General features: G+C 46.0%; 9 protein-coding genes, 7 non-coding genes and 1 pseudogene across 23 annotated transcripts; 9 read left to right on the top strand and 8 right to left on the bottom strand.

Annotated features, from left to right (window-relative positions):
* Positions 1-17,077: 17,077 nt before the first annotated feature.
* Rnase9 (ribonuclease A family member 9 (inactive)) lies at positions 17,078-17,959 on the bottom strand. Its single transcript, XM_048435566.2, has one exon. The coding sequence runs from the start codon at positions 17,957-17,959 to the stop codon at positions 17,405-17,407; it is 555 nt and encodes a 184-aa protein (XP_048291523.1). The 3' UTR covers positions 17,078-17,404.
* A 15,005-nt stretch (positions 17,960-32,964) lies between these two features.
* Rnase11 (ribonuclease A family member 11 (inactive)) lies at positions 32,965-34,638 on the bottom strand. The gene is given in 3 exon segments (XM_048435568.3): positions 32,965-34,263; positions 34,265-34,535; positions 34,538-34,638. Coding segments are annotated over 3 exon segments (558 nt in total). The 5' UTR covers positions 34,623-34,638; the 3' UTR covers positions 32,965-34,061.
* A 2,915-nt stretch (positions 34,639-37,553) lies between these two features.
* Positions 37,554-38,502, top strand: LOC125401330 (proteasome activator complex subunit 3 pseudogene; annotated as a pseudogene).
* Positions 38,503-43,660: 5,158 nt separating this feature from the next.
* Positions 43,661-44,649, bottom strand: Rnase12 (ribonuclease A family member 12 (inactive)). Its single transcript, XM_048435570.3, has 2 exons — positions 44,510-44,649; positions 43,661-44,276 (listed from the first exon to the last, which is right to left on the bottom strand). The coding sequence occupies exons 1-2, from the start codon at positions 44,541-44,543 to the stop codon at positions 43,798-43,800; spliced, it is 513 nt and encodes a 170-aa protein (XP_048291527.2). The 5' UTR covers positions 44,544-44,649; the 3' UTR covers positions 43,661-43,797.
* A 7,529-nt stretch (positions 44,650-52,178) lies between these two features.
* Positions 52,179-52,260, top strand: Trnal-aag (transfer RNA leucine (anticodon AAG)). The gene has a single exon. It is a non-coding gene; the product is annotated as a tRNA-Leu (tRNA).
* A 1,211-nt stretch (positions 52,261-53,471) lies between these two features.
* Trnap-agg (transfer RNA proline (anticodon AGG)) lies at positions 53,472-53,543 on the bottom strand. Its single transcript has one exon. It is a non-coding gene; the product is annotated as a tRNA-Pro (tRNA).
* A 241-nt stretch (positions 53,544-53,784) lies between these two features.
* Positions 53,785-53,857, bottom strand: Trnat-ugu (transfer RNA threonine (anticodon UGU)). Its single transcript has one exon. It is a non-coding gene; the product is annotated as a tRNA-Thr (tRNA).
* A 5,242-nt stretch (positions 53,858-59,099) lies between these two features.
* On the bottom strand, positions 59,100-95,059 carry Or6s1 (olfactory receptor family 6 subfamily S member 1). 6 transcript variants are annotated; one of them, XM_085698447.2, is made up of 5 exons: positions 92,078-93,404; positions 87,975-88,044; positions 69,412-72,718; positions 68,418-68,576; positions 63,054-67,302 (listed from the first exon to the last, which is right to left on the bottom strand). In XM_085698447.2, exon 5 carries the CDS (start codon positions 67,285-67,287, stop codon positions 66,292-66,294), a length of 996 nt encoding a protein of 331 aa, XP_085554573.1. In that variant the 5' UTR covers positions 67,288-67,302; positions 68,418-68,576; positions 69,412-72,718; positions 87,975-88,044; positions 92,078-93,404; the 3' UTR covers positions 63,054-66,291. The 6 variants fall into 6 exon arrangements, 2 of the variants coding, with proteins under 2 accessions (XP_085554573.1, XP_048291563.1); XR_015739366.1 differs by lacking the exons at positions 63,054-67,302; positions 68,418-68,576; positions 69,412-72,718 and adding exons at positions 59,100-59,426; positions 94,126-95,059 and having other exon boundaries at positions 92,078-94,011; XR_007232327.3 differs by lacking the exons at positions 68,418-68,576; positions 69,412-72,718 and adding an exon at positions 94,126-95,059 and having other exon boundaries at positions 63,054-66,320; positions 92,078-94,011.
* Positions 86,802-86,883, bottom strand: Trnal-uag (transfer RNA leucine (anticodon UAG)). The gene has a single exon. It is a non-coding gene; the product is annotated as a tRNA-Leu (tRNA).
* Trnat-ugu (transfer RNA threonine (anticodon UGU)) lies at positions 91,157-91,229 on the top strand. Its single transcript has one exon. It is a non-coding gene; the product is annotated as a tRNA-Thr (tRNA).
* Positions 92,077-92,163, top strand: Trnay-gua (transfer RNA tyrosine (anticodon GUA)). Its single transcript is given in 2 exon segments — positions 92,077-92,113; positions 92,128-92,163. It is a non-coding gene; the product is annotated as a tRNA-Tyr (tRNA).
* Positions 93,042-93,113, top strand: Trnap-ugg (transfer RNA proline (anticodon UGG)). Its single transcript has one exon. It is a non-coding gene; the product is annotated as a tRNA-Pro (tRNA).
* On the top strand, positions 93,564-106,901 carry Rnase4 (ribonuclease A family member 4). Of its 3 annotated transcripts, none has more exons than XM_048435613.3 (2): positions 93,564-93,703; positions 105,598-106,901. In XM_048435613.3, exon 2 carries the CDS (start codon positions 105,615-105,617, stop codon positions 106,056-106,058), a length of 444 nt encoding a protein of 147 aa, XP_048291570.1. In that variant the 5' UTR covers positions 93,564-93,703; positions 105,598-105,614; the 3' UTR covers positions 106,059-106,901. The 3 variants fall into 3 exon arrangements, with proteins under 3 accessions (XP_048291570.1, XP_048291571.1, XP_048291569.1); XM_048435614.3 differs by having other exon boundaries at positions 93,603-93,743; XM_048435612.3 differs by lacking the exon at positions 93,564-93,703 and adding an exon at positions 98,280-98,412.
* Ang (angiogenin) lies at positions 98,291-103,460 on the top strand. The gene is made up of 2 exons (XM_048435615.3): positions 98,291-98,412; positions 102,838-103,460. The coding sequence occupies exon 2, from the start codon at positions 102,856-102,858 to the stop codon at positions 103,288-103,290; it is 435 nt and encodes a 144-aa protein (XP_048291572.1). The 5' UTR covers positions 98,291-98,412; positions 102,838-102,855; the 3' UTR covers positions 103,291-103,460.
* Positions 106,902-111,253: 4,352 nt separating the features above from the next.
* Eddm3b (epididymal protein 3B) lies at positions 111,254-112,354 on the top strand. Its single transcript, XM_048435571.3, has one exon. It carries the CDS (start codon positions 111,268-111,270, stop codon positions 111,700-111,702), a length of 435 nt encoding a protein of 144 aa, XP_048291528.3. The 5' UTR covers positions 111,254-111,267; the 3' UTR covers positions 111,703-112,354.
* Positions 112,355-123,437: 11,083 nt separating this feature from the next.
* Positions 123,438-124,824, top strand: Rnase6 (ribonuclease A family member 6). Its single transcript, XM_048435618.3, has 2 exons — positions 123,438-123,596; positions 123,951-124,824. Exon 2 carries the CDS (start codon positions 123,957-123,959, stop codon positions 124,419-124,421), a length of 465 nt encoding a protein of 154 aa, XP_048291575.3. The 5' UTR covers positions 123,438-123,596; positions 123,951-123,956; the 3' UTR covers positions 124,422-124,824.
* Positions 124,825-130,964: 6,140 nt separating this feature from the next.
* On the bottom strand, positions 130,965-132,622 carry Rnase1 (ribonuclease A family member 1, pancreatic). Its single transcript, XM_087911889.1, has 2 exons — positions 132,475-132,622; positions 130,965-131,690 (listed from the first exon to the last, which is right to left on the bottom strand). Exon 2 carries the CDS (start codon positions 131,670-131,672, stop codon positions 131,226-131,228), a length of 447 nt encoding a protein of 148 aa, XP_087768015.1. The 5' UTR covers positions 131,673-131,690; positions 132,475-132,622; the 3' UTR covers positions 130,965-131,225.
* Between the last annotated feature and the right edge of the window lie 8,051 nt (positions 132,623-140,673).

The raw sequence follows: 140,673 nt of genomic DNA, 5'->3' as shown, positions 1-140,673 counted from the left end.
AATCTTCAGATCTTAGGTCTGCTAGGTACAACTCCCTTAGAGAGAGAACTGTCTCTACCCAGTCAGAGCCACTCTAATACATGGAAGGAAGAGGGGCTGTGAGGTAGAAGAGATTATCTCTTCCCTCTCAACGGGAACAGTCAGAGTCCATGCCTTCTTCCCTCTCAATGGGAATGGCCAGAGTCCTTGCTGAGGCATAGGCAGTGGGGCTAAGAGAACAGACAGAGGTCTGGTTTCTCTGGGTGAGGGTAAAGGTCTTAAGTCGGGGTGTGGGTCTTGCACCAGAGAAAGCCACCAGTTGCTATGTGGAAGTTGACTGGGATGGCTGGAGTCTCCAGCCATCATTTTTCAGGTGGCTTGAACAGCCTGGGGGTTCAGAGAAACTTCACTTGTCCACCCAACTCCAAAAGAGGAAGACAGAAGGTCCTGAGTTTTCTGGGTGAGAAAACAAAAAACACATCTGTCCTCATCCACAAAAGCCTCTGTTTTCGCCAGGGTTTTATTGCTGTGGAAAGACAGCCCGACTAGGACAACTCTTACACAGGACAACACTTAACTGGGCTGGCTGGCTTATAGTGCAGGGGTTTAGTCTGTTATCACCAGGGTGGGAGGGACCCCAGGAGGTGACACTCTCCAGCAAACCCAGGAGTGTATCTTTAGTGCCTATTTAAGCCCCCTTATGATTTTCTGCTTTATAGAATGGTCCTTATCATTCCTGAAAGGGTTTCTGTACCCTGAATTTTAAGTCTCTCTGCCAATGCAACAAATCAGATTAGGCTAATTAACAAAACCAGGTTTAATCTGAACAAAGCAACTCCTGGGTGATCTGGGATGGTGGGGGGGAGAAATCTCATGGCAAGGCTAAGGTCTAGGTCTTAAATACCCTGGAGGTGTGTCATCTCAGCGGGAGGGACTGCCCCTGGGATTTCTAAGGGTGGGGCTTGGGGGGGGGTGCTACAGCTGGGCTTCCACCCCCCACAATACCTTTCTATAATTTCACAAGTCTGGCAGATGCAGATATTCTAAAGAGACACTTGTGTCCCCCATAACCTATGGGTATTCCTCCAGGAAACTCATGCTAGGAGAAGGGAAAGAGAAGTCACAACCTGTCAGACCACCTTACAGGGCTGAGACTGAAGCCCAGGTACTGGTGACTCAGTGGTAGGTGGGACCACACTTTCACTAGGACTGCTTATCTTTTGTTTGCTTGTTTTGCTTTTCAAGAAAAGGTTTCTTTGTGCAGACCTGGCTGGCCTTGTAGCCTCCAGGGCAGTTTACGTAGGGCTCTCCTTGACTAATGGCCACACCCTAGCTCTCGGGATTTTTCAGCTCCAAGCCCAGCAGAAACCACTCCCCTGCCATCAGGAGCTCAGAGCAGCTGCAAGCATGGGAAAACAAACTGTTTACTCCGTCAGGCAAGGGGTCACAGAAAATTGGGGTCTGGGGGTCTGCAGACCCCAGCATGGCCTCAAGCTCAGAGATCCACCAGCCTCTACCTCCTGAGTGTTGGTATTCAAGGCCAGTACCAGGGATTGTTTATCTTCACCCCCTACTTAAACTTCAAGCTTCATTTCAGGACCTAAGACAGATGCGAGTTTTCATTGGATTTCTTTGTCCCTCATAAGGTCCCGCCTTGACAGGGTTCACAAGCTCCAGGGTAGGGGCTTGAGGATTAGAAACCTGGGTAGGAGGAGCAGATATACAAAAGAAATACAGACATAGGGTAATTTGGATTGGGAGGGCAATTCAGTGGATGCTGAATATGCCTGCATTTATTTTCCATATGCTAATATACCCCAGTCCAAGTGTGTGGGGGGAGGCAAAGGACTGTGTTAACACTACACAAAGAATAAACAGAGCCGTTACTTGCTTCAATACTCGAAACATCAAGCCATTATATCCTGTTAAGCATTCTATTGTTCAGAAAGGCTGTGTACCAACTACACCAGTAGGCAGCCACTCCTTGGGTCAAAGCTCCAGGTGTGTCCTTAAGGAGCAAAAATGGGCTTGAATTCTTTGACCTTTGGTCAGAAGGGAACAGATCCACTGAGCTTGACCCTAGCTCTCTCTGTGTCTCTCTCTCTGCCTCTGTCTCTCTCTCTCTGTCTGTCTGTCTGTCTGTCTGTCTCTCTCTCTCTGTGTGCATGTATGTATGTATATGTATGTATATATGTGCGTGTGTGAGTTCTCTCTTTCTCTCTGTTTGTCTCTTTCTTTGAGGCAGGATCTCATTATATAGCCCTAACATGCCTAGAGCTCCCCTTGTAGCCCAGGGTGGCATATAACTTGTAGAGTGAGTCTCCTTCCTCTGCCTCCGGAGTTCTGGGATTACAAACCTGTGTGCCACCATGCCTGGCTCACTTATATTTTGTAAGTGCTATCTTTAAAAGATTAGCAGGCAATTCAGTAGGTGAACAGTATAGACTTCTCAAATATATACAGCTAATTATCTCTTATTTCTCTCTCTTCCTCTTTTCCCAGAATCTTGCTAGGATTACAAGGATGAGACAGCACATTCAGCCTAAGATTTTCTTTAAAGTACAAATAATGAAATGTCGCTGAAACCACCCATGGGCATGCATGCATATACATTTAACACTGTAACAAACTAGGTGCTGAACAGATAGCAGCCCCCACTGCTTCCTCTCAGTACCTGCGGTGTTTATGATCTACAGCACCAGATGGCGCCAGTGCATCAGCCCTGAACCGGAACTGTACAATAGCTTGACCTTCACAGCATCTACGCATTATGCTTTCTTAATAAATTTGAGCATTCTGCTACTGGTCTTACTGGAATTGTTCTGGAAAGACCATTAATTAATTTATACTTTTCTGGATGATGGAACCTGGTTAATTTCTATATATTAATTCATTTTATTCTTTAAAGTTAAAATCATTATTTAAATGACGGATATAAAATAGTCGGTGTGGGAGGGAGGGCCCCGTCCATGGTGGGCAGTGCTGTTTCTGGCGAATGTTTCCGGGTTATACAAGAAACCAAGCTAAAGAGCCATGGGAAGCAAGTGAGGAAACGGTGTCTCCTCCGTGGTCTTTGCGTTTTTTCCTGCCTCGAGTTTTCACGTGGCTTCCCTCGATGATGGACTGTAACACGGAAACGGAATAAGCCATTTCCGCCTGTGCTGGTTTTGGTACCGTGTTCTATCACAGCAGCAGGAAGCGAACTAGGGCACAAATCAAACAGAGCAGAGAATAAACGCGGTCACACGATCATGCCCCATCTCCCAAGGATATTTCATAAATGTGAATATCTGGTCATATTTCACGCACATTTTATTTATTTATTTAATGGATATTGCTTCAAGTATATTTTTATAAGAGCAGCATTGAACGCTGTCTATCTGCAAACAGTGTGCAAGGCTCTTCAATGGGGCCTTCATGGAGGCTTAGGCTCCTCTGGGAGCGTGAGCTGGATGCAGCTCCAGCCTCTGCCCGGGTTTGAACCTTGGACTTTGGTTGTCAGAGCCTACGACCCTTGGCCATATAGCTTCAGATCTGCTTCCTAGCGAAAGCAAGACTGCTGAGTTTGGAGTTGGATCCCTTTGGCATCTTCGGCTTAACCGCCTTAAGCTCCACAAGGGGTTTTAGCGGCTTCTGCACGTTCACTCATTGCCTAAGCATTGCTCGCCTGCATCTTCTTCAGGTTTCTCTTGTTGTGCTTCTTGACAAAGCGCCTGCTCCTTAGGAGCTTTGGGACCACCCTCTTAGGAGGTGCGTATCTTTGTGACCAGGATTTCTTTATGCCATTTTCAGGACTTGGCTGTGTGTGGTGTGGTTCCGTATGGTAACCCATGACTCCCAAAGAGAAAACAAAACAGAACAACCGAAAGCATTTCTATTTAAATACCTGTATTTGCCTATTTTCTTATCATGAGTGTGGAGAAGTGTGTGCATGCATGTGCACGCGTGTGTCACAGTGCTGCTCAGGCATGCTTGTGGAAGTCAGACACCAACTTGCATCCTTCTACCATGGAGATCTTGAGGATTTAACTCCAGTCTAAGGCATGATGGCAAGTACTTTTACCTCTTGACCATCTTGCCAAGCTTGGTTCAGATCTTTCTGTTCTTCAGGGTTTTTTTGTTGTTGTTGTTGTTGTTGTTGTTGTTTTTAATTGTTGTTGTTTCAATACAGGGTTTCTCTGTAGCTTTGGAGCCTGTCCCGGAACCAGCTCTTGTAGACCAGGCTGGCCTTGAACTCACAGAGATCCACCTGCCTCTACCTCCCAAGTGCTGGGATTAAAGGGGCATGCCACCACCACTCAGTTTCTGGTCTTCAGTTTTAATAGGGAATTAAAGTAATGTGGATACAGTTTAATGATTTTCTCATCTAATTTCTTATTTCCCAGGAACAACTACTACAGAAATGTTGGTGACTTTTCCCTCTTGGACATTTGTGGTTTTTATTAGCAACTACCATAAACTCTTATAATCTCTCTCTCGCTCGCTCGCTCGCTCGCTTGCTCTCGCTCTGTGTGTGTGTGTGTGTTTGTGTGTAATAAGCTATATTAGGTAGCTATACAGATATTAGCAGCCTTGAAGGCTATTGAGGATGCACCCTTTCGTTATGGTTGGCTTTGGTCCCTGGTAATACTAGAAGGAAGCCGGCATCAGAATGGAGACTCAGCTCAGCAGGGAAGCGCACCTGCTGCTCTCCCAGAGGACTGACATACAGTTCTTGAATAAAATTCACAGCACCCAGATCAGGTAATTGACAATGACCGTAATTTCAGCTCCAGAGGATCTGATACCCTCTTCTGGCCTCTACAGGCACCTGCATTTACATGTCCACAGACCCACAGATACGTATAATTTAAAATTTAAAACTGTTTTTCAATATTTACAAAAAGGGGGAACATTATAACTGGCCCTTTAAGATTTAAATCACCACATAAGAAGGTTGAGGTTTCAGGGCTTTATTGAGGTCCATGAAGAGAAGACCACTTCCTCCTCGTCAAGGGGATAGATTCAGAGTAGATGCCTGGGTAGAGATATGTCCCACAGATAGATTCGAACATAGAAACATGTTGTGTTCTCCTTGAAGAATTAGTCCATCTGGGCCTATCAGTCACCTGGCCAAGAGTTCTCCACCCTTGGGAGAACTACTTTACTTGAAGACATGCCACAGAAATGGGAGGAATAAGTAGCCCCTAATGAGGTGCTGTGCTTATTCCTTCCAGGAGGCACCAGCTAAAGACAGTTCCTTGTAGATCTTCACTGCCAACCCAGCCTGCTTTTTTTAAGTTCTAATTTAAAACAACAGAGCTTTAATTTGGCTCCTTTCTGTTCCTTTTTAGGAGACTTGCTAACCCTAAGCACACTTTCCTAGACACTCCGGGGTTCCCCACTGGCTCTCTTAGATTCCAACAAACCCCGAATATTTCGTCATCAAGGACTAGCACTATTTGAAAAGCATTAGAAGGCGTGACCTCGCTGGAGGAAGTGTGTCACTGGGGGTGTGCTTTGAGGTTTTGTTGGTCCAGATGTAGGACTCTTTTCCAGTACTTTTCCAGTACTATGTCTGCCTTCATGCCATGGTCATGCTCCTCACCATGATAAAAAGGGACTAAACTTTTGAAATTGAAAGCAAGCCCCAATTAAGGCTTTCTTTTATGAGTTGCCTTGGTCATGGTGTCTCTTCACAGCTATAGAACACTGACTAAGACAAACTTTTTCTCCTAAGTTATATTTGTTACAAAACTATAGTTAAATTGTTTGTGACCCTTGGCTTTTTTTTCTTTTGTGTGAGTTATTTTTTTAATGGTTTTTCAGAATAGGGTTTCCTTTGTGTAGACTTGTCTGTCCTGGAAGTATCTCTAGAATAGGCTGGCCTCAAGCTCACAGAGATCCACCTGCCTCTGGGGTTCAAGGTGTGCACCACCACTTCCCAGCAACAGGGCAGGAATAAGCATGTCTAATGGCTGAGCATTTATTTAGTTGTTTACAAATTATGCTTACTTATCTATTTAATGAACAAACAACACACACTGTCTTAGTTAGGTTTCTGCTGCTGTGATAAAACTCCATGACCAAAAGCAACTTGAGGGGGAGATTATTTCATTTTGCAGCTGGTATTCCATTATCCAGGGTAGTCAGGACAGGAAATTAAGGTAGGAACCTGGAGACAGAATCTTATGCAGAGGCCAGGGAGGAGTGCTGCTTCCTGGGTTGTTCCCCTGGCTTGCTCACCTGCTTTGTTGTAGCACCCAAGACCACCTGCCCAGGGTGGCTGCACCTACAGCGGGTTGGGTCCTCTGACATCAGCCACTTGATTAAGAAAACGCTCCACAAGCTTGCCAATCTAGCAAGACATCTTCTCAAATGAGGTTTCCTTTTCCAAAATAGCTTGTATGAAGTTGACATACAACTATTGCTTTTGAGTTTAGCTTGTTCTTAATTAATAAATAATGAAGTTTTTATGTATGATCGCTCTGATTCTTTAATGCAGGCTTTATAGTTATTTATGTTCCTTTATCTTAAGATCACCTTTATTGCATCTCAAATATTTTGATATGCTGTTTCTATTTTATTAAATTCTGGGAACTTTTGATCCCCTTATTGATTTCTTTTGATTTATGAATGCCCCATTCATCAGTCACTAATGTGTTGTTTAACCTCCATTTTTAAAAATTTACCATTATTTCTCTTACTATTGATTTCTAGCCTTATTCTATGTGGCCAAATAGGATTTAAGAAGTTATCTGCATTTGTATGGACTCCCTAGTCTTACTCTGTGTGGCAGTATATGATCTGTTTTAGAGAAGTTCCCTAAGTTACTGGGAAGAATGTATGTTGTCGTTTTTAGATATTCCATAGATGTCTTGTTGATTCTATTTCATCTATGATGTTGTTTATCTCTGATATTTTTGTTTAGGTTTTTCCATGGTGATCTGTCTATTAGTGGAGAATTTAAGTCACTTATTACTGTGTTGGGGCTAATCTGTTAGTTTATAGCTAGTAATACTTGTTTGCACTTCTGTCCTCTGTTCTAGTTCATACATGTTTATATTCTGTCCTCTTGGTGAGTTGCTTACAAAATCACTAGGAAATAACATTTTTCTCTTCTGATTAGTTCTGGCTTGAATATTTTTTCTTCCACTATTAGAATAGTGACCCTGCTTGCCTCCTAGATGCATTTGCTTAGATTGACCTTTTCTATCGTTTTGCCCTAAGGGTGGGTCAGCCTTTGGTGATGAGGTGTCTTTTGATTTGGGGGTTGTGGCTATTAATGTTCACAGTTATTGACAGGTGTATACCAACTCTTCTTATTTTGTTGGTTTTGTAGTGTTTCTTGTTTCCCTATTCTTCATTTAGTCAACTGCTTTTCTAGAGTGATTTAGTATTTCCTCTTAGAAATACTTATTATTCTTCACAGATAAAAGATAAATGCTCTAGTTCTGAATTAATGTTCATAAATACATTTAGTCTGTTTTTTTTAAAAAAAGGTACTACTTTTCTTTCTTTCTTTCTTTCTTTCTTTCTTTCTTTCTTTCTTTCTTTCTTCCTTTCTTTTTAATCAATATTGGCTGTTTAAAAATCATTCCTTTTCTGACCTGAAGAAATGGCTCAGGGGTTAAGAGCACTGGTTGTTTTTCCAGAGGTCCTAAGTTCAATTCCCAGCAACCTCATCGTGGTGCACGATTACCTATAAGAGGATCTGATGTCTTCTTCTGATGTGCAGGACACATTAGAGAACACTCATACAATTGCCTGAATATATGTTAAGTGTACCATGTACGTGCAGTGCCTATAGGAGCTGGTGGCGTGTGTTAGACTCCTTGGAGCTGGACTTACAGACTTGTGAAGAGTGTATTAGTGGCAAACCTGAATCCTATGTGAGAGCAGCAAGAACTCAGAACTGCTGAGTGCTTCCTCCACCCCCACCCCCCAATTTCGACATTTTGCTCAGTTTGATAATCTAGTTGGCACTTGTGGACTTTCAGAATTTGAAATACATCCTTCCAATCACTGTGTCCTTTAAAGTTTCCGATAAGAAATCGGCTGTGTATTCGGATGGGCCTGCCTGTCTCTGACTTGCTGTCTGTCTCTTCAGTTCTCAGCATGCGATTTTGTTGTTGCTCTGTGCATTCAGTGTTTTAACTCTAATACTGAAAAGAGTAGGGAGGGAAGGAAGCGGCACATGGGAGCACAGAGTGGAGATGGACGATCAGATGTCCCATGTGGTGCTAGTGTGTGGACAGCACTGCCCTAGCAGAGCCTGAGACGTTCAGCACTCTCTGGGTTCCTTCACCGCTCCAGTTCCTAGTGCCGGACCCATTCCTGTGCAGCCCGGTCCAATGTCTTTCGCACGGTGGAGTGCGCGAGAGTTGATGCATGCATCGGTTCTCCCAGGTCTCTCGTCACTGATTCAGAGTTCATTTCCAACAGTCTTGCAGCGTTCTGCTTGTCAGTTCTCATCGCGTCGCACCACTTGGTTTGCATTTCTGAAGAGTGAGGCTCTCAGAGGGTGTCCGGCTGCGAAGCCACCACAGTATCAGGAGTCTTTTGGATGGGTCTTGCTCCTGCTCTGCCAGTGGTACCCGACAGGGTGCTTTTCCCAGCTTCTACTTCTGTTAGTACTGTTGCTTCCCAGCCTCACAAGTGCTGTCCAGAGTGTTTGTTGAGTTATTCTCTGGAGACTCTATCAGGAGTACCTGTGTTGTTTGTCATCTTTGAACTCTCTTGACTAAAGTTTTTGATATAAAGCTATTGCTGTGTAGCCCAAGCTTCTGGTGCTGGGTCTCCTGTATGCCGTTAAAAAAATGTGCTCTACCATGACCCTTGACCTTAGCTTTCACCAAGAATTTTAACTCTACTGCCTTCATCTCTAGATTACTGAAATTATTATTATTATTTAGTAGTAGTAGTAGTAGTAGTAGTAGTAGTAGTACGTCCCTTTTGTATTTGGGGATTTTGATGCCTGGCATGTGCCTTCTATGATCTTTGCACTACTGTTTGAAGGAACTTAAGTCCCTGTTCCCTTGTAGCTGATGATGAGATTAAGGTCACTGTGTGCATGGGCAGCACCTATCAGAGTGTTCTTACCTCCGACATCAACGCCATCCTTTGATCATTCTGGTGTTGTGCCCTCAGGGATATCACTGGCTCTACCAGTAAGGCACAGGGCCATTAACCTACACTTCTGGGCTCTCTGTCAGAGACAGAGGCCCAGGGCAAACTCTAGACCTAGGTATCATCAAGATCTTTCTATACACTAAACATAAAACAATATTGAATACATGTGAATGCCAATAATCAACTGTAAAAAGTACGCAGAACAGAGGCTCACAGGTTTTTTTCCCTCACATTTAAAATAATTTCCTCCCCCAAAGTTTAGAAGTTTTTGATTCTGAAGGGGGAGAAATAGAGCAAATCTGTTCGGCTCATTTTTCTTAGCCTTCACTCCCTTGGGGGCAGGCGGGGTCTCCATGTAGCACGGGCACCAGCCCGGAATGCAGAGATCTCAGGCTTCTGAGAGGAGCATTGCCCTCTCATGCAGGATACTTTCATTCAATCTTTCTTATTCATTACTTTTTTATAATTTTAAAATTTGTTTCATGTGTATGATCTGTTTTTCCTGCATGAATGTCTGTGCACCACATGCATGCCTAGCATCCAGGGACTCCCTTGGAACAGGAGCTACAGACAGCTGTGGACCACCGTGTGGATGCTGGGATTGAGTTCAGGTCCCTCTGACGGAGCAGTCAGTGCTCTTAATCACTGAGCTATTTCCCCTGAGCTCTTTAAAATTATATTTTTAAATTGACTTTAAATGTAGTAATTTTCCACAGAATTTTCCCTACACCCTTGGCTTTGTTTAGCTTCTCCTCCTGCCCTCACCCTTCCCATCCCCACCGCCCCAGAGTCAGGAAAGCTTTCTCACCCCTGGTGTTCCTGCTCCACTTTTATACCACGTGAGTCCTGCCTTCCCGTTGTCCGAGGACTCTGTTTTCTCTTCTCTGTCTAACGGTCCTTCTAGGTTCCTGGCCTTATGGACCCTCCAGTTTAAGCATCCGAGTTCAAAGTTGGGATGCACATGTGAGAACATGCACACTTGTCTGTCTTAGCACAGATTCTTCTACTGTGGTTCTGCAGTGTTAGCTGGGTCAGAGCGTGTGGTACCTCCAGCTTTGCTTTCTACTCATGATGCTTTGGTTAGTTGGGGTCCTTTATACGTCCATGTGAGTTTTAGGATTCCTTTTCATAGTTCTATAAAGAATAACAGAATTTTGGATGGGATTATACTCAACCTATACATTGTTTTTAGCGCTATATGTGCTTTCATAATATTAATCCCACCAGTCCATGAGTCCATCCACCAGTGTCTTCTTTCAACTTCTTTCTCCATTGTTATTTTTAAAATGTATTGCAAAGGACTTCCTCTTCTTTGGTTAGGTTTATCCTGTGTATTTTTTGGAGCTGTTTTAAGTGGGATTCCCCCCCCTCTGATTTCTTTCTCAGCATGTTCATTACGGGTATTTAGGACAACTGTTGCCTTTTGGGGTTGCTTTTGTGCCCTATTACTTTGCTAAAAGTGCTTATCATTTCTAAGAGTTTCCTGATGAAACTGTCAGAGTTCCTTATCTCTGCTAGTAAGAGACTTTGACTTCTTCCTTATATATTTGAGACACATTTTTTTGGCTTAGTTTTTTTGGATCTTTGAATTCACCTCAGTTGTTGCAGAAGATACCTAGAGTCAACTGTTTAAGGTCTTTACTTACTTGTTGAGTTTTTATGATATAAATCATCTCAAAAGTCCTAGGAACAGACTTCCAACAAGTGAGGTGCTGTTAGATTTAGTGTCCATTTCTTCGAAAAATACAGTATTGTACTTTGACTATTTGCCAGTCTATTTATTGGAAGGGTATGCCGAAGGCTAAAGGGTGGAATGTGGATGTGCTGGAGCCTCATCGGTCCCTGCCTTCGGCTCTCAGACTTCTGAGTCAATAGGTCCCAAGAAGCTGGAAACTCCACGGAAGTCTCGTGCTAGAAAAAAGGAAAGTCTGGGGCCCTGGTGCCACCTCAAGGGAGAGCTTGTCTCTGAGAAAGAGATTTCACACTGTTCTGAGGACTTTTGCCACAGTGCAAGAGAAACCGGCGCCAACACTGCGAAGATGGGCGGGACCACATCACGACCCGGGTTGCTTACTTAGGCATAGCTTTCCTTTCCTGTTTAACCCTAAACCTCACATCGCAATCCTGAAGATGGCCCTGGAAGGCTACCCCATCTCCATCTCAGTGTGGTAGCAAAGAATTCCTCTCTGTCCTCTGGTTTCACTATACCGTCCGTTCGGCTGGCTGAGCCTGGCTTTCGGCAGCTGCTGGAGCCCAGGCTCCGTTCCAGACAACTCTCTCAACACCTTAGTCCCCTTAGCTCCTCTTCCACATAGCTGTTCGCTTTAGCCCTTGTCTTCATGTGCTATGGCTAATGGAGAGAGAGCCCCTGAAGAAGGCTACCGTGTTCATAGTCTAAGATCTGGACCTAGTTCACACTACAGTCTTCCTTAATCCATTGGAAACAGACATTCTACAAGAGAGGTATACAGAGATGTTCAATGCCCATTTATCTTTTAGATAAATGATATTTTATTTATTTTATTATTTATTTATTTTATTTTTATTTATTTATTTTAGATAAATAAATACTAGATTAGATGATCCTTTAATATCCTAGTTTGGAATAGATCTCAGCAAACGACCTTTTGAAAATGAAGAAGTGGACATGTTGCCCTGGTCCTCGGAGCGCAGAGATACTGGTGTGAGAGCCCCGGATGTATATAATTTACAGGCGCTTCAGCACTCACAGGTCAGCGATGCCCCTTGACATTTTCCTGCACTGACCTCATCACTGCCCTTCCACGTTGCTCTCACGTGCTGTGTTCTCTTTCTTCCATTTTCCCTGTGAAGTTCTCCTTTTTCCATGTTATTAGCAGCTATCCACTGTCGAGGTCCCCCTTCTGTTTCAATATTTGTTGTGCAGGTTACTGAACCAATACCAAAAATGGCTTCAGCTTGATCAAAATCAAAACATATCCTCTTCTTCCTTTTGTTTACCTCTCTCCTGGACAATGTCAGTGCTGGAAAGTGTGTGTGTGGGGGGGGGGGTTGTCTCATCAGAATTTAAAGATTTTTAAAGATTTTTTATTTATGTTGGTATGTTTATTTAAATATTGAGAGACTCACCAAGTGTCAAGAACTGAGGATAAAATGTGAAATAGGAGAAAAATAGCTAAAATTTCTTGGTTTCAATAAATGTCCAAATACCAGAACATATAGTGAGCGGCAGCTTAGTTTTACCTACTTAAACCCAGTGCATTTTGGAAAGACAGGATAAGACAAGAGGCACTCTCCAGGCGCTCTAAGTGACAGAGAAGGCTGCTTTGATCTCCTAAGGGAAGTTTAATGGTGTTTACCAACTCCTGTAATCTTCCAACTGTAAAAACCACAGGCTGATAAATATTCTCAAGGCAGCACAGATCAAAGAATGACTGTCCCCAATGTAAGGAGTGAGCCATAACACAGTTCTTCACTGACTATTTTTAAATGCCAAGTTCTTTGTGTCTCAAACATATGAGAAATGTTCATATCTCTCTTTTTATTTTATTTTGAGACGGGATCTAACTGTGTAGCTAAGATGGACCTGGAACTTGCCTGGCTGGCCTCAAACTTACAATAATCCTCCAGCCTTAGCCGCCCATGTACACCAAAGATTGTAGATAAAATCCACCAGAAAGATCTGTTTCTAATTTTATTGCTTAATTAAATTAATTGCTTTATTTGAGACATGGTCTCATGTGCCCTGTGCTGACCTCAAACTCATTATGTAGCTAAGAATAACCTTCAGTTTCTGGCCGTCTTGCTCTGCCTCCTGAGTGCTAGGATTACAGTAATGGACCAACACTCCCATTTTTATGCAGTGCCAGGAATCAAACGCAGAGTTTTGCACATCTTAGTTTAGTACTCTACCGACTGACATACATCCTTCGTCCTTCATAGATGTATCCCAAGGTCAGAAAGACGCATTTAGATAAAACGTACTGTCCCATTGTTGACCTTGATTTGTTGTTTGACTCTGAATCGTTTACATGTGGTTTTGTTATTGTATTTGTTTGTTTGTTTGTTTGAGACAGGGTCCCATTATATTCCCCATTGGCCTGGAACTCGCTGTGGAGACCAGACTCATAGGATTCATCTGCCTCTGCCTCCTAACTATTGGGATTAATGGCAAGCACCACCATACCCGGCCTTAATTATTTTAAGTATTTTGTGGTTCATGAGATCAAATCCAGGGCATCACGCTTGCCCAGAAAGTGCTTTGCCACTGTGCCTAATCTCTGTCCTAAATTCTTATTATAACACAGATTTAAAATGAACAAAATGAAAGAGTACATGAAAATTTGAATTATTTATATAATAATAGAAACTATAGTATGGGATATTATGGTTGTGGTGGACATAATACTGTAGTAAAGTTCACTATCTGCCCTGACTACGTAAGAAATTATAATTAAAACAGCGTCAAAATGACTCATGGACAAGTCAGTCCTCTCTGTGTAGTAACAGCAAAATTATCAGTTCTATGACTTGCCACATCCTCCAATGGACTGGGACCTGATATAAAACTCCAAGTGAAATGGTTGTTGTTATAAGGGATGTCTGTTGCCTGATGCCTGTACTTTGAGGATAAGAAGAACTGGCTTCCCCTAGTACATACACAGGATGCTTGACATATGGAAAACTATGTGAGAATGAAGACCATGCTTAGTAACCAGAGCGTCAGCATCAAAGCATGACATCACTCAGAAGGGCCACACACTTGTTGTGATGGGTGGAGAGGACCTTCCAGAAGGATGTTAGTCATACAGATGTAGAACTCAGCCTTCTTGGAGAGAGGAAGCAGAGGCTCTGGGTTGTCAGATGGTAGAAATAGAAAGGTTGCCGTTCACAGTATCTGTAGTCACACAGAATATCAAGGACATTCCACTGAGTTTCCCTTACAAGGTAGCTGTTTAGTGTTCTGCTGCTGTGAAGAGACGCCATGACCACCACGGCAACTCTTATAGAAGAAAGCACACATGGGTTTTGCCAGGCGGTAACATGAATACCTGCCAGTCTGATTCCAAATGGAAACCTTGTCCCTTCTAGAACCTCAGCCTTCACCGTCCACATTTGTCTCAGCCGTCGGAGGGACTAGAAGTCCCACAGACTTACCTGGAGGCAGACACACAGGGAAAGAAGCTATGATGAGGTAATCAGGAAGGTGAACTTTTAAGATGACTGACTTCCTCCTTACTCGCCTGGCCTGAGACAAAGCCTGACAGCTTAAGACAAAGGTTTCAGACCTTTTCCCCTACTAGTCAAGCTCCCTGCTGGTGGACCGGCTTGCCAAGGTCAAGGCCAGATCAGACAGCTATCCTGTCTGTTTTCAAACTTACTACCCATAACTTAGGGGAGGAAGACCCTGCACAGACTTACAAAAGGCCCAGACGGGCTTCAGCTGATCCAGTACCTGCTCTGTGAAGGATCTTTCTCTATGTACCTGTTGTATGTACCTCACCTCACCCAAGCCTTTCTTTGCCAACTGGTTCTGCTCCTGTATCTGAGATTGTACCTGCCGCTACCTGACACACTGCAGATCTTTTTCTGCCTTTTAATTCTTTAACGGGCAGAGTAAATGAACTTCATTACGACTCTAGACAGTAATAATTCCAGTAACGTAAACTTCTACCACGTGGTCCATCAAGCTCTGCTTACAATGCTTGTGCTCTTCTCTAGTTCACGGTTCTCCTGAAACAGTTTCCTAGTGACAATGACCAACCCTTGGTAGCAACTTCTGTACTAGTTACTTTTCTATTACTGTGACCAAATACCTGACCAAATGCTACTTGCTTTGACTCAAGGCTTGAAGGGTTACAGTTCCTCACGGCAGGTGGGTCAGTTGCAGTGTGACAGGAAATAAAGAGATGAATCAGGAGTGATAATGAGGTGCAGTCATCTTCAATGTCTGCCCCTCGGTGCCTTCCGTTAATGCCCTTCAGTTAGCGCCCTCCCCAAGAGTCCACAAATTCTCAGAACAATGCTACCAGCTAGAGACCAAATGTTCAAATACAAGAGCACATGAAGACATTTTATATCCAAACTGAAACAGTTAGAATCAAAGATAATTCAGCATAAGAGGATCAATAAATATGATTGATAATAAATTAATGAGAAATAGTTTAAATTATATGATTGTCCTAGTAGGTATAGAAAAAGCATGTAATAAAACTCAACATTCTTTATGATGAAAACTCTCGACTAAGTAATTGTACTTAGTAATGCAATTCACTATAGAGGCTTAGATGACAGATAATGAAGAGAACTCATAAGTGGAAAGACAGGCAAATGCTCTCACACGCCTGTAAAGGGAAAACTGTCAGTCGGTGAAAGAGACAGTCTGCAGAAGCAAGGAAGTCTTTGCTGACTTTCCATGTGACAGAACATACATTGTGTGCCGTAATGAGCTTTGCTGCAGGGTGGAACGATCTGCCTCCTTTTAGAACATTCTCTGTCTTAATGTCTTACTTTAGCGAAAATTATTAATCAAAAATACCAACTTGTAAGGCAAGATAGGCCAATATACCCACCAGTGAAATAGTGCCATGATTGCAGGGGACCAACCACTTTCTTTTTGTATTTGGGTCTCACATGAGATGTGTAACCTTGCTGCCTTCTACCCAGAGAACAGCGCCTGCCCTTACACCTGTTTATCCCTGGAGACTAGTGCCTGCCCTATACTGTAGATGGAGAGCCTTCTTTCTACAGACTGTAACCCGTAACTGTCCGAGTGTAGAGAATAAGTGCTTAACTGTACATAGGATGTCCTTACGGTCACCTCCCAGGCCCAGGGAAAATGCAATATGGGGTTGAAAGATTGTAGGAGTCAGAGAATGGAGAAGAAGTATCTTCTGGAAACTTTATTTTCTGTACATGACATGGCCGTTGCATTCATGAACACACAGCTGCTATGGTTTCCTGCATAAGACCTGTACTAGATTGGGCCCTTTCTTATTTCATCATGGATGGGGTCCTACCGCTCTCTGAGGATGCTTTTACAGTTAATGGTGGCTGGGGGAGGAGTGCTCATTTTCTGTAGTGCTATACCTAGCTATTGGCAAGTAGCCCATGCTCACATAAGCCTCTCTGTTTAAACTCAGTGAGGCATATACACAGGATGTGAATATAGGAAAAAGGATGTCGGCAGGAATGGAAGTCTGGTGGTTTAAGTTTGAATAGGTAGTCTCCAGTTGGTGGAACTGTTTGGGAAGGATTAGGAGGTGTGACCTTGTTGGAGGAAGTGTGTCATTGGGAATGGGCTTGACTGACTCAAAACCTCATGCTATTCCCAGCTAATTAACTCTCTCTCTCTCTCTCTCTCTCTCTCTCTCTCTCTCTCTCTCCCTCTCTCTCTTTGCCTCATCTGTAGATGAGATGTAGGCTATCAGCTATACTTGCCTGTCTGCCGCCATGCTCCCAGTGGTGATGATCATGGACTAATCCTCTGAAACTATAAGCCTCAACAAACTCTCTCTGAGCTGCCTTGGCCATGGTGTCTCTTCACAGCAATAGGAAACTAACTAAGATGAAGGGGGATAGAAGAGAGATATGGGGGTAAGTATGATCCAAATACATTGTGTGCATATAAAAAGGTGTCAAAAGCTGGTGTAATTCAATATTTGGAGAGGTATTACTAATGGAAGTCGGAGCATGATGCTTACGAAATCTTACTCGTTGTAATGCAGGCTTGTCATCGTTTGTTTTGTGTCTCAATAGCAAAATAGCAAGGCGGGGGGCAGTGAGGTGACTCAGCAACTTAAGGTGGTTGTTATCACAACTGATGGACCCATGTGCGGGATGCAGAGAACCAACTCCCACAACTTAAGGTGGTTGTTATCAAGACTGATGGACCCACGTGCGGGATGCAGAGAACCAACTCCCACAAGTTCTCCTCTGACATCCACATGTATGCTCTGTGCACACACTATCTCTAAATAAATAAATGTAAACTTCAAAAGGACAAAAATAAGGTTTAAGAAAACAATTTAATAATTTATAAGGACCAGAAATATGTTTTCACAATTCTGAGAGTTGGAAAGTCCTATGTGTTGTCTCCAACATCTAGAGAGGACTTCATCTTCAAGGGGTAAGTATGTGAGCAGAGCTCATGCTGCCTTTCACTGCTCTGGGGACAGGAAAGGAGGGAGGTGGATGATGGAATGACTCAAATTGCCATTCTCACCTTTGATTAACAGCATCAGCATCTAAAGGGTGAGCTACTCCCAAATGTGGCTGCTTAGAGAAACCTAGAATGTCGGGGGAAGACACCTTTCTGGTAGAGGATGCTTTCCTTCTACCTAGGTACCAAAATATCAACTACATTGTTAGGAATAAATTCCTCGCTGTCACTGTCCCATTGACAAGTGACAACTGCATAACCTGTCACGAAGATGCTTTTGTACGAGCATTCTGGTAACTTCTTACCCTCCACTAAAACACATCGTATTCCTTTCATTAACGTCATGCTTCTTCTGCAAAACATAGCCTTGTTCTTACACTTCACTCGCTGGCCATAGCAGGCCTTTCGTAGATCGGAATAGCTCTCGGCTACAAAATAGTGCTCTGGATAACAGAGTTGCCTATAGTGAATGTTTCTAAACATGAGTTCAGAATTGCAGTAATCATCATCATAGAGCGGTCGATCAGGATCAGCGAGGATCTTTTCCTTGATTCTTTCTTTGGTGGGAGGTTTGGTAGGCCCTGTACTATAAAGCTCCCTTAAGTAGTCCCTTACTTTTGGATCTATTTCATATTCATACGAATCCCAATAGTCCCCTTGCAGTTTCAACGGCAGCAGCAGCAGCAGCAGTGACAAAGACCATGGGCACTTGATGACCAGAGACTTCATTCTTTTCCTGTAGAGTCCAAACAGTGAAAAGAGGCATTGTATTATGATGAAATGCTCGTACTTACACACAGGGACCACTAGTACCAACGTTCTCTGTTCTCTGCACCCACTGGAAAATTGTTAGATTTGAGATTTCAGAATTTATTTGAATATCTCCCTAATATTGACTCTAAAATAACTATGTTAGTACTGAGGATAGTAGATAAGGGGTGTGAAAGGAAAAGAAACAGAGAGGGAAGAAGTGAGGGGAGATGGAAGGAAGTGGAGGTAAGGTAAAGGAAAGCAATGAGAGGTTAGGAGAAGGGCTGGAGAGGAGACCATACCCACAGTGACGGGAGAGACAGGCACAGCAGCACCTGCTCTTCTTGTCTAGAACAAACCCATTTTACTTACTCCCAGAAATCAATAATGTGCACAGAAATGAACCAACTTCCCCTTGTTGATCTTGCCCTGCTAATGAATATTCTCCACTTTAGGGCTTTAATCCTGATCTTGCTCACATCTGGCCACAGAGGCACTGCAGACGCACACAAGACAGGACCTCCACATCAGCGTCGCTAACCACTCTGTCCCTTTCCAGCCCTTTTCCAGGTCTCACCACTCTCCCACCAAAGTGCATATGCACTCTTCCACACCAGCCTGCTGCCAACTGTTTCCATGTGAAGCTCTTTACAAGTCTAAGAGCAAACGTCTTTGTGTATCAATCCAATGCTAAGTCAATGGCATAGAATACAAGATAATTTTAAAAGAAAATATTGTGTCCATATTAGTGATGCATATTATAAAGTTGTCTGGTTGACTGTGTTCAATTTTGAAGGTCTTTCTGTAAGAAGCTGAGGACTAACAATATCTATTCAGAGATCTTCCCATTTGCTAAAACAAGCAATGACACATAGTCTATGCTTCAGTCTAGAGAATCGTCTTTTGTAGAGAACTTCTGGGCCTATTTGTCTTGTGTATCTGTATCCCAGATCTCACTGTTTCTTATTAATTCTCCAAGATCTTTGTCTCAGTGGAAAGCAATGACTGTATCTGTCCTCGGAGGAGGCTTCAGAGCCCGTGGCTCTGTGCCTGTGGCCTCCTTTCCTCTGTATACCCTGTGGTCTCAATTCTTCGGAGAATGGGTGTTTGTCATTCTGAGTTAGGAAGAGAGAATGAATCTGCACATCTCAGAAGCACATTGTTGAAACTACTTTAAGTCTTAAAGGTAACACAGATAGGAGCGTAAGAAGCTCAATGCCATAGGCCACGCCAAAGATTTCTTATGTTACCAACACTGGAACAACCAAAGGATTGTTTATTTTGCATTGTCTTTAGCATCTTCTCATGTCCCCGAATGGCAGCTGTCATAACGCAGAAATTTTGGCCAATGTCGAAGGGAAATGGGACGACACTTATGGCTAATTGCAGGTTTAGATACTGACCTTATGAATTAAGAAAGAACAATATATAAATATATAGGCCCCTCTCTTTTTATATATGTGTGTGTGCGCGTGTGTGCGTGCGTGTGTGTGTGAATATAGATGAGATGTAGATAGAAGGTCAGAAGCTGGGACCTTTTCTCCCACACAGTGGGAAACGGAGAGAATAGGAAAGTTGAGCACAGAAGTACAGAGGAAAAGAGAAAAGTCTTTCCAAACTGGTGACACTGAGTGGCCATTCGTGCCATGGGAACACGTTTATAACCCATCCATCCATGACTCTTCACACTGGCATCAGGACCACATTGTGACGGCTGAAGAGCTCAGCTCACAACTCTGTGGTGAGAACATGGAGCCTCTGAAGCCTCTGGAGCCAGAGTGAGCAAAGTCAACAACACACATGGCCAGCGGAGCCTGACGTTCTAGAACCTATCCTTTTATCTACTGAGAACTCACTAAGAACTGGTTTACAAGATATATATATATATAGTGTGTGTGTGAATATATATTACAATATGATATATATGGTGAGAATGTGATATATTAAACAATCATAAGTTTTTGATCAGGAAGAAATTGTTACAATATTTTTAAGAAAAAAAGAAACAGCAGAAGACAAAAGTGTTAAAGGTCATAAGGCTTTTGTAGAAAAGTTTTTAATCCCAGACTTCTAAATGGATGGTTTAACAAAGGGGATTACAGTAACACGTATGGGAAACAGCCATTGGCATAAGCAGAAAACTTTTGAAATTTGAAATTCTTCTAGTGTTGAATTTTGAAATTTGAAATTAAACCGAGTCTAATACTTTCAAAATGGTAACAATTACCCACACCAGTAACAATAATTGCGAGTGAGTATTATTAGACAATATTTTATATTCATGGAGTTACATTTTCTTTGGCTAGATGGCTTTCCAGTCTTAATACATGCCCTAAGTCATGGCAATTAGAGACATATAGTAAAGAATTTTGGGCTCACACAGCATAGTGCTGGAGCATCTAGAGAACAGGGAGAGAAATCAGCACATCTTAAACACCACAGGGGCTGCACTGACTCACAGAAGGCGGAGGTCCAGCAGGCAGCAGGAGGGTGCTGAAACTCCTTAGACCCTTGCCACCCTGACCACTCCACGTCCTCGTAGACCAGACTTGCTCCTGTGTGGGTGCTCTGCGGAATGGCAGAGCCAGGCACTGCCACTTTTGTGCCCTGTTATAGGGTCGCCCTGTTCCCATGGTGCGGCCCTCCCCCACCTCCTTTCATCAAGGAAAATGACTCTTCCGGTTGGCCTTGCTCTGTCACTCCAGGACATCAGAGATGTGGGGACTGCTGACTGCTCATCCAGAAACACATGCTTTTCTTGGAGAAATAAAAGCAAAACCATGGGATTAAAAGCCCAGTCATACTCCAATTGTCAACCAAAGAGTTGCTCTCACAGAACAGCAAAGCATTGGGGACCATGGGCAACAGAAGTGCATTTGTGTGATGGAGAAATCAGAACGCTGAACTCTGTCTGCCTCATAATCTTTAATTATTATCATATTTTAATTGTGTCTGCTGCGAGGTGTGGGTGCACGTGAGCCATGGTGCGCATGCACAGGTCAGAGGACACGTTGTGGGCGGTCATCCGCTCTCTGATTAGCTAGGTTTCAGGAGTGCTCGGGCTCGGTAGCAAGTGCACTCACCCACTGAGCAGCCTTACCAGCCCTCCCTCACCAGCCCTCCCTCACCATTCCTCACCAGCCCTCCCTCACCACTCCTTTCTCACCATTCCTCCCTCACCATTCCTTACCATCCCTCCCTCACCAGCCCTCACCAGCCCTCCCTCACCAGCCCTCCCTCACCATTCCTCCCTCACCATTCCTTACCATCCCTCCCTCACCAGCCCTCACCAGCCCTCCCTCACCAGCCCTCCCTCACCATTCCTCCCTCACCAGCCCTCTCTTACCACCCTAACTAATAAAAGCGTAGGTTACATAGGAGGAAAGAAAAAAAGCAATCTTAGTAAAGTGAGATTAATGAGTAATTTATTTCTTACTAATTTATTTTCCTTTTTGTTTTTGTTTCTTTTGTTGTTGTTTTGCTTTTTGCTTTTGAACAGAATTTCTCTGTGTAAGCCAGGCTGTCCAGGAACTTCTCTGTAGACCAGGTTGGTGTAATCAGAGATTTGCCTGTCTCTGCCTCCCGAGTGCTAGGACTAGAGGCGTGCACCACCACTGCCTGACTTCTTGATGAATCTTAGTTTTACGACTATAAATTTTGCAACTTAAAAAGACTTTAATAGTACAAAACACTTTCAAAGTCCCAAGTATTCCTGATGAGATTTGATGAGGAAAACCCAGGTTTTTTCACAAATATTTTGAGGCAGTGTTTCAGTGTTTCTTGTCTTGGACATTTGTCTCATAGCCTAAGAGAGGGCAGCACTGAGTCAGGAACTCTGGACAGACGCTGGTGTGGACCAGGAGGTCAAACGCATCACGCATAGCGGGGTTTACATGAGTCAGCGTTTCCTCCTCCGAGGCGAACGCCTGGGTGCTGTAACCGACAGCAGCACACAGAGTAGCCCGTAAGACACAGAAAAACAAGCAAAGCAAGACTCTCCTTGATTGACATCAACTTTCCAGACACAAATGCAGAGTTATTTTCATATCTTATTTTGGAAAAATAAAATCACTCCAACAGATGACAGAAATCTCTTCACAAGTGATGAAAGTTTTCTGCAAATTAATTTTTACTAATGCTTTTGTTAGCTTTTTAAAGTAGAAGGTTATGTGAAATTTTAAAAGATCATTGTAAATATAAATCTGCTACATTTTTTTTGTGAGTCAGTGTGATCCTAGACAATATAGACTTACGTATTCAGCTCCTAGTTGTGTTTTACTTACTATTTTAATTCTCCTCTGAACCCAGAGATGGAATGAAGATGAGATACGTAATGTATAAGGTTAAAGTTTCTGAAGATTTTTGTTTTATAGAGGAGTAATGAATATGGTTAAATAATGGATTTATCAAGAAAAATATTATAGACCTCCATACCTTACACAACACATATACATCTCATGCAGACACAGACATGCTCACATGCATGAATCAATTCACACTGCACACACACAAATACATGCATGCACATACCACACAAACACACATCCATGCATGCACAACTATATGCACACACATGCATGCACACACCATACACACATACACATGAGTGCACACACACATCACACACACTCGAACTCACGTTGAAGGTGATGGAATCTGAGTAAGGCTGTACTCTGTATAAGCAGTATTTGATTCTGTACTGAAGTGATGTAAAATGTTCCTGTTGAGGGAAGGAGGATGAAAACAGGACTGTGGTATAAGTTATCGCTTCCTATGATTTTATCATTATTGTAAAGGTGAAAGGTTTTAAAAACAGGTCTATGCTGATAGATGGGTCAGGTAGGTATACTGATTGAACACACTAATTTGGTAAAATTCAGAACAAAATTCAAACAATGTTTATAATGATAATAATAATAATAATAATAAAAGCAGGAAGTAATAAAAACCCACTACTCTGGGCAGGGGAAAGACTCAGCGAGCAAAACCTGAGTTCAAATCCCTAGAACCCACATAAAAATCTGGGCTTGGGATGTTTGCCTGTAACCCCAGTGGTGGGGCTTGGACACAGGCAGAGCCAGGGACTCACTGGTGAGCCCATTCATCCTAAGCAGAGGGGTCCAGGTTTAGTGACAGAGCAAGTCTCAAAAAGTAGCGGAGAGACACGCAAGACAAAGACATGAAAGGGAATGAGGTCTTGTTGATAAGAATTCCAGCAGAAGAAGGAGGGGATGGAGAGCGGAATACACTCTGGGGACAACTAAAATTCCTCATATAAAGGTATGAAGCCGTCACACGTAACAAAATATTAAAATAAGGTGGTGAGTGAGAGACTCACACCAGCCCTCAGCCCTTCACCCGCATGCCCACACACGGCAGAGTGAGTAGCACAAGAGAAAGCACTGGGTTGGGTGTGCAACGGCAGGTGTCAATTTTTATGAGAAATTAATTTTTCATAATTCATGTAAAAAATGAAAAATTTACAGTATGTGTGCATTGACTTACTTCAGGTGAAAAACACTCTCTATATACCTAAGAAAAGGAGTCAGGTTGGGTCTCTGATATGTGTCATTGCGAAGTCCACCTGCATGGCATGTGTACATGGCATGTAGTTCCAAAGTAAATTTGGGAATAACAAACTGAGAGGAGACGTCTCACCCTAAGTGTGACAGTATCATGGGCTGGGATCTAGGACTGAAGAAAGTGAGCTGGACATCAGTATTTATTGCTGTCTTACCTCTGTACTCTTTCTTCAATAATATACTATACCTTAAAAAATTATATACTATACTCTAAAACTGTATACTATACCCTAAAACTATATACTATACCCTAAAACTATATACTATACCCTAAGACTATATACTATACCCTAAGACTATATACTATACCCTAAAACTATATACTATACCCTAAAACTATATACTACACCCTAAAAAACTATATACTATACCCTAAAACTATATACTATACCCTAAAAAACTATATACTATACCCTAAAACTATATACTATACCCTAAAACTATATACTATACCCTAAAACTATATACTACACCCTAAAAAACTATATACTATACCCTAAAACTATATACTATACCCTAAAACTATATACTATACCCTAAGACTATATACTACACCCTAAAAACTATATATTATATCCTAAAGCTATGTACTATACCCTAAAACTATATACTATACCCTAAAACTATATACTATATTCTAAAACTATATACTATACTCTAAAAAACTATATACTATATTCTAAAACTATATGCCAAAATAAATCCTTTCCGAGACAGACAGATAGAAAAGACAAGCAGAAAGACAGGCACGGGGGGTGGAGGGAGGGAGGACAGAGAGAGAGATTGAACTATAACCTTCCCATGGCGTAACTAATTGTTTTCCTGGAAGGGAGGAAGGAGAGAGATTTCCCTAGGTCCTGGCTCTTCAATCAACTTTTCTCATTGATCCTAGAAACAAACTGAGAAAAAAACTGGAATGAAAGTGGGGTGTGGTCAGGGTCTGAAAATGTTCTTGCTGTTGACAGCGTTTGTATACAAGAAGAGCAGTACCTAAAGCCAGGGGTGGAGGCTGGAGGGACTGAGCGGTCAGGAGCACTTAGTGCTTTGGTAGGTGCTAGTTTGTGATTAAAAGTGACAAACTATCAGTCCACGAATGAGTGCTAAGTGCAGTAGCGAAATGAAAGAAGCCAGTCTAAGAAGGGTACTGACCAGATGATCCCATTTCCCATATGGCTCAGTCAAACACACGTCGACAAGGGAGACTAGATGAAATGCACATTTTCTTAGTATGTGGTGCTGTGGTGTGGACACAGAGCATCCATGTATCAAAACAAACCTGAGCATCGTAAAGTTTACAAATTAGCCCTTAGAGATAAGGCAAGATGCAAAGCAGCCCCTAAATTTACTTGTGGATGTCTGAGTAACCTCATGGAAAAGAGTGCAGAGAAAGTCACGATAAGAAGGGACTGGATTTGAGTGAAAGAATTCCTGAAAGCTAAGGCAGAAACCATGAAATCTTTTAAGTGAGCATTGATTATAACCCAAATTATGAACATCCATAAATTCACACTGGTATAAACAAATAATAAATAAATGGTCAATTATTACTACTTCAAGTAGAAAGGCCATAGCTCTATCTTTGCTGGGGTAACTCACTTCTAAGAAGTACATACTGGAAAAGTCACACAAGTTAAAAGTCAGCTTTATAATGGAGAGAGTAGATGCTGCATAAATAAGATGATTAGTCAGAAAATTGCATATAAACTTCCTTTAAATGTTTCTATATTTGCCAGGCAGTGGTGGTGAATGCTTTTAATCCCAGCACTCAGAAGGCAAAGGAAGGCAGATCTCTGTGAGTTCAAGGCCAGCCTGGTCCACAGGGCAAGTTCCAGGATAGCCTCCAAAGCTACACATAGAAACCTTGTCTTGAAAAACCAAAAAAAAAAAAAAAGAGAGAGAAAAATATTTTCATATTAATCCTGTCCAATTAATCCCTACTGTTACTATTCTATCACCGATCTTCATTGTTTTACACAGATTACACATGCCACTCAGACCTACGATCTATCTGTATCTTTTTATTTGAACCTAATGTGTCTATACTATAAGGACTAATGATCAAACATTATTTATTTTCATTTATTTACTTAAAATTCATTAAATTATTTCTTTTAACCTTGTATTAGTTTCTACGGCTACTATAATACATTTTCACAATTGTGGAGTCTTAAAACAACACACATTGATTTTCCTACAGTTCTGGAGGACAAGACTCTGAAGTCAATGCCCTGGGGCCAGGGAGATGTCTGACTGCACGAAACTGACCCCCTGAATACATCATTGGTAGCAGAAGGCATGGTATTGGGAGACGAAACCATAAGGCATGTCATGGGGTGCACACTGTGACCAGTTGACAGAGAAGGAGAAACTTGGGGACTGGGTCACACAAGAGGCGACAGAGGTGGACAGATGTAACACTATTGCAACCCTTTTGGGGACATCTCTGAAACACACCAGAAAAAGGAAATCTTCACAGTGGGCGGAACTTCGGGCAGTACATATGATCTCCCATTTTTTTTTTTTGAAGGAGAAATGGCTAGATATGCAATTGTTTCCTGGCTCATGGAGGGACTTGAAGAGAGAATGTTAGAAAACTGATGAGAAAGACATTAGGAAAGAAATAGGTGGCTAGATCTCTCCAAATGGACAAAAGATGTGAAGCCATGTGTGTCCCATGTAAATGCTCATCAAATGATGACTTCAGCTGAGGAGAAGCTAAATTATCAAGTAGGTAGGGTGACCCATTTTGTGGGTATTCAGCCCCTTTCCCCGGTCATCCCCATCCTTGCCAATGGGAGCATCAACAATGTAACATGGCAGCAGAAATGGAGGTTATGCATGGCTTCAACAACACAGGCTTCTACTCATTAAGGCTGACTGGACACAACTGCTACTGAGTTCCAGATCTGCCAGCAGAAGAAGCCAACACTGAACACTCAATGTGGCACCATTCCCTGACTGGCCAGCCAGCCGCCTAGTGTCAAGTTGATTACATCGGACCATTTCCTCCCTGGAAAGGACAATGCTTTGTCCTTGCTGGAGTAGGTAACTATGCTTACCCTCGCTCTTCCTAGCAAGCACATTCCTTCACTGGCATTAGAGCCTACTTCTTTGGGTTTCGGGTATATTGAAGACCAGCTGAGACACTCTGCCTCATGGACTGAAAACTCTTGGATTTTTGGACGCTCCACTGGGAGACAGCCTTTGTTCAACTAGTAGGACTACGGTCTACAAGCTGCTGTAATAAATCCCCTATCTGTTCATTTTGTCAGCTCTAGACCTCAAGAGAACCCTATCTAAACACTAAGAACGGCCGAGGGACACTCAGACTACACGAGCTGCCTGTAAAAGATGCTCTCCCGTCCTGTTAAGCCACCTCCAGCCTGTGCAGAGGGTCCCAGGATCCCAGCTTTCCAGAGTCATCACCAATGTTGAAGGGTGAAAGAAAAATAGCGAACTTTAGGATTAATTAAACACAATTAACATTAATTAAAGCACTATTAATCAGTTTAATAAGAAAACAGACTAAGTCAGTTCTTCTTCTAACATAGTCAAAATTTGTGAGCCTGGAGCGTCCTCCTTCCTGGAGACGTAAACAGTTCCCTTTCCTGCCTCCAAGAAGCAACCAGCATGACATCAGCTCAGACAGGAAGCTTTCTCAGTTACAGATAGATCTGTTCTAGCAGAAACCAGCAACTTCAGCTTCTGTAAAATTGCTTAGCTGCAGAGAAGATCTCTTTTGAGGTGGGGATGAAAAGACCACCCCAATAACCACATAGTGAAGATGACGCCAATATTGCCTGACCTGGATAAGCTGCGGAATGCTTCTGTGACCATAAAGTCACCACCAGCCTTCAGTGATCAGAAGCTAGAGGTTTCAGTAGCCCTCATTAGCGACTCCTCCTTTTATCTCTGAGTACTGTTGAATTCTCACTGGGGACCCCTTAATAATGATGCAGTGGCCTCTGGCCATACAACTGCCTTTGAGTCATTTCTGGCCCTGTAAGTAGCCCCCAACTTGTGTTCTTGTAAACAACCCTAATAATCAATCCTTGGTTCATGAAGCTGGACTTTGGCAATGTCCTTACTTTGATGTATCATAGGTTCTCTGTCTGAGGTGAGGAGACATTTTCTCCTGACTCCTCAGGTTTGCTGTCACCCAACAGGAGGCTTGTGTAGAATTGTCTAGACTAGGTTCATTGAAGTGGGGTGACACACTCTAAACGTGCATGGTACCGTTCCACATGATGAGGATCCTGACTGAACGAGAAGAAGGAAAGAAGCTTAGCGAAAGGATTAATCTTTCTGTTTCCTGGCGGCAGCTGCTTCACAGCTGTGACTTCCCTAACAGGATGGAGAAGGCCTCAGAACTGTGAGCAAAGCAGACCTTTCTGAGATGGTTACTGTGAACTGTGGGTCTGGCAGAATTTAGAACCACCTAGGAGGTGGACTCTGGGCACCTGAAATCTGTTTTGCTCAAGCTTCCCTTGGTATGATTGTTGATTTCTTGTTGCCTGCAAGACATAGGACTCTCGGCTGCTCCAGCACCACATCTGCCTGCACACTGCCATGTAATGGACCAAGCCTCTGAATCTGTGAGCAAGCCACCTTGTTTAAATGTTTTCCTGATAAGAGTTGTTGTGGTCATGGTGTCTCTTCATAGCAATAAAAGCCCTAACTAAGACCGTGGTCAAGAATGAAAATAGGAAAAGGAACCGGGAGGAGAGAAAGTGTCATTGCGTGGAGTTATGCTGTGCTGGCCGCTCCTCCAGCAGGCCCCTGCATCCTATACCCGGGAGGATGTCAGAGACCTCTGTGCACTTTCTCCTCCACAATGGTCTGGCCAGGGGAAGGAGAGGACATGCAGAGTCCCGAGCACTCACCTGCCCTATGACCCATGCAGGACAAGTCCATGGCCTACTGAAGCCCTCAGATAACATCCAGACCTTAAAGGCCACCACAGCCAGAGATGGATGAGTTGAACTCCTTACCTAAAGGACAGATGAGAGGAAGAAGGAGAGTCAGCAGCCAGATGTGCAGAGGGCCTGTCCAGCAGCCCCTCAGCTCCAGATGTGCAGAGGCCCAGAGTCTGGTTCCCAGCATCCACCTCACAAGTCTCATAACCACTTGTACCTGCAGCTCCAGAGTATCTGCTGCTACTGCAGGCACCTGCACTCAAACGCACACAAACACAGACCTTTGTTTAAATATTTTTAAAATGACAGTACGTCATATTTCTACTTAGTGAGAAAGAAATATTTTCAAATGTTTAATGACTATTTCTTCCTTGGTTAAGTTTCAGATAATGTATTTTCTGTAAGTATGTTATCTTTCTTTCTAAAACTCTTATAAAAACTTATTTATAGGTTAAAGATATATGATAAACCCTTAATAATCATATATGAAAACTTGTTTTCAACTGTTTACTTAGTACGTATAGCTATCTAATTGTATAATGATGACAGCTGTCATTTCGTCATCTAAACAAACAGTAAAGTGTATTTCACTCAGGAACAGTCAGAATTTCCTTACAGTTATTAAGTGTGGTTTTCATGTATCGAATACAGATGATAGGCTAGAAGTGTGACCTATGAAATAAAACTATCCTTGTTTGCTCCAGCGGGGGCAGTTACACACATGACTATGAACACTGCCCCCGCAGGGCGGTTACACACATGACTTTGAACACTGCCTACAGTCTGTAGGTAATGGCACCCACTCCATGCAGATTGTTTTGAGAGTAAAAGGAGAATCTGTAGATCTTTCCCGTTTCGTTACTACAATTGCCATTGCCATGAACAACCTTGTGACGACTGTCATTGTCTCTGCCATGAACAACCTTGTGGCGACTGTCATTGTCTCTGCCATGAACAACCTTGTGGCGACTGTCATTGTCTCTGCCATGAACAACCTTGTGGCGACTGTCATTGTCTCTGCCATGAACAACCTGTGACAACTGTCATTGTCTCTGCCATGAACAACCTTGTGACATCTGTTATTGTCTCTGCCATGAACAACCTGTGACAACTGTCGCTGTCTCTGCCGTGAACAACCTGTGATGACTGTCGTTGTCTCTGCCATGAACAGCCTTGTGACGACTGTCGCTGTCTCTGAAAACCTTAGCAGGCTTCACAAACATGAAGGATGAAGGATTTTCAAATCATCTTATCCCAGCTCTGCCGGCTCTCTCAATCTGTAGAAATGAGTGGCTGCTCCAGGGCCCTGTGATTGCTCTCAGATGTGTCCATTGTCAAGAGGCTGTTGTCAGAGGCCATGAGTGTTACAGCAGGTGACAGCCTGTTCAGATGTCAGTCCACCGGAGGAGTGACTCTCTAAAGGAGGAGAAGCCTGTCCAGGCAAAGTCAGCAGGACATCGACTCTGGCAACTGCTGCTCACTGTTGCTAAAGCAGCTTGGTGTCTCCCCAATACCTGCACTGTAGTGTGTAATCTCATGTGCTGTGTATGTGTAATCTCATGATTACATCTCAGTCTTATGGACACATATATCTGTGGGTGGTCAGGAAGATGATTTATCATTTATCTGTATAATTTTGACATATGTGTATGTGTAATCTCATGATTACATCTCAGTCTTATGGACACATATATCTGTGGGTGGTCAGGAAGATGATTTATCATTTATCTGTATAATTTTGACATATAGAAAATATACTAAGATATGCTTTATAAGTAGATCTAGTGTCCCATAAGGACTCTAGACACTTAAAAGCAAAAGTTCCTTTTGCTCAAACTAACTGCACACAATTAGCTCAGTTTTACCTCAGAACAAGTTCAAACTAGACTTAAGACTTTTTGTAAACAGATCATATCTTTAAAACTTTACAGCTATGCAGGTCAGAGTTGGAGGTGTCTAACCAAGGTAACTACACAAAGCACACGAAGAAAAGCTTTCCAATTGTTTGCCTGCCAAGTCTGCTGACAGTAGAGCTGTGCCTCAAAGTCTGTTGCTGGGCACTGTGCCTCCACCTGTCTGTAGCAGTCTTGGAGCCTTGTGTTGCCATGGTAACCTTGGAGTCTTGTGTTGCTATGGCAATGGCTCAGCTCCTTATCACTTTCCCTAGGAATGTGCTTTTGACCAAGTAGAAGTAACTCTTCTACTTGGTAATTTTTTTTATTGCTCCAAGCCTCCTGGAAGAGGAAAGGTTTCAGGTGAGAGGGGAAGAAGCTATGAGGAATTGTTAGAGTAGAGTAGGAAGAATAAAGAGACTTGTTTGGAGCAGCACAGTGTGAGAGAGTTCATTTGCCCTCAGAGACCCTAAATTCCTTTTGCTTGCTGTAGCGTCCAATCTGAACCCTGAAGAGGACTTCGAGGCTGGATTCCAAAGGCCTTCTTTAGGTTGCCATGGTGACTGGCAAGGAGGAAGGCTGACTAAGTGACACTGAGTTATTTTGCCTCAAAGGCTCTAGACGCATAAGCAACAGTGTTTCCCTGCTCGCTGAGACTAGAGTTAGAAAGACAGCTATTCGATCTGTCTAGTTAAGTGAGAGCGAAACTTTGGGCACTTCACCACACGCACAGTCCTGCCCTTGGTATCTAGAACCCAGGCTTCTTCCCAGACCTGCAGCCTAGGGGCTTGAGGTTAGCAACAGCCTCTATAATTGGGAAGTTTGCTGTGTGAAGGCCAAACTCATGGGACAAAATCTCAGGGGACTAACTAGGGCTTTAGAGCCCACTTTTCATTCCTCTCATAGAACAACCTGTCAATAGCAGGCTGGCAGAACAGGTGCATAGCACAGCTGTTAGGGACGTGCTTTCCTCTGAGCTCAGCTCCTTCCTGGGTCATTGGTACTGTTGTTATATAAAATATTTAAGTAAAGACACAGTCAAGTTTGGGATCTAGCTATCGAGGAGAAATAGGGTCAAGGTGCTCAGCATGCTGTGATGAGACCTGGACTCAGATCCAGCCCACACTACTTTTGCTCAGAGAGCCTGAGAGAGGCGGTGAGATTGGATGCCCTGACAGTGAGGAGGGTCGGCTTGGGTGGCCTGAAACTCCTCCACAGTGATCTTCATGAATGCCCAGGGCCAGCTCTCATCCAATACCCACACTGCACAGACAAGGACATTGAACCCTTCTCTACTATCTGGGTGCCTCTTGTGGTGGTTTCGTAAACCGATCTGCCTCTCACTTGGCCTTTCAACTCCAAAGGCATTTTTACTTTCCCGTCGCTTCCATTCCAAGTGCCGGGGATATCTGGACTGCCTCGTATCAGGTGTGGCTCCTGTGCGTAAGGGTTAAGGAAAGTAAGAGGAAAAGGAGGGACTGGGAGACAAGCCCTCCTGTAGGAGGGAAGCAATGGTAATGAGAACAGAGGCAGACAGACATGGAAGGAAGATTGGGGAAGATGAAAGGGGCCCTGGAAACCAGCCTCATCAACTTACACACCAAGTCACAAAACCAAACCAAAGGAGCCCTTGCGGGGTCGGTGAGCAGCAATGGGATGGGATGAAAACCTGATATCTGAAACCTCAAATCCCCTGCTCAGTGCCCCACAAGGAGCTGTGTAACACCTGTACATTGAAGAGGTGTCAGACATGTTGCTCCTTTATGGCACTTCCATTTCTTCCACACATCAGGAGGAGGATGAGGAGATAGATTCTGGGCCATCACAGCGACCAGCCAGTAGCCAGAGTTCCTGCTTCCTTCAGAGATGTGGATGGTGTATTCTGGGTTACACCTCCCTGGAAGATGTTCTCAGTCTTAAAAAGAGCTGCCACCCTGGGTCTTTGCTTTTGAGAAGCCATATGTGCCGAGAAGGGTTGGCTTCTTCTTGCACTTTGTAAAACAAAATAAAACAGAACAAAAATGAGTTATTCCTGGGGCTAACTGGCCCCTCCACTATAAATAAATGGTGTAGAAAAGAAATTGCTACTATAGGAATAAACTCTGGACCAAGAGGAGACAATGTGGGCTGCTGTACTGGTGGAGAACCCACTCTTCTATTTGGTGAATGTGTGTAGTATCAGACCTGCCACATGGGAGCGAGTCTAGAATGGAGTCACTGGGCACATCGTCCAGCCTGTATCCTCAGCTACTGTTGAGGACCCAGGCATTTTGTTAAATCATTCTCCTCTTACCTCCGAATACAACTGAGCTCTGGTTGTATATCAGCTGCCCAAACTAGCAGTGAATGTGGGCAGTGTGACAAAGAGAATCCAGCTAAAAAGCCCCCAAATGTCAAATGTTGTTCTAATGCCTATGCTGGTTGACAGCATCTTGTAGTTTCAATAGACTGAGAATTCTCTATCAATGTACAAACATTGGGAATATCAAGATATAATAAACTGTGTACGGCAAGAAAAACATTATAACAACATGGCATCCATTTGCATGCATTTATTTAAAATTAAACATTAAAAAAAGAGTGGGCTCAGGACGAAGGAAAGAAATAAGGGCACAAGCAGGAGCACGCATTTGCACAACAATGAGTAATGGTAATTCTGTGCTTCATACACCGTTAACTCCGAGGACTCAAAATTGGCAGAGAAAGCATCAAGATTAAAGACAACCCTGCTTGAAACTTGGTGTCCACATCTTCATCCCATCGTTACCCTTCGCATTTCCCATAGTTTGCCACTCTTCAGGCACAACTCCAGAGCAGCAAGGCTTTGCTCAGTTGCGAGAAGAGCTTTGGTCCATCCTCTGCAACAGCCCTGAGAAGTAGATCCTGGAGCTGGAATGCAGACTGTACTGAGAAGGAAATCCTGGAGCTGGAATGTAGACTGTACTGAGAAGGAGATCCTGGAGCTGGAATGCAGACTGTACTGAGAAGGAGATCCTGGAGCTGGAATGCAGACTGTACTGAGAAGGAGATCCTGGAGCTGGAATGCAGACTGTACTGAGAAGGAAATCCCGGAGCTGGAATGCAGACTGTACTGAGAAGGAGATCCTGGAGCTGGAATGCAGACTGTACTGAGAAGGAGATTCTGGAGCTGGAATGCAGACTGTACTGAGAAGGAAATCCCGGAGCTGGAATGCAGACTGTACTGAGAAGGAGATTCTGGAGCTGGAATGCAGACTGTACTGAGAAGGAAATCCCGGAGCTGGAATGCAGATTGTACTGAGAAGGAGATCCTGGAGCAGACTGTACAAGGACGGAGCTGTGGCGCTGAGCCGGTCTAGAGCACCGGCAACCCACGTGCTGGGAGGCAGCTGCACTCAGGCTCACACACGTGCTCACACTTCTTTAAAGGGCAGCGCAGAGCCTCTGTCTCACCCTCATTCACTGTCTGGCTTGGAGTTTCTCTCCTTACCTTTGAGCAGTGTTAGAGCCAGACAAGGAAGGAATCCAGTTTGTGGGAGAGAGGGTGAGAGCAAGAGCGAGAATTTGAATCTGGGTTCTAGGATCAGTTACGGTTTTTAATTGGTTTGCGCTGTATTGGGCTTTTTTCTCCCCTAAGGGACAGACGTGTAGCAGAAAGTGGGAGCAACAATGACTGTGAACTTGTCCTTCTTTTTCCTCAAAGCCCTGTGGTTTACAATTTAGAGCCACTAACTAACCAACTCATCAGAGAATGGCTGGTCAGCACTGTCAAGATTCTCTTTAATGAGGTGGCACCGTACTCCTGGCACCTGGGGCACTGCTGGCCTGCAGTGATCTTGCACATGCTATGTTCCAGTCCTAGGCTCTCACAACAGCTTAGGCTGGGAGCTTGTCCACATTTCCAGCTGGTGTACCATATCGGTGGAGCCATGTGTGAAGCTATTGCCCAACAGGCATAACTCATTCATGTCTAAAGCTTTTCTCAAGACTCTCAGCCCATTTAGACAGTTTTGATCTTTACTCAAAGTGTGTCCCTTGAGGATGACAAAATAAGACCTTCTGGATGTTGGGGGTGTGGCAGACATCACATTCTTGGGTACGCTGAGGCTGATGTTTTTATCTGACAGGGCTGAGTTCGTTGGTTGATGAGCCGTCTGTTTGGCAACAGGTTGCAGCTCTTCCTGAGAAAGGTTTGCTGGGATCCCCCCATCATGCCTCCTGAGGGCGTTGCAAGAACCGACCCGAGGCCAAGCAACAGCAGAAAGACGACCATCTCACCTGCGCTGTAGTCTTGTCTGCAGAAAAGATAACAGGGAGAACAGAGGGATGAGCCTTCTCATTAAGGCAGTGGCTCTCAGCACTGGCCCCTTAGGTATAAGGCTGCTCCAGATATCAATGAAATATATAGTAAGATGCAATCAGCTAAGAAGCCTGAACACCCACACCAAAAGCTCCTCCATTTCATTTAATACTGATTTACCCATCTGAAGAAAACAAAGCAGGAGCTAAATCTACGGTGCTGGAACCAAGAGTTTTCCTTTTGTCTGCTTTTACTGGAGGGGTACAATCTTCATGAAGGTTCACGTCTTCTCACCCTGTAACAGAGTAACAGTAACACAGTACTGTTACTGTCTCTTTCTGCCCACGCAGGACCTGGCACATGATAGCCACATAAACAAAGCACAAAGCACCTTCCTCCAGCTCCCGTTTCCTTCCCCACCCATTCTTAGCCATGAAATCTCTGTCTTTACCAGTTCCTTTGGCAACTGATCTTGCAGAGAGAGATTCCAGCTTCTTGCCAGGCTGGAAGTGAAACTGTGTCTCTTGCAGTTTCTGCTATTGGGTCTAAGTGAGGGAAGGAAGGGCAAGAAGCAGGTAGAGAAATGTGTGTGGTTTGATGAGGAGGGAAGGAGGCAAGGACTCTGTGTGTAGGAGAATGGACAGACAGAGAGAGCGAGCACATGCAGTTGGAACCAGGGACCAGGAAAAGCCCTGCTTCCTCTTCTGTGAATGCCTCACCATTTCCTCAAACCCAGAGGTCTTTTTGTTTTGTCTTCTGAAAGCTGACTTCACACCTTTCTCTGCATTTTATTGCATCTGATCTTTTCACTCTCTCATTAGGTGTGGCATGACAAACACCAGTTTGAGGCTGACCACTCCCTGATCCTGAAACACTTTCCCACCACTGCCAGAGGACACAGCTTCGCACACGGGCCTGCACAGACACGTTTCTCAGCAGTCGGGCTAGTCTGGGAGGAAACACTCGAGCAGCGTGAGGGCCGGACATTTCATAGTTAGCGTCCCCAAAGGATGGTCAGTCATGTCAATAACTCTTTCTCTCGTCTAGAATGGTCTTTATTTTCCTTCTTCCCCCCTTTAAAAGTTCCTCTTACCCATGTGCCTTCTGCATCCTCACCTTAGTTCATTTGTAAACACCAACCTGTGCCCGCCCCCAATCCTGGAGAACACTGCTTGAATGGCACTCTCTCGGGACTCTTGGCGTCTCTCCTGGGCTCCAGGGCCAGAGGAAGCCTGACCAATGAAGCCCACAAACCAAGCTTCCACTTGCTCTCTTCCCAGTCAAGGCTTGGAGGTTTCTCTTGTTACTTTGCTAAACAAATCCTCCCTAATCAATTGTGGTGACCATCTCTTGTTTAAATACACCACAATCCTCCATCTCTCTCTTTTTTTTCAGATTCTATTTTGCATGTATGGTGTGTGTCTGTATATGGCATATGTGTATGGGTACCCACAGGGGCCAGAAGAGGTCTGACAAGACCCCTTTGTGTGGAAGTCACATTCGGTTATGAGCCATTTGATATGAGTGCTAGGAACCAAGGTTGGGTCCTCTGAAAGAGCAACAAGTGCCCTTCAATGCTGAGCCATCTCTTCAGGCCTCATCTCTCCCTCTTTGGTCCTTCCCTTTCTGCCTCTCAACGACCCCAAAGCCAAGTCCAGACACATTCTTTCTTTGACACACTTTACAACTTAAGTCTACCAAATCCATTTCCCATTTCTGTGAATCTTTTATGACTCATTTTTACAAGTATTTGTTTTTAGTGTTTTTAATTCTGTGTGTGTGGGGGGGGGGTGCACATAATTGTTTGCACATGAGTGGAACTACCCTCGGAGGCCAGAAGGGAGCGTCAGAGGAAGCAGTCTGACATGGAGGTTGGGAGTTGAGCTCTGGCCCTCCAAACAATCAGTCAGTGCTCTTAACCCCCGAGTCACACCTCAGCCCCTCACTTGTCTTAAGGACAGGGTCTCACTATTTAAAACAGGATGGCCTGGAACCAGCTAAAAGCCCAAGCTGGTCTCAGATTCGTAATCGATCCTCCTGCTTCAGTCTCCAGAATGCTGAAATGACAGGCATGTGCTATAACATGCAGCACTGACAGATCATTGAGAACTCAGTCCACATGCATCCCTTGGTACTGCATGCTCTAGGCATAGACCTGGTAGATTTGGGATAGAGGAAAAATTTGTAAATAACTTATTTTTTGCCTGGAATCTTTAAGTCCTTTGCTATTGGCCCTTCTTAATGAGGTGATGTGAGGAAAGTAGAAAGGCCATGAGGAAGGGCAGTGCAGAGATGTTAGCCCTGTGGAACACGCATTTCACACAAGCAGAATTCACAGCTGTCTATGCTTGATTTCGAATTATTGGACATTCATTAAAAATGCACATACACACCCAAAGTAAAAATATCTAATGTAGGGAACCATGGAGTTGGCTTGACCTAGCTGCCTTCAGAGGCATGTGTCCTGGGTTTTACAGGTAGTCCATGGCTTTCCACTTCCTGAGAAACCGATGACTCCCTCAGGCAGTGAGTGTTTCCCTGTACATTCCCTTGGTAGTCAAGGAAGCATGAAGGCTTGACAGGAAAATTGGTCTTAGACATTAATTCTGTGTACCCTGTAAGACTTGCAAACTTCGCTGTATCCTGGCAACTATTACAGTATTGATCCTGGCAACTGCCGTTATATTCTGTTTCCGATAAAGGTATGGAAAGTTGGAGGGGAGGGCGAGTGAGAGAGCTAGCAGGCACCAGGCGGCAGATGGGCAGGTGGCCGGCCGGCACAGAGGGAGGGAACAAGCAAGCGGTGAGCAAGCCAGCGAGGGCGGCTGGGTCCCGAGGGCAGTGGAGATTCCTCAGGCCCCTCCGGCGCCCTCCCCGGAGTTCACAGCACCTCCAGCACCCAGCAGAGCCGACATGGTTCTGCCCGCCATGGCCTCGTTGCTGAAGGTGGATCAGGAAGTGAAGCTCAAGGTTGATTCTTTCAGGGAGCGGATCACAAGTGAGGCAGAAGACTTGGTGGCAAATTTTTTCCCAAAGAAGTTACTAGAACTTGATAGTTTTTTGAAGGAACCAATCCTAAATATCCATGACCTAACTCAGATCCACTCAGACATGAATCTCCCAGTCCCTGACCCCATTCTCCTCACCAACAGCCACGATGGACTGGGTGGTCCCACTTACAAGAAGCGCAGGTTGGATGAATGTGAAGAGGCCTTCCAAGGAACCAAGGTGTTTGTGATGCCCAACGGGATGTTGAAAAGCAACCAGCAGCTGGTGGACATTATTGAGAAAGTAAAACCTGAGATTCGGCTGCTGATCGAGAAATGTAACACGGTCAAAATGTGGGTACAGCTCTTGATTCCCAGAATAGGAGATGGAAACAACTTTGGGGTGTCTATTCAGGAGAAAGCAGTTGCAGAACTAAGAACTGTCGACAGTGAAGCTGCATTTTATCTGGACCAGATTTCTAGATACTATATTATAAGAGCCAAATTGGTTTCTAAAATAGCTTAATATCCCCATGTGGTGGACTATCGCCACACTGCCACAGAGATTGGTGAGAAAGAATACATCAGCCTCCGTCTCATCATTTCAGAACTAAGGAATCAGTATGTCACTCTACATGACATGATCCTGAAGAATATTGAGAAAATCAAACGGCCCCGGAGCAGCAATGCAGAGACACTGTACTGAGGCCAGGGCCAGGGCCAGGGCCAGGGGACTCTGTGAGTCTGGCTCAAGACCGACATTGCCTTGGTTTGTTACATGACTATCGTGATGGGGAAACTGGCTGGAAATAGTAACCACACCTCTCTGTTTTTAGTTAGAGTCTAATGAAACTCTCATCTAATTCTGTGATGTGTTTACCTCTTTTTTCAGGCCTCAGGAACTCTTCTATCTCCTTCCCCAAACCCCACACCCAGCCTGTCCTAATTTCTGGAGAACTCCAGGTTTGTGCGAGATATTGGCACAAGAATAATTGTGGGATTTTTGTTTTTTCTTCCCTTCCCTTCCTCCTCCCCTTGTTTTAAGTTTTGTGTTAAAAGCTGGAGGAACTGTAGGGGAAGTGTTAGGTGTTTTTTAGGAACTGGGGGAGTGGAGGTGGAAGGGACATCTTCCTGTCACAAGGCCAGTGTCTCTTGCTTCTGTGGGACTTTGGGTCCCCCCTACTGCAGCTGCCCTGGCGATGCCCTGGGGCTCTCCACCTGTGTCTACCCCTCCTTGAACCTGACCGTGACGAGAGATACCTCAGTCCTTCAGCTGCATCCCTAGAGCTCCTCTGGATGCTTTTATAACTGGGGTTTTCACAGATACTGTGTACACTTGTACACACACATAGGGACATGTATACATGCTTCCTGCTCCATTATAGAACGTAGCCTTCCTTCCTGCACCACTACCCCCTCAGTCCCTGTCACACACGTAACACCTCAGCAGGTGACAGTTGTCTTAGTCATCCACCCAGGCAAGTCCCAGACCCACCCTCTGTTCTGATAATGTAGCCGCTGGTGCCCAGGGAAGGTGAAGGAGAACTGAGAGCCGAGGAGCAGAGGGCTCATGAAGGCCTTACCTCTGTGACTCAGGTTCTTTGGTGTTATGCAGAGCTGACCCCTCTGGCCCTCACTTGCCGTGTCCCAGGCCAGCTTGTGCATTGGCTAGGGTGTGGGCAGCTGTGAGGTCCAGAGGCTGCTGCTCCTCGCTGTGCTTTCCCTTCGGGAAATATTTCTCATATTTATAGTACTGTGCTTCCAGGGAAAGCAGTAATTCATGTGTATATGTATCTGTGCACATACACATGTGCCCGTGTGTATGTGTGTGTGTGTGTGTGTGTGTGTTCGTGTGTGTGTGTGTGCCGTGTGTGTGTGTATGTGTGTGTGTATAAATACGCTGCGAAGGTCAGACCCATAGAAGAGCTGCCTCTTTCGAATCTTCCAGATCTCACTTGTTACAGCTTTTGTGTTAACCCCATCAGCCCCCAGCTTTTTAAGTGAGAGTTGGTATCTGCAGTTAACTTGCTAGTGACTCTCGATGTCTGTTTGGCCTTTACTCCTCTCTGTCTTCCAACTCCCAATCATATTCCACCTGGGATGCATCACTTCACTCCCAGTATTCTATAGAAACGGAGTCAGGATGCTCTCTTCCCATGGATAGTGCTCAGTAACAAACCAATTGCACTTCAGTTGGGCAGTGCTCCTCCCCACCCCTCAGATCCCTTCCACCATGTGTTTCTCAGCTTCCCTTTTTGTTTGACTGTTCCACTGCCCCTCCTCACCCTACCAACCTTAGATTGTAATGTAAAATTCTTTTACCATGTCAAGAAATTATTAAAAATACAGGTACTTTCACCTCTTTCTAAAGCTGCAGAAAAAAAAAAGAAAAAAAGAAAGTTGGATTGCTCTCAATAAGATAGTCATACAAGCAAGGACCACTCTATCTGCTTCAGGGAGGCCAGCCTTGTGTACCTGACCTGAACTGCTTGTTCACTTTCTATTCACTGAGCTCTCTGCCCGCTTTCTAGTCAGACACTGGGCTCTCTGCCTGTTTTCTATTCACTGAGCTCTCTGCTCGCTTTCTAGTCAAACACTGTGTTCTGTCCACTTGGTAGCACCCAAAGCTCCACAAGACAACACAAAGGATGGGATTCCAACAGAAAAATAGACAATAATATTCATCTGGAGAAGAGCTGCCTGCCCTGTGTGGGAGAAGCCCAGAGACAGCTTCTGACTTACGAGCTGTGACATTTGCTTCACTTGGGGTGATCTCCCTCTTCCCCGTCAGCCTACCTAGTTGGTTATAATTTAATGTCTTGAGAAGGCAGAATTGGCCGCCCACAGAGATGTACCTGCTCTTCTGATGAGACCTCAAGGCCAGTGACTGGGCCACAGCTGAAGTCTCTCAACTGAGAAGATCAGGACAGAACAAGCTCTTCAAAGTTCGGGAGGCCTTCGCCCTGCTCTGGCCCCCTCACCTGTCTGAGTCTTGCTTCTCACATACAGCCCTGGACTGCATCGCTCAAAATTAATGGCCCCTCCTGTTTCTACTGCTCCCCAACCCCAAGCCTTCCCTCGAGCAATGCCGCTAGGAAATAGAGTTGTAAGACAGACTCGGAAACAACCTCAGCGTTTACCTTTACAGATGGAAAACCTAACAACGAGAAGACCAATGACAGAAACTAATGATGGAGAACTGATTCAAATTTCCAGAATTAGGTGACTCTATTTGTCTTCTGCTCCCTCTGACTGTAAGGTTACCATGTCCATACTTGAACATGGGGCACCTACATACTGAATTTAAACGTAAGAACCAAAGGGAGAAGGAGTTGGCAGTCTGGTCCAAAGCCCCCTCTGTTTCCTTCGGAATTCTGAAAAGGAAAAGCATTGGCTCAGAGAGGTTCAGTCCTTCCTTGGGACATTGGTATCTGCACAGCCTTCACGGGAACTGGTTTCTGACCACCCAGGCGCCTTCTGACCTCCTTTTCTCTAGCGACACGGGGGACCTGATGAGCAGGAACAAATGCAGTATAAGCCATATAATCTATCTTTAGAAAAGTTTTTAAGACCTCAGAAGTACCCACCCACACAGAATATACGCTCCAGTCATTTCTCTTGGTTACCCACTGCTGTAAACAGTACACACCCTGGATGGACGTTGTAGAGAAACTAAGGGGGAACAGATTGGAAGGTTCTTCCCTGCTGGCTGGCTCTCACCATGCCACACAGTGCTGTGCAGGGCGCTGTGGGGTAAAAGTGTTCATGACTTAACACAGATGTGAGATGTGAGCTGTAATACCAACCTACCGTACAAGATGTGTCTACTGGTGCAATAGGGGTGCGCCTGTTACAGGGTGACCCACTGCTTCCTAATTGGATTTGGGCTTGCCTGATACGATAAACCATAACTGAAAAGGTCTTAGACCATGGAGGGGAACCTAATATGGCCACTTAGCTGAACTGACAAAACATCAAGCACCCTCTGAACACTGTGTTTGTACCTACAGACAAAGGCTGTAAACAAAGGTTGTGTTCACTCCTTGCAGTGAACAAAGACAAATGAAAATACTTGTGGCTGAATAAGACGCTAGGAGTAAGGACTGCTCTTCTCTAGGCAAGACATTTCTATCACTCAACATTGTGAAAAGGAGTCAGAAAGAGTCTAGGAGCCATATGATAGGGAGAGGGGCCACCAAATACCATCTTCTATGCACAGGTTGGCTATGGCAACCATGAACCCACAGCAGCTTGGCATCCTTGTCCTCTTAACAGTCAGCGGTGGAGGGGCCGTCCCACACATTGCTGACCTTGGGAGCCCACGGGTTCAGGCTCGGATGGGTGGTTCCAAACTCAGGGTCACTCAGATGCCCAGTAAAGTCTGAGGTACACAGGAAAGTAAGCTCTGGGTCAAAAAGGAAAGAATGAAGTTGTGGGTGGAGATGTAGGGTAGGAGAGGAGCTGGAGGAGAGGGAGTTGGGTGGATTTGATCAAAACACAATGTAATATGTATAAGTTTCTCAGACAAGAAATTTAGAGTATGTATATTAGAGGAGAAAAGTCCCTAAGAAGTGACTGCAACTGCTTTTCCTTTCAAAAATAAACTGAGGTCTGGAGAGATGGCTCCAAAGTCATTAACACTTTCTCCACCAGCAGAGAGCGAGGTTCAGTTCTCAGAACTCACAGAGTCTCACAACTGTCACTCCAGTGTTAGGGAGTCAGGTGTCCCTTTTCATCTCTATGGGCATCGCATAAATGTGCCACACACACAAATAATCTACTAATTGACAGGTGATGGAAGAGGAAAAATTGGCTTTCTTTAATGGAGGCACTGGGTTAACAGCCGTACCTCAGGACAGGCCTCAGGCTTGGCAATAACTGACCAGCCTGAATCAGACGCCATGGTTTGGGTTTTTGTTTTGTTTTATTTTTTTGAGAGACAAAGAACATGAAGCTGATATTTTAAATTAATTTTTAATTAAAACAGAATTATGTCACTTTCCCCTTTCTTCCCTTTCCTTCAGCCCCTCCCATGCCCCTCCCTTGTTCCCTCATTCTCAAATTGATAGTCTCTTTTTCTTTTGTAATTACTGTTGCATATATATAAACTATATATAAGCTAAACTATTTTATTTATATCCTGCTAAGTCATTTTTGCTGTTTGTGTCTATATAGTTTCAGGGCTGATCACTCGGTATTGAGGGCTAGGCAAGGACATCAGAAGGAACCAGAAAAGAGCTGAGGAGGGGAATAAAAATATATTACATGAGCCAGGCATTGTGGTGCATGCCTTTAAGCCCAATCCTTGGGAGGCAGAGGTGGGCAGATCTTGGTGAGCTTGAGGCCAGTGTGTCCTACATAGTGAATTCCAGGCCACTCAGGGCTACAAAATAAGATGCTGTCTTAAACAAACAAACATAATATAAAATCCTTAAAGAATAAATAAAAACATAATTAAAAATTAATGGTGTAGGCAGGGCAGTGGTGGCTCACGCCTTTAATCTCAGCACTTGGGAGGCAGAGGCAAGCGGATCTCTGTGAGTTTGAGTCCAGCCTGGTCTACAAGAGTTAGTTCCAGAACAGGCTCCAAAGCTACAGAGAAACCCTGTCTCAAACGTCTTCCCCCCCCCAAAAAAAAATTCATGGCATATAATCGTTCCTGCACAAAATAAAATTTGAAGCAACATGATCTGATTCTCCCAGTATGGTGCTGATAAACTCCCATCCCCCTTCCACCCCATCCTGTCCTGTCACACTGGATATTTGAGATAAAGATATTTTACACAAAAAGAATGTTGCCATGGTTTTGATACTTTAGGATGTTGACTTGCTTATGTAGATTAATCATTGGGGTTTGGTTGTTTGGTGTGGCCAGTGGTCCTTGAGTGTCCCAACTAAGTGACTCTCACTCTTAGTCCCAGTCCTTCCTCAGACTCCTGCTGATTCCCAGCAAATGACTCAAAGACAAGGAGCAAAGACTAAACACGTGTGTGGTTTGTGGTTTAATTCATCAAATATGTTTTTATTGACACAGAAGCAATGGCTGCACTTCATCCACACTAGAAGGACCCCCACCCCTCGATATTCCTCTCACAGCCTTACACTGTATCCACAGTTCAGGTTAACCAGAGAGAAGTTCACACCCTCTGTGAGCTGGCAAGTCATTCAACATACCCCTGAAAATTAACCGGTCCTAAGTCATCACAGGTGACAAGGATGAACCCCTCTATAGGGGAGATGTGGTACCTACAAGCAGGGTATTTGGTGCCGTCGTCAATGAGCTGACAGACTGTCATTCTGAATCTCGTCTCACTCTGGAAGCAGAAAACCTCCGAGTAGTTTGGGCAGCTCTTCTTCTTGGAGGACGTGCAGACGCTGTTGATTTTCTGCGGCCTCTCGTGGATGAAGACGTGCAGCTTTGTGCACGTGTGGTCGGGTTCCCGGATGACTCTCTGCAGGATCATATAGTTGCAGTACCGCCGGGGGACCGTGTTCTGAGGGTAGTCTACGTGCAAATGCTCTATGGATGTCAGCATGACGTCCCCGGTCAGCTCGTTTTCCCAGAGCACGAGCAGCAAGAAGACAATCACCATTAGCACCATCAAGGGCAAGAGCCCCTTCACATCTCTGACTTCAACTCCTTGTAAGCAAAGGGAACAGGAAGGAGCATAGGGAATGAGAGACGACCAGGATGCATTATCCCTTTCTGCTACTTAAGATCGCACTGGCCACGCACACCCCGCTGCCCTTAGAAAGCCCTGTTCCTATTGCTCAACTGCTTCCTTTCCACCCAGGTCCACTGCCAACTGTAATCTGCTCTTTCAGATCCCTTCCCCTGTGGATTCTCCTCCAGTCTGTGCGAGCCCCTCTCACCTGCCCTCCTTGCTCTTGCTCTCACAGGTAACATGCCCTTTTAATCATCTATGTGAGGAAATCCTTTGCGTCTCTCAGTCCCCAGACAAGAACTGGTAAGGAGCCAACTGTGGGGAGGGCAAAGGAGGAAGGATCAGAAAGGGAGGGTGCGGGGAACAGTGTGCTTGGGTGCCTTTGGGGAGGAAGAGGCTTTGCCTTCAATGTGATACAGACAGGGGAGGCAGTCCTGGAGAGGTTCTCATTAAACGGTGGGGGAACCTTTGAAAGAATTTCATTCTGATGTATGCCAGCCACAGCACTGTCCAGCATCCGTTATCAATCAGTCCTCACTATAATCTGTGAAAGAGCTGATATTTTTACTCCATTAGTAGGGATGTAAGTTCCAGACAGGTCTTGATAGAGACATAAAACCAAAGCATAGCTTCATCCTGCCAGACTCCTGTGTCCGCACATTTTATTCCTAGATGGCATCTTGGGCTGGGTAAGATCAGTTCTCTTGACTGAACATTCACTAGCTGAAGTCCTAGCTTCTGAAGAGTGTAGTAATAGTTCCCAGATTCTGCTGAGTTTTTAAAACACATCAGGTGTTAAAACCAGCAAAACACAAATCACCCATCAGCTTCCACATGGAAATTAGTGAATGAGAACTCACTAAGGCAAGTGCTTTCAGATACTGAGAGAAGAGGAAAAACTGCCCCTCTCCACCTCAGGAAATCTACTGAATGGATGCAGAGAGAGGCAACAGCGCTTGGTTTAGGCTTGCTCTGACACTGAGCCTTTAGCTCGAGTGTGTGAATGAACATGCGTAAGTGTATGCGTATATGTGTGTCTGAATGTGTGGATGTATGGGTGTGAGAATGTGTGTGTGATTGTGTAAGTGTACATGTGTGCGTATGACTAAACGTATGTGAAGTTCAATGTGTATATAAGTGAAAACATGTATGTGTGACATTGTGTGAATGTGTATGTGATTGTATGTATCTGTATGTGTGACTGTAAATGTGTGTGATGTCTGTGAATGTGTGTATTATGTGAGATTATTTGTGTGTGAGAGCGTGTTAGTGTGTTTATGCAAATGTTTAAGCATATGTGTGTGAAAGAGGAAGAGAAAGAGAGGGGGAGGAGAGAGAGAGAGAAAAAGAGTCTGCTGGGGTTGGGGCTAAAGATTAAGAGCATTGTACACACTGACCACTTCCTTTGCCACTGAGATATACTCCAGTCTGTGATGTTAGTTTTAGGAAGGTAAATGTGGTCATTTGAATGAAAATGGCCCCTATAGCCTCATAAGCACTTAAGAATCTAAGCTGCAATATTACTAAAGGTCCAATACAGTACTGCCTGTTTGCCTGTCCAGTTTAAAACTTCAGCTGCGCTATTATTATGATAAATACAGTAGTTTCTGCCCACGCTCTGCACAGTTTAGCATGAAGGAGCCGCTTGTGCCTCTGAGCCGCGTGCATTGCCCCACTTCCGGGCACACAGCAAGTCCACGTTGTCACCAAGCCAGCCATAGCACTTCACTCACAAACCCCATCCAAATCTCTGTCTCTCGCAAGAGACCGAGGTCGCACTAACAGCATAGCCCAGAAAGGCAGCCTTTAAAACAGCACGGCTTTTTTTCCCCAATGAGTCAGGAAAGTCTCTCTTAAAGGAGCTGCAGCAAGTCACCAGTAAACAGCAAAAAGCTGTGTCAAACTCTGTTTGTGTGTATTTAAAATTAAGCTCTCTCAGGTTTTTAAGTGGATTTAACCCCACACTGGGCACCAATTGTTGTATGGGAGCAGGCCACTTGTTCTTCCCGGCCACCCAGTTAACTTAGCCCTGAAATAACCACACAGAAATTGTATTAGTTAAGTTACTTCTTGGCCCATTATCTCTAACCTCTTATTGGCTAACTCTCACATCTTCATTTAACCCATTTCTATCAGTTTGTATATTGCCACGTGGCAGTGGCTTACCAGGAAAGATTCTAACCAGCATCCATCTCAGGCAGAGGATCCATGGCATCTCTCCGACTCTGCTTTCTTTCTCCCAAAATTCAGGTCTGTCTTCCCCACCTACCTAAGTTCTGATCTATCAGGCCAAAGCAGTTTCTTTATTCATTAACCAATACAAGCAACACATAGAAAGAAGGCCCTCCTACACCACCCAGTTGGTGGAACTGTTTGGGAAGGATTAGGAGGTGTGTCACTAGTAGTGGGCACCATTCCCAGCTCTCTTTCTCTCTCTGTCTCTCTCATCTCTGCCTCTGTGTGAGCTCCATTGCCTGCTTGCCTGCTGCTATGTCCCCACCACGATGTCACAGACTCTAAGGTCCTGAAACTCTAAGTCCCCAACACACTCTTTCTTCTGAAGGTTGCCTTGGTCATAGTGTCTTGGCACAGAAACAAAAATAACTTACACAATGAGTATAGTGGGATCCATTATCCTTTCTCATTTTTGTATATATTTGTGGATATTTATGTTTAAAGTTTAAATTCTTGCTCTTGTGGAGTTTACATCTGGTAGATGCAGATTGACAACTAAAAATAAATAGACTCGGTGTTTAGAAGATGGGCACTATGCAGTTTTACGTAGGGTGCTCTGAGTTAGCATGGAAAACTAGGCTTCCTTCTCTTTCTGTCTAACGAATCCCAGTGTTGTTTAAAAATTTGCCCAGTCTGGGACTGGAGGGATAGCTCAGTGGCTACTGCCCCTGGGATGGAGACCATGCCATAAGAAGGGCTAAGGGCCCATCACGCTCAATTTACATTAAACTGAAATGCATGGATGTCCATGTGAAAGCATGGGACACTTAAAAGTGTAATCAGAAAGACCAATGCCCTCAGCACCAGTTCTCAGCCACTCCTACAACTAGGGTTTTCTGGCTTTTCTAGATTTAAAACAGCATGGGGAAAGGGTATTATTAATTTTTAATTATTGTTCAAAGTACTATTTCCATTGTGACGTTTTTATACATAGATATCCATGCACTCTACCACACACACCAGTCTCCTCCCTTACCCGTGTGTCCTAATCTCCTTCCTCTCACCAAACGGCCGCTCCTTCTACTTTCATATAACATACATTCTATTAAGAGGAGGCAGTTTTTATGCAAAATTCATGTCTAAGAATGTCTTGGCTGCAAATTATGGACACAAAAGCCTGAGACTTACTCTGCACCTCACAGCCTCCGTAGGTAAGCTTCCTGCACCCTAGCGCCCTCTCCCAAGAAAAACCTCCACAACTGGTAAACGGCATCTTTTCTAGGACGGTTCTCATCCACAGAAATGAAAGCCGTCCACCGGATAGGGAACACGGGCTGCACGGCCTGACTCTGCTACGTCAAGACCACTGCCTTGGGACCGAGCTGGCGAACCAGGAATGAGACACTCGTCCGCCCCTCTGCTGGAAGGGAGCTTCCTGCGAGCGCCCTGCCACACGGTGTCTGCCTCCTCTCCGCAAACTGCACGTCTACAGAAGAGAGCCGTACATTCATCTCTAGCACAGTGTCCACTGCTTCTAAGATCATAACATGTTTATGGGGTGGGCAAATGGGCAAAGAGCGTCACATTTTGTGCCTTTTGTGGCACAACTACCTATGTTAGGATGAGAAAGTCTTGCCACTTTCTGGGGTTTCCATGTCTGTGTCTAAAACAGGAGTGGTAGGGAAAAAAAATAGTGTGACAGCTAGGCTCCGCTCTGCTTTTACATACCAAGGTGCTGAGCTTGATTTAAATGCAGGCACAGGCTGACCTCATTTGCCTAGCTACCCACTGAAGGAGTGCTGAGGTGTTACGCGCCTGCCCGTCTTTCCTGGAAACAAGCAAAGAGGAAGAATGGAGACAGCGAGGGGTGCCAGACCCAAAAGCAGGGTCTGGGAAGCAGCTTGGGGAATTGGTTGCGTGGTTGAAGGGACACCTCCTTAGAGGCCCCAACTCCTGGGCTCTGTTTAAACTCTTTTCCACTGCCTCGTTCTCCCTCTTATTCAAGTAAGGAGACAGCATGGGGCCCGTAAACACCCAAGAGCAGTCTGCTCTGGACCTTGGACAGAGGGTGATCCGAATTGGAGGCGGTCAACCTAGGTTTGGCAGTTAGAGCCCGGGGGATGTGCACACAAGCTCCTTCCATGGGAGGGGCAGGCATTTCTTATCTTAAGATTTTCCTCGGGTTCCTGTAATGACCAGCTGATGAGAAATTGCCCGAAGTCTCCCTTCGAAGGTAGGACAGTCCCTTCAATGTTCAGCCCCAACAGTTGCTTTGATCAAGTCATGCCTGGCTTTTCATCTGTACCAGCAGCCGGGGCATTCACCCAAGCCTTCTGCATGCTCTGCTCTGTGGGCAAAGAGCATTAAAGTTACCTTCCCTCCCTGTAGCCCCAGGGCATTCTTCCCTTTTGTGTGCTCCTAAGATCTGTCTTCTTTGGACCAGGAAATAAGATAAAAATCCCTGGGAAAGGCGACTAGAATAATCATCACAGCTCTGGGAAATCCAGACATGTTTTAAACAAAACAAACAAACGAAAATCTCTCTGTGCTCATACGCACCCCACTAGGGTCACTTGGGAATCATTCCAACTGGTTCCTGTCCCACTACCTGATGCTAAGATCCTGAGCTCCATAAATGCTAACTGTGTGAGGAGCATGTGGATGACTGATCTAAGGGCCTGGACGTGCACTATTTTAATTTGTAAGAATTTCTCATATTTGTATTAATTTTTACTTTTATTTTAGACAGTCTATATACCTGACTGGCCTGGAGCTTGATATTGTAAGGTGTGAGGACATCAGAAATATTTACCAGACTGGCCTCAATTTCACAGAGATCCACCTGTCTCTGCATCTTACATGCTGGGGTTAAAGACATATACCACCATACCAGGATTTAAAGTTTATGAAGTGTGTGTGTGTGTGCGCGCGTGCGCTCACATGGGCACTGGTGCCCAAAAAGATATCAGATCCCCTGGAGATGGAGTTACAGGCAGTTGTGAGCCACCTGTAATGGGTACTAGGAACCAAATTCAGATCCTTTGGAAGAGCAGCAAACTCTCTTAACCACTGAACCATCTTTCCCGCCCATTTTATGATTTTCAAACCTTCTGCATTTATTTAGTGTGTGAGAGGGCAGTGCCTGTGCCACAGTGACCGTGTAGAGATAAGGGGACAACTTGCAAGGGTTCTTTTCTCCTGCTATGTGAGTCTCCAGGACAACACTGAGGTCATCAGGCCCAGCGGCAGCAGCTTCACCGGGTGAGCCATCCAAAAGGCTTTAATATAACCTTACTTTGATGAACTCCTACAGCATTGTATGCTCATTGAAATGGTTTTTCTGTCTCTTTAAGAAACAAGCCACGCCCACTCCCTCCCCCATCCGCTGAGGCAGGCTGATCTTCAGCTTCTGACCTGAACTCACTCTCTTTTCCGTCTTCCTCTTGGAGAGGCAGCTTCGCTTCTGCCTCTCTCCCCACTTTTCCGCCTCCCCCCTTCTCTGTCTCTTTTTCCTCTTCTCTCTCTCTCTCTCTCTCTCTCTCTCTCTTCCCCTTCTCCCTTCCCCCTCCATAACCCCCTGAATAAATAGTCAACCTCACTCTGAATGTCGTGTCTATCCATGTCTCTGTCTCCTGCCCGCCTGCCATGTGTCTCCCTGCCTGGGACCAGCCATTGCTCGGGGACCAGCAGCCGTCTCTGCCTGGGACTGGCTGCTCCCAGGGCCCGCTGCCTGCCACATGGCCCGCTGCCACCATTTGGGACCTACAGCATTTCTGTTGCCTACTGCTGCTGGGGATCTTGCAGCATTTTTAAAAGAATCATAAAAATCATAACATGAGAAAGAAAAAGAGAGAAGCATGTTGATCTCCTACTCCAAAAGGCCTTATGTTTATTATTGTGCCTCTGAATCAATTCCCCACGTTATTTGTTGACAACTCCTTAGGAGATTCTGATTATAGCTGTTAGCTCTGTGCTGTTCTCCCTTCCTGTCTGTGGAATGCAATCTACCTTAATAAGTAGTATACACACATGTACACGTGCACCCCCCCCATGTGTACCTACACTCACTCAGTCACACACACACACACACACACACACACATCTGGGAAGCCCTGTGCTGTTCTCCCTTCCTGTCTGTGAAATACAATCTACCTTAATAAGTAATATACACACATGCACACGTGCACCCCCCCCACACGTGTACCTACATTCACTCACACACACGTCTCTGTCTCTGTCTCTCTCTCTCTCTCACACACACACACATACACACACACACACACACACACACACACACACACACACACACGACCACCTGGGAAGCAGTACAGCTCCTTCCTGGCAAATTCCACTCCTTTCCTGCACAGGCAGAATGAGCAAAAAGTAGTTAGTAGGCTACTAAGACACAGACCCCTTCAGGGACTTCCTGGAAGACTCGGGGCAGTTCCTTCTTTGCCCACAAGGCTTAGGATCCAGGTTGATTCAGCACCTGGAACAGACGTGGCCCAGCATTTCCGTGGTTTAGGAAGCGGCACAGTCTCAAAGACAAACTAAGCTGGTTTGAGGGTTGAACCTAGAAGTCAGCTAGGGAAGGCAAGCACAGAGGAGGAGGGTATAGTTTCAAGGAGGGTGAATTGGATACCACATCCCATTGGCCTGAAGAGTAACTTGGTAGCATCTTTAGTTCCACTGGCACCCCTAAGCACACCAGGGAGCGCTACCCCAGCTTCAGAAACCCCAGCGGTGAGTGGTGAGAAATGTGTGCCGGAGGAGCGACTCTGCCCAGGATGCCTGTAGCAAGACACCTCCCTTTTGCTGCCCCGGAAGTCAGCGATGACACTTGAGGAAATCAGAGGGCTGCGTGAAATCCTTGATATAAAACTCGCTTCTCTAAGGAAGTTCTGAAAGCATTTTCCGTAAACTGCAAAAGAGAAATGGCGAGTGATTGTAGCGTAATGACCCTTTAGAGTGTGTATAAACGGCGGGTGGCAGCGTCTGGTATTTACCTTCCCTATTAATCCACAGGAAGGGAGTTTACCTAAAGATGAAATCCATGGGTACATAATGGTGTTCAGTCTGGTTGTACTAAACCAGACTGTTCTAGTTAATGTGATTTTGTTTCACTTCAATAAACGTTCGGGTTTGCTGGGGAAAGGACCAACTCTGAGAGGAGGACCTGGAACTCCTCGAACACTGACGAGGGCCATAACCTTTAGCCAGCCAGCCGTCCGGCCACCTTTTCGGGTTTTCCTTCACTATCTATAGGCGTGGGGCGCCGCCTAGAGGACGAAATGAGTCACTGCCGCCTCCTCACCCAATTCTGAGGCTCGGAACCCCGAAACCCTGAATCCTTCCGGAGAGAAGCGATAACCCGGGCTCTACCTGTTTTCAGAATGAGGCCGGAGATTTCAGAGTTGGGAAAGATCGAGCCCTACTCCAACCTGCACATGTGATGCAGGAGAGATGCGGGAGGAGAGTCTACGTGGACGCGCCGAGGGGGCGGCGTGTGCCCGCAGAGCTGCGCTCCTCGCTCGGGGTCGCCGATCTTTCTAACATTGTCGGGTTGTTAGCTTGAAGAAGAAAAAAAAGGTGAAAGCTGAGCAAACCAGGAAAAAAAGGGGAGACACCTAAAAAAAACCGGAACGTGTGCGCCGTGGACGGAGGAAAGGAGAAGTACAGAGAATACAGCACACAGCATCGTCGGTAGCGTGGCCGAGCGGTCTAAGGCGCTGGATTAAGGCTCCAGTCTCTTCGGGGGCGTGGGTTCGAATCCCACCGCTGCCATCTGTTTTGTGACACCAGCGAGTAGAAATGAAAAACTCTTCCTTTCCTCCCCCGGATGTTTCGTGCTCACGTCCTCAATCTTGTCTTTTGTAATACAAAATACTAAGACACCCTCACAGGGGTCCGTGAATGTTTTGTCTCTCAAAGTCAACCTGCTGGAAGGAACACAACACATTTCGAGCCCTTACCTGCAGTGTCCTGTTTGGTAAGGACTACAGAAAGGTGAATAATCACAATACCGTCCAGAGGGGGCACCTAAACAACCGGAGACCGTGAGACCACAAACGCCGGCTGGGAGGCAGTGCCGGGCCGAAGACCGGCCGCGATGCCCCATCGGGAAAGTGGAGGCAGTAATAGCGCTAACCTCCGATATCAGAGTGATGCAAACACGAACGGTGCTTAGAGCAGAGCTGGAAAAGATCGGCCCCTACTCCAGCCTGCACGTGTGAAAAACAAAGATAAATGCAGGAGATATAACCGGGAGCAGAGTGTTCACCATCACTAATCACCTACTGCGTTGTCATGGACACTGCTAAGTGTGAGGATTACAACATTCAGCGTAATAAAATCTTTGTCTCCTGCGTCTTTACCCAAAGAGAGAGGGGAGGACGAGACAGGGGCTCGGGGGAGGCTAATGGAGGAAATGGACCGCAATATGAAACATGAGTGTTGTAAAGAAAAATCAGGGCGCAGTGACCGCTAGGGCTACTTTGGAAGGAGTGCTCACAAAAAGGTGTCTCTAAACGGTGACATTTGAACACAGAAATAAAGTCATGTAAATATCTGACGGGATTATAATCTAGGAAAGAAAAATATTTAGGTTCCTGTATTTGAAAAGCGGCAAAAAAAAAAAAAACCGCATAGCTAGGATGGAACTGGGGGTGGAGAGCGTCGGGAGTTGAGACTATCCACGCAGAAGATCAAAACAGAATATTCCTTTTTCTCTTGTCTGAGAGGACACACGGCTGTTCTGTAGGATGGAGAACGGAGCGGGGGACGAAGGCGACAGCCGCGACTGAGAGAGACAGGCCCGGGTTCACCGTCTAAAGAAAGAAAGGGGTGACAGAGAAACGAGAGAACCGGACGGGAACCCACTGCACGAGTTAGAGAAGCCGGCGGTGTCTTCCGAGAGGCCCGCGCCCACTGCCTTCCCGGAAAAGAAAAACGTTCTTCAGCTTTAATCATTGACTTTCGTCGACCACCCAAAAACAGGGCTCGTCCGGGATTTGAACCCGGGACCTCTCGCACCCTAAGCGAGAATCATACCCCTAGACCAACGAGCCGCCGGCTGACTACCTCTGTACTTCAACCTCAAGGCTCACACCCGCCTTACGTAATGGCCTGGACGGCACCGGAGCGCCCTCTGCTGGAAGGACGAGCGCTGGTTCCCGCTGCAAAGCCAAACGCCGGCCTCGCAAGGGGCCGGGACGGGTCGCCGAGGAGCTTCCGGTGTCGAGCGAGGCGCAGAAGCCCCGGACGGCAGCTTCTCTAGGGCCGTCCCTGCAGACGGGAAAAAAAATCGGAAGGCCCCAGCGAGATTTGAACTCGCGACCCCTGGTTTACAAGACCAGTGCTCTAACCCCTGAGCTATGGAGCCCTCACCTGCACTTTGATTTCCAACTCGTCTTCTTATAGATACGTTTGCCACCCTGTTGGTCTGCAGGGTGGAGCAAAGGGCAGAGAATCTCCCGCCATGTTAGTTCCTGAAATGTTCTGCTTTGAGTAGAGCCGCCCTCAGAAGGGGAAGCGGTGCCTCCCTCAAGTGCACAGAAAGGACTCGGGCAGTGTTCACGGGAGCTGCAGGACACGAGGGCACCGACTCCCGGAAGGACCACGGCTTGGCTTACACTCCCCCTGTCTGAGTGCAGCAAGTGCGGCAAACCCTTAGCCTCCTTTTCTGCGGTGAAGGAGCGATCGATGCATTGGAGAACAATTTCATCCTTTCCATAAGGACACACTGTCACATCTTCGCTGTTAAAAAATAAAATAAGATTTGCGTTATAAAGTTTCTTCGAATCCTTGTTTGTCCAACCTGGTAAACAAGAACAAAACTATACTTTTACTTTTAAAAAACTTCATAGCTATTCGTGACGTCCTGTCTTGTGTAAATACACGATGCTGCTGTCCTCATTCTTTAAGACTAATTACTTAGTTATTTAAGGTCCTAGTGCGCTCGTTCGAAGATTGTGCCCATTCTTCTCTTTATTGTTACACTTTTCAGAGAGCGGCTTTAGGCAAAATCAGTGTTGGTCAAAACTGCCCTTCCTTCTCCCCTCTCACCATCCTCTGGTCGGCACATTCTCGACTCCTCTTTTCCTAGAATGTGTTCCCCCGCCCTCACCTGGTCAGTTTGGTGGACACATTTCCATTCTCAGCATGGACTGATTTATTCTCCTTTACTGGTTATCTATTACATATTTAAGAGAATTTTTAAACGACTAAAACAGCTTTGCAAAGAAGCCAGGGCGATAACCACGGACCTCACATTTGTCTGCCAAAACAAACACGCTTTTCAGCAACAGAGCCTATGGACATCCAGCCATTCCTATCCTTAGGAATCCTGCCAGTGTCTTTATCAAATGCCCACATTCTCCTATCGGAGCTCAGTTTACTTCGGGCTCCGTCTCCCTTTGTTCAAGTGTGTGTGAGCATCCTAGGTTTGCGGAAAGAACTTGACTCCTAGCAGGGAATCAAAGAATATTTTATAACATTTTTGCTTGTTGATTTGGCTTCCATGCTCCTCTACATTTTTATTTTGAAGTACTTTAATCCTAGTGTGGAAATAAGCAATCGTCCTCTAAACAAGACACAAAAATCATTCAGAACGTGGTCCAGCAAGACTCATCTCTAGTAGGCGTATCTGCAGGCGAGGGCTGAGAACTTGTTAGCAGACCGGAGAGAGGCTCCCGGTCTGCTGGGACTGCAGGCGAAGGGCGCACCACGCTGCAGGCGCTAAACTGATGAAGGCACCCGACGTGTTTAAGATTTGCCTTTCCCTCGTCGGTCCTCAGTTGTAACCGGAGCGGTCATTGGTCGTTAGTCAAGTCTCCATCCTCTAGGGCTGGCGTTTGTTTGTTTGCTTTGTGATCAACGTTACCCCTCCTAGACTGGCGCTGATTGTGTGACTTTCTGGGCTGGTCACTGTGGATAATGGGTTTATTTCCTGAAGCCAGTTGGTGTAAAGTCTTGGACTCAAGAGAAATACCAGATAGATCTGCCAGGCAGAATGGTGGGCTCCAAAGGAAAAGGGAAAGGTGGCTGTCGTGTGGGTCTGTCAGGGGAGAAGCGTGGTCTTACACTGCGAGGAAGTTTTGTCAACATGTGACTTAGAAGATGTGGGGGAAGTTGGGAAGCCCAGGCTGCTGTCAGCTGGTATCCCGGTCACACAGGAAGTGCCGCCTGTAGCCTAATTAGCTTTGGGTCTGGCTGCCCGAAGAGCTTGTGTCTTAGCTGAGGTTCATGTATCTGTGATATATATGTATCTTAACTGTTCGTTGCTTGAAGAGACACCATGACCAAGGCAACTTAAAGAACTAAGCATTTAACTGGGTGCTTGCGTACGGTTTCAGACAGTTTAGTCTGAAGCGCGCGCGCATGCAGACACACAGACAGACAGACATGGTGCTGGAGGACTGAGTTCCTATCTGATCTGTAAGTTACAGGCAGAGAGAAGTCACAAGACTGGGCCTGGAGTGGGCTTTTGAAATCTCAGAACTCACTCCGAATGACACACTTCCTCCAACAAGCCCACAGTTGCTAATTCTTCCTAAACAGGTCACCAACTGGGAACCAGTCACTCAAACAAAGGAGCCCATGTGTGTCATTCCCCTTCCAAACCTCCATGGCCAAACGTTGGGGAGAAAGGGTTTATTTCATCTCACAGTTTATAGTTTACCATTGAGGGAAAGGGCAGGAACTCGAGGTAGGAACGGCTGCCCCAGAGAGCTGACCGGTCAAATGCTGCGGTCTTCCAGACAGATGTGAGCGCTGCCAGCGGGGATTGCTGCGCTTCACCAGTGTGCCCGCTAACGAGCCTTGCCGCCTCACCCAGTGTGTTCTCACTGCCCCAGCCGCTTCCTCTTTCCTTTTTCTTTCTGTTTATTTTTTTCTGAGTCTTTTTTTGTGTGTTAACAGAAATTCATATTTAGTTTAATGTATTTTAGAAGGTCGTCAGATTATGAGACTTCTTCCTTGAAACGTTTTTCTGTTATTATTTTTAAAAAAATAATAATTAAAAAACAGTTGGCATTAATAAAAATGTCAATGTGGAGAAAGAGGCAGGAACTTGTTAAGAGAAAAACCAGGGTTTCTGTCTCATGTCAAGAGCCATGATGTGGGACAGAAGGAAAAAATAATTTATAAACTTTTCTTTGCCTTTCCTCATATCTGTTTTTGTCTTTATCATACCTTTCATTGAATATATATATATATATATATGTCATGCTTAAGTTTTCCATAATAAACAATAAATTTCCCTGCAGTAATCTTTGAGGTTTCCAGGAAGAAGATGGGGCCCCACAACAACAACTCCACCTGGTGGTATGACGTCATGATGCTGATAGCCCTACTACAAGACCTGTTTTGGGTACCAGCTGCACAAGACGGTTCCGACTTGGTTAGTGGAAATGGTGCACATCTTTTACAACATTCTGGCCAGACCTCCACAAAACACTCAGAGACTATTTGCAATTTTACCAGACCAAATATTAATCTTGGAATTTAACCGTCGTTTACTTTAACAGGACCCCCTAGGAAGAATGTCACTCCCATGACAGCTGGAAACAATTTTAGAGGACAATGTCCCCTCTCCCAGGAGAGTTTGCCCTCAGGCTAAGGGACATCATTTAGGGGTTGGTTATAATTGGTATATGGTTGAGGGATGGGGGAGGAATTTTATAGGCTTAGGGATCTTCTTAGGGGAAAAAAGGGAAAATTGGAAATTGAATGATGGGACAATAGATTGGTACTTGTGAATTATTGTTTTTAGACAATTATGTTGGTATCGATTCTTGTATATTGATACAAAGTTAAATTATATTGAATATTGTATGCATGTGTGCTTCTACCTCTGTTTGAAACATTGCTTATATATTGACATATATATTTACCATATTGCAGAGTACATCACTACCTCTGATCAAGATACTTATACATTGTTTACATTTAAAGGTCATTGTTCTCATTTATTGCACAGTTTTTTGTTGTCTTTAAGTTAGATAGGTATTGAGAATTATATAGATCAATAATCATCTATGTTTGTCATATTTATATTTAGGCTAATCAGGTTCTTTAGATACATAGAGATTATATTCAGTATAGATAGATAGTCTTCAACCTCTTTAAAGAGCTGTAGAATATGGCCTTTAATCTAATTTAGAGTTCCGTGGTTATGAGACACAATCACTCCTGGCAACACTGATCTATTCCTGAGAGAATGTTGAGCACCAAAGACACTCCACCTGGAGACTTTCTTCTTGGCAGAACTGGCCTTTGGGTAAAGAAATGCCCATACCTCAGCCACTGACAGAGATACAGAGTATCCGTAAATGGATAAGGCAGGACTGTCATATCCTGCCAAGACAGGGTAAGATAGTTTTGAAAAGTATTAAACTACTTTTAATGTAGTCTGTCAGTTCTATTAGGCCTTAACCAAAGTTGGTTGCTTCAACATTGCAAATGAGACTTTGGGTGATTGACCAGATAGTCAGTTGTCTCTGTCATTTGTTGCACAATTTGGAAGTTTCTCGGTTGTACTTCCTGTTTAATCAAGTAATATTGCTTCTCTTCTCAGATCTTTTATGGAGTTGAAGATTAGATAATTGTAGTTATCTTCCTCAAGATTTAGCCAAACTTAATTTCAAGACATTATTTAGACTCCTTGAAATAGAATGTTTAGTAAAACTTTGATCATGTGTTCCTTGCTTAATTTGTTTACTGTTTGTAATTTTATATTTGGTATCTGTTCCTATTGTATATAGTTGTATTGGGTTTGGATCGATCTTGTTTGGACAAAAGGGAGAGATGATGGGAAACTATCAACTGATAGTTTCAACCAATCACATCTAGTTAGGGTGTGGCCACCTAGAGCCCAGGTAGGAAAACCTGGAGATGCAGGTGCGCACCCTCTCTTCGCAGTGACCTCTGGACCTATAGGATTTCGGAACTCCCATTCTTGTAGTGTAAGTTTCCCCTCTTTAACCATTAAAGAATTCCTGTTACTCTTGAGCTAGCCTGGTTACTTATCATACCAACCTAATTCGTGACAGGAACCTCAGATTGAAACTGATTGGGGGGAGGGGAAGGAGGAATTCTGCTTCCTGGCTTGCTCCATCTGCTTCCTTACAGTACCCAGGGCCTTCTGCCCACAGGTGGTGCTGTAATGAGGCAAGACGGTGCAGAGGTTCCTCCATCTTATAGTCGTCTTGAGGCTGTCTCAGGTTTATCTAGAACTTGATCTCCTTGATGGAGAAATCCATCTAAAACTATCCAGCTCTATTCTGGAACCCTGAGGTCAAGATGCTTTTATTAAACAACTTCCTTCTGAGAAGTACCCCTCCACCCCACCCCCACTCCCCTCCAACACACACACCCCTCCACCCTGCCCCTGCAGTTGCTAAGCCAGATGCCAGGACATGGTTTTTGCTTTCAAAAATCCTGTGCCCTGTACACTCGTGTCTACACTTAAGTCCCAAACTCTGCATACAGTCCCAGACGGCTGGAAAAAAGACTTTCAGTTGGCTCAAACTCTTTCTGAATGGTCATCTAGGGAGCTCCCTGTAACAGTACCACCCTTCCACATCCATCATCAAACAATCACCACAGACTTACTCACAGGCCAGTCTTGCTAGTGTTTGTATTACTGTGAAGAGACACCATAACCATGGCAACTCTTATAAAGGAAAACATTTAGTTGGGGCTGACTTATAGTTTCAGAGGTTCCATCCTTCATCGTCATTGCAACAAGCACGGGCAGCATGCAGGCAGACGTGGTTCTGGAGAAGGAGCTGAGAGATAGGAAGTGAACCGTGTGCTACTTGGGGCATAGCTTGAGCATACGACACCTCATGCTTCCTCCAATGAGGCCACACTGCTGACTTATAGTTTCAGAGGTTCCATCCTTCATCGTCATAGCAACAGGCACGGGCAGCATGCAGGCAGACGTGGTGCTGGAGAAGGAGTTGAGAGACAGGAAGTGAACTGTGTGCTACTTGGGCATAGCTTGAGCATATGACACCTCACACTTCCTCCAGCGAGGCCACACCGCCTAACGGTGCCCCTCCCTTTCAAACCACCACAGGATATCTTCTCAGTTGGGGCTCTCAGATCATTCTAGCCTGAGTCTTAACATAAAACTGTCACAGCTTGCTTAATCTTTTTTTTTTTGAGAAGTTCTAGGTTTTTCTTACTTTTCTTGTCTCACACAAAATAAAATAGAAAACAAAACAATTAAAACTGCCAAAGAAAAAATCATAGGGAAAAGCCAATGACCAGTGTGGTCAGGATCTTTCAGGACAACATTGTGGAGGCTGAGATCTAGGCAGCCTTGCCCAGCACAAGAATGGTGAGGCTTTGATTTGTTGGTCTGGAAGCTGGGTTTTGAGACAGAGCTCTCTCTCTCTCTCTCTCTCTCTCTCTCTCTCTATATATATATATATATATATATATATATATATATATACACACATATATATATGTATATATATATATGTGTGTGTGTGTGTGTGTGTGTGTGTGTGTATGTATGTATGTATGTGTATGTATGTCCTGGAGCTCACTATGTGAACCAAGCGGGTGAGGATAACTTTCGAAAGTTCCTTTTAGTCTTTAAAAAGTAAGTTTATCTTTTCTTTTCGTTTTTGAGACTGGGTCTCACTGCATAGCCCTGCATGGCCAGGAACTGCCTCCCAAGTGGAACTCCCAAGGAAAAGGCAAATGCACCACACCTACTAAATAAGTAACAGAAGACTCCCTTTGGCATCGTTGGTGCAGATGCCTCTCTTGGCTTCCTTTGTACTTTATGTCAAATGAAAACCAGAAATGAAGAACATGCTAAAATTCCCCAGAGCAAGCTTTTGGAAGTTTGTGGTTGAAAGTCTTTAAGAACTTCCTGACTGGAACTATTGTGAGCAGAGCCTGTCAGACTCCACTTGACTCCACTTGAGAAGCCCAGGGCCAGGGTGTCCTAACAGAGAAACGTATAGATAGGAGGACGTGGAATTAGTTCCCTCTTGTTCCATGGCCACTCTTCTCCCACAGTCAAGGGGCAGAGGATGATCTTAAGTGGCCTCTCTATTCATGGAGCCAGATTATTTCGTTTGGGTTTTCTAGTCTTTATCTTATTTTAGGGGGATGAGTCTTTTGACGGCCTGTGTATACACCACAGCATGAAATGCTCTTGGGGGACACGAGAGGGTGCTGGACTGTGTTGGAGCTCCTGGAACTGTCCTTCCATATGGCTGCAAGCCACCCTGTGGGCGCTAGGAAACAAACCAGGGTCCTCTGAACACAGAGACATCTCTTCAGATTTTTCTTTAGTTGTTGTTGTTATCGTTTTGCTTTGCTTTATTTGAGACAGGGCCTTACCGTATAACTTTGGTTCCTGGGTGCCGAGATTACAGACAGACACCATCTTGGTCTGGCTCTGACAGTGTTTTAAAGACGATTGTGGAAGCAGACAGAAAGTTTCACAAAGACCGATGACCATTCCTTTGAACCTAGCTAAGCAAGCATCAACAGTTATCCAAGACCAAGAACTGACAGGAATTGCCAGGAGTGTCTGAGAAAGTCTGCCAAGATCCCTTAGATTTTTTTTTTCTGTTTTGTCAGATACCAAAATGTTTCATAAATCTGTTATATATGGAAAAGTGGGGAGGACGAGAAACACGTTCAAATTCTTCCAGTCTACACATCCTGCCTAAATCCAACAACGGCTGTCTACATGCTGGAGAAGGTAAGAACTTAGTAGCAAATTAGATGCCTTATCAGCCCCAGTCTGGTGCTAAAGGCCTGGACGAGGCCCAGATAGTTGCTGGTTTTCTATCCTCGTTGGACCACGAGGATCCTGGAGTTCACATGTCTGAGAAGAGAGCCAGCAGCTGCAGATCCGGTCACACTCACCAACCCAGAGGCAATGAAGGGAAGCAAGCAGATCTGTCCTTTTCCCAGACCCCTCAACATCTGGGACTCCTTCCCAAGGTGATGTGGGCTCTGGAAGAGTCTTCTCCTCAGATAATCCTTCCTGGAAATGCTTCCCAGTTCCTCCCAGGGGCGTGTCCCTCGGTTGACTCCAGAACTAACAAACCCTCACTTTAGCCTTCACGAAGAGCTGTTTAAGAAGGCTTTGTCTGGGCTCATCTTGTGCTATTTGTGTTTGAGGTGGGGTTCTAGGAAAAGTTTGCATGGGGCTGTGATTTGAGTAAGACAAGTTATTTGAGCACTTGGTCTGGAGTTGGTGGGGCTGTTTGGGAAAGTTATGGGACCACCGTTAGGAAATGGAAAAGATGTCACTGGGGGTGATACCTCGGCCCCACTTCCTGCTCTCTCTGTGTTTGCTGTGTGTGGATGAAATGAGATCAGGTTGCTTCCTGAATGACTTCATGCTCTGGCCATTATGCTGCCTCGCCTAGCAAAAAACCAACCAAACAACAAGCAAAATAGCACATCTTAATGTTTTGTAAGAGAAAGTTCTTCCCAGCATCTCAGGTGCCAGATTCCTGGCCTTTGTTGTTTTCTGCAGTAGTGGAGCTAGCTGGTCTGCTTTCCTTCTCTCCACGCCTGTCCTTTCTCTACACTGGCATTAGGATTTACTTTAAAAGCATATGTTTGAGCAGGGTCATGGCCATTATTTTCGATTCCCATGTCTTTTGTAATTGAACCTGACCCCTGTTCCTTCTGTAATTTACCCACATCAGACTGCTTCATATATGGAAGATAATACTTTTTGAGCTTTTATTTTTACTTGTGTATGTGTGTTAAGATTTATTGGCTTTGTTTTGTGAGAATGTCTGCTTCTCTGTAATGTGCACCTGCACCATGTTTGTACAGACACCTGAGGAGGCCGGAAGAACTGGAATTAGAGAGGTTGTGCTAGAAATTGAACTTGGGTCCTCCGGAAGAGTAGTGTGTTCTCTTAATCACTGAACCATCTCTACAACCTCTACATATGTATGTTTGCGTGTGTGTGTCACACGCATGCAGTTGGCTATGGAGGCCAAAGGAGAGTGTTGGATCCCTGGAAGCTGGAGGTGATTATGAGGATGGGTGCTGAGAACCCAGCTCATGTCTTCAACAAGAGCAGCAACTGCCCCTCATCTCAAAACGCTCTCTTCAGCCTTTGGTACCGCATTTTCACTCTTCGGTGTCCGCCTTGTACATGTCTCTACTTGTTTAAATGCTTTTTGCTTGCTTGCTTGCTTCTTTATTTGTTTCCAGTCCTGGGGATCAAATAAGACCAGAACTCCCCTACTGAGCTTATATACTTGATACACAATAATTTGAGACAGGGCTAGCCTCAACTCACACTGGCCCAGGCTGGCCTTAAACTCAAAGTCCTCTTAGCTCTGCCTCTTAAGTCCTGGGATTACAGTTATACACCAATACACCCAGTCCTAAAATGCTTTTTAAGATCTGGGAAAAGGTGGAAAGACGGCTCAGCAGTTAACAGCATTTGCTGTTCTTCCGGAGGATCTGACCTGAGCAGCTCACAACTACCTGTAAATCCAGCTCCCAGGGACCCAGTGCCCTCTTCTGGCCTCCAAAAGTACTTCATATATACAGCATATACTCACGCAGACTACACACATATACACAGTTTTATTTTAAAGACTTAGAGCAAATGAGATCAGCTCTTTGAAATTTTCTTGAAACCAAAATCAGAATTAAGTTAATTTTTTACATTCCACATTTTTCATGAACAAATAATGATTGATTACATTGGTGAGATGAGAAAGTCTTTCCATTTTCATGGAGTTTAGCATTGAGACAGTAAGAATGTAGAAAATGTGGTCAGGCAGTGATGCTCCACACCTTTAATACCAGCATTTGGGAGGTAGAGGCAGTCATATCTCTAAGAGTTCAAGGCCAACCTGGTCTACAGAGCAAGGTCTAGGACAGTCAGGGCTACACAGAGAAACCTTGTCACAAAAAAACAAACAAAACCAAAAAATATAGAAAGTATAATAATGTTGTCTTTTTCTGACTTATTTATTTTGAATGATATGTATATGATTATGTTTGTGGGTGTATAGGTATGTGAGTGTAAGTTCAAGTCCAGCCTAGTCTACAGAGTTAGTTCTGGGTCAACCAAGGGTACACAAAAAGACCTCTCTCTCTCTCTCTCTCTCTTTCTCTCTCTCTCTCTCTCTCTCTCACACACACACACACACACACACACACACACACACACACACACGGAAATGGAGGGAGGGAGGGAGGGAGAGAGAGAGAGAGAGAGAGAGAACATCACACTCTCATAGAGCAGAGCTGGGCTGGCCAGGCAGTGAGGACAAGCCTTAGTGCAATAATAAAGCTATCAGGTCGTGCACTGAGGTAGAAATTGAAGTTAGTGAAAAGGGAGGAGGATATGTCAAGGTTTCAGCCTTGAGCAGGCTGAGTTGGAGAAATCTCCATGGAGTTAGGTTAACAGCAAAACTGTGAGTCTGAGGTAAGAGACTGGGCCTAGAGAAAACGTATCTCAATCACCAATATGCTGTGATGTAAGTGGAAATTCCTAAAGAGAACATAAAGTCGGGAGAAAAAAAATCCCTTGAGACACCATTATTTAACAACACACAGGAAAAAACGGGTTGAAGAGATTGCTTAGTGGATAAAGCACTTACTGGGAAGGTATGAGAACTTGAATCCTTAGAACATGAACAAAAGCAGGGTACAAAGCTGGGCAGAGGTGGCGCACGCCTTAAATTCCAGCACTCGGGGAGGCAGAGGCAGGTGGACCTCTGTGAGTTCGAGGCCAGCCTGGTCTACCGGGTTAGTATCAGGACAGCCAAGGTTACACAAAGAAACCCTGTCTCAAAAAAACCAAAAACAGACAAAAAACAAGGGGTCTGCAACCTGAAGTTTAGCTACTAGTGTGCACATTGGTCAGAAGCTAAGACCTGTCTCTCACACTCAGAAACACATATGCACACCTCTCACACACACAAGCGCATACATGTATATACATACAAGAACAGAATAAAACAAAACAACAAGACAAAGGCAGATGAAGACAGGAGGCCATTTCTATGCCATTGTGTGCATGAGGAGTGTAGGGTGATGTGCATGACGTGTGGTATGTGTGTGTATGTGTGTGTATGTGTGTGTATGTGTGTGTGTGTGTGTGTGTGTGTATGTGTGTGTATGTGTGTGTATGTGTGTGTATGTGTGTGTATGTGTGTGTGTGTGTATGTGTGTGTGTGTGTGTGTATGTGTGTGTGTGTGTATGTGTGTGTATGTGTGTGTATGTGTGTGTGTGTGTGTGTGTATGTGTGTATGTGTGTGTATGTGTGTGTATGTGTGTGTATGTGTGTGTATGTGTGTGTATGTGTGTGTGTGTGTGTGTGTGTATGTGGCACATGCATTCCCATGCGTAAACAAAGCGGCATGTTGCATATCTCATTACCGTGGGACAGGATCTCTCACTGGGTTGGAAGCTCACCACTGTCATAGGCTGACTGGATCCACCTCTCTTCCTTCCCAAAGCTGGAGCTGCAGGCGCTGCAGGCAAGCTGGCTTTTTACATACGTACTAGAGATTTGAACTCAGGTCCTCTGGAAACAGGGCAAGCTTTAACCTGCTGAGTCATCTTTCCTGCCATTATTCATCATCATCATCATCATCATCACCATCATCATTTATGGGGTCGTCTTCTATATTCCAGTAACCTTGAACTTCTGATTCCTCCGAAGTATCAGGGTTAAAGACACATTATCACATTTAGTTTACAAAGCGATAGGGTTCAAACCCAGAACTTCATGCATACTAACCAAGCCCTTTACCAATCAAGCTACATCCTCAGGCCTCTTTTTGATATAATAATAATTCTAATATTATTGCTTTACATCAATTATTTGGAAACTTTTATTGAAAGTGTAGTTGGTCTTTAACTTCTGAGTAGAGGATATACACAGATATTCCTAGATGTCTGCGTAGGGGTGTTTAACAGATTCCACACCCAGACAAGCTCACAGACGGGCAAACCCTCCAGGTTTGTGCTGATGGGTGGGAGACAAAACCACCATTGGATCTTGATATATCAAACAGTATGAGCTGGGCTGGAGAAACGGCTCAATGGTCTCGTCCAGAGAATCCGAGTTTGGTTCCCAGCACCCACGATGGCCTCTGCGGGTCTTGATCGGGTTCACTTTCTCTGCCAGTTAAAGAATTAAAGGGCAGGGGAAAAAAATCTCTCAAGTGGGACACACAGCAGTGGAGAAATCCCAGCTATGAAAATGGGAGCAGGCAGGGTCAGGTGAAGAAAGGTGTTTGTCGGGGGTTGGGAACACACACATGCTGCAGACGCACAAACAAAAAGACCTTCTGCGAAAGAGAGGACACCCAAAGAGCAAAAAGCACAAAAACAAACAAAAAACCCAGTCTCTTCTACAGGGCTAGGGTCTCTAAAATCTCTAAAGAGTGTCCCTCCCCTAATGGGCTGATCAGTTCGAAGAAAGATGAAAGACAGAATAGCCAGTTGGCCCATAACTGTTGTGTAACAGTCCGTCAGCCGAGCGCCTGAAGGGTAAGGAAGAAGCCAGCCGTCTTGGGAGTCGGCCACCTTTATTACTTAGCACAGCCCCTCGCTGTGTCTGCCCACCAGAGAATCTAATTCCTGCTCTCTCATGTGTACGCCCCACACCCCCACACAGACACATAAATAAAATAAAAATAAAATATTAAAAATAGCGTGCGCTGGTATTCCTGGGCATAAGGTAGAGTTTTACCTGAGAAGGAACTTTAGAGTGGGCGTCTTTGATGCTCTGTGCGGCTCCTTGACAGAGAGGGTGCAGGGATCCGGGACTCAGTCCCTTTATCTCAGCTCACTGTCTTCTTCCTCAAACTTTCTGAAAGGAAGGAATTTTCAGAGAGCTCTACTCTGACTTTCCTGAACATATCTTTCAAAGCTTCCTTGACGCGATCGTTGCGCAAGGCATAGATCACCGGGTTCAGCAGGGGCGTCACAAACGTGGTTATCACAGTCACTGACCAGTTAGCGTCCACGGAGCCGCTCTGGGACGGCCGCACGTAGAGAAAAACCGCACTGCCGTAGAAGAGGGTGACCACCATCAGATGGGAGCTGCAGGTGGAGAAGGCCTTCTGCCGGCCCGAAGCGGAAGGAATCCGCAGGACAGCCAGGACTATTCGGCCGTAGGACGCGGCGGTGATGGCGAGAGAGGATACAATGACCAGAAAGGCGAGAACAAAGTCGGCCTCCTCCAGTTTCGTGGTGTTGGCGCACGCCAGGTGAAGCAAGGGGCCACTGTCGCAGAAGAAATGCTGCACCACAGCTCCCTGTCTGCAAAATGGAAGCAAGGCCACCGCCACCGTGGGGCCGAGCACAGGGAGGAGTCCCCCTACCCAGCAGGCCAGGGCGACGCGAAAGCACACAGCTCCACTCATGAGCAAGGGGTAATGCAGAGGACGGCAGATGGCCAGGTAGCGATCCACAGACATGACCGCCAACAGTAGGAACTCGGAGGCCCCAAGAAAGAAGTAAAAATAAAACTGAGCAATGCACGCGGCAAAGGAAATGGTGTGCTGTTTCGAGAGGAAATTGCTCAGCATCTTAGGAATGATGACAGACGTGATCAGAATCTCTAGGCAGGACAAGTTACCCAGGAAGAAATACATGGGCGTCTGCAGACGCTGATCGGCGCCTACTACCCCCACAATCAGCACGTTCCCTGTTAGAGTCAGCAGATAAATTAGAAAGAACACAGAAAACAGTTCCACGCCTGTGCTGTTCAGGTTCGGGAAGCCGGCCAGGACAAACTCTGTAGTCCCATCGCTGTGGTTCCCACATGGAGCCATTGTGATCTCTCCCACCTGTAAGACAATAATATTAACGTGGTCGGGACGGAGGGTCCTGTCACGCATCCTGAAACCCAAGGTCGCTATCTGACATAGCAGGAGAAATTTCCTCTAAAAGGCAGCTCGCTCTTAAGAAACTGTCAGGAACCTGTATCTCCACAAGTCTCATTCTTAAATCTTGACGGATGGTTCTTTGTGATGAAGAGAAAACTCTCTCTGAAGGTCTGAACTGGGTAAAAATACAAGGACATGATTCTGGGAAGAAACAGAGCTGCGGCTGACGCCTGCCCTTAAAGTCTTGTGTCTCTACTCACTGGGCTAAGAACACTGGGTTCCTCGGTTGCATTTTTTTTTTTTAAGGAGCAAGTGAAATAACAGGACACAGAATTCAAAAGAGTTTCCAATGCCAACCTAACAAATGAAGTGCCTGCGAAAATCCTAGGATGAGAGTCAAAATCTAGGCCTGGCTTGCCACCACGTTGGAAAGACGATCAAGGATTGGAGCCCTTGTTTGCATTTCAATTACCTAACTAAACAATTAGCAGTAGAAACTGAGCCCTTTTATACACCAATTCTCCCTTTTATGGAGAATTTTTACAAGGAATGAAGAATTTAGCCAAACTCAGATTTCCACAAAACACTTGCATTTCTGGAGTAGGTTGTAATATGTGAAGAGAGGATACAAGAGGAAGCCACATTACTTCATCAGCTGGTCTGCTGCCTTCAAGCTCAATACGCTTGTTAATATTAATGTGAGTTCATGAAGCCTTTTCCCTTCTGGACCACAGTCCAAAGCGTTCCCAAAACCAGCTCCACTGGACTGTCAGAAACAGAACTACAAATTCCTGACTATAATTAAGTAAATTGGAAACCGAGTTGATTCAAGTCCTTCCAGTCCCACCAACTAAAAAATAAATAAAAATAGACTGCATGGTAGTATTCTGAAGTCTCCGTTAAAAGATAAGGAAAACATGAAAGAAAACACTAATTAAAAACTCTCAGTAGCAAAACATCAGAATTAATTTAAAAAACATTGATTCTTCTTCAGCCACACCGTTCTGAACGCACCCCAACCATCCAATGCCTAGCCACACCTCAGGCTCCTGACTCACTCTTTTATCCTTCCTCACCTCTGTGTGCGTGGGAAACGCTGGACAGAGCAGCTTCGTGACCTTCGGGGCTCATCCAGTGTCCATCCTCCCTCCAGCTTTTACAGAAATCACACTGTGTAGGTCAGGGCTGCCGTGTTACCTCTGCTTTCTTCGGCGACTCAGAGGCAGGCCACGTTGCTAGTGATAAAACAGCAGTCAGGGCTTGTGACAGGAGGAGATGCTGCTGGTGTGTGTAGACTGCTAAGAAGGACATCGAAACTGAGCCTCGGTGGGGGAGCATTCCCTGTGAAGTCACCTTCTGGCCTGAGTCAGTCTTTATCTGAAGGGACTCACCCACTCCCAAGTGCCATTAATACCTTCGTAAGTGGAGGACCCTGAAATATTGATCTTCCCCAGTTTATGAGTCAATGTCCCCTCCATTCTTTGGACTTTCCAGCGTTCTGACTGTGACGCTGACAGTAACCTGGTATCCTCGGAGTTCCAAGGGAAGGATGCTACACTCGGGGAAAACAAAGGGAATTGGGTACCGCCGTCCCCTTGGGCTTTCCGCCCTGGCCTCTGGTGCTGATCTGCTGTCTGGCGAGCACAGGGCTTTCTGACCCTGAGGAGGGGGCCTCACTGTTCCTTCACAGGCTCTCTTCCTTTGATTGCTTGTTTTTTGAGACAGGGTCTCATTAAGCAGGCCTGGAACTTGCTGTGTAAACCAGGCTGGCCTTGAATTCAAAGAGATGGGTCTGCCTCTGTCTCCTGAGGGATGTGGTTAAAGCCATAAACCATCATTCCTGGATCTACTGTCCCTTCTTTTGCCACAAGCAAGTCAAACGTCAGGGCCCAGCCTCCTCTCTGCAGAAAGTACGGCCCCTACAACACGACCAGTGCTCTAGGCTGTGCAGGCACAAAGCACGTGAACGAAGCTGTCTCAGCGTTCTACAACGTCACTACTAGGACAGTGGCTGGAACCAAGGGGTGAGCGCAAAGGATCACTTCTACACTGAGAATACAACACACTCACCCACAGCTGGTTTCATCTCTAGAGGTTGAAAAGCGCTATCTTTCTTTCCTTGTCTTGCTGTCGGATTTCAGGTAGAGAGTGTCCATTTTCTGCTTTTAGACCCGTTCTTCCCGGCTCCTGGTTTTAGACTGAGCACAGGGAAGAGCTCTTGAGCTCTCTGATAGATCTCTGTACTGAAAGGTAAGATCTTCTATGTGCCGCTTCAGTTTCTGGTCAGGAAACAAGACTTGATCCAGATGTGAGGAGCTTACCAAAGGAAAGAGGAGAGGGTGGGGGTGCAAACACAGCCCAAGGGGCTCAGGAGAAATTTGTAATTCTGAGGCAATTTCCTAGACACTGCCTGGTAAATCTGGAAAGGAGCCGAGAAATGCGTTCTTAATGAAAGCCATCAACTGTCCCGCCCGCCAAGCAGCTGTAAAAGCAGCGTTAACTATGGAAGAGATCTGGCCCGCATCAACTGCCTCTCTCTTCATGACACTCAGGGAGAAATGTGTAACCCCAGTAGCACAGACATCATCTTTTCACCCTGAGGACTTAAAATGATAGTGTGAATCTTTCCCTTGGGTTCTATGGCAGAAAATAATGGGAGCCCAAGGGTGTGAAAGATAGTACGACTGCCTGTACCGTCTCTCTCCTGTTGCTTCTCCCTGCCATATTCTTTATATTCTACCAAACATATCACATGTAACCCCACACACCCTAACCACTGCCAAGGATCCCGGACATCTCTGTGTTTCCATCACATGCTCCTTACTGGAGACTCAACTCAGGTTCAAACTTCAGTTCACTGAGTTCTGCCCTTTCCCTCCTTCCCATCTTCCTGACCACTTTCCAGCCAGAGCTATGAACAGTTCTGATGCCTTCCCTCCAGCCTGCTAAATCATGACTTCTTTGTCTTGGCCTATCTTCTACTCTCTTAATAATCATGTGCCAAGAGTTTACCTTTGCATCTGGCGTGAGTCTTAATGCTTGGAAACCCAGCAAGTGTGCTAAGCTGCTCTGAGCCCCAGACTGGAGGAGTAGCTGCTCTTCTGAAATAAATGTGATTTGGGTTTTGAGTCAACTTTCTAGGGTCAGTTTTACTGAATGCATCCTTTCTGGACATAACGCTTCCGAGAGCATGAGAGACAGTCATATATGAGCAAGCCTGGGGGAAGAGAGACACCACCACTAGACTGTGAGGAAAGGAGCCGGAGTGGGCTGGAGGACTGGAGAGATACCACACCAAATCAGAGAAAGCTAGAGCTCTCACTTGCTGAGCTGAGGGAAGGATGCATCTGAAGAGACGACCCAAGAAGGATGAGAGCCGTCTAGAGAACTCTGTACAAAATTTAACCCTTTGCTGAAACAGAACCTAGGGCTCGCGCATGTAATCCCAGCACTTGGGAGGACTGCCATAAATTTGAGGCCAGCTTGGGATATATAATAAGATCCTGTCTCAAAAATAAAACTTCTTGGTTGAACTATAATACTTAAAGTTACTGAAAAAAAAAAAAAAAGAGGGCTGGAGAGGTGGCTCAGAGGTTAAGAGCACTGACTGCTCTTCCAAAGGTTCAAAGTTCAATTCCTAGCAACCACATGGTGGCTCACAACCATCTGTAATGAGATCTGGTGCCCTCTACTACTGGCCTATAGGATATATGTATGCAGAATACTATATACATAATAAAAAATAAATCTTAACAAAAAAGAACAAGGTGAGATTTTTTTAATTACAAAGATTTTTCAATTTTTTGAAAAAAAGACTAGTTTTTCAAAATTTAGATTTTTGGCTAACATACAGAAAAATAATTAGTTTCTTTGAGATGCTTTCATGATACATATTGTTATTATTTTTAAAGATTTTAACGTTAAGCTTTTAACGGCTGAGTCAACTCTCCTCCAGCCCCCAATACATATTATTATTATTTTATTGTTATTATGTTTATTTGCCCTCCTACCCTTCCTCACGTCTCTTCTCCATTTCTTGTGAGTGAATCCCCTCCCACGTTCTGATTTCATGGCACACACGTCCTATCACCCTCTCTTGCTCCCTCCCTTTAGCTCTTTCTATAGTTGCTTCCTATCTCCATATCCTACATACATACATACATGAACAATACACATTGTACAATGTGTGTATACATTTAAATCTAGAATGCGCATATGAAATAAAACTTATTTGTCTTCTGAGTTTGTCATCTTTCCATCCATTTTTCTATTAATGTCATAATTTCATTCAAATTTTATAGCTGAAGATGACTTCACTGTGTCCCTTTTCTGTTTGTCTGTTGATTGCTGTTTGACCCCATTTCTTAGCTGTTATGAATACAGCAGCAAAGAACGTGGGTGTGCCTGCTGACTTAGACTCCTTGGGTATGGCTGGATTATATGGGGGTTGTTAGTACTTTGGAGAGTCTCCAGATTTATTTTCATATAGGCTGTTTCAGTTTATATTTTTACCAAGAGTAAATGAAGATTCCTTTCTTCCTATGACCTGGTCAGCATTTGTTGTCCTTTGTTTGACTGCTGATTCCAACTGGGGTGAAGTAGAATCTTGAAGCAATTTTAATTTTTTTCATGATGGCTAGGGAAATTAAGCACACTTTGAAATCTTTATTGGCCATTTGTATTTCATTTCCTTGGAGAGCTACCTATTCAATTCATTAGCTCATGTATTAGTTATATGATTTTTGGTTTTTAACTTTTGGGTTCTGTATATTTTTCAAACACTGATCTCCTGTCAGACACAGTCAGTAAAGATTTTATTTTTTCCTTTCGGCAGGCTGGGTCCTCGCCCCAGTGCCTGCGTCCTTTGTGGCACTGAAGATCTTATGCAGTCTTGTTTGTCAGCTCTTAGGATTATTTCCTGTACGATTAGAATCTTTTCCAGGGAGTCCTTGTCTATTCTTGAAGCATTTTTCCTGTTTCCTCTAGCAATCTTAAGGTTTCAAGTCTAATCCTAAGGTATTTGGTCCATTTTGAATGAGTTTTTCCTCAGGGTAGGAGGGTGACTTCATTCTTCTACATGCAGACATGCATAAAGACACATTAATGCTGACATGCAATTCTTCCAGAACTATTTGTTAAAGAGACTTTTCGTACCAGAACATGTTTATGATGCCTTTGTTAAAGATTAAGTATTAAAATTACAGAGCTACTTGTATGAAAATGGCTTTGGTACTCAGGTAATAATACAGTCAAACCTAGCTGACCATATAACAGTAGAACATACTAGAAAAATGTTTTCTTATTATTGTGATGTTTATATGCTTATGATATTTCAGATCTTACCTTTAAGGTATGTGCACATGGTCCGAAAACAGAGCTGTAACAATATAGAGGTTAACAGCGCTAAGTGTAGCTCACTGGGATGTATGAACGACGTGAACAAACCCACTGTGTCTCCAGCAACACAAGAAACTATCTCTACTCCCTCCTGTGTCCACACCTACTCATTTCCCATCATCTAATTAGCCATTTTCATTATTTTTGTGTGGATTCTTCTAAATTTTTTTGATATATGACAGCAAAAGGCAACAACGTTCCTGTGTTTACTCATGATTTTCAGAGTCTGTGCTGCTTCTTTGCTTTTAAGATGTCCTGTAAAATCTCCCTTCTCTGAACACTGAAAACAGGTGGGGAATATTTAACTCAGATTATTAATGTGTAAAATCTGTCAGTTACTTCATGCCTTTCTGAAACAAAATATCTAACCAAAGCAACTGGAGGAAGAAAGGGGTTGTTTTGGCTCCCATCATGGCCAGGACAGCATGGTGGCAAAGCATGAAGCAGCTGGTTGTATTATGTACAAGGTCTCACTGCCTGATCTCACTATCTTAGAACTCTGCCTGCCTCTACTTACCAAGTGTTGGGACTAAAGGCGTGCGCCACCACACCTGGCTCCTTTTTGTCCCCTGGTTTAGGATCCTAGACCAAGGAATGATGCCACCCACATTTAGGGTGGACCTTCCCACATCAATTAACTCAACCTGGAAACTTCTTTGCAAATATGTCTGGAGATTGATTTTCCTGATGATCAAACCCCATCCAGTTGACAATCAAGGTTAGCTATCACAATGAATCTATTGTGCTAAATGAGCTGCAACCTTCTTCAACTAAACTTAGGTTCTAATCATTGCTTATTGGATTTTCTCCCCTCAGTTTTCCTCATTAATAACAACTATTGCCATAAACTACATAAAAATTAGTTAAGACAAATTCACATATCTGGAATTTTCTTCAAAATCAAATGGAAATATAAATAAAACTAGGTTGGCCATGAATTAGTAACTTGTAGAACTACATGTTGGTAACACCATGATTCATTATACTAGTCTAGCTATTTTTAGTATGCTTCAAATTTTCATAATAAAAAGCCTTAAAATGTGAGGTAGTAGAGCTAGGCAGGCGGCACAGTTGGTGAAATGCTTGCTTTGCAAGCAAGAGGACCTGAGCTTAGATCCCCTAGACCTACATAAAAGCTGAGTGTGGTATCATATGCCTGCTGTGGGAAGGAAAGGACAGGAGAAATCCTGGAGGCTCCACATTCGGTGAGAAACCTCAGAAAGTAGGTAGAGCGTGATAGAGGAAGAAACCGGGCTCGAGCCTCTGACTGCCACAAACATGAGCTCCTCGCAGTCCTGACATCTCGCCTTCCCCACCATGAAGGGCTGCATCTTCAGACTGTGAGCCAAAATATTAAACCTTCATTCCTTAAGTTGCTCCAGAGATGGCAGGAAGTAACTAAGGTGTATTCCACGCTACGGATCACGTCAGTTTGAGCTTTCCCCATCTGTTCCGCACTAGTTACCTCTCTGGGGCTGTGATAAAACACTGTGACCAAAGCAACTTCAGGGGGAGTTGTTTGGGCTGATGGGATGACAGAATTCTGTCGTGGGGTGGGGGCACAGCAGCATGGCCAGCGTAGCTTCAGGATCAGGAAGCCGAGAATTCCAATGGTAAGGAGGAACCAGAGAGAGGGAACTGGAAATGGCATGAGGCTTTTAATCTCACAGCCTGTCCCCCAGTGACATATTTTCTCTAGCAAGGTTCACAACCTATCCCCGCCCCCGGGCCGGCACCAGAGCCACCACCTGGAAATCAAGTGTTGAAATACCCAAGCCCATGGGGAAATTTCTCACAGAGACTATCTCGGGCTCTAAATGCAGAGAGAGGGGTGAGTAAGCACAGAATAGTGGCAGCCCGAGACATGACTGAGTTTGCAGAAATAAAGTATTTCCTTGGTCAAAAACTAATGTCAGAAATAACTCCCTAAAGATAGAAACTAAGTCTGCAGAATTAACCAATCAGTCTCTGGGGGATGTCAAATGCCATGTGGGTTTTACAGATCCCAGGAAATGCAAACTGATAATGAACTCCTAAGGGGATCAGGTTTATCAGAAGTAACCTCTTCTGGGTCCAGACAGTGTGGAGGCAAGGTAGAAATCGAAGAAGACAGAGAATCTCGGCTAAGAAGCGGAGACTACGCTAGAATAATGGTGGGAACACAGAAGTCTCTTTTTCATTATGACAGATTCCTTAAATTAATTATTTTTCTTTTGTCCCATTAAGATTTTAACAATATAGAAAACAAGAAAAAAATGCTTCCACAAAACGATACACAGTTTAGCTCTGTGTAGGCTGCTGTAGCAAGTTGCCAGGAACCAGGCAGGCTGGAGGTAGAAGCCAGTGGCAGGGCACTTGACTAGCAAAGATGACTCTAGTCTTGACCCACAGCACTGTGAAAACAAACAAACAAGACATTTATTTTCTCAATATTGAAGATAGAAGCTGGGAGCCAGGGTCATAGCAGTGAGGTACTCAGCGTTTAGAGGATTTTTTTTTCTGGTTTTCTGAGGTTTTTTCTGCCCTCATCCATGGAGAGCGTGCTATCTATGCTGTCATCTCACACAGGCGCTAATTCCATTGACAAGTGTTCTACCCTGTGTTAGTCAGCTTCCCATCACTGCCACAGAAGCCTAAGATAAGCAACCTACAAAGAACGTTATATCGTATATCGGGTGTGGGTTCACCAGGGTCTGTGGAACGAAGGCGCGGAGGCACTCTGAGGGTGGTCTTAGCCTTTTCCAGCTGCAAGGGATCAGCCTCTGGGAACTGATTCACTGCACCTTAGCAAAGGGCTTTTTTATTGTTACCCAATTCACACCTTTAGCAAGCCAGTTTCTGTACACCAAGTCCTCTAATTTAAGGTCTCCAAAGGGACAATGCCACAAACAAATTCTCAGTTAGGAGACAGTTTGGTTTGCACAGACTTTGCACCTTTAAAGGAAGCCCATTCAAGATTTGCATATTTCAGATAGAAGGTACAGGAGACAAAGGTAGCAGTCACACAAGGCAGACCAAAGCTAGGTGCTAACATTTCCAGAATCAAACCAGCTTCAGAAATCTGCAGGAAGTCCCATAACAGAAAAAAAAAAAAAAAAAAACCTCATTTAGCTCACAAGTTTTTTTATTTGTTTGGTTTTAGACCAGTCTGGCTTCAAGTTCACTGCCTCTGCCTCCTGAGTGCTGCCGTTCAAGGTGTTGAGGAACTTGTACACGCTAGGCTGTTGTGATACAACTGCTGTTCTGACCATATTCTCCTATTCACACAGAGATGTGTGATCTCACAGCAAGCCCCCAAGTTAGAGATCTCGCTAGCAAGGGGTAAAACCTCCAATAATAACCCCAAATAAATCATCCTGATTTTTAAGGTCATTGTTGTGCTAAGCTTTCAGGTACCGCCACAAAATAACTGAAACAAACAACACTTTTAAAAAGTTTATTTTGGTTCTTGGTTTCCGAGATTCTCAGTTCATGGTCAAATAACTCTTTTTTTTTTTTTAAGGGATAATGAATACTTCACGATTATTTTTTTAATTTAATTAAAATATAATTACATCATTTTCTCCTTCCTCTCTTACCTCCTACCCCCATCTCTGCCTTTCCTATTAGCCCCTCCCAAATCCACAGCCTCCTCTCCCTTCACCATTGCTGTAGACACACATAAGAGAATCGGCCCAGAAATGCAACCTGCTGAGCCCACCTGAGTGCCCTTCCAGGACCCTAGACCTCCACTGGCCACACAGGCCAGGACTCTGTAGGTGATTCTCACTTTGAGGCTAATTACAGATGCCCTTCCTTCCACCCCCACTCCATTCACCAGAGATTCCAATTCTTGGTACAGATCCAAGGTCCCCAAAGATTTTCATTCCTGACTCTCTAGATCAGCCTATCTGAGGGAGCCTCTGGCACCTACACCACCTGGAACCCTGGTTGGGCAAGGGTCTGGGGAATAAAGAACACACAGAGACACAGTCACTCTTTAAGCAAGAATGCCAATTTAATGTCTTCCAGGGCAGCTTGTATAGTGTTCTCCTTGACTAGTGGCCATGCCCTCGCTCTCGGGATTTTCCACTGCAAGCCCCCAGAAACCACTCCCTTGTTATCAGGAACTCATGAGGGTTCTGTGCTCAGAGCACAGCATAGAAAAACAAGTTGTTTACTCCAGCAGGCAAGAGGTCACAGAAAGTTCAGGGTCTGAGGGTCTGTAGCTCCCAACAACTCCTTCTTTTCTATATAATTAGACCAGGCCGGTCTTAGGTTGCAGAAGTGCAAATTCACATCTTACCCATCATCAAGAACACTTGTCCTCAGCACGCAAGGCCTCTGTCTTAGGTCTATGAGAATGGAATGAAATAATGAAAACAGTTCCAAGACATGAAAATAGAAATAGACTCACTAAAGAAAATCCAAACGGGACTGGAGAGATGGCTCAGTGGTTAAGAGCACTGGCTGCTCTTCCAGAGGTCCTGAGTTCAATTCCCAGCAACCACATGGTGGCTCACAACCATCTGTAATGAGATCTGGCACCCCCTTCTGGCAGGCGGGTGTACATGGAGGCAGAATGTTGTATACATAATAAATAAATAAATCTTGAAAAAAAGAAAACCCAAACTGAGATAAAATTGGAAACAGAAAATTTAAGAAGTCAAACAAAAACCTCGGCGGTAAGCCTTACAATCACAGGTGCTAATGACAAGGTAGAAGAAATGAATACCTCAGTCAAAGCGAATGTAAAATCCAAAAAAATTCCAGGCACAAAATAGCCAAGAAATATGGGACACTACGAAAAGGTAAAATCTAGGCTAGAGGAAGAAGAAGCACAGGCTAAAGGCACAGAAAATAGAAGAAAACTTCCCTAGCCAAGAGGAGATGCCTAACAAGGTCCAAGACATATGTGGAACACCAAGCAACACACGATAATAAAAACACTGCATGCAGAGAACAAAATGTTAAAAGCTGCTTTTAGGAAGGCAGATCCACTAGAATAGCACCCAGCTTCACAATGGAGACTCTAAAAAGCCAGCAGGGACAGTACAAACTATGAGAACATAGATGCCAGTCCAGACTACTATATCTCACAAAACTACCAATCACAATAGACAGAAGGGGGGAAATCCACAATAAAATCAAACTAAGCAGCATCTACCCACCAATCCAGCTCTGAAGAAGGCACTAGAAGAAAACCTCAATCTGAAGAGATTAACCACACCCAAGAAAACAGAGGAATAAATAATCTCAGGCCAGAAAATCAAAAGGGGGGGGCACATTATAACAACAAAATAACAGCAATCAATAAATAAGAAGGTAGGAAAGAAATCACATGGCCATTCTAGAGGAGGCAGGGACTTAAATACCCTGTAGAGGGGAGTCGGGAGGATGCTCCTGCACAAGCTGGGTTTGTGCTCAAGTAGAATAACGCTTGGGACTGAGATTGGGGAGTTGGCAGCTTCAGGGGAGGAACCACCAATGCTTTGGGCAGTTTTTCTGAAAGGGTGGGTTTGAGGAGAGAAAGAGAGAGAGAGAGAGAGAGAGAGAGAGAGAGAGAGAGAGAGAGAGAGAGAGAGAGGCAGGCCAGAGCTGGAGATTCCAGGCCCTGCAGAAACCAGAGACACAGGGGGCATAACTCAGCATGATAAACTTGAGTCATAGCAAGTGCACAACCAACATCAACCTAAACAGAGAAAACTCAAAGCGATTTCACTGAAATCAGGAATAAGGATGCCCACTCTTTCCATGCCTACTCATGCCTATAGAGCTTAAGTCTTAGCTCGAGCAATAAGACAACTGTAGGGGCTGGAGAGGTGGTTGCTCTTGCGGAGGATCCAGGTTCTCTTCCCAGAACCCACACGGCAGCTCACACGATCTGTAACTCTCTCTCACTGCAGGAAATCTAGACACCTTCTTCTGGCCTCTGAAGGTATCAGGCACACATGTAGTGTACAACTACGTATGCAGGCAAAATACCCACCCATACAATTTAAAAAACAAGACAACTAAAGGACATCAAAGTGAGAGAGCTGGGGAGGGGAGCGGGGACAGACCAAGTTCTCCTAGTAGCCTGGCAGAAATCTAAGCCTTAGTTTCGGTTCACTAAAACAGACAGAGCTAAACAGATAAATAGTCCTCAGAAAAGCCACAGCCTTCTGCTGGCTCAGCGGGTACCCCACAACCCTTCTGCTGGCTCAGCGGGCACTCCACAGCCCTTCTGCTGGCTGAGCGGGTACTCCACAGCCCTTCTGCTGGCTGAGCGGGTACTCCACAGCCCTTCTGCTGGCTCAGCAGGTACCCCACAGCCTTCTGCTGGCTGAGCGGGTACCCCACAACCCTTCTGCTGGCTCAGCAGGTACCCCACAGCCTTCTGCTGGCTCAGCGGGTACTCCACAGCCCTTCTGCTGGCTGAGCGGGTACTCCACAGCCCTTCTGCTGGCTCAGCAGGCCCCCAAAATCCCTTTGCTGACTCAGTCTCCTTATAACTAAAGATAGCTTTCTCTACCCTGTTACTGGAAGGTCCCTAACGACTAGGACCTTGTACCAATCAGCCTCCAGAGTAATCTTTCCTCCACCAATCAGCCACCAGACTAATCTTTCCTCCACCAATCAGTCTCAGATTAATCACTCCTCTCTAGAATCCCCCTCACTCCACTTAAAAGGAGTTTGTGATCTTCTTTGGGGGTCACCAAGTGCCACCCCAACACTGGAATTAATAAAGTGCTCTTGTTATTGCATATGTGACTGTTGGTCTTCTTGGGGGCTTCTCTAGGATCCCAGCAGTGGGGATACAAATAGGAAGGAAGAAGATAAAGTATCTTTATTTGCAGATTATATTATTTTTATATTTAAAAGACCCTAAAATCACCACTAGGAATGTCTACATCTGATGGTCACTTTCAATAAAGCAGCATGATACAAAATTAATACATGAAGATCACTACCCTTTCTATCTACAAGTGACAAAGAGGCTGAGAAGAAAAGCATGGAAATCACAGCAGCCTCAAAAGTCGTAAAACACCCTGAGAAAACTCTAGCCAGGCAAATGAAAGACACTGAAGAAAGAAATTGAAACATACCAGAAGGTGGACAAAGCTTCCCTACTCATGGATTGGTAGAATATTGCCACAACCTGTGAAACCAGCTCCCAAATTTGCACCCAGGGTTACATCAAAGAACACTTTAGAGCAGCGGGGTCTGAGGAAAAATTTCCTATCTATCCAATAATTCTCTCATTCTAATTCTCTCGTTCCAATTTTCATTGGTTCGTTTGTTCATACAGTTTATATACACACCCAACAGCAAACTTTTGGCAGTAAAAAAGATTACCAAACCTACACCTGAGGGGGCTGAATAACCTTGGCAACGCCCGGCTTCAAGGTTCCCGGTGTCTGAGCTGAGACCTGCGGCCAGAGAACTCAGTGCCCAGTGAGACAAGATGCTGAGGACTTTGTGCAAGGAGTAGGTCTTTATCAAACATACTTGGTGTAAAACATACTTTATCAAACATACTTTTCGTCCCTATAAGCCTTTCCGTCCCTATAAGGAATAATCCAAATCAGACCGAATCAAACTGAATTAGAAAAAGCCCAGGTTTAATGGGTGCCAGTCCTCCCGGGTGGCCCTGCGGGGAGAACACGGAGAGGAAAAAGGTGAACCAGAATGACCATGTGTTTGTTCTGGGGGGCAGTTTAGCCTGTGGGCGTGGTCTAGACCGTTTGGCCGACTTTCTCGGAGGTGGAGTCTGGACTGCAGCAACTCCAAGGGAGGGGGCTTGGGATGGACAGTTCCACCCAAACACCTGGGAAGAGAAACTCATATAGTATTTTAGGTTGTTTTGTACTAATACCCTTAATCTAGACCCTGCAACCATGTCCTTGTGCACATCTGTGAAGTTTTAAACTTCCCTTTAGAGAGATGCTCATTCTATTTTGAAATTGTTCTGAGGTTTTAAATCAGCTAAATGTATGTAGCTTGTCTTAGACTGGGGAGAAATTACTGTTTTCTTATGTTAGTCTGGGTAAAGAAACAAAACAGGATTCTAAAAGTCTAACAGTCCTCGTGGAACTGGTTGTGTATCTAGTAATGAAGCATATCCTAGTATATTTCTGTTCATTAAAATTATACAAATTAATGAGAAGTCATCTTCCTGATTACCCACAAATACATGTGTCCATAAGATTGAGATATAATCATGAGATTACATGTACAAATTACACGAAAATGCTTGGTAGTGGGGAGATTGCCCAGCTGTTTTTGCACACGTGAATTTACAGACAGAAGCATCTGGTTTCCAGAGTCTGTGGTCCTATAAGCTTTGCTTGAATGGGGTTCTCCCCTGTCAGAGAATAATTCATCTTGTGGGTTGACCTCTGAATTACCAATTGCCATTGTGACTGAATATAGCAAAAATGGCCATCCTAACAAACCAATCTACAGATTCAATGCAATACACATCATAATTCCTACACATTTTTTTCACAGAAATTGAAAGGAAAATGTTTAACTTCATATAGAAATATAGAAAAATCAGGATAGCTAAAACAATCCTGAATAATAAAAGAATTTCTGGAGGTGTCACCATTCCTAATTTCAAGTTGTACTTCAGAGCTATAGTAATAACAAAATAAAATAAAATAAAATAACAATAAGCATGGTGCTGGCATAAAGACAGAGGCGCTGATTGGTGGAACTGAAGACCAAGACATAAGTTCACACATCTATGAACACGTGAGCCTTGAGAAAGCCAAGACTACACATTAGAAAGGTCAGCACCTTCTGCAAATGGAGCTGGTCAAACTGGATGGCTGAAAGCCAAAGAATGGAAACAGATGGTTGTTTTTACTCTGCATGAAACTCCTCTTCAGTGGGTGAAGGACTTTGACATAAGGCCAGATATCCTGAATCTGATACGAGAGAAAGTGGGAATAGTCTTGAACGCACTGGCACAGGAGATGACTTCCTGAGCAGGACACCAATAGCTCAGGCACTAAGACCAACAATTAATAAATGGGACTTCATGAAACTGAAAAGCTTCTATAAGGCAAAGGATACCACCGATTGTACAAAGCAACAGGCTACAGAACTAAGTAGAGAATCCTCGAAGATGAAGCACAAATAACTGAGAAAGACGTAAAGAAATTTACTCAATGTCCTTAATCACCAAGGTATGCAAATCAAAACTACTTTGAGATTTCATTTTACACCTGTCAGAATAGCTAAGATCAATATATAAAAAAGGGACAGCTGATGCTGGTAAGGATGTGGGAAAGGGGGACACCCATCCATTGAAGGTGGGAGTGCAGGCTTGTACAGCCATTGTGGAAGCCATTATGGCAGTGCCTTAGGAAGCTGGGAAGAGATACACTCTTGGGCATGAATCCAGAGGGTGCCTCATCCTACCTCAGAGACACTCATTCATCCATGTTTATTGCTGCTCTATTCATAACAGCCAGAAATTGGAAACAGCTAGCTCTGTATCAGCAGTGAACGGCTAAGGGGAAATATGACATATTTACACAATAGAATATTATTTGGCTGATAATTAAAACAATCTTGAAACTCACAGGTAGATGTATAGGGCTAGGAAAAAAATCATCTGGAGTGGGATAACCCAGATTCAAAAGAGACAAATATGATATATATTGTTTTGTATGTGGATGTAGATTTGATAGAAATACTGTAGTATGTATAACCACAGGGATTGGGTATAGAGGGAAGGAATGGAGGGGAAACTCCCAAAGAGGAAGAAAAATAATATATAGTTATGCAGAGACCGGGAAAGACTAGAACAAGGGATTAAAGAGGAGGGGGAGTATGTGAGGGGGTGAGGAAGAGAATATGGGGAGGGAGAGCCAACAGTAAGGACCATTTGAGGGGTCATATGGAAACTTAATACTGTAGAAGCTTTTCTTTCATATGTATACATATGTATTATATATCTATATGTATGGAATCTAAATGGAGTCACCAAACTATAGGGAGACAATGTCCCAACTAGACACCTTTCATAACCAAGTAAAACTTCCAGTACTAGGAACTGGTTACAACTAGTCAAGTTGTTAGACAAATGGACCTACGTACATCTCAGGCTACTGCCAAGGCAAGCTCTCCTCACAACCTGAAGATGACACTTACCCATCTCACTGAACCTCCAAACTAGTGTTCACAGTACTGGAAGGTTCTCTGCAAGGAGAAAACACCAACCCACCTATAGGGGAGAGGGCGCCTGAACTGGCCTTCTCTTGTAATCAGATTGGTGACTACTATAATTGTCGCTAGAGAGCCTTCATCCAGTGTCTGCTGGAAGCAGATGCAGAGATCCGCAGCCATGCACTGACTGAGCTCTGGGAGTTCTGTTAAAGAGGAGGAAGAATTGTATGACTGGGGTTGGGGGGGGGGCAAGGTCGTGACAGGGGAACCCACAGAGACAGCTGACCTGAGCTAGCAGGACCGACAGTTAGGGAGCCTGCATGGGACAAACCTAGGCCCTCTGCATGTGTTCGACAGCTATGTAGTTTGATCTGTTTGTGGGACTCTTTGCAGTGGATCAGGACTTGTTCCTGGCACTTGAGCTGGCTTTTGGGAACCTATTCCCCACGCTGGGTTCCTCACTCAGCATTGATGCCGGGAGGGGAAGGACCTTTCACGCACACTGCTGTGAGCATTCCTAATGAAACTCACTGGCTCATAACGAAATTTAAAAAAGCCTTAAGGACCCTTGGAAACTTGTCCCCTGGCAAGAAAAAGGAGGCTTCCCAGCCTTCTATGCCTTAGATCTTTGGGGTAGGTGGCAACAAATTCTCTGGGCAGGCTTGCTGCCCATGCTGTTGGGTGCCCTCAGCAAGGTTCTTGTCCAGCTGCAGCCTCTTTCTCCCGGTAGTGGAGGAGGCTAATTCTTGGTGCTAAGAAGGCAGGGGTAGGTGAGAGGCAGAGGTGGTAAGATTGGTCCGGTGCATGGTGCCTCCCTGTACCAACCTCGCCATGTTGGTACCGGTGGTTTTACTACACTCGACGGAAGAGCAAGGATGACCTGCTCTCAGTCAGCGGCTCTCCTAGCTTTGCTTTAACAGAGTTAAAGCAGGGACTTGGGAAGCGGTCAGGGGGCCCAGGAAACTGGGAGCTGTTGAGTGGAGAGCAGGGAGCCACGCTAACTGTGTCCTTGTAGAAGCACCCAGATTCACAGCCTTCTCACAGGTCGCCGCTGGTGGGCGCTCTTGCTGACTTTTGCGCCCAGGAGGAAGTGAAGCCCTGTTGAAAGATGCAGAGGCCCAATCAGAGAGTTTGCAGGAGGACAAGGGCCATGCCAGGGTCAGGAGGGGTGGGGGTGGCCTCTGAGAAGATGGAGTGGCTACCGAACAGGAATGCCAGGGACCCAGGAACTGACCTCAGAAAGGACCCTAGAGGAGCTCAGTTCTCTGATGTTCGTGGAAAAAGAGGGGTCATTTCCTTTTGGGGTAGAATACCTTAGGGGTCTTCATTTCTTCGCAGGCAGCAGCTCTCAGTGGTTTCTACATCAAGCCAAGAATCCTACTACTGACGGAAAGCAGTGTCACTGGAAGCTCAACGGAATCCCCCAGCCTCGGCAGCGTCCCGATCAGGTGTGGCTGGCACCCACCTTTAATCCCAGCACTCAGGAGGCAGAGGCAGGTGGATCTCTGTGAGGTTGAACCTGCCTGTTCTATCCAATGACTTCCAGAGCTACATAGAGAGATTCTATTTCAAAAAATCCAAACCAACCAACAGAACAAACAAAAAGGGGCCGCAGTCTGAGTGACACCATCTACAGAGGGCAAGGAACCTGGAATCCAGGCTCCTGTTTTAGGTGCCTTAGCAGAGTCCAGGGCCTGGCCACAAGCAGAATGGCATCTCCTCATCGTCTCACTGGTGCAGTGAAACAACACGAACAAAATGCAAGTCAGAGAGGAAACGGTCTATTTGGCATACACTTCAGATTTACTGTTCCTCACTGAAGGGAGTCAGGACAGGAACTCAAATGGGGCAGGAGCCTGGAGGCAGGAGCGGGTACAGAGGCCATGGAGGGAGCTGCTTACTGACTTGCTTCCCATGGCTTGCTCAGCTTGCTTGCTTTCTTTAACTAATTTTTTTAAAAAATTATCTATTTATTTTACATCCTGGCCCCCTCCTCCATTTCCCCTCCACACTTCCCAACCTGCTCCTCTTCTGTCTCCACCCAGGAAAACAGGGGAGAAGGAAGGAAGTATCTAAACAGAACCAAGAGAGAAAAAGGGAGGATCCATGGGCCACATAAAACACTCAACTCAGAATCCATTTAGTGGACTCCCAGATAGGGCCCCACCCATCCCAAAGGAAGTTGTTTACAATAAAGCCATTGATTTTGCTTCTTACACAGCTCTATCTTCTTAGTGCCCTTGATATCCAACATTTTTGTCCATCCCACAGGATAAGCTCAGCAATCCCCTTGACAACCACCAGCATCAATCCCTTTTCCAAGACTGAAAGGGAGAAGAGGTGGACAAGAAGTAGGAGACTGTGGTGATGTTTGTTTGTGTTTTAACAAAGAAAGCCTGAAGACCCGAGTGCAGAGCTGAGCCACAGGGGCAGGCAGTGGTGGTGTACACCTTTAATCCCAGGACTCAGGAAACAGAGGCAGACGGATCTCTGTTAGTTCAAGGCCACCCTAGACTGCACAAAATCGATCCAGTCTAAAAGAGAAACAGAGCTCACACAAAGGTGATCCCAACACTTGAGATCCCACACCTTCAATCCCAGCATCAGGGAGGTGGAGACAGGAGTGACTTGGCTGGCCAGAGGAAGATAAGGCGGGAGGAGACAGGAGCTCAGTGCAGTCTAAGGACAGGATCACCCTTTTGGTTTGAACACTGGTAGAGGTAAGAACCCTCGTGGCCTCTCTGCTTCTCTGATCCTTTAGCTTTCAACCGCTGATAGGTGACTCCTAGTGTTTATTATTAAGAACAATTAGAATTCATACTACAGGAGAAAGGGAAAGTGAAGGAGTCAGAGACAGACAAGGAAAGAATAATGGTTGGAAGGAAGATGGGGATGAAGAGGGTAGAAATGGAGGAAAGGAGAAAGGGTGAGGTGGAGGAAGGGAGAGAGGAGAGGTGAACCGTAACAGAGCACAGACAGATAGATAGTTTGATGGAAAGGAGAGAGAAAGGAGGGTGTCTCAGTCAGGGTTTCTATTGCTGTAAGAGACACCATGACCGTGACAACTCTTACAAAGGAAAACATTTAGCTGGGTGACTGCTTGCTTCAGTCCATTATCATCAGGGTGGGACATGACAGTGTGCAGGCAGACATGATGCTGGCTACATCTTGGTCAGAAGGCAACAGGAAGCAAATTGTGAAGGTGTATCCCAAGCATCCGAACCTCACAGTCCACCCCCACAGTGATGCACTTCCTCCACAAGGCCTCACCCACTTCAGCAAAGCCACACCTCCTAATAGTGCCACTCCCTGGGAGTTTATGAGGGCCATTTTCATTCAAACTCCCACGGAGGGTGAGTGAGGGGGGCGGAGGGAAGTTAACTGATGGAATGAGAGGTGGAGGTCAAAACAGAGGCACCGGAAGATGAAGATGAGAATAATTAAAAGAAACTCGGAGTATTTTGGGGAGGAGATGGAGAGAGACGCACACTCGGATCCTCTGAGAGAGAGGGAGAGGGAGAGAGAGAGAGAGAGAGAGAGAGAGAGAGAAGGAAACGCGAGTCTTAATCCTGTGTTAGTTTCCTTTCTCTTGCTGTGGGAAAACACCATTACCAAGGCGAGCTATAGAAAGTACAATTTATGCGGGCTTACGGCTCAAAGGCCGTGTTAAATTACAAATCAAACTCCAGAGCAGCCTGGGCTGGAGGAGACGGCCTGAAAAGAAAGCAAAGCAAAGCAAGACCCTTACTTCAATCACAACCTAGGACTTTTGGTTCAGGTCTTTGCTGACATCACGTCCTAGGATTTGTGTAGGAAAGGGAGGACTGAAGAGGAACACAGGGTGGGAGGTGCAGAAGAGAAAGACGACACTGGCTTTAGTCCTTAAGCCGTTCACACACCCAGTCTAGCTGCAAAGAAAACACTGGCAGCGGTGGGATTCGAACCCACGCCTCCGAAGAGACTGGAGCCTAAATCCAGCGCCTTAGACCGCTCGGCCACACTACCAATCCGCTTGCTCTGTCTCGCGCACACTAGTTATTTACATCATTCCTCGCTCTTTAGCCCGCGCTCCGAAACCGGAGTTGCAGAATCTTTCCGTCGCGTTGTTCGCCCACCCTGCTGGCTCGGCTCTGGAGTAAGCCGGCTAAACAAGCTATTCTCCGGTGTGCAGACCCGCAACCCTGCTGCCCGCACAGGAGCAGGGCCGAGATGGCTTCCCGACGCACGCAGACCCCACGACCCCTCATTGCCTGGGCTACTCCAAGGGTTTTTCTGGTCGTGGAATTTGAGTTTTTGGTTTGGAAGGCCGGAGACGAATTCATCGAAAGAGGGAGGCCAGCGCATTTCCCGGGTGCTCAGGAAACGCGCGCGGAAGCAGCCAGAGCCTCTGCCTGCAGACTGCGTCTCCTCTGTGCGTCCCTCCCAGAGGAAGCAGCCTGAAGGGCCTCTCTTCCCTTTCTAGAGAATCCGTATCTTGGTGTTTGTCCAGTGTGTAGCCAGCGGCTGCAGACGCGTTGTGCGCTGCCTGGAAGCTGAGCTGGCTGGTGGCTGCAGGAGGAGATGAACCAGCTCAGACTGAGTGAACCAGGACAGTGCTCCAGGCCTCCACGGTTCTGAGATGTGGTGTCCTCTCGCCACACACACCCTCCCATCACTCCCCTTTCTTCCCGAAGCTCGTAGGTCACAGGACCAAATGAGTCTTCCGACTTTGGCAAGAGTGGTCACACCGCAGTTGTCACTCGTTAATTTTCTGGCATAGGATGTACCGAACATGGGCCTCCAAACTCCGTGAACGGGAAAGAAGTTCCCCGCCTCCTAATCGGAGCTGGTGCAAATCACATAACATTGCTTTGTTGATCTGGCCCTTTTGTTTGTGTGTGGCAGAACCTGAGAACTGAACCCACCAACCCAGCAAAACGCCGGGTTTGGGATTGGGGAATATTTGAACGAATTCTGTATCTTTAAAAGGAAATTGTGGCTCCCTGGTGATATTCAAATTACATCTTCCGTTTGACTAAACTCTGTATACTTGGAGGCAGATTTTCACAATGAGTCAGTAAGCCTGGAGGCTGTGTATGTCCCTGACCCTTGCTTACCTCTCTGTGGCAAACAGTGCACTCAAAGTTGAGATTGTTTAGGGGTCAGGATCCGGTTCTTTTTCTCCACCTATTAAAGAATTAAAAGGTAGGAAAACCTCAGACGCAGCAGGCAGCAACAGGAAACAGACATTATTAAACGTGAAGACAAGAACGAGGGCATTGTGCACACAGACGGATTGGGGGGAGCAGCTGGGAGGGGGGCACACATACAGGAGACGTTTCCCACAAAATGGGAAGGGGATCCAGAAACTGGTCAGTTTTCCCCTGGAGGGCTAAGAATTTTAATTCGTTTTGGTAGCATGGGATGGGACCCTTCCTCTTGTTTTATATTGATCGCCCTAAACACGGGGTGTGTGTGGTGTGTGTGTGTGTGGGGGGGTACTTCTGATAGACCCAGAACTTCGGTATCAAGACTGCCCTTGGACATATCTGACTGACCGGCCTGGATTGGTCAAACAGAAGGGGAGACATGGTGGACAGAAGATGAGGAAGAAGCTAGAAGCTTGCTATCTTTATTATCTATCTGTGCCCTCTTCACCCTCTCGCTATCAGAGATCTGTCTGGCTCCCAGTCGCTGACTTCAAACTGTGTCTGAATCTGGCATTCTCCTCAGGCAAAGGGAGTTACTGTTGCTGTGTGCACAGGTGTCTTGTTCTTTGAAAGATGCCAAGAACATGGAAATACCCAGTTCAGAGATTCTCCCAGTGGCACTTTTACCATCTTTCTTCAAGAGTACATAACAGAAAAAAGATATTTATCTTTTTATTTATGGATACATGTGTGAGCCTGCAAGAATATGTGTATTAAGTGTGCACAGGAGCCCTCAGAGGCCGAAAGAGATGGCTGGTTCCCTGAAGTTGGAGTTAGAGCAGTTGTGAGCCACCATGTGTGTGCTGGGAACTGAACCTGGGTTCTCAGCAAGAGTATCAAGTGCTCTTAACCGATGAACCTCTCCAACCCCACAGACATCTTAAAAGTGCTAACGTAGTGGGTGACTTGCGGGACTCAAAGTTCTCTATTTTATTTTAAATTTTGGGCATTGTGATGACTTGGTGAGTCTGTACTTGGCTTGCTTACCCAGCAAGCTGAGTTTTGGACCCCAGAATTCATGTAAAGAAAGATGGAAAGGAAACTGATTCCACTCAGTTGTTCTGACTCCCTCGAACGTATCAGACACAAACACAACAACAATAAATAATAGTAAAAATTTGAGGTGGGGGTGGCAAGATGGGTTGTAGACTGAAGTTTTTAATCCCTGGCATTCACTTGGTGAAAGGTTGGTCTTGACTCCACACTCCAGCTGGGGCACTCAAAGACCCCCATACAGATGCAAACCCAGATCAATGTTCTAAAGAGAAGCACATTGATTGTAGAGTCAGGTGTAATAGAGGCAGAAGCAAAGGCAGGCTGATTTCTGTGAGTTCCAGGCCAGCCAGGACTACATACAGACCCCACCTAAACAACAGCACCTCATTAGCAACCCAGGCCCCACATGGATCCCAGCTGTCTGTAACTCCAGTGCCAGGGGATAGGGTCCCAGGTTCTGGCCTCCACTAGCACTACGCATGCAAGTGGCGCACAAACATATATGGAGTCAAAACACCCATTCATAAAATAAGCAAAAAAAAATTTTAAACAGAAAGTAGCCTTTTGGAAAGTTAATTTTTCCTTTTTGATTGACCAAGGCAGCGTCTTGCTATGTTGTTCGTCCTTGCCTTGCTTGCCTTGATCTCAGGAGTCTCAGGTCCCAGTCCCTACCACCAGGTTTACAGGTGAAAGCTACTATTCCGTTCAACTTTTATTATTTTATTTTATTTATTTTTTGTGATCCTGGACATTGAACCCAAGACGCTGCAGTTCAGGAAAGACCTCTACTGTTCAGCTCTACTCCCAGACGTAATTTAGTCTCAGCATGACCTTAGTTGGTGGACTCTAAACACAGGCGTGTCCGGTGAAGAGCTCCCTGCACCTCATGTTTATCCCACCCGAACCTTGATATTTCTGCACCTCTCTCTTTTCCAGATATGCTGAAAATGTGGCTTTCTTTTTTTTACTTTTCTTTTTACAAGTATCAAGGTATGATTGGGCGTCTCCTCTCCTTTCTGTCCACCGTATTTAAAGCAGCAGACTTTCGCTTCCCTGTCTGTGTCTTTTTTCTTTCCTTTGAGTCCGCAGCTGCCACTGCCATGAGCTCTCCCGACTCTGGTGTCCCGGCTCTCTAGTTTCTGCTCCCTTCCGTTTACTTTGCATTCCATGCTTGGTGAATTTTTGCTTTTTCTTTTCCAAAGGGTCTAACATCCTTCCTGTCTCCTAACTATCTCAGCTCTTGTCCCTTCGAGGAGGGTGGACCAACCATGTTCTAACAGTGTACCCTTAAATATTCTGATCTTTCTTGAACTTTACTTATAATTTTCTTTTGCCAAGAACCGTCTGATACCCCACACCCCCGATTGTACAAATCTCAGCCTTTCCCTGTCCTGAGACCTAGCCCACCCCTTCTAAGGGCCCTCCAAATGGCTTACTTGCAAGTTACACATGGTACACTTGCTTTTAACTTTGGTTTCATAAAAATTCCCATGAACACTAGACACCCACGTGGTGCACAAAGAAGTATGAGAAATAAAATAATTATCAGTGAAGTAAATTACTAATGATAGAGGCTGAATCCCTGTCTAGTTTTCTAGTATAGAACCTAGCACAGAATTGGAATTCGGAGCTTCTTGAATGAAGGAATGAGTTAAAAGACAACCTGGCGCTGGCTTGTGCTGACGCTGAGGGGAAGGATCTTTTAAGAGGCAGCAGCGGAAGTCTGGAGTCCAGGAGAAAATTCAGATATGGAAGCGTCCGTTTCCAGCCACACTTGTGGTAGACTTATTTCTTTGCGCTGGATTTCTGTTTTGAATTTCATCCTCAGAAGGAAGCCCGAGAGGAGGACTCCGTGATGGTGGTGGTGGTAGTTCTTCAAATTTATCGGAGTAGTGATCCCCATCAGAATCCACTACTGTGCCAGTTCCAACAAGCCCAGAGTCTGTAGACTAAATTCCCATACTGTATATGGGATTGGAATGTATACGGGAATATACCGTGTATGACAATGGCATGAAGGAAATACAGTCCGGCGGCCAAGAAGCCAGCGAACTTATCCTTTTCTAAGAAAGAAAGAGAAATACCTTCCGTGTGGCCCTATAGCTCAGGGGTTAGAGCACTGGTCTTGTAAACCAGGGGTCGCGAGTTCAAATCTCGCTGGGGCCTGCACCGACAGATATTTTTGTTTATTTTGATTCTCCCTGGGGCGCTCAGCGGACAGTCCGCCACGCGTGACGCGTGCTGCGCACGGGTGTGGAACGGGAGATGGGAGGGCTGATCCCGGGCGTGCTGTGCGAGGGGGAGGGAAAGAGGGAGGGAGAGAGGACTGCCCCCCCCCCCCCGGGGATTGTGCGGGGAGGCCAAGTCCGCACAGAAGCGGAGGCCTCGGAATCTCCGTACTTCACCGTCGCGCAGCAAATAAAGCGCCGCGGTTTGGAGGTGAGACGTTGGTCACCAAACCATGATATGAACTCAAAGAGTCTGTGGTTATGGCTTCCTTTTAAAAGATGCTTTCTCTCCAAGAAGAGGTTTTTTTGTTTGTTTGTTTACTTTTAGGAGCTGAGGTTGAACTTGGAAAATCTCACGTTGGAGAACCGCGCTACCAAGCCTCGCCTCCAGTCCCTGGGTGGAATTTCTAGCTGTCGTGGCATCCCACGCCGTCCCGCCCGCAGAGTGGGTGCGCGGGATGCCTCGGGGTCCGGGCGCACGTTCTCAGCTCTCTGGCGTCCGCGTCACCGCACGCGTGTATGCGCCCACCTCTCACCGCAAGCGTGCACGCACCTCCTCTCACCGCACGCGTGCATTCGCCCACCTTTCACAGCACGCATGCATGCACCCACCCCGTAGGCGGACACCCACGGAGCGCTGGCAGCGTCTGGAAAGCCGCGGTGAGGCGGGACAGAGGCTTCCTGCAGTCCCCAGACACCAAGAACCGTCCCTGGACCCCGTCCCCGCAGCGAGGTGGCTGCATGAAGACTGAATACCGCTTTGTGAATAAGCCTTTGCGTGCTTACCTTCGATAGCTCAGCTGGTAGAGCGGAGGACTGTAGTGTGAGCAACAGCCATCCTTAGGTCGCTGGTTCGATTCCGGCTCGAAGGAATAGCCTGTATTTTGTGCTTCCGACCCCCGGAAGTAAACTCTAGTCCTCCTTTCTCACTACCACCCTCAGAACCGCCAACAATCGCTGGTCCTGTGAGAGTCAGTGGGAAAAAGGAAGTCCTGGACTTTCGCTCCCGGCTCTCGGTTTATTGATTTATTTTTAGTTTCTAGCTGAGCCTAATTTGCTGCCCTATGTCCTAAGTTCAGGCACCAAAGTACAGAACCTATGAACCCGCTTGTGTGCACGTTTTCAGTGCTCTGATCAAAACCCATAGCTGACTGCGGTGATTGCCCATTAACTGGCAGAAAAGCGCTTTTATTCATTTAGGTATTTGTGTAGCATTTGTCGTGAGGCGGAGATGAGGTGGAAGAGTATAAAGTTCAGATGGGTATATATATATATTATAAAGTTCCTTTAAGCAAAGGAAATGAGACTGAAAACGCAATTCCTGTTCCTGCGAGGGTCTGCAGGATTCTCTCCTGTTCTCCTCCGGCTTCGCTGGCCGCCTGCAAGGTTTGCGGCTGCAAGTAACGGTGGTCGCAAGCCTGCAGAACACGTCCTGCGCCAGTCGGAGGCTGAGCTCCACCCGGAGCGGGCAGAGCCAACCCGGCTCGCTTCGGGCGCCTGGAAAAACAGGCGTGTGACTTGAAATCTGAAAAGCTACCTCCTCTGATCCCATTCTGAGCCTGGAGTTGTCAGGGACGTGGATAGAGAACAAGAGGGGATAGGTCCAGAATTCACAGGTGAGAATTGAGAAAGACGGGGTGGAAATTAAATAGCACGAAAGAAGAAAAACGAGAAAAGAGACCGCTGGCTCGTCCTGCAGCCTGTTCAGTGCCGAGGGATGGATAGAGTGTAAGCCCACTTGAAGCACCGCGGCTCGTTGGTCTAGGGGTATGATTCTCGCTTTGGGTGCGAGAGGTCCCGGGTTCAAATCCCGGACGAGCCCAATTTTACTTCTCCTTTCTTTACTGACTGGAACTTATCTACAAAATCTCCTGCTCTGACCATCCCGCCAAAGAGAACCGCACCACCGGCATCTGTTCAAAAGAAAAGTCCGTCGGCAGCTCTAGATTTCTGGGTTCTTGGAGAACCCTCCTCTCCAACCTCTCGTGGCCCCCCTCGATCGTTGTAGCATCTACGGCTGGTAGTTTTCGTGGCTGTCCTCAGGACATCTGCCAGTCTGGATCCTGCGCGGATCCCACACTGGTCCTCCGCTTTGGGTTCTGCAGCCCCCACTCCCCTCCAACCTCCCGGGGTCCCCCTCGATCGTTGTAGCATCTACGGCTGGTAGTTTTCGTGGCGGTCCTCGGGACATGGGACGCCTGCCAGTCTGGTTCCTCTGCCCAGCGGGGAGGGGCGTCCTTGCAGAGATGGGGTGCGGTCCCAGCCACCGAGCCTGGAACGCCCACCCTCCGCTCCTCTGCACCCGGCCCCAATCTGTTTGCGTGGCCGGTCCACACCGACCTCACCCATATCCCGGACGAGTTACAGGGGAAATTGCAGGTCTCCTATTCGGCATCCCACTAGGAAAAAAAGGTGAGAAACAAAGCCGCCGCCTCCACAGTTCCACGCCCAGGTGAATTTCTACTTCAAACAATGGAGATAGTTTCCATCCAGGGGCGGTTGTGGGGATCTTGGGGGACCCCTTCTCGGGTCTGATTGCGGAGCTGAGGTGTGGCGGGCATCAGCTCCTGCCAGAGTTGGCGATCCCTTTTCCACGGTTCCCTTTCCAGCTTGGCAGAGTATAGAACCCAGGCTGAGAATGGACCACAGAATCTGCGAAGGGAGGAAGAGTGCCAGGAACCCCGCGTGCGTTCGCTCAGATAAGGAAGACCTGAGGGTTCCTAGGTTGGAATCAGATTTGTGGGAAAAGCCTGTCAAGATTGTGCACGCGTAACTTAACATTTGAGGACTGGTGTTTTTCACTTTCTATTTCCTGTCTCCCGCCCGTAACTCACCCTTAAGAGTGTTGTGAAACTTTTGGAGACGAGTGTCAACAGCCTCCTCCGTCCGTGCCTTCTCACTGGACGGCTGGGATTCTCTCGCTCTATACAGCACATCAAACCGTGGCTGTGCGATATCTTCGTCCTTAATGGGGACTTCTCCAGTAGGCCAGGATCTTCCTCTGCGGCGACAGCAGTTTTTACTGTAGTTCACACTCGCTAGAAAGCTCAGTAGTCTGAACAGGCCCTGGCCAACTCCTGAAAGCCCTGCAGCTATTCAAAGTGTCGCGCCACTCCGAGTTGAGCCAGCGACTTTAATTCAAGAAACTCCTTGCTGATGAAAGGGGAACTCAAACATTTGGGAGATTTATGGAAATAATCAGTGTTGGTTTCCTTTAACTAATTTTTAGTATTATTTTAAAAGTTAGTTTTGATTTTTCTGGAAATCATTCCGTCACAGGAATGTAAAAAGTTTCTTGGTCAATTAACGTCCCTTTCTCTGCTCTTAATTTCGACATCTGTAAAATGAAAGTTGGGAGCATCCCAGGCTTCCCTTCTTGATTGCACAGGCTGGTGCGATGTCGGTAACACGGGTTCGGATACTGTGGACTTGACCTGTAGTTTAACCCGGGTGTTTAAAAAAAGCGGACTGGCTATGGTCAGGGTCAGAGAAGAGCCTGCCAAAGTCATCAGGGTCTCAGCTCTGTGGGGGGCAGAGCTTCCCACGAGCCTCCCTCTCATCCTGTTCTCTCTGCATCCCACGGAACGTTTGTGGAGCCTTCCAGTGGCGGCATTGTTAGTGTGACTCCAAACATGGATTAAAAAGTGCACTGACGCAGGCTGGGTAAACATCTCTCGAGATCTCCCGTCATATCTTTACTTGAGCAGAGTGCAATCTCTGTTTAAAGAGGGTATTCTGAGAATAACTGGAAGTCGGGAATAGGCCAAAGCCCAGTGTATGGGAAAGTAAATGTTTAATTTGTATCTTGTTTGGAGATTCAGGGAAGTCTTCAGGACTTTGTTCCCATTCTGCCTCAACCAGTGGAGTCCCCACTTCCTGAAGTCCTAGTCCTGTGAGAGTTTTCTCTTTTAGGCTACTTCTATCGCTGATTAAGTGTTAAGCATTTAAAGGAATTTACATAATTTTCTCATACCTTCCCCACCTGATCCTACAATGAGTCCGAAGAACAGAATCAAACATACTCTCTATCTAAAGGGAGAATTTCATGCCTCATGTGTCCATGGATACTTCCTGGCTTGGAGAAGAGAGTAAAAATTCCAGGAAAGGAGAATGGTTTTCAGGAGGTTAAAACTTTGGAGCTGTCCTGGAACCCGCTCTGTAGACCAGGCTGGCCTTGAACTCACAGAGATCCACCTGCCTTTGCCTCTGCCTTCTACGTGCTAAGATTATAGGCATGCACCACCACTACCTGGTTGGTTAAAACTTTTTAAATGAATACTACTTTTTTAAATCGGCAGTTGTTTCATATGAGTTAAAATTACTGACAAAGATAAAATATTCAGGCCCAGGGATGTGGCTCAGTTGGTAGTCTACATAGCATGTGCAAGGCCCTGGATCTGAGCCCTAGCAACACACACACACACACACACACACACACACCTTTATCATTCCTAGGCTATGATACCTGCATCTTAATAAAATACAAAACTTTTAAAAATACCCATTTCTGTTTCAATATGTGCCAAGTTGGAAAAAAAAAATGGCCTGGCTTTTGTCAGGGAATTGAGCAGGTTCTCAATCCTTTGAGTTGTCAGATGAAGGGCCAGCGACTTCAGAGGAGACATTTGGCTGCTCAGCACACTACCACAGCTCCTGAAAGAGAGACTGGTCTGTCTGTCCGGCAAGGCGGTGTGTGAGACTAGCAGACTGTGTGTCTGTGTGTGTGCTGCGAGTTAGGGTCAAGTGTCTGCTTTTGTGACTGTTTAGCAGGGAAGGGCCTCGCTGATAGGTCATCCCTGGCTGTGGGAGTTGGCTGATACTCCTCCCACCCTCCAGGGAGTGATGAGGCCATCGGGGTGTTGCAATGCCCTTGGCTGTTCTTAACAAACGAGTGGTTGATGACTCCAGAATTCAGTTCTTCCACATCTGTTTAAAGAGTGATGTGGGATTAATTTAAAACAGGCACCAACATTCCTGCACACTGAGCACGTCGGTGCCCCCACACCCCCCCTTCCTAGCAGCATGGGTCTCGCCCAGAAGGTCCCAGGGCTGTTGCTTCTCTGTACTTTGGAAACACTTCACATTTTGGCAAAGTCTGGCACTTGTCTCATGGGCAGGGCAGTGTGTGCTTGCTCCGTCCTTTCCAGAGACTCTCGCACCCTTGAGTCACCAGGGCAGAGAGAGGGCAGGCTGCATAGCTTGCTGGTTCCTTCCAGGTCCCCACGCCGCCGAGCCTTCTCAAGCTGTCAGACCCCATTCGTGGGCTGTACGTCCCTTTGGGATGTGCGCATTCTTTATGTTTCTTTGTTTGTTTGAGGCAGGGCTTCTCTGTATAGCCTGGTTGTCCTGGAACTAGTGCTGTAGACCAGGCTGGTCTCGAACTCACAGAGTGCTTGGATTAAAAGCATGAGCTTTTTACAAGATTATACTCCTAGAGATTTTATACTGTAGTTGTGAACAATACTTGGTTGGCAAAGGCAAATCAGGCAACTTCAGCAACTTTTTGCAGACAAGAACAGAGCACTCCCAGGCCTATGACCACACCCGGATGGCCTCATCAGTCCCCAGGGTGAGTATCAGCCAGCCTTCCTAGCCAGACATTGCTCTACTTAGAGATCAAGCTTTATTTAATAACTGCTACAAAATCTCGCATCTCTGAACCTTAAATAGAAGCGCAGAGAGTTTGCACAGCTAGGTCAGTTGATGGGGACTTAGGTGTCAAGTCACGAAGAATACAGAAATGAGTAAACAAATATTCTTTTCTGGGAAGGGTCCACCTAATGAAGAGACAACAAGATTAACCCTCAGAGGAAAATTGGCTGCCTGTTTTCTCAGTTACACCAACCTGAAGTAAAGCCAGACCTTCCCACCCAAGGCCAAGTGTGAGCATGCCTGAAAGTTGGGTCCTGAGGCTGCCCGTGTTCCTCCTTCCTGTCTGAGCTACCTGCTACGCAGAGAAACAGCCCCGCTGAGAGAGTCTGGAGAAGATGCTGACATGCCCCAACAGGGTTCTCATGTGGGGAAAGATGCTCTGTCGCTTGCCTGCATATCTCCTCCCTCATTGTCAACCTGTAGGTGGTTTCCCCCTACTTATTTAGAAATTAATGCAGCTTAAACTGCACACAAGTATCTACATGGAATGACGGAGCAAAATCTAGAATCTGACAAAGCTAAACTGTTTCAGTCCTGCCCTACACGGAAGATAAATGTATAAAATTCTTTACATTTATATACTTATTTATTTTCTGGGTGGGGGTATTTTGCCTGCAGTATGTCTGTGTACCAGGCATATGCCATACCTAGGGAGGCCAGAAAAATGTATCATTATAGGTGGTTGTGCTGAGAACTGGGCCTGGATCCTCTGAAGAGCTACTTGTGCCTGTGCCTGTAACCGCTCAGCCCTCTGTCCAGTCCTGAAGATGAATACATAACAATTACCGTGAACTCTCTGCTCCCTCCCTGTGTGCCTTGTGGGCGGAGGAAATCTGACTTATCTAATACTGCTTAGTCATGGTCCTTCCTCAGAAGCAGAGCAGAGATACACAACGCCTTCTTTACGTGGTTAGAGAACAGGTTGGCAGTCAGGTTCTCTCTCCTGTGGATGGATGACAGGAAGGCGAGCCCAGGAAATGCTGGGAAGGAGGTGGGGAACACAGCTGCCTCACTCCTCGCTCTGGACTCCTTCCAAAGTGGTTCTTGAAGTTGACCTTAAGATCAGAGATAACATGTTTTTGCATCATTCCATACCATATGAAGAATGAGACCTCAGTCCCACCATGGGAAGGGTAAAGACCATGGGCATTGGGAAAGAGGTGGCTTTGGGACAAAGGCCATGCCTAGCAAACATTGTTGTCTCTGAGCAAACATCGGCCCCACCAAGCGGTTAATGTTTGACCCGGTCATGCCCAGGAAAAGGTGAATGACCCCTTGTTTGTCCCCTAGTGGTGTTCTTGTTTACATGTGTCTGACAAAGTGGGTCCTTAGAAACGGTCTCCCCGCCCCCTCACACAGCCCTGCATATAACCAGACTGAGAGGCGCCTCTGCTTCACAGTGCTGGACCTGGTCTCCAGGAGCAAACATCTGGACTCATCTCCAGTTGGAGGAAAGCTGGCCAACTTTTGTAAGATTCTGCCTCCTACTGTTCTATTTTTTCTCCCTTGTACTCCCTCTAGCCATTCATCTATTTAAAGAAACCAGTTATCCCGCCTTAGGACTTCTAGGCACAACCTCATGCTTTAAAAAGAAAATAAGTCAGAGTCTAAAGTTAAAATGAAAGCAGGTTTCTTTTGAGAAAGTTTGTTTCTGGGTGAAGGTAATGAATGAGATTGAGAGGCAGGAGATGGAGGTGTGGGAGGTGAGGGCGGAGATGGGATGCTCAGCTTGACAAAATCTCCCAAGGCGTGGGGTTGTGCTGACCTTCCAGAGCAAGCATGTGGCTTGGCAGGAATAAAGAGAGGAGCCCCAAACTGCTTCTGGCAGTTCCCTGTGCGTCTTTCCTTTTAAAAAAAAAAAAAATTATGGATGCCCTTTGGAAACAAGTGGAATGAATCCCAAAATCAAAAGACAGTAGATTGGGGGAAGGAAGGTGGGAGGAGTCAAAGAAAGGTGAGGCATTGTTGCTATGACTTCCTCTGCAAGCGTTGCTAGGGAGACACAGGGGAGTGAGGGCATAGCTGTGAAAGGGTTGCTCTGTAGGGTCAGCCCTGCTCCGTCTCTTGGTACAAAGCCCTGCCAGTGGGGAGGAAAGAGAGCATCGGTTCTTGTGAGGACTGCAGGATCAGCTTAAGAGCGGGTAAAATGAGTCTGGAGAAGTCCGAATGCCGTCACGCGCTGGGTTCTGACCGGGCTCGGCCCTTTGGCCTGACGGTTCCCATCCGCGCCTCAGATCATCCAGCTCTCATTGCTTTTGCGCAGTTTCACCTGCCAAGGGGAAATTCAGAGTTAAATACGCGACTGAGACAGTTGCAAGGGAGTGGACAGTACACAGCGGTGCTCCAGGTGTACTGCTGGGATTCTGTCTCTTCATTAGAAAAATGAAGTTATACATAGTAAGCCCGAGAACTGTTAGGTGAATTGGTAAAAAATTAATGCGCGATTTCTGCAGGTTAGAAACAAGCAAGCCCTTTACCTGGCCACCAAGCCTGCGTGGTTTCAAAGTCAAGAAGGCAAATGTCTTTTTAGGAGCTGAAACACGGCATGGTGTTAGTCTATACACGGCTGGTCTTACACAGACAACCTTCGTGGAGATGTGTTTCAGAGATTGGGCCAAGGTTACCCCATCACCTCTTTCTTCCATTGGTACCGTTGGCCTGGAGAGGGAAGGGAAATTAATCACGGGTCATACTGAGAGTCTGCCATGCACAAGCACTATGATTCAAGGCAAAGAATACGGATCCCGCTCAATCATAGGTTATACAGCATTAGGAAATACGGACAGGTAAATGGTTGTTTGTCCAAATTCTCGTGAGTACCGATGTGCTTTGGAGATAGCCGCCATGAAACCTGAGCGCTGGTAAATATCTGCTTTGTGATATCCTCAGCGTTTGGATCCTCCACATTATGGATTTTGTTTTAGTGTCCTAACTACCCAAAGCCTGGCAAGATTGCTTGCCGATTCATATTCCCCACAATCTGTACTCTTGCAAGGTTTTAAGTACAGGATGACAGTGGTTGCCAAATGGCAGCATCCCTATCCACGACTGCCACCTGCTGAGTCATTCAAGTATTGCAGCTTTTATTGTTACGTCTGTTTAGGTCTGCATGGATCTATCTCACTTAGGCAGCCAGGCGAGTCCCCCGTGCCTGTTCTACGATTGCAGGCATGCATGCAGCACCCCACACAGCTCTTTCTAATTTTTGGAGAAAAAAAAAAACAACCCACATCCAGGAAAGATTACCCCAAGACCAATGCGAAGAGCTCAGCAAGCGCGTGTCCCGCAGCTGGCAGCTCCGCTAGAGCAGCGGCAGCGGGTGAACGCTGGCTGTTCTTCAGGGGTGGCTGTCCCTTCTGCACCCGGGCACCATCTTTCCTCAATGAGCAACAAGACGCACACTCGCGTTTTATTGTAATTTATTATAACGTACGTGCTTAATGGAAGTTTGTTATTTCGATACTGTGAAATGTGGTGTTCTTTTATTTTTTTAATTTTATTATTATGTATATAGTGTTCTGGGCAGCAGATGTCATTATAGATGGGTGTGAGCCATCATGTGGTTGCTGGGAATTGAATTCAGGACCTTCGGAACAACAGTCAGTTCTCTTAACCGCTGAGTAATCTCTCCAGCCGGAAATGTGTTCTTTAGTCGTACACGGAGTTTGTCTGCGATCATCAAGAAACGCACAGGGTGGGTTAGTGTCAGGTGCTAATTAGAAAGACAGCTAATTTCCCGCCCCGTCACCTGTCTCTCACATGCTCAGTCGGGCCTTAGACCCCCTGACCTAGAGTCTTGCTATCCTCCCGGACCCTGCACGAGAAACAGACTACATAGAAGCTGAGTGCCAGGACCCTCGGTCGCCTTCACACACCACACACACACACACACACACACACACACACACACACGGGGTAAAAGTAAGTGTTCAGGTTTACACGTGAGAGAAACGCAAAATAAAGCTAATGATTAACTTAATGCCGCTGAAAATGTGCCACACTTTAGGAAAAAGAAAAAAACAAAACAAAACAAAAAAACCCTTTTACCTGGGGCTGATCTTCTCCTTCAACAACACATTTCTTCAGGCTGAAAGATGTAACATTCTTTATATTTATTTACAGACAAGGTCTTGAATATCCCAGGCTGTCCTGGAGCTGGCTATAGAGCCAAAGATGACCTTGAACTTTCAATTCTCCAGCCCCCATCTCCCCAGAACTACATTAACTGGTCTTGGTAGTTTTTAGTCAAGAGTTTGAGGTCAACATGAGCTCCATAGCAAGACCCTGTATCCAAGAAGAAAAAAAAAACCTCAAAACTTTTGCTGCTGCTGTTAAATGTTCCTGGCATTTACGACTGAACTATTTTCTCCTTGTAGTGCTGTTTTCATTGCTTGTTTTTGTTTTGTCGAGACAAGGTTTCTCTGTTAAACAATCCTGGCTGTGTTGGAACTCATTCTGTAGCCCAGGCTGGCCTCGAACTCACAGAGCTCTGTCTGCCTCTGCCTCCCGAGTGCTGGGTTAATGGCATGTGCCACCACTCCCCGGCTCTTATAGTGCTTTTTAAAAAGACTATTTTTATTATTTTAAGTGTATGCATGCGTGTCTGTGGGTAGGTATCAGGAAGAGAGTGCATGTGCCCACAGAGGCCAGAAACATGAGATCCCTGGGAGCTGGAGCTCAGTGTGAGTGCTGGGAACCGAGCTCAGGTCCTCTGGGAGAGCAGAGTGCAGTCTTCACTGCTGAGCCATCTCTGCAGCCCCACTGCGAGGAGGGTTGTTAGGTCTCAGGATTATCTTTACATTCTTCTTCAAAGACTTAAGGGTATTATCAAAAACTGCTTGCCACAAACACCTAATGCCTCTTGATTCTCAGAATTTCAAATTACATTAGAAATAGCATCTTTTAAAAGTCCATAAAGGGGTCAAGCTCCAGCAGAAGGCACCTTTGGCTCTAAGGTGTATGGTTTGTGATGGGTGTGTGTGGTATAGGGTGAGCCAAGAGCTCTCCAGAGACCATGGCAGCGGTCTCCTCTGTCCTTTTCAGAGAGATCTTACAGTGGACTGTAAGCCCTTTGGCTTCATGAAGAGATCTCAGTTTGTTTTGTTATATTTTATTTTGCCACACTGTAAGATCATGTGCCCGTGTGACTATATTACAGACATGCGGAGACTAGCTCCTCTTCTCTCGAATCTTCCCAGCAGCGCTGAAGTGAGACACTCTGGAGTACAAGCTTGTGTTGTTCCCCTTTCTGCTCTGCAGACATTGCTCAGTAACTCCGCCCTCTGGGAGAAGTAGACCTGCCCCCTCACACCAAGGCGGCTGCTCTCATCAGCTTTCCTCACACCTGACTGCCTGGAAGGCCATCTTAGTGGCCTTGGGGCGTTGGCTGTCCCTGTGCGCTCTGTCTACCTCACCTCAGGAGGTCCCATCGCGTCCCCTGGGTGCCCCATTTCTATTCTATTCTTTCTCCTCCCCCCCCACCCCAGCAGAGTCATCTGTGTTGGCCAAGCTAGCTTGAGCAATCCTCCTGCCTTGGTTTCCTAAGTAGCTGGGACTACACCGCTGCCCCTGTCCTTGGTATATCTTAAAAGTCTTTGTGTCTCAGGATCTAGCATGTTTCTGGGCCCAACAGGGAGTTGAGTGATGTTTGTTATCAAGTTAAGTAATGAGTGGCTAAGGATATAAATAGTTTTAATTTATGCTATGACTGACAGTGATCCTAAAAGAAAGAGAAGGATGTAGACCATGGAGCCACTAGGAAGGCAAAAGCAAAGATGGAATTAGACGCCTACGGATTTATAATGTCCTATCACAGAGAAATGTCTCCACCCTTTTAGCTTAAATTGGAACGTGGTGCCATGACCCCTACCATTGCTACCTTTTGTTCTTGGCAGGAATCTCTGTTGGAAGAGATGACAGTGAGTCTGGGCCCCCTGTTGTTGGTCTTCATGCTGGGTCTGGTTGTGACCCCACCAACTCTGGCTCAGAATGACCCCAGGTATAAAAAATTCCTGACTCAGCACTATGACGCCAAGCCAAAGGGCCGCGACGACAGATACTGTGACAGCGTAATGAGGAAGCGAGGCCTGACCTCGCCCTGCAAGGACCTCAACACCTTTGTTCATGGCAGCACGGATGGCATCAAGGCTGTCTGCGGGACAGGCGGAAACCCCTACGGAAATAACTTAAGAATAAGCATCTCTCAATTCCAGGTCACCATTTGCAAGCACAGAGGAGGGTCTCCCCGGCCTCCATGCCGGTACCGAGCCTCTAAAGGGTTCAGACACATTGTTGTTGCCTGTGAAAATGGCTTGCCTGTCCACTTAGACGAGTCTTTTTTCAGTTAATAGCCAGCAGGCCCTGGCACAGAGTTGGTTCTATGTTCTTTTGATCCCCTCTTCCCCCAGAACACTAATGGCAGTGGTCACTGTCAGCGGCCGGAACACAAACTATCTGAAACCTATGTCTTCTGATTTATAATGCGCAGAAATAAAGATGTCTCTAAAGCCATTAAGAATCTGTCTGGAAGAGTCACTAGTTCCTAGTAAATTTAGTGTTTTCTAATTTTTCTACTCAGCTGCTCCTTGAGGGGAGGGACAGAAACAGAGATGTTCTTTATCTGCCAATCAACGGGAGGAGGGACTTCATCTTTCTGTGGCATTGAGGATGATAATTGTTTTACAGACAAGGCAGATGGAAATTTTCAAAATTAGTTGTCTGTTAACTAATAGGTCACTAAAGGAGCCCTTGGGGAAAGAGGTTTAGGACCAAGAGCTAACACACCAAAGACATCCTCCCCATCCCCCGCTTCTCGTACATACACCCAAACACAAACCTCTATGAGACCGTCAGCACTGAGGGGCAGGCAAATCTCATGCTCTTGTCCTCAGCCACCTAATGAAGTCCCTTAATTCTCTTAGAAACCTCAACTCTAACTGAACCAGAATCATGGTTTCACACAGAAAAGAATTTCAAAAGTAGCCTGTGTGGATCAGTTAACCTCCTGGGAAGGTTAACTGCTCTATCTCATTAAAGGAACATCTCCTAGGTGTGGTTTTAGGTGACTCAGCCTTTCTGAAGGATGGTCTCCTGACCAGGTGATTGACAAGCCAGGCTGGATTAACTTACCCTTAAGGGGAGAGCAGAATATCTGTTCTACCCAGAGGCAGATATTTCACTGTTTTGACTGGGAGGCCCAGTGAGTGCCAAGCAGAGGTTCACCTTTCTAGTGGTATCAGGGAAACAGGAGGGAGGGGCCATCCTCAGTGACCTCCAGGACTGCTAATAACTGTAGCAATGCTATCTCAAATTCATACCTGGAGGCACGGAAGCAGGGCACAGTCGTGGGGGGTTGTTAAAGAGTAATACTTGCATTTGATACAGCAAAGCAGAGGCTTCAGGTAGGATGAAGCACACATGTATATCTGTGCACCTCAAACCAGCTCCGAAAGACACGGCTCTTGGTCTGTACCTGCATTATTAAGTCTGCTTGACTATGAAAAAAATGTCCCTGTTACTTTGCTCTTGTGAGTCAACCTGCAAATAAATCTGAGGACTGACCACCAGATGGCAGCATCTGATAGCCAGCCCTTAAGCCATTCCTGCCGAAAAGTACTGGCCATGTCTTTATTGTCCTGCTTTGTTTGTTTAGGTAATATTTTATTAATTCTTTAGAGTTTCACACGACGTGATTTGGTCACATTCACCATCCTCTCCCAGCTCTCCCAGGTCCTTCCCATCATCCCGCCCACCCAACTTCACAGCCTCTGTTTTTATTTTTTCATCTCATTGAGCCAAGCTTGTTCTGCCCAGATTCTCTTGGGTGTGGGATTATCCTCCGGAGCATGGACCAGGAGTCACACATCCTTACAGAAAATCTCCTCTTCCTCCCTAAGCCGATATCGCTGGCCAAAGCTCCTCAGTTGGGTGTGGGACTCCGTGCCGGGCCGGGATTCTGGCTCGTGAGCTCATATATGCAAGCTCCCTGTTGTGCCCAGAAAACACGGCTTCACTGTAGTTATCTCTTGCCTTCCAATTCTTGCACTCCCTGCTCCAGATGATTCCTGAGCCTTGAGAGGAAGTGGGGGTGGAAAGATTCCCCCCAACCATGTGATTTACTCCATTAGCAAAATCGTCAGAGGAGAGGAAAGGCTAGAAAGGAGTTTACTCTATTTTATCTTCCTCATGACCTATACATAGGGCATTCAAATCAATACAGAAACTTGCTTTGACCCGAGTCTATGCACACCGTTGGGAATTGCAATTTCCAGAACACCAAACACTCCCTAAGGATCATACCAGCTGCTGCTCTTACAAAGCTCACACCCCAGGTTTGTGCAGATTCACCTTTCCTTGTAAAACACCTAGTCACACTGGCCTGGACAACTGACCACCCAGGCGTTCTGCCCTGACTTGCTCTAGAGGCCACACCACCTGTCATTTAGCAAAAAGAATGCTCGTTTTCAAGAAGTCCGTGTTGCCAAACCATTTGCTCTCAGAGAAAAGTGTGGGAAAGGTGGGAGCAGAAAGAAGCAGGTAGATCAGAAGTGGAAGGAAGGGGGAAGGGGAGGTGCTCAGAAATTTTACTTTGCCGTTCTCAGTAGTCCAGTGCCCAGTCTTTACCCTTTTTCCTTCTGTCTTTGCTTTCTTCTCAGGCCCTTTCTAGGTTGTGATGGCTCTGTCCAGGACCCAGTCCTTGCTTCTGCTCTTGGTACTGGCCTTGCTGGGGCTAGGGCTCGTGCAGCCCTCATACGGCCAGGACCGAATGTACCAGCGGTTCCTTCGGCAGCATGTTGACTCTCAGCAGGCCGGTGGCAGTGACAGCTACTGCAATCTGATGATGCAGAGACGGAAGATGACTTCTCACCAGTGCAAACGCTTCAACACCTTCATCCACGAAGACATCTGGAACATTCGTAGCATCTGCAGTACCGCCAGTATCCAGTGCAAGAATGGGCAGATGAATTGTCACGAGGGTGTAGTGAAGGTCACAGACTGCAGAGAGACAGGGAGCTCTAGGGCTCCCAACTGCAGATACAGGGCAAGCGCCAGCATCAGGCGGGTCGTCATTGCCTGCGAGGGTAACCCAGAGGTCCCGGTGCACTTTGACAGATAGATGTCATCCTGCGGCTGCTACAGCTAGTAACTGCAATAGCAATGAGGGATGTGTCAAAGGCCTCGGGCTTGGTCCCCATTGCTCATGCCGTTTACCCACACATACCCAATATAACCCATTGTATTGAGCGCCTCACATCCAGGAGAAGAGGGAAACCTCTCCTCACAGCCTGACTCCCAGAGTATCCTCTGATTCTTGCATCACGTGTATTTAGACAGTATTTCAACTATTACAAAGTGCCTTGTTTGTACAAGCTGTCTCATTCCAGTGCCCTAACCTCCTACCCCATGCCTATTCGGCTACTTTATTCAGAACTTTTAGAGTTAAAGAATTTGAAGACCATAAAAACATTGGAAGTTCTCAGACAAAAATCCAACCAAGGGCTGGAAAGATGGCTCAGCTGTTAAGAACACTGGTTGTTCTTCCAGAGGTCCTGAGTTCAATTCCCAGCAACCATATGGTGACTCACAACCATCTGTAATGAGGTCTGGTGCCCTCTTCTGACCTACAGGGAGAACACAATATATATAATAAATAAATAAATCTTAAAAAAAAATCCAACTGAACCTGTTCCGCACACAGGACTTTACCTACTTCATTATGTATGCTTTCTGTTTTCTGTTATTCCTTAATGTCATCCTTAGGGAAACCAGCAAGAATTTGGAAATAACATGCTGACAAATTGAAAGATATGAGTTATTTGGTATTATTCATTATGGTTGTGGCTACTAAGAATTTTTTAAATGCTATATCAAAAAAGATAGTAGATCACCAAGATTTTTTACCTTCCTTAATTGAAAGATTTTTCTGCATTTTCATTGTAATAAAGAGCTGTCAGCTGAAGTACTGTGTCATGGCCTTGTGTTCCCTTGATCTCTTTAAGTTCCTGTTGAGTCTGTGAACTCTCATGTCCTGTATGTCACCACACATCTGGTCAGAGGCAAATGCTCATCAGAGCCATCCTGACAGAGGCTCTCCCACATGTCATCTAAGATCACCGGAAAACACAGATATTAACGCTGTGGTTTATAACAGTAGCAAAATTACAGTTATGAAGTAGTAGGGACAATAGTTTTATGGTTGGGAGGTTGCCTTATCATGAGGAGCTGTATTAAAGGGTCGCAGCATCAGAAGGCTGAGAAACACTGCTCTCCAGGATCAACAAGTACACTTAACCTTTATGCCGGCTTTCCAACCCCTGATCTTGTACTGCTCAAGATTTTGCTGCTGTTTGCCACACAGCACAGATACACTATTGTGAGGATCAGAAGTGTGTTGTTGCTGTGAGCATGATCAACCATGTCAAGGACTCTGATGCCTCAGACTCACAGGAGTGGCAGTGACTTCCCTGGGCCAGGCTCAGAGGAATAACAAAGGTTTTCTGTGACTGGAGCTCTGATGTTGCAGAACAGATCAACCCACAGCTCCTTCCGCCTGCCTGCAGCCTGAGACCACGCCCCTCCAGAGACTCTCTACCAGGTCAGCTAGCCCGATTCCCCCTCAACCCATAGCTCCTTCCCACAGCTCCTTCTGCCTGCCTGCAGCCTGAGACCACGCCCCTCCAGAGACCCTCTACCAAGATCAGCTAGCCCGATTTCCCCTCATTCTTTGTCTGTACCATTGGTCTTCATTCTGTAGAGGAAACTTCCCACAAACCTAAGCAGTGCAGCCGTACACCTGCTAGCCTTTCAATTAACAGGTTATCCACAGTAGTCAGGAAAAAGGCAAGACTCGGGGGCCTTGGTGTTTGTGTACTTACCTCCCATAGGCACGAAGAAGCGATGATGAAGTCAGAGGTGAGTCTCAGAGACAAGGCCGATGACCTGGATGGAAGGACAGGACTAGACTTTGGAATGGTTTTACTCTGGTTTGCCAGGAAATACACTTACGAGCAGATAGATTTCCCTCTGACTTCCCAGACAACTGACTCTCCAAATGCAACAGGGTTTACAGACTAGAAGGTTTGTACAAATTTATTATGCCAGGCATCATGAACCAAATTCTGATTTCAGAATCGCTGGTGCAGTCGGTGCATTGAAAGGCTAGCTGCTGTTCAGAGAGCAGAAAAAGAGCTGAATTTAGTAATAAACTCCATCCTGTCTTATCCGCTGGTTTCCAGTTCTAGCCCCCATTACTCAGACGTGGCCGGAAGCTACTCCTGTTAGTTTGTTTCCATTTTCTGTTTTTGAACTGGAGTCATAGTTATTGAAGACTTTCTCGTAGACTGTGGGATTAGTTAAACTAGACTATGTCCACCATGGCCTGACTGAGGAGGAACCAGAGAACGGACTTATCAAAGTGGATACAGTCAATCCGACTGAATGGAGCCACATGTCCAAGCCTCAGGAGGGATGGTGTCCGGGAAGGCCGTAAGGAAGCGCTCATGCACGCCTTCCTCAACAGCCTGTCTCTTCTTTGTTCTCTATGTGGTGCCTCCTGGCCGAAGCGTTTCTGACAAGGCAGAGGCAGGTGGATCTCAGTGAGTTTCAGGACAGTCAGGGCTACACAGAGAAACCCTGTCCGGGGGGGGCACACACCCTGTAAGAAGTTTCCAGAAATAAGGGTTGCCGTAACTTCTGAGCCACATCAGCAGTTTCACATTTCTCCAGCTATAGACAGGGGTGCTGCTCTCCAGTCTGGCTTGGTTTGCTTCCTAACACGGCTGTGTATCCAAGTGGCCTTTGTAATATCAGCTTCAGATCAGAGTAGGATTTATGGGTGTATGTGTAGAAAATATTTTCCACATTTAAAGTGAGTTATTCTTTATTTGACAAACATTGGATTGACTAGAAGGCAGAATGCGCATGATCCTGATACGGACGACAGGCCTTCATTTCATGCTCACACGTTCTTAGAATTCGTGGAGCAACTTGCTGAAGCCCTGTGCTATACTCTAAGACAGATGCTTTCAAAGACTTATGCCTTGGGCTGGGGAAGCAGGTCTGTACGAGAGCATCACCCCAGCATGCTTGAGGTCTTAGGTGCAACTCCCAGCACCACCAAAAAGAATTCTTCCTTCCTTCCTTCTTTCCTTCCTTCCTTCCTCCCTTCCTTCCTTCCTTCGTTCCTTCCTTCCTTCCTTCCTTCCTTTCTTCCTTTCTCCCTCCCTCTTTTCTTCCTTCTCCTTCCTTCTATTCTTCCTTCCTCCTCCTTCCTTCTTTCCTCCCTTCCTTCCTTCTTCCTTCTATCCTTTCTTCCTTCTTCCCTCCTTCCTTCCTTTCTCCCTCCCTCTTTCCTTCCTTCCTTCTTCTGCAACCTCTCAGCAGGTCCTTCCCTCTTCTTACATCCATCAAGTCATTACTTGCATTTAAGTTTTGAATAGTTTGTGGAAACACGCTAGGAAGGGCTCTGGACAGCTGCGCATATGATTGCCATTTTGTTTTTTCTCAGATTTATCTCTAAGTTATCCAAATCCAGGTGCTCCCAGTTTCTCCCTGGGTGTTCTCTCCCTGTCACTCGAATAGCTGGAGAAGAGGAGGATTGTGGAATGTAGTTTGGGCCAATCCCCTGCCCCAGTCTGTCGGTGCAGGATCCTGCAGATGCCAGGGGTGGATTTCCTTTGTCTCATGACCAGGTCTCCTTGTCCTGAAATAACTGGGCCTTCTAAGACCCCCAGCATACCTCCCCACACCTGGCTTTGGAAACAAGTTCTAACCGTAAACTGCTGCATGCGGACATTTTCGTGCCAAGGCAAACTGGAGAGAAACCCCACCAGCGCAGCTGAGCTACTGGCTGTCCTTGCGTTAGCGATAGAAAGCACGCTCCTTCATCCCCACAGACCTGCACATTGCACTTTTGACTCCTTGGTGGCATGGCCACAGTTCACATCCATGCCAACTCCCTGTAGAATATGGCCTAGCCATTCATGGACTTTCCCTAGTCTGTTGGAAAGTTTTCTGGTTGTATACCCACAACCCCCGTCTGGGGTCATCGCTCTCCAACACTTTGAAATTCCTTTGTGCCTGGGCATCCTTCCTTGATGTTTGCAGACCTTGCTTACGGCTATTCGCAGGGTGAACCCAACTGTTCCACATGAGAAGACATATGAACAGGCTTGCATAAAAAGATGTTCCTGACCCTGCCAGATGCCACCACCTCCGCAAATCCAGCTATTCTTTCTAATGTCATCCCTTTTTTTCTACCACTTTGGACTTCTTGGGATCTCCAGAAAGGACGGGGACTCTGTTCTTCAGATCCCCATCTCTCTGTACCCACCGCAACCAGCGACGTGTGTGCTGACGAGGTGAGTTAGAAGGATTGGTATATAGGAAGCTTGATTGAAAGGTCAGGCATCATAGGAAAGAGATTGACTGACATTTTAGGATTAAGGATGAAAACTGACCCAAATCAGAGAAAATATGATCTCAAACTCAGCTCAGCAATAACCCCTCAGATGTGGCTCCCACCCGACCCCACCCTCATGCAGTTTACCAAAGCATTTTTGTGACTCTCAAAGGTCTAACAGGCCCATACGAGGTCAGGGTTGTGAATCAGACAAAAGAGTCAATAGGGCCAGGTACATTCACATAATGAGGGCAGACTTTCCACACATGGGAGCCTGTCTTCTGTCCAGAGTCACTCTCGTGAAGCTAGTCTTGGCATTTGGAGATTTGAAACAACACCCTCAGACATTCTGTTCCTTTAGACATGTTCAGCAGGTACCTCTGACAGATCTTGGGGTTTGGAAGAAACAAAGGGATCGAGTTCCTGAGAAAAGATGTAAGAGTTTGTAATGGGGTTGTGTTTCCGCTAGGTTTTGGGGGAAATGCTATAAGGGGGTGAAGATAGGAGAAGAAGCTTCACGGAGCAATCAGTGTGACGGGCAACCTGGGCTACAACTGCAGGGACCCAGAACTTTCCTGCTTGGCAGAGTCTCCCAAGCAGTACTCTCCCTGTGTCTTCATGCGGGGGTTGGTCTTTAGACTCAGAAGACCTTTAGACTGAGGAGTTAACAAGAGCCCGTGGTGAAGGAGCAAGGGCATACAAGAAGAACCTCGAGTTTTCAAAATGAATTCCATCTTCTTTTGCAGTTTTATTCTTGGCTCACTCAGTCTGCAACATACTTTTTAAATTTGCAAAATTTAACTTTACTAATAAGGGATATCTCTGAGAAAACAAAATTGTGTTTCATGAATACAGCCTACAGGTTAGTATTTCATTATTTGCCTTCCTCTTCCCTGTGCCCATGTAGGTGGCCCAGGTGCCTGCTATGGCGTCCTCTCTGAAGGCCTGGGGTGTGCTTGTTCTCCTTCTGTGCCTGCAGCACAGCCCACGTGCACAGAGCTCTTCCAGGCGGCAGTTCTTGGATCAACATCACCTAAATACAGACAAAGAATTCATTTCATATGGCTGTGATGCCCTCATGACGGAGAAAGGTCTGAAACCCAAGAGCCTACACGTATTTGTTTACATGCCATGGTACAAAGTCGAGCACACATGCATGAGCAGCAATTGGAAAGATCGCTACAAAAATTCCTATGTCTGGACTCAGACTCCCGTTAAAGTACTCAGTTGCTATTGGGAGAAATTCAAAAAGAAATATACAGAGATAAGAAACTACAACTATGTTCAGTTCCATTGTAACGCAGATGGGTATGTCGATAGCATAGAGGACATGCGGTTGATGGAGCCCATCTTAGCCTAGAAAGTCTCCCGGCTCGCTGGGAGTCCCTGCTTACAGTACCTGCCGCCGCTCCGCTCGGCTGCACTCACGTCAGCATCTCCCCACCGCGCTGATTCTCGTTTTACAATCGTGCTATGCTGCTCTTTGCCTGCTTCTGTCCACATAGCCCCGACTCGGCTCGCTCGGCTTCTGTCGCTGGGACAGAGAGAAATCATTCAGGAGGAGCTGTTTACCTCCTGGTCCCGGGGCTTTCGGTGTGTAGTCTGCTGGTTCTGTCGTCCTCGGGGAAGAATGAGGCAGAGTATTATGATGGGAAAATGTGGAGGAGCCCAGAAAGTAGAAAGAAAAGGAGGGGGAAGGGTATGGGGACAAGAGGTGACGGTAGTCGCTGCGGTGGCCTACCTCCTCCAAGCTGGACCCTCAGACCCACCTAACTAGGAATTCATCAAAGGATGGGTCCACCACCAAAGTAAGTCACAACCTTCATGACCCAGCGAAAAAGCTGTCAACACAGGAGCCTGTGGGCAGACAAGGGACAGCCAAGTCAAAGGCATCTTCGTTGGACTCATCCAGGTTTTCTTTTTCTTTTCTCTGATGTAATCGTCTTTATGCCTATCCAAATTGAATGATCTCCCACAAATAAATCGCTATTACACTGTATGTCATACATATACATAGTATACATGCAGAGTGTGTATTGTGTATTAACATGAGCAGTGTAGTTACCTGTTATATGAAGTATGACTTTGGTTCATTTCATGTGTGCACCTACATACAAGTGGATATGCCTATGTGCTAGGGTAGAGACAAGTCTTGATTTGGCCAGTGATTATGATATCATCTTTAGCTCTTCCCAAACGGGAAATCAGGGCAGAGGGGAGCAGAAAACTACCATGTTGGGTCAAATAATATGGCAATGTCTCTGGCTCATAATAGCTGGTCCAGGAAGTTTGTATGTTTTTTTTTAAAGATTTATTTATTTATTATGTATCAAACATTCCTTCCATGTATGCTTGCATGCCAGAAGAGGGCACCAGGTCTCATCATAGATGACTGTGAGCCACCATGTGGTTGCTGGGAATTGAACTCAGGACCTTTGGAAGAGCAGGCAATGCTCTTAACCTCTGAGCCATCTCTCCAGCCCCCTTGTATGGTTTTTTATTGTTTTTTTTCTTTCTTATCCTTTGAGTTAGGATTTTAATTTTGACTTTGATAAAACATAGATGAAAAGTGTTCCAGTCATTTATTCTCCCTGACTGTAGAAGATTTCTAACACAAAACAAATAGTAGGGGCGCCGGAGAAAAGGCTCAGTAGGTAAGGACACTTGCCACTCCTCAGAGCACCCAAGCTGTTTCCAGAACCCATATCAGGGGTTACAACGGTCTATGACTTCAACTCTAGGTCATCCAACACCCTTCGCCTCCAAGGGCACCTGCACTATGTGACAAAACCACACGCAGACACATACCTACACATAGTCAAAAATAATAAAAATAAATCTTTTATAAAAACAAGGCAGATATTAGGCTGTTGTTTGTGTACAAGCCATAGACACCACCTGATCAAAACTAATCTTTCCTGGGAAGTTGCACTGGCTGGTTCATGTCAAGCTGACACAAGCTGGAGTCACCAGAGAAGAGGGAGCCTCAGTTGAGAAATGCCTACGTAAGGTCAGGCTGCAGGCAGGCCGTTAGGTCATCTTCTTAACTAGTGATTAGATTGATGTGGGAGGACTTAGTGCATTGTGGGAAGGGCCATCCCTGGGTTGGTGGTCTTGGATTCTATAAGCCAGTGAGCAGCACCCTCCATGGTCTCTGCAGCAGCTCCTGCCTCCAGGTTCCTGGCCTGTTCTAGTTCCTCTCCTGACTTCTTTCAATAACGATGAACAGTGATGTGGAAGTGTAAACCAAATGAAGCCTTTCCTCCCCGCGCTGCTTTTGGTCACAGTGTTCCAAAGAGCAACGCTAACTAAAACAGACGTCAGTGTGCTTCAGCAGTGGATGTGAGGTTTGAATGAGAGTTTAGTCCCCCGTTGTGCTGCTGCTTGGTGAGGCGGGGAACCTTCAGGTAATGGAGCTTTGCAGGAGGAAGCACACTGCTTGAGCAGTCTCAGAGAGTTTATAACCTCGTCCAAATTCCGATTTCATCATTCTGCCTTCCGAATGTGGTCGGACTTGTGGTCTCTTGGCTTCCTGCTCTAGGTACCTGCAGCCATATTTCCCCACCTTTATGGACTCTGTCTAGAACACAGTCATAATAAAGTCCAACGGCCAATCCAGCAGGTAAGGAGGAGACAGTGCCCTCAGGCCTGACCGGTCCCTGCAAACCATCCCAAAGGTGGAAGGAACTCAGGATACAACATTGCCCTCCGGTTTCTGCACGCATCACGCCACACCATGCATACAACACACTCACACATACATGTCACATACACACACACAAGAGTAATAATGCATTTTAATGACTTAAATTTTTAATGATGTATGTGTGTGTGGGGTGCCTGTGGAGGCCAGAAGGTGCTGGATCCCCAGAAGCTGGAGTTTCTGGTGGTGGTAAGCCACTGGATGTGGATATTGTAAACCAGACTCAGGTCTTCTCCAAGAGAAGCATCTTAACCGGTGATACGTTTCTCTAGTCCCAGAGAAAAATAAAAAAACAAAGTAAACCCTCAAAACTTTTCATCCGTCAAATATAGACAGATAGCATCTGCTGATTCGCTCATTGGAATGTTTGTCTTTAGAACCTATGGAGAAGGTGACTGGGGAGTACTTGATGCCCAAGTGTGAAGGCTTGAATTCAGATCTCCAGGATCTGAAAGTTTATGTTATGTTGACATAAAAATACCAGACACAGCAGACAGCCATAGACAGAAACTAACTTTATTAAAAGGGGAGGGGCACAGAAAGAAAAATTTCCTGAAGAACAGAGAGGGGCGGTCCATTTTTCCTATGGAGGTCTGGGATTTAAAGTGGTTTTGGTGACCTTAGAAGGATCATCCTCCATTATGGTTCTATTAAATGTCCATTTGCCAGAAATTAGAATCACCTGAACACAGAGCCTTTCTGGAGGAAGTGTGTTGACCGCCCTGATGGATGTGGAAGACTCTTCCCAACTGGGAGTGGCCCAAAACAGCATTGGCCTGTCCTCTCCTGCCTGAGTTAATTTGCCCAGTTGCTGTGTCTGTTGCTTCCTTTACTGCCATGGGAATCAGATTTTCCAGGCTTTCCTAGTGGCCTAGGGACCAGCTGCTCCCCAGGAATCTTCTGAACTTTCAGCACCAGATTGGGATTTCCCATCTCAGTGAGAGACACCGCCATGGGCTGCTCTGCGTGCCTGAGGACTGAGTAACGGCTGGGTTCTCAGCTCTCGGGTGTGATTGAGTTGTTCCTCTAGAGAACGGTTACTAACATACTTTGCCCTAATATTTTGATTGATCCATTTATACAAGGAAAAGAGAGCTTTTGAACCCACAACTTCAGGGGCATGCTGAGGACCCACCTCGAACGAATCTGTCCACCTGGCCCGGTCAGACGCAAGGTCCCAGCTTGTGGGAGGAAAAAGCCATTTGGGGGGTCTTTGCAGAGAAGTGAGGATGAAGCTGGACACTTGCCATCTTTGCTCTCTATCAGGGGTCCCTTTCCTTATCTGTCTGTCCAGTCTCTAGTCTGTCATATGGTTTGTATTTTTTTCTGGTTTTCCTTTCTTTTCTTTCTTCATTTTTTATTTCCCTTTGTCCTAAACTCTTTCCTTTCCGTTTACCTTTCCTGGTACGTAAGGCCTTGATGCTTCAACTTCTGAGGAGTGAGACTGGTTCCACATCGACATCCCTTTCTGCTAGGAACGTCCTCTTTGCCCCTTCCTGTCTAACAACCTAACACTGATCATTGAGCCCACCGTGATTTCTCGCTGCTGGTTGTTCATTCTCCCCAGTCGGATCCATGAACCAAGAGATTAGCAAACACAATAGCCGGTTTCCCTTTCCCACCTGTTAGAAGTCAGTGCTGGGTCCAGGAGACAGCACTACCAATCCAACAAAAGCATCTTGACAAGGCAAAGTTTGATGTATAAGGGCAAGCAGCTCACAGGGGCAGAACAGACCCACAGAGTGAGAAATCCAAGAGCTTTTATCCTAATGCAGGAATACCGTGTCCTTTCCCCTGGCTGAGCCCCAACCTCATAGGAGCAGAACAAACCCACAGAGTGAGAAACCCAGGAGCTTTTATCCTAATGCAGGAGTACCGTGTCCTTTCCCCTGACTGAGCCCCAACCTCACAGGAGCAGAACAAACCCACAGAGTGAGAAACCCAGGAGCTTTTATCCTAATGCAGGAGTACCGTGTCCTTTCCCCTGGCTGAGCCCTAGCCTCAGCCTTTCAAGGTTGCTTAGTCTGAAAAGAACTGGCACAAAGGACAGGAAAGAAAGCAAGAACTGGCAGGCATCTCAAGATCCAAGAATGCAGCCTGGCCTCCCTGTAAACAAAAGCTTTATCAGGTAGAGAACAGAAAAAGATTTAAATTCCTTGTCAGAAGCAAAAACTTTACGGTGTTTGACAGAAAGACTAATATTTAATGTTCCTTGCATACTAAGAACACACGGTACCGAAGGAGCTGACTGTGTGGTGGCAAACACTTACCCTGGATCTAGGGTGGGTTTACTGCAGACTGTGTGGTGGCAAACACTTACCCTGGATCCAGGGTGGGTTTACTGCAGCAGAGAGACCCCTGTGGAAACAGCTCTCAGCACTCCCGCAATCTAGATGCTCCTGGACTTGAGGAAGGTTATCTGAGCTACAACAGCAAAAACGTAACCAATGATCTAACCCCAGACAGGAAGAGCCCAGCACAAAACACAAGCAACATGAATACCCAAGACAACGGGTTTCCTCCAAAAATCTCTAACACCCAGTAACCTCTAAGAAGAACAACTTAAGTGAAAATCCAGACCAGAAAACCAAAAGAACAATTTAAAATACGCTTATAGAAGACACAAACTCCTGAATGAGTTCTTTTCTCCTCCAACATCATGCTTTTATTAATTATTTGGGAATACCATACAGTTCACCTCAATCACACTTGCTTCCCATTCCTCCCAGGTTCACCTTCCCACACTTGTGCCCCCACAAAAGAAAAACCAAGTCCAATCTGTGTTACTCATATACTCACTGGAGCATGGTCAACCTCCAGTGACCAGCCCTCAAGGAGAATTTAGTGTTGTGCCCCCCGACCTGGGGTGTGTGTGCACAGAATCCATCAACTGTGAGGAGCTACACTTCAGCATCTTTGTCACAGATTTTAAGGACTCTCTTCGATAGCTTCATGTCTGGACTGCTTCTTTGGGATGGTGGATGGGTGTTGTCATAGAAGCCTGCAATATCACTCATTTTTAGTTATGAGTCTGCAGTCATCAATACCACTGTAAAAGACGCTTTCCTACCCATAGAAGCCGGCGGCAGCATGGCTCACAGACACCAACACGGCTTGTGGCAGCAGCACAGATCACTGTCCATCAGTGTGGTTTCCGGTGACAGCACAGATCGCCAACATCAACGTGGTCGCTGGCTGCAGCATCGATCACGGAAGTCTTTTGAGAAGACTTAGCCCGAAAAATGAACCTTTCTTTGTCTCGGATATCTTGTTACTGCTCAGAGTCAGGATCTTGTGGCTGAACAGTGTGCCCAGGGGCAGGGCCTGGGAAAGTTCCAGCCTCTGTAAACCATCCTGCCCTTGGCACCTGCAGTAGTGACAGCTTCGTGCTCTGGGCCAGCCTGCTGTCCTAGCAGGAGCCCACAGGGTGAGTAGGCCAGTGGTGGTCAGAGCCTCCTGGCTGCCTGAGTGTTGGGTCCAGGGGGGTCACACAAAGATGAGAACACCACTAAGTCTAATAAACCAGAAGCAAACTTTATTCCAGAAACCAGATCTAAGGAAAACCAGAAGCAAACTTAAAAATAAAAAATAAAAAAAACACCGCAAGGCACAGAAGGTTATCAGCTACCGAGACCAGAGCCAGAGATGGTGTTTGTTAGGCTGTGACAAAAGGCCCGTTTCTGAACCCACTTTTTCTAGTAGGGGCACCAAGCATTAGCTCTGAACAAAGGAATTTTTACGATCTTGTCCTGTCCGGTGATCAGCCAACATAGACCCTAAGGAGAGGAGTGAGTTTTAACGTCAATGGGTAACTAGGCAGCTATCATGAAATATGTTTTAGAGGAGATTACAGCAAAAGTCACTAATTGCAAGAAAACAGATGTCTTTAGCAATTAGTCAGAAAAGGGACTGCTGGTAATATTAGAAGGTTAATAAATTAGAATTAATTGGTTCTTAGTTTGAGAATTTAGAAAATAGCAAAAAGTTATTCACACTATCTCAAGGTAAAACTCAGATATAGACTGCCATACTTTACAACCTCCATTATCAGAGCTCGTTAGTCAAATCCGTGTTTCTACCTTGTCCACTGTTTCTCCTGGTTCCTCCAGGCAGTGTACACTGGAGCCCCATGCCTCCCCTTAAAGGTGCCAGTTTTTCAGAGGCAGTGCCTAACACAGAGGTCGCATATCTCTGTCTCCTAAAGTTAGCTCAGTTCACATCTGTCGTTTATCAAAGATGGCCAGGACACTACTCTCAATTTGCAGGGAGAAGTTCTGGCCTTGTAAATAAAACAGCCGGTTGTAAAATGAAATGACCTAAACTTCCCAAGCAACTGAGAAAATAGCTCACTGTGAATGACTGATCCTTGATCTGCTGAGAGTCTGTTCTCATTCTCCTAGACTTAGAACTTTATATTTCTTTATTTCTACTTTCTAATTTTTGGAATCTACATTTTATTTTCTTATTCTTGGACTCTTCACTGAGGACTGGCTCTCCTCTGCAAGGACATGCTCCTTTTCCCCGAATGAATTTTAAGAAAAGACAGATTATCTGAATGACATAAAGAAGTCACATTTGGGATATCACAATATAATTCAGTAAAGAGACAGAAGCATTGAGCAAAATCCAAACGGAAATGATTATGAAATGAAATACTAAATCAAAGAGAGCTTCGATGAGATGAGGGACAGAGGAACATAGGCCTGTCACTGTCTTGATGAAGTTCATTTTCTCTGAAAGTTAAAGAAGGAAAAGGCAGGGGGAAAATCTCTGGAGCAACAGGTAAGAGCAGTGGAATTTTCAAACAGAGAAGATGCTTTTCTCAGGGTAAGGAAACTCGGGCAAGCACACAATAAGCACATAGAGGGAGATACCCACGGCAAAACAGAGGGAGGTTTAGGAATCTGAAAATCCAGCTTTTGAGGGACTGGGAGGCCTTTCCTTCCCTAGTTTAGGAGTTGGTCAGTTTGAATGAAGACAAGGTAGCTGAAGGGCATGCAACTTTGGGGTAAGCTGTCCAAGCCAGCCCTCTCAGGGGAACTCCCTCAGTGGGGCTCTGCTGGTGGGAGAAAGTCTTTCAGGCCTGTCTCAGCACGTCAGGCTTTTGTCTCATATCCACAGGGTGAGGAAGGAGCCAGCCATCTTTGAAGTTCCCCGTCTTTATGACCCTCTCACTCTGTCCTAGCAAGGAATCTAACTCATAGCCCCTCAGGCAGACAGGGAAGGTGAGAGCAGGCTCCCTACAATGATGGCTTCTTATTCCTAGATGTTTGTGAGGAGAGATGAGAAGGCATGTGGTCTGTATCTAAACAGGACCCCTAGGGGAAGCAGCCTGTGAAACACCCAACTCAGAGTCCAGCTAGAGGACTCCCGGCTCCAGGCCTCTTCCATCCCAAAGGCAGCTGTCATCTGAGGATGAACCTTCTACCTTTACTGCGTGTTCAATTCTTTGCCCCATAGAACGAGCTTGATACAGGAAACTCTGTTGTAGGATATTATTTTAAGGTGTGTTACTTCTGTTTATGCTCTGAAACATTTGTTCCAGATGCAAATGATGCAAAGATGTGTTTGATTAAATAAAATTCACCGGCAGTCAGGAGGCTGCATCAGCAGCTCGCTGGGGAAAGTGGTAGGGAGGAGTCAGGTGGAGAATGGATTTTAAGGAGGGGTGAGGAGAAGCAGGATGGTTCTGAAGAGACCAAGGAGAGGAGGTGAGCGCTTGCTTGCTATTCAGCCTCTCTGAGGAGCAGGATTTCACCTCAGCCTTTGAAACTTGCATTGCTTAGAGGGACAGAGATTTAGATAAATTCCCTTGTGGCTTTGAAAGCATTGGTGCCTGAGGGAGCAGACGTCCCTTCCTGCCGCTGGCTCTTGCAACACAACCTGAGCAGGGGAGTTGCAGTTCCTGAGAGGACCACAGTGGCTTAAAAGGCAGCAACAATTTAAGAAAAGAAGAACAAAACTCTTAGCAGCTCAATAGGGAAGACTTAAGACTTAAGACAGAGTAAAAGAATTGGGTCATATAGTCAAACTAAAGGCCACATATTTAAAGAACAACAATGTGGTTCAGACCGGCCTCATGGACCTCCTGTTCTCACCTCTGCCGTGTGTCCCACCAGCCTGAGCCTCCACAACCACACTGTTTCTGACATGTATGAATGAACACACAGAACGTCTGGGGCAGCATGAACCGTGGGACTAGAAGGGAAAGATTTTCACACCAAAGATGTAGAAAATGCTTTCCATAATGCATAGAAGAATTTCCCAAAGCAAGGGGGAAAGGCATGCCCATCCACATAGAAGAAGCACACAGAAGACCAACTAAAACCAGAAAATACAATTCCCATTTGTGTCATTTCATATTACATTACAGTTGTGACACTGAACGCACAGAACAAAGAAAGTGAATCGTAGAGAGAAAGACAAAACCATATCTGATGGCATCAATGGGGACTCATGGTAGGTCAAGGTGCGAAGAACAGGTGGCTATCAGGTGCTCAGCTCTGAAGGGCCGCCTGTGTCATCCTCTCCAGGGCTCAGAAACCATCAAGGCAGAGTGCGGAGGAAAGAACGGAACCGCTGGGTGATGACGATGGTGATGGCCTGGTAATGCTGTCTTCCAGGCGCAACAAACACCCGTGGCTGCTTGCTAGGGACTGTACAAGACTAAGACCATAACCTTTCAGTCAGAGATAGGGGAGAGGCTCGTGAGACCCCTCCAAGGGAAGCTCTTCCTGTAATGGTTGTTCTGTCTCTTTAAGAGACAAGCCACGCCCACTCCCTCCCCCATCTGCTGAGGCAGGCTGATCTTCAGCTTCCAGCCTGAGCTCACTTTCTTTTCCGTCTTCCTCTAGGAGAGGCAGCTTTGCTTCTGCCTCTCTCCCCACTTCTCCACTTCCCCCCTTCTCTGTCTCTTTCTCTTCTCCTCTCTCTCTCTCTCTCTCTCTCGCTCTCGCTCTCGCTCTCGCTCTCGCTCTCTCTCTCTTCTCCCCTTTTCCCTTCCCCTCCATAACCTCCTGAATAAATATTCAACCTCACTCTGCATGTCATGTCTATCCATGTCTCTGTCTCCTGCCCGCCCGCCATGTGTCTCCCTGCCTGGGACCAGCCATTGCTCGGGGACCGGCAGCCGTCTCTGCCTGGGACTGACTGCTCCCAGAGCTTGCTGCCTGCCGCCACATGGTCCGCCACCACCGCTCGGGCCACGGCTCTGGGACTGACAGCCATCTCTGCCTGGGACTGGTTGCTCCCAGGGCCCACTGTCTGCTGCTACACCATTTGGGATCTACAGCATTTCTGCTGCCTACTGCTACCGGGGATCTTACAGCGTTTTTTTAAAAAATCATAAAATTTACCAAGGCTCTGCACCTCTCCTGACACTGCCAGTTTCACGTAGCAGGGAAGGCTATGGGACAACATAAAACCAAAAAGTCAAAAGTCAGGTACATCCCATCATTTAAAAGTTAACTCAGCTCACATCAATTTCTGGCCATGAGTGGCCAGGGTTGGGGTATCTAAAAGCTGACCCTGAGTTTGCAGAGCAACCCTGAGTTTGCAGAGCGACCCTCAGTTTGCAGAAGGCTGCTTCAGTCTTGCAGACAGAGCTATGGGTTGTAAAGCAGAGTAACCCATTGTTAATAGTGTTAATAGTTAATCCTTAAGCTGCTGAGAAAGCTGCTGACAGCCTGTTCTCATTCTCCTAGACTTACAACTTTTTATTTCTTTATTTCTACATTCTTATTTCTGCGTTTTTATATTCTTATTCTTGGACTCTTCAGTCAAGAAGTGTAGAGCCAACAAGAAGTAGAGCTGTGTATAAGACCTCAAGTCCCATTTGCAGTGACCCACTTCCTCTAGCAAATCTCTACCTCCTAAGGGTTCCATAACTCTCCCAAACACTCCCACTGGCTGGGGCCGAAGTGTTCAGACACTCAGGTCTATGGGGAAGCACTCAAACCATAGCAGTTAAATCACATATAAACGCACCTCTCTGTGGTTATCAGTCAAAGTGAGCACAGTGGTACACATGCCTGCATCCCAGCACTTAGGAGGAGGAAACAGGAAGATGCTGAATCCCAGGCAAGCAGACACTATTGAAAGACCTGGATAAATACAGACCCACCCCCTAGAGCCAAAAATCTAAGCAGGGAGATAAGAATCAGAAATCTAGGATTAGCCGGTTCAGTTTCAGGAACTAGCTGAAGATAAAGTTAGATTGTAATCTTGAGAATAATCTTGAGAAACAGGGAGTTACCCCCTTGTGATTATCATTAGTATTTTTAGAATACGCTGTTTCAGGAACTAGCTGATTATAATCGTGAGAATAATCTTGAGAAACAGGGAGTTGCCCCCTTGTGATCATCACTGGTATTTTCAGAATTTTCTATGACGCCCTCCCTACCCGCTTCGGATTACTGGGCTGTGGTTTCTTCCCTTAAAAACCCCTTCTCCCAGTTACTCGGGGTCGAACTCCTCCCCTGCGTGGGTTATGAGTCTCGGCCCCAGTGCACTGGTTCCTGTCCTGTCAATAAACCTCGTGTGATTGCAGCAAGGACGGTCTCTCGTGAGTTACTGGGGGGAGTCATGTTATCCTGAGACCTGAGTGAGAGTCTCCCCTCACTGGGGGTCTTTCACTATCTGAAAGCAAACAAACAAAAACCACTTCTCTGAATAAAAGTGTACTAGTGTACACTTATCTGAGAAATGCAGAATTGATTAGAAAGAAATAAGGGCAGAGGCAGGGAGTCCCAGTGGAGGCCTTCCCTGAGACGATGAGGTGCAGCGATCCTGTCGTTCACACCAGGGGTGAGAGGAAAGAGATTCAAATCCAAGTGCCCTACACTTTCTCTTCTTCATGCTTTTGGGTCTCCTCACACACAATTCTGCCTGTGAAAGTCCTTGCCACTCTGTTCACCTGACTAATTATGCCTCAAAACGCAGCTCAACTTGGACAGTTGCGTGTCTCTTGTTCCCTTCGGTGTGAGTCCCACTGTGAGTACTATTCATGGTTCTTGATTCATACAAGCTTACTTATTCACCTGACTGTCTTTCACTAGACTGTAAACTCCTACACGTGAGTGACCTAGTATCTGGCCCTATAGACATATATACAAACAAGTGATTTTTATGTGTAGTTGCAGGAACTCATGTTGCCAAGTATATGGCAACTATTATACAAATATACAAAGTATATTTTTTGTTGAGAAACTGAAATCAAAGAGCTTCAAAACCAGTGGAGCTCCAGACGAAAAGGAAGTACTAACCCTTAGCAAGTGATCAGGTCCTGAAAACTGAGTTCTGAGCCGACTTGTTTCTTGAGTTGACTTTATTCTTCCTCTTCACTGACATCAAAACTCTGAAGTGCTTACTTGGAGGTGGAGCCCAAGCCCCACCAGACTTCTGCAAAATCTAAGGTTCCTCTTTCATGGCCTTAAGAATCCTTCTTGCCCTGCCCCACCTTTGCAGCTGTGACTGACTTGAAGCAGAAAAGCTCACAACCTTGGACTGATCAACTGCCCGTGTTCTCAGGAGGAACCCAGCAAAACCACCTGGTAAGAGAGGCGCTTCACGCTTCACGGCCCTGCCAGGCAGGGCTGCTGGCTGGGAAATTGCTGCTTGCAGAGGGAAGGTAAACATGTAAGGAGGGATTTCAGGAGGAAGTACTGTGTGTATGAACACAGACCAGAGAGAAGGATGAGATGTGCCTGCCACTTAGGATGTACGCGCGTCTGCGGTCTTCCAAATTGGGTTTCAGAGTTTTCATAGAATTATGAGACTGGTTTTCTTCCGTTTTTAAGAGTTATGAAATCTTAAAAGGAAGGGAAAAATACAGCAAACTAGTCATGATGAAAAGGTTTGCTCTTACTGTTTCTTCTCTTACCACAAACTTTCTTCTTCCTGCACAGAAAAGCATGGCGGTAGATCTTCGCGGGAGCTTTTCTCTCCTGTTGCTGCTGGGGCTGTGGGAGCCCGTGTGCCTCCTCAGCAGCACTCAGCCTAAGGGTCTCACCAAGGCCCGCTGGTTTGAGATTCAGCACATCCAGACAAGTCCTCAGCAGTGCAACATGGCGATGCATGGTGTCAACAATTACACCCAGCACTGTAAGCCGAAAAACACCTTTCTGCATGAATCCTTCGGGAACGTGGCTGCCGCCTGTGGCTCTCCCAACATCACCTGCAAGAACGGTCAAAAGAACTGCCACAAGAGCGCAGGGCCTGTCAACATGACGGACTGCGCGCTCACGGGGGGAACCTACCCCAGCTGTCGCTACAGCAGTGCAGTGAAGTACAAATTCTTCATTGTGGCCTGTGAACGCCCCAAGAAGAACGACCCCCCCTACCAGCTGGTCCCTGTGCACTTAGATGACATTGTCTAAGGCTCAGGACACCTTTCTTCTGTTTGACACGGGTTCTCTTTCCCTTCCTTCCACTGTTTCTTTCATTCCTACGGAAAAGGAAGGCCTTGGGAGAATTAGACAGCCTCAGCTGTCAGAGCAGAGTCAAGACAAAAAGAAATAGGGTGCGTGGGTTACAGTGGAGCTCAGGAGCTGAGCAGTGCTTAGCGCACAATGATCCCTGGCTTCCATCACTAGCCCCCACCACCCAAAAAGGAGAGACAGGATTATTTTTTGCTCTGGGGCTGCCTCTGTTGGGGAGGAATATAGAAAACAGATAAAGAAGGTCTGAGCAACTGAACAGTTTATCCTGCAGCTGTTCAGGTCAAGCTTCCTTGTGCTATGCTTACAGAAATAAAGTCATTTCCTTTTTCACTGTAATAAATTTTGCTGGTTTGTTGGTTTGTTTTGTTTTGGTGGTGGTGGTTGGGGGTTTGTTTGTTTAACAGGATCTGATTTGGTCAGACTGGATCCAACACCACTATATGTAGTCAAGGATGGTTATCAACCGTTTTATTAAATTACAGAAAACTTCGACAATTACAGTGAATTCCACTCTCCGTGGCCCCATCCTCACTCGGTCCCGTCTTCCTTCCTGCCAAGTGAGGGTTGCGTTCCCACACCAGGAGCCTGAAGTCGGGAAACTGCCAGGGGGGCACGGGCTGCACACAAGCCACACGGCAGGAGGCACAGAGCCACGCTGGGGAAGGTGGACGCTCTAGACTCAGACCTTTGACCTGAAGGCCGTATTTATACCATAGTCTTAGTTCTATTGCTGTGAAGAGACACCAGGACCTTGGCAATTTTTTAAAAATAATTATTTTATGTAGAATGGGTAAAACTTTTTAAAAGGTGTTATTTATCATGTATAAATTTATTTATTATGTATACAGTGTTCTTCCTGCATATATGTCTGCATGCCAGAAAGAGGGTACCAGACTTTATTTTAGATGGTTGTGAGTCACCATGTTGTTTCTGGCATTGAACTCAGGACCTCTGGAAGAGCAGCCAAGCCAAGAGCCAGGGTCTTAACCTCTGAGCCATCTCTCTACCAGACTAGTCTATGGGAAGCCTGTGGAGCTTTTTAGTTTAATTTTATTTTGTTTTAGTTTATTTTATGCTACATTTTTTTTTTTGAGACCGGGTCTCTATGTAGTCCTGTCTGCCCTGGAATTCTCTATGTAGACCAGGCTGGCCTCAGTCTCACAGAGATCTGCCGGCCTCTCCTTCCAAGTGCTGGGATCAAAGGTGTAAGGCACTATATGAACTTGAAGCATTCGCTTGATTGAAAATTGATGTGGATGAGCTCAGTTCACCGTGGGCAAGGCCACCCCTGGCTGGGTATCCCGGATGTCATCAGCAGGCAGGCTGAGGAAGCTGTGAGGAGAAAGCAAGTATAAAACACCTTCCATGAGCACCATATCAGTTTCTGCCCACAGGTTCCTGCCCTGACTTCCCTGGATAACTGACTACAAGCTATAAATAAAATAAACCCTCTCCTTCCCAAGTTGTATTTGGCCATAGTGTTTTTATCATTGCAACCACACAAAGGTGGCACACCGTCAGAAATAGTTATATAACAGAACATCATTGTTTACTCTGAGGTTCTCTAGACACCGATGTATCCTAATTCATCTTAATAATAAAAGCCCGGAATCAGATATCAGGATAAATGCTGAAAGATCAGAGAAGAAAAGGAGCCAGTCATGAGAGAAACTTCTTACTAAGTCTACCGAATCCTCAGAAAGAACAGGCAAGATCCTGTCTCCACGAATCCTCAGACAGAATGGGTCCGAGATCCTGTCTTCAGCCACCTCATATTTCTGTCTCCACCTCATAAGCGCTGGGACCACACTGCCTGGCCTCTATAGTTAGCTAGTGGCTAGCGTCACCCTCTGATCTTCAGGCAAGCTTTATCCGTTAGAGCACAGACAAACTATCACCACACATCCTGTTTTATATTGCATTATAGCCCCCATTGTCTGCCTTGGTTTAGCTGGTTTATTCCAGATTTCCATATCAGCTTCATGGTGTCTATATTTAGACTGGCCCCCTACAGCCCTTGGTGTGAGAAATCAGTGCCTCTGAGCCTCTGTGGGGACCCTGGACAGCCCCAGCATGCTGCGTGGTAGGGAAAACACATCTGAACTGGTCTGATTGGTGCTGGGAAAGATTATGAGTAAAGGGCCCTCCTAGGAATGCAGGTAATCCTAAAGTAGACACCTCCAGGCTCTGGAGGTGGGAAACAGGGCATCTTGTGCTGGAAACAATGGGCCTCGATGGGCAGACCAGCCCCCCAACTAAGCTTCCTTTCTAGCCCTGAGCCATTAGTTTTATTAAACTTATTGTTTGGGACTGGAGAGACAGCTCAGAGGTTAAGAGCCCTGCTGCTCAGGAGGACCCAGGTTTAATTCCCAGCGCACACACGGCAATCATCTGCTCCTGGGATCTGCCACCCTCTCTGACCTCCAAGAGTGCCAGACGTATCCGTGGTGCACAGACATGCATGCAGGCAACACACCTAGGCACATAAAATACACACATGCAGGCAACACACCTATGCACACTATAAAATACATTTAAAAATAGGGTTTTGTTTTCTTTCATTGATTTAGAAGCTGATTTTTATTAATTTCTTCGGTTTGTTCTGGATTAAATTCGATCCCATTCCCCAGTACCCCTGCTTGAACCTCAGGGTGGCCCCTAGAACTCACTATGGAGATAGAACTGGGCTTGGATTTGTGATCCTTGGCTCCACTTGGCAAGTGCTGGGGTTGCAGGTGCCTCATTGCTCACTCTTCTGTTTTCCCAGCTCTGGGAAGAACACAGCCAAGCCTTGTCAAGAGCCGCTGTGCACACTGGAGTTACAAGTATGGCCGACAGGGATGCCTGCTGTGCTCGTCACTTTTCTGGTGGCTGTGACCCAGTACCTGATAAGAAGCAATGCATGCAGGAGGGTTCCAGAGGGCACAGCCTATGGTGCAAGAAAGGCGTGGCAGCGAGTGCAAGAGACCACACTGGGTGTGCAGTCAGGAAGCAGGGTGGAGAATGCTGGGCACCATCGGCCTTCCCCTTTCTGGTCAGACTGTGGATGTCACTGGCATTCAGTGGGGTGCCTCTCACCTCACCTCACACAAACTAGAAGCACGCCCAGGGCCTGCCATCTTGACAATGACTATTGACTGTCACTGTCTTTTTGGTGTCTTGGATTTTGATTTTTTTTTCTATTTTGACAACAATGATATTTCCAACTTAGATACTATGAGGTGGTTTGTTTTTGTTTTTGTTTTCATTTGTTTTGGTTTCTTTCCCCTAGAGACTATCTAGGGGAAGGAAAACCATGATCAAAATATATATTTAAAATCTATTTTCAATTTAAAAAAACTAGATAAAATAAGTCTGTTAGATGAAGCAGAGTACCCCCCCTCCAAATACTTTCTTTTCCATGGGCATTTAAAGTCTCTCTGGATTTGTCTTCTATTCATCCCTTTGATGTGGGAGAGGAGTAGTTACCAGACAGTCTTCTGAGCTAATGTTCTGGGCGAAGGAGGGTCAGCACCACCGCGTGGAGCCCCTGGAGGGTCACAGGTCCCCAGACTCTTAGATAATGCTGCCAACCCTCATGGAACCCTGGATTGCCCCATCCTCCTCATCCAATCTCTTTGGTGATAACCAGCCTTGGGGATGCCCAGATTTGTTTGTTAGCAAAGGTGGAACATGCTACCCTCCTTCTCTGTGCCTGTCTTCTATAGATATTTCTGTGTGGTCTGTTAGCAGGTAGTTTCCATTGTCTTTATTCAAATTTGACTGTTAGAACAAAGAGTGAATGTAATCGCTCGAAGGCCTCACAGTGTGGAGGAATGGAGAAAGATCATTCCATGGCCCACGTAGAAGTTACACTGCCGAGGTGTTTTGGGAAGGGAAGAATCATGGCTTCATAAGGTTTTTATAGATAAGACAGTGACTTTTCCAAAAGACAAGTGTTCCCACAGCTCTGCAAAATGGGTGCCCCATAAGTGTGTACTCGTGGGTCCATGGTAGAATCTGTCCACTGTGCATTCACTGTAGAGTCTTGTGAACTCTAAGAACAAGGCAGTGGGAACCACACAATATTGTTCCTTCACAATTCTAGAATCTGGAAATCCAAGGTCATAGTTCTGGCAGGGTTAATTTCTTCTGGGGGTTTCTCCTTGGCTTTCAAATGATCAACTTCTATCTATCCTTCCTGCATGCATGTGATAGGTGTCTGGCTGTGTGTCTAACCTTCAGGTTGTATCTATCTTCATCAACTATTTCTAACCTAATCACGTTTTTATTGAATTTCTTTTATTATTTTAAAAGAAAACAAACTACCTTTCTTCATTATACATACCAATCCCCGTTCCCACTCCCTCCCCTCCTCCCAAGTCCTCCACCTACCTCCCACAGCACTCCCCATCCACTCCTCAGAGGGGGTAACCTAATCACTTTTTTAAAAGGCTCTATCCAAACACAATCATATTCTGAGGTTCTGTGGGCTAAGGTTGCAGCCTATGAGTTTTCAGAGAGCGCGATTCAGCCCACAGTAAAGGGTGTTGTGGAAGAGTGGATCTAACTGGCCCTCATAGCTCACAGGGAGAGGCAGTGTTGGGAGGTACGGCCCTGCTGAGGTAGGTGTGATCTTGTCGAAGTGTCGCTGGGCAGCCTTACAAGGACTCTTTGGCTTAAGCGCCACTGCCACTTCCTGTTGCCTTCTGATCGGGATGTAGCCAGCACCATGTCTGTCTGCACGTGGTCATGCTCCACCATACAGACCTATCCCCTTGTGTTAGGAAGCTGCGGTACACACGGGAACCATGAGCACAGGGGGCTTTAGTTGGCTGAGTCGGGGCCAGGTCAAACTTTCTAGTACTGTAGATTCAGGGCCGGTGTGAAAGGAAGGGAACTGACTTTTCAGAATAAATCCTTCCCAACTTGTAAGAAAACCCTTGGAAGTGAGTCACAAGCCACCACACAGCCTCCACACAGCCGCCACGCAGCCAACATGCAGCCACTACACTAGTAGAGCATGGCCCGTGCATTCAGAGGAACAAGTTTTTTATTCATTTTTATATTTTATGAAGACAATTGTGGCTAGATTAGCATGTGACCTAAAACTGTTCTGAAAGATAAAGCCTATCTCTTTAATTCTTATATATTCTTATGTGTCTATATGAGTTTATGTGCATCACATACGTGCAAATATCTTCAGAGGCCGGGAAAGAGCCCCAGAGCCCCTGGGAATGGTGTTACAGGTGGTTGTGAGCTACCATGTGAGTAATGAGAAACAAACTTGGGGTCTCTGAGAGAGTGGTAAGTGCTTTCCACCACTGACCCATCACTCTATCTAGCCCTGCTTTTTCTCCTTTAAGACAAGGAGCTGAGTGGTAGTGGCGTACACCTTTAAGCCCAGAACTCAGGAGGCAGAGACAGGCTGATTTCTGCGAGTTTGAGGCCAGCCTGGTCTATAGAGTGAGTTCCAGAACAGCCAGAACCATTTCACAGAGAAACCCTGTCCCAAACTGCCCCTCCCCCACAAGAATGAAAAAGAATTGGGAAGATAATCATGGAAGAAGATCCTTCCAACAATAGCTGGGGCAAGATGGCACAAGGTGGAAGAAGGAGGATCAAGAGTTCAAAGCCACCAGGGGGTCAGCGGTGGCACATGTCTTTAATACTGGTACTGGGGAGGCACGGGCAGGTGGATCTCTGAGTTCAAGACCAGCCTGGTCTACAGAGTGAGCTCCAGGACAGGCAGGGCTACATGGAGAAACCCTGCCTCAAAAAAAAAAAAAAAAAAAAAAAAAAAAAGCTCAAAACCATCATTGGTTAAAAAAAAAAAAAAGAAAACACAAATATGTTTAAAACCATTGACTGATCTGCAGAGCAAAACTGTCCCATTTGCTCCAGAAGTGACAGTGGCCAGTGCTACAGAAATATCCTTCACCCTGCTTCCACTCAGAATCCCACATGGCCAAGACCATGCCACCTTCACAACTGTTTCCCAAAAGCATCACTGGACTCTGACTCCCAGTGCGGTTGTTGAGGGTGAAGCCCCCACATCTTCCATCTTCCGCTTGCCCCATCAGGTCTACCTCAGTCTGAGGAATCAGGAGAAAAGGCAAGAGCAGGAGCTGCCTTTCCTTCACACTGAGAAAGAAAGTGCGGAGTGAACCATGACTAGAGGAAGCTCTCACAGAAAGGCAGAAGCAAAAGCGATGTTCTTTTGCTCTCTTGGCGGAAGGCCTCCTTCAGCTAGATGCGGCAAGACTGTATTGGCATGGGGCCAACGGACTCGACTACTGGGTGCTGAGACAGACATTAGACCTACCATATAGAAAAGTAGGAGAAGGATGAACACTCAGTAGGTCAGAAGAGACAGAACATTCTAGTTTTGGTAATCAAAGCTGCCAAGGAGTGGGGAAGGTCTGGACCCATGAGATGGCTTGCCTGCTGTCCTTAGTCCATTGTGAACTGCCCGAAAAGGACACCTCTGGCTGAGCAATGTATAACGAGCAGAATTTTATTTGCTTCATGATTCTGAAGTCAAGGAAGTCTCAGGTTGAAGGGACACATTCTTGCAAGGGCTACCTTGCTTTCTTTGTTCCATGCAGGAGCACAGCTCAGCAGAGGGAAGCATGTTTGGTCATGTGGAAGCCCTAAGAGAGGCTATTTCTTTCTGAAAAAGAATGAGAGTGGGAGGGACAGGTACTGGCATGATGAGGTGGGGAGACAGGGATATCTAACTGCTTTGGCCTAGGTGAAGCCCTACACAGAAGCATCGAAGTGGACCGGCACAAAGGGGCTCCCTTCGCAGGCCACAATGATGTGCTTCTGCAGCTGATTGGTCTGGTAGTCGCAATTGGGGTACTTGGAGTTGCCCTTCAGACGGCAGTCGGTGATGGGCAGGGCGGAGTGGCTCTTGTAGCAGTTAGAATTCCCGTTCTTGCAGGTGACATTTTCCTGGGAGCAGACAGCTTGGACATTTGCCAGGGGTTTGTGCACAAAGGTGTTTACAGGCTTGCAGTATCCCTGGGTCATATTGCGGCGCTTCATCATCTGGTTGCAGTAGGTGGGGCTGCTGGAGGAGCCAGATGAGTCCATGTGCTGCCGCTCAAACTTCTGGGCAGAAGTTTCCTTGCCCAGCGAAGGCTGGACCCATCCAAACACCAGGACAAGCAATGGGAGCAGGATGAGGGACTTCTGCAGAGCCATTGTAGCTGCTCTGAGGACCTTGACAAGAAAAGGAAGAGAGAGAACACACTCTCAGAAAAATTGCAGCCTCCACCTCAGCCTCCCCAGCACACTCCCCCCACCTCAGCCTCCCCAGCATACTCCCCTCTCAGGTTCCCCTTCAGCCTCCACCTCAGCCTCCCCAGGACATCCCCTCACCTCAACCTCCACCTCAGCCTCCACCTCAGCCTCCCCAGCACACTCCCTCCACCTCAGCCTCCCCAGGACAATTCCTCTTTGGGTGAGCCTGGAAGATTGCCCTCTGCTGAGAGATCTTGCAAGTACTAACACTGTTTTACTTCATTACTTACTGAAGAGAAGTCATTCTTTTCTCTAGGTGGTGGGCTGTGTCACCTAAATTCTTGGCAGTATTCTGAATATTGGAGTTTCTTTTGTATAAAATACATTAGAAAAATAGAACACATTTGTACACTGTATTCAAATGGCTTGTCAGAAGGTCGTTTTGAATATGTAGTGAGCTAAATTGTATTCCCAAGTCATCCCTGACACCCAGGACTGTGGTTGATAGCTTTACAGTTCAGGAGAACTTGGTCCAGGGCCTGAGGGATTGAGTTGGATTCTACAGGCACGTACTCCCTTTCCCGCCCTGAGTACTCTGTCCTTCCCACCCAATGACTTATACCTGTCTGTGCTCTGCCTTCACCCCGACTCCCTCTGGTTTTTTGCCTGGTCCAGTTTTTCTGAGTTTGTATCAGTCAAAAGTGACTGGTCTCAACTCTCTCAGTTTTAATTCTCAAGCAGAAATAGTCTTTGGGCCACTTACCTAAACTTTGAGCTTGAAGTTCGGGGCAAATTGGAAGCCAGTTTCTGCAGCCACTCAGTCCCTGTGGCGTCGAGCTTAAATGGGTTACAAAGGGGTCGGCTTCCAAGGTAAACAGGCAGAGTAAATCTTGGCCAGTTTTACTTGACTGATAAAAACAAGGGCATCGTAAGCTTGGATGGGAAAAGACCCAGGGCTGCCAAGGAAAGAGAGAACGCCATTTGAGCCTCAGGTGCTGATTCCCAAGGGGTAGCAAGGCAAGCCTCTGGGACAATGGCATGCATGCTCTGCAGTCCTCACAGGAGAGGGAAGCCCCTCGCCATACTGACTGGAAGCAGATTAATGGTAGCCAGGATTCCAGGCCTCCCACCAGTGCTTTTCTTGGGGGAGAAAGAAGGAATAAGCTGTCTGCAGGTGAAGGGCTCTGGTGTTCACTGTGGCTCTGGTGGAGCTGTGAGGGCCAAGGTCTAGGTTGTGGCCATTTCACCAAGCCAGGCTCAGACTTTCAAAGAGACAAACAATAGCAAAAAGCAGAGAAATATGGCCAATGTGGCAAATGGGGAAAAGGAACAAATGGAGTCTGGTGACCCTGAGTCCATCTACAGGGTCCTGACACAAACTTTTTAGGCTTACATGGAGGACGAGAGGTATCCATGGATAAGCAATCCGGACCCAAGTGCGGCCCCTCCTATCCCGGAACTATCACTGTCCTGCAAGGTGGTCTGACAAGTTACCTCTCTCCAGGAGACAAGGCTCCCTCTGGCTAGCACAAGACCCCAGCCGGCATTCTCTTTCACCAGCACGAGACTGCTGGGGAGATCATTTTTCTTGTCATCGTTTGTTTTAACAGGTTCAGTTTTTTTATTAAACATGCTAACAAAAGAGGTGTAGTTAAAAAGACCAAAGCCCACGCCATCACCGCGCTCCTCTTCTTTCTTCTTCCTTCTCTGCCTCCTCTTTCTTCTCAGCGAGGTCAGCAACAGTGGAAGGGGCCGAGCAGCCCCCATGCTTCAGGTAAGTCTTCCAATGTTGATACTGGCCAGGGCCTTTGCAGACAATCTGGGCCAGAAGGGTTCCACATTGACACAGTTGTTCCCGCGTCCATCACCTCGCGCAGGATGCGGGAGCGCTCCCAGATGTCGACAACGGTGCCGACTGCCAGCATGGTGCTAGTCGCCAGTTGAAACCCAGTTGAAACGAGAGCCTCACCCCAAAGCCGCCTTAGCATCCTCAAAGCCTCCTTAGCATCCTCAAAGCCAAACACCCTGGCAGCAGCTGAGGAAAACTTGGGGAAATTCTAATTTGTTAGGGTTTGTACAGATAGCTAGAGTTATCTGAAAGGAGGGAACCTCAGTTGAGAAGATGTGGGCGTAAGATCCGACTGGAGGGATTTTCTTTATTAGTGATCCGTGGGAAGGGTAGTGATCCATGGGAAGCCACCCCTGAACTGGTAGTCCCGGGTTCTATAAGAAAGCAGGCTGAGCAAGCCATGATGAATGAAGAGTCCAAGAATAAGAACATAGAAATAAAGGTTTCAGAACTAGGAATGTTGAAATACACAAAGTTGTAAGCCCAAATACATTTTGGGAGGAAAAAAAATAAGATGGCAGCCACTGTTAACCTTTAACAAAAACTTTCTGCCTTGAGAGCAGACACCCTGGCAGCCTCTCCTGCCTCCCGCTTCCCAGCCAGGAGGTCCTGGGGACAAAGGCTGGCTCCTAACTGTTTCCTCTATGGGACCCTCTGCCTGTTTCCCTTAATCTTTAACTGTTTCCTGCGCGACTTTACTCTCTGCCTTGAATTCTTCCAGTGACAATGAAAAGCATCTGTGTCGGCCACAGGCTTCCACAAACATCCTAAGTTAACACTCTAACGTCCTATACCCGAAAGTTGTACAACTTAAAATGTAATGTGACTCTAAGCCTGACCTCAAGGTTACAAAAGCTTGTTGACCCACATCTGGCGCTGGTTTTACTATAAGACGAGGCCCCAAACCAGCCCCCATGGCCACAGCTATGGAAGTCTGATCTCTGGCTGTCGTCATAGCTATAGCTGAGAAGCTTTGTGTGCCCATGGTAACTTCTTTTTCTTTTTCTGTTTGCTTCTGGTGTAATACATTTGCTGGATTGTGTCCCCATCGTTTGTGTGACCCTCCCGGACCCAACAAGGAACAAGGCCATAAGTAGCTCTCCTCCACGGCCTCTGCATCAGCTCCTGTCTCCAGGTCCCTGCCTTGCCTGAGTTCCTCCCCTGACTTCTTGTGCTGATGAACTGTGATGTGAGACTGGTGTCTCACTGCAGCAGCGGGAGCCCTCACTGAGACAGTGTCCATTGTCTCACTAGTCTGGTGACCGATGAGAGGGATAAAACTGTCTTTCTTTGGAATATCTTCCAGATGGTTTGGAAAAGAAAGGGAAGACTGTCTGAGCCGGAAGAGACTTCCCAGGCAAGCTCGGCCACTTCTGGCCACTTCCCACTGTCTTCCACACATGACCTGGAATATTCAATATTATGTTCCTACAGAGCAGAAATAAAGCTAACCAAAGCCACAAATGGTTTTGGAGAATGCAGCTCCCCTCCTCTCCTAGGGAGCCATGTCCTGCCCTGTAAACAGAGGGTTTCTTTGAAGGTTTCTAAGGTGTACAGATGAAAGGGTTTGGAGGACCAAGGCGTGGGAGATGACTCCGTTCGCCTGGACCTGGTGCCATGCAATGGGAAGCTTTAAAAGCCCTACCCGGCCTCACTTTGGGACTGAGTTCTTTGGGGCAGCAGTCTGCTTTTTATTGACCTTGGACTTTTGCACGCCCTGCCTCCACCTCTGAGCGACCTACCACACCTCATTCCCGTGAGGCTAGAGCTGTGCTGGAGACCAGGGCTTCAGGCCTGCAAGGCAAACACTCTATCAACTACACTCCCAGTCCCGGAAGAAAAAATTCTTCAATGAAGAAACTTAAGATTGTTTTTCATGGGTTGCCCAAATAAGTCAACATCCCTAGGATCTAGGGGCCGCTGTAGTGGGAATGATGAAGATCTAATGCGGCAGGAGCCTGGTTTTCGTGTTCCGGTAGCTTATGCACTTCTGCCTGCATAAGCCAAGGGATCGCAAGACTAAAGTGAAGTACACACGACTTAATTGGGTTGCAAAGTAGATTTTTCAAATTAAGAAATCAAATTAGGTCAGTACTCAGATCTGCCTCCCCATTGGTGGGTGGAGAACGGAGAGTCAAATGAGAGACGGGAAGATGCTCGCTAGATGATGGGATAGCAAAGGAGGGGTTCTTTTGTCCCGGGGCAGAGAGCATCGGCACTCTCCACAGGTCACAGGCTTCTTTTGGCACCAATGTATAAACTGAGGATTTCAGTGCCGTATCATAAACTGAGGACGTGGCTGCTCCAAGGACTGGTTGAGGGGAGGTTTTGATGGTAGCTGTGTGAGAGAGAACAGCCAGAGGCATCTGCAAGAGTCCAGAGGAAGAACCAGGTGACCGGACTGGGCCATGAGGTGAGAGAGAGAGGAAGAGAAAGAGAAAACCAAGAGAGAGAGGGCAAAAGAGAGAGAGAGCATGGCCAAAGTGGCCCGGTTACATGAGAATGAACTGGAGACGTTTAAGGAATGGGTGGGGTGAGGAGAGCAGGTGGCTGTAATACCGAGTGATCCTGGAGGTCAACATGCACTCTGATACACCTGAGTGACCCTGGAGGTCAGCATGCACTCTGATACACCTGAGTGACCCTGGAGGTCAGCATGCACTCTGATACACCTGAGTGACTCTGGAGGTCAGCATGTACTCTGATATGCTAATAGGCACACAGACAGCCATTTGTCCCTCCTGACAGTGATGAGGAAATGACTTCTTTGGTAGAGGGAAATGGGTCCCAGAATTTGGGGGAGTAGAGCTTCCTTTGAACCCGACATTCTGGATTTTGAGCCATACCCATTTTTTAAAAGTGTGTGTGTGCGCGCGTGTGCGCGAGCACACGTGCGCATATGAACATGCATGTGTGCATGAGAACAGATGCCCCAAAACTAGGCTCCTCTGTAGTAGAAAGTGACTTCTCCATCTACAAGAGGGTGAAAACCTGACATTTATCTGATTTTGTGTGTTTTGTTTGTTGAGATATAATTTCACTATGTATCCTTAGCTGGCCTGGCCTGAAACTCACTATGTAGACCAGGCTATTCTTTAACTCACAGAGGTTCATCTGTCTGTTTCTGAGACTAAACCATGCACGACCATGTCTGACCATCTTTGATGATGATGATGATGAATGTATTCAAAGGGTACAGTAAAGAAAGCACTGAAATGGTCACTTTATTGGGGGAAGTTTCTTTTTTTATGGATAAGACAGAAAACATACAGAGACATCTGGAAGAATCCTGAAACACACATGATATGGCCGGGACTAGGGAAACAAGACAGCAGTGACCAGCATGAGAAAGAACAGTAGAGATGAGTGTGCTAAAGGGGGAAGAGTAGCTGGGTGGAGGGAAGCCCGTCTGCTGGAGCGTGGGCTGTGATGTGCAGCCAAACGTATATGTCAATGGAAAACCACATGGCCCTTCTGCCAGGGGCAAGGGAAGTGACTCCTTTTGGCACACAGAACTTATTTCATAAGTGCCTTCGGAGTGTTGGCTCTTATCTCCTTCTACAGCCCAGCTTGAACTCATTTCTGGATATATGCACTGCCTGAGGCCTAGCAATGGTGATCTTTACTTGTGTGTCTGTGCACGCCAGAGGGTAAATCTCTGAAGGTGATCAGAAGTCACTATAAAATACCCACATTTAGTCCCTGGTTTGAAAAGACAAGGATGAACAAAGTCTACACAACCCTTCACTTAAAATCCTCCCTGGTGCTCACAGGCAGCTGTTTAGCTATCAAGCAGTACCTAGTGGGTATTTTTGAAGGAGTTTGAACACACCAACTCAAATAAACCACTCTGTCATGCTCACCATTACTGAATTAAAGGCACCTGAAAATCAGCAGGTAAAGAAAGGCATCTGACCTTTCCCAAGAGCAGGCGGTAAATTACCCTGTGTTGGGATAGAAGGAGAAATTCTTACAGGCAGAGCTGCCAGCTGAGGATGAGGAGAATCTACAAAGTCAACCCTGCTAAGGCAGCTCTCGTCTTCCCGTCCCCTTTCCCATGTAGCTGCCTCAGCTCCAACCCCTCTGCTCCTCACAGTGTCCAGTGCTTGCTCTTGCTGAGACTAACGATGATGATTACTGAAGATGATCAGAAGCCACTATAAAAAAAAACCCACGTTTAGTCCCTGATTTTGAAAAGCAAGGAAAATGTTGTGTGTAATGCACCTCGGGTGTGTGGGTTCACGCAGGTCCGTGAACTTGGAGAATGGATTTAGCCTTTGCAGCCACTGGGGTCCTTACCTCAGTGGGGTGGACTGAAGTACTTTCCCTTAGCCCTTTGGCACTTTTATTTTTCGCTAGTGGATTTCCATATCACAAAATAACCTGAATGAAGCTCCCAAAAATACAATGTCAAGTCCAAATACCTGATTCATGAGGTACCACGATTTTCCGGTTTCTCATAACCAAGTTTTTCATAGGCTTTGTATCCATGGGAAACTCTCAGACAAGATTCACATAGGGCAATAAAAGGTACCTGTAACATAAAGGTTGGATTAGGTTGTAATCTCCAGAGCTAGGCCAGGTGTGGTCCAGCGGGGGTTCATGGCTAGCAGGGGTAGCTTGCTCTCCCTGTGTGCCAGGCATCAGGACATTGTACCACAGACAATGTGTGCATGACCCTTCATTCACATCCCTGGTGCTCAACGATGATCCGGTCCATAAACATTCAACTCAAACTCTCTGCCAAGTAGAACTCTCTCCCTCCCCCCTCTCTCTATCCGTGTGTGTGTGTGTGTGTGTGTGTGTGTGTGTGTGCGTGCGTGCGCGCACTTATCTGACATTTACTGTAGCAACTGAGAAACAAAACTGTTTCCTCCTCTGTGTTGCGTAAATGTCCCCATGAACCTCAGAGGGCTTGATGGAATAGTCCTAAATCAACACTGGTGCAAACTGACAAAGCACTTTTTGTCACAGACAGTCTGTGCAGGAGGGACATGGCCAAGAACTCATCCTTCTGACACCTCTGACAGCTCTCCAGCTCCCGATGTCCAGACAAAACTCTGCACGGCCTGCAGGAACCCTTAAGCTCCTTTGTACAAAGACAGTTCCTTTTTTTTTTTTTTTTCAAACATGTCATAGCAATGCTTGGAGATAACATGCTATTCCCTATCAGGCCCATGCATTTAGAAATTTCACCTCTAATACTGGACTCTACCTTATTGCATGCAGACATGTCAAAATACTGCATGTAATACACCCATCCTGTCACTAACGGTTAAGGCCACCTTTGCCATGACATCGTTCTAAACATTCCCATCATGATTTTCAGCCTGGGAGATTTTGTCTGAGGAGCATCACAGAAAAGCTGCTCTAACAGTAAAAGGATTTGGGGCAAATACAAGAGCTGATTCCCAGTTATGTGTAAGAACTGACCGGTCTAAAGGCATCTAGGGCTGTATAAGGAGAAAGGGAGGGCATCTGGGGGTGAGAGGTAACGGAGGGGATGTAGGGGTGTGAGGGGTAAGGGAGAGGATGTAGGGGTGTGTGGGAACCTGTCCTTCCTGATCCTTGAGGCCAAAATACTGGATGCAAATAATGTTTACGCTAACCAGCTAAGCTTCCTGCTAGTTCTGTCCTTGGTTCTGCTACAGCCTGGTATATTAGCCTGAGGGATCTATTTTACTTTAAAATGGTAATTTCTCAACCTGCCTCAAAGAAGCTCAGGCGCCAAGGCCCATCTAACCTGTCTGACATTGCTTTGTACCCTCGACCACCTGCCTGGGGAAAAACTCCCACAGAGGCCAGTTTCCCCAACCCCCTCTGGGTTGGAGGAGTTTTCCTTTACTGGGGCCAAAGGTATTTTAACCCTGGATTTAGTTGAATAAAGGGGCATTCTCTTCTTGAGGATGACTGGAACTCTGTATCTGTGTGTGTGCGCGCGTCTTATGTTTTAACCCCTAGGACAATATGGAACTCGTGGGATGTGGGTGGCGTGGAAGGACGACCCCCTACAGGGGTGTGAGGAGTAAGGGAGGGATTGCAGGGGTGTGAGGGGTACGGAAGGTGATGCAGGGGTGTGAAGAGTAAGGGAGGGGATGCAGGGATGTGAGGGGTAAGGCAGCAGCTTCAGCAAAGCTGGTCTTTCTCTTGAGGACTCAGCTTCTCCTTTCTGAGGTTCGTTCCTCTCTCATGTCTGCTTTACCCTTCCTACATCCTCCCCTCCCCCCTTCTCTCTCTCCTCTCTCACTCTCTCTTTGCAAAAATTCAGATGGTTTACAGCCCAGTCAACTTGAATCTTCATTCTGACTCTTACTTCCAAGAGTAGGATAGCATGCTTATGTCCTAGTAACAGACTTGATCCACTGAGAAGAACAGAGATTGGCCATTTTCTGTGAAAGAGAGAGAAGCATTTCTGTATCTCCCAAAGCTCTCTAGGAGACCTGATGAGTCTGAGTGAGGCAGGAGGAGTGAGGGGGCCGCACACTTGTAGGCAGGTGAGAAGCAAGAGGTGGATCCCAGTGGTCCTGAAAGAAGCAGACAACCTACTTTGGCATCATGGAGGTTGTCATTCTTCTTGATTACTCCCATTTTAAAGGACTTCCCACGTCTCCTCTTGCCCCTCTCCACCCCTGCATGAGCTATGGTTCAGATGGCCAAGTCCTTGGCGGAGGTCAAGCAGGCACAGTCTACTTTCCAGATGCCCTGTGCCTGTGAGTCCAGCAGGTGCAGACAACAGCCTGGTCTCCAGAACACACAGGACCTTATCTCCTAGCCAGGCCTCTCAGACCTCAGCTTTCTTCAGTCCCAGGCTGGAGGCTCCAAGGGCTGTGAAAGGTTGGTTTCTGCTCTGCTGCCTGGCCTGGCTAGCTCTGGCTGCCTTGGCCACCAGTCTCCTCCTGTGCAGAGGGAAGGCATTTCATCACTTGAGTTCAGAGGTCAATGCTTGTCTTTAGCGTGCTGCGGTTGTTTCGTAAGGCAGTCAAGACATTTCTACACTGGGTTAAATTTTCTGTTTGTCAGCAACATCCATCCAGTTGCATGCAGGAACTTGATATTTTTAAATGTACAGTGCCCTGGATCAGTACTTGTCCTTTCAACCCTTTTTCTGTCCAA

This window comes from Myodes glareolus, chromosome 12, assembly GCF_982192425.1.
Source record: "Myodes glareolus chromosome 12, mMyoGla1.1, whole genome shotgun sequence".
Classification (NCBI taxonomy): domain Eukaryota; kingdom Metazoa; phylum Chordata; class Mammalia; order Rodentia; family Cricetidae; genus Myodes; species Myodes glareolus.
The sequence above is the reverse complement of the archived record's forward strand: the minus strand, read 5'-3'. Positions and strand labels throughout refer to the sequence as shown.

Bases quoted from the DNA above. Each gene is read 5' to 3' on its own strand.
- Rnase1 (XM_087911889.1), bottom strand. From the start codon at position 131,672: ATGGCTCTGCAGAAGTCCCTCATCCTGCTCCCATTGCTTGTCCTGGTG.
- Eddm3b (XM_048435571.3), top strand. From the start codon at position 111,268: ATGGCGTCCTCTCTGAAGGCCTGGGGTGTGCTTGTTCTCCTTCTGTGC.
- Or6s1 (XM_085698447.2), bottom strand. From the start codon at position 67,287: ATGGCTCCATGTGGGAACCACAGCGATGGGACTACAGAGTTTGTCCTG.
- Rnase6 (XM_048435618.3), top strand. From the start codon at position 123,957: ATGGCGGTAGATCTTCGCGGGAGCTTTTCTCTCCTGTTGCTGCTGGGG.
- Rnase4 (XM_048435613.3), top strand. From the start codon at position 105,615: ATGGCTCTGTCCAGGACCCAGTCCTTGCTTCTGCTCTTGGTACTGGCC.
- Ang (XM_048435615.3), top strand. From the start codon at position 102,856: ATGACAGTGAGTCTGGGCCCCCTGTTGTTGGTCTTCATGCTGGGTCTG.
- Rnase12 (XM_048435570.3), bottom strand. From the start codon at position 44,543: ATGTTACCTGTGAGAGCAAGAGCAAGGAGGGCAG. The intron at 44,277-44,509 runs GTGAGAGGGGCT...TTTGCTTACAAG, and splicing joins AGCAAGAGCAAGGAGGGCAG to GAGTTGAAGTCAGAGATGTG.
- Rnase9 (XM_048435566.2), bottom strand. From the start codon at position 17,959: ATGAAGTCTCTGGTCATCAAGTGCCCATGGTCTTTGTCACTGCTGCTG.